This window comes from Oncorhynchus mykiss, chromosome 22, assembly GCF_057628025.1.
Source record: "Oncorhynchus mykiss isolate SJ-2025 chromosome 22, ASM5762802v1, whole genome shotgun sequence".
Taxonomy (NCBI): domain Eukaryota; kingdom Metazoa; phylum Chordata; class Actinopteri; order Salmoniformes; family Salmonidae; genus Oncorhynchus; species Oncorhynchus mykiss.
Window position 1 is genome coordinate 15,076,009 of NC_143043.1, and position 144,179 is coordinate 15,220,187.

The window sequence follows — 144,179 nt, forward strand, 5'->3', positions numbered from 1 at the left end:
ATCTAACACTACGTGCCATTAGAACACAGGAGTGATGGGTATTCGTTTGACTAGTGCAATTTATCACTTTCGCTATAAACGCAACTACGAAAACTTACGCAGCAGGCTAGGATAATTAACGTAGCCGGTTAGGAGACTGGGTTAAGGTTAGGAAAAGAGAGGGTTAGGGTTAGGGGAAATGCTCTCCAAACTTATGGAAAGGTACTTTGTTTAGTGCAAGATTTCAAGTATGGGTAAATGCAAACGGAAGTGTCTGAAAGTGGGCGTGTCAACAGAAGTAGGAGGCTCAACATCCATAGGCGGTACACCAGCGCTCTGTAATTGGTTAGCAGGTTTTGATTGAAAGTGTTTTTTTTAGTTTCTTAACACGTTTTTATTGGGTCAGTTACCGACCATGTGAGACAAGACTTGGAGAGCTAAAAGGCACTATGTTCTTGATAGAGAATCATCCTGTGTCATTTGAATATTAACAAAACACAGAATGAACACCTCACTTATAGCCTAATTATTAAAATAACATTCATTTTGACATCAGTTATTAGTCTTTTACCAGTTTTTCATTTATTACAAATAATAATAATTATAATTACTGTTGTGTAATTGGGCAGCAAACACCCTACCGGTTTTTCATTTACCAATAAATCTATCTTTGATTATTATAGCATCTATTTTATATTATCATAGCATCTATTTGACGATCATCAGATGATGACAATAAACTTGTGTTTGGCTCAATATAATATCATTTCATCGCTATTCTCATGAAAACGAATGGCACAAGTAATGATAGATGGACTCTCAAAATCACTCATAAATGTTTAGCCTGGTTAGATGGTTTCCAACATGAAAAGCATTCAAACTTGTCATGTAGGACAATGATGAAAGACAGAAAGAGGGCATTTTAATATGAGATATTCATCTAACAAGGTACACCCCAAACAGAATGGCATCTGGAGTATACAGGAGGAGGTACTGTAGATGTTGACTTGGAGGGGTGTCATGATGTTATGTCAGTGTTATCATCCTGACTAAACCAGTTGCACATTACAAGCATCTACGCCTAATCTGAATCCTAAAGGAACCCACCACTCTTCACAGACCTCTTTTCGTACACTTGACATTTCTGCCAATACAATGTACAAATTGTAGCTTGGCATGGCATCATGACAATAATGAAAGCCAGAAAGAAATCATGAAAGAGGCCTTCTATGCGATGTTTCTTGCATTACCATGACTGATCAAAACTTGTTTTCTCATGGGTCTCTCTTGTCCCGATGTGGCAGACATAAAGTGAGAAAAATGTTTTGAACATCAAATCCCTGTATTGAATCGCAATACATATCGTATCGGTACCTAAATATTGTGATATGTTATTGTGAGGTCCCTGGTGATTCTTAGAAGAATGTCTTGACCTCCCCCCTTTTTTCTGGTTTGTCAAACTTTATTCCCACGTACACATTTTGAGAAGCAACTGCTGTAAAAGATGGGCGTCATTGTTGTTGTGTGTGTGTGTGGGGCACATAGCCGAAATATTAAAATAAAGGTAATTTTGACATTAGTTAAGTCTACCCGTTTTTCATTTATTACAAATAATTATAATTACTGTTGTAGAATTGGGCAGCAAACCAGCTTAGAGTGGATAGTATTTAAGGAATGACAAGGGTTAACAATAAAATCCATCACTAATAGGACTCCCACCAGAAAACAACAACAGACGATGGCAAATAAACTTAATGACTTTTACATTACTTCTCTGCCAAGTGTGTTGAAGGGATAGCCCCTTTTTTTTTTTAAATGTCACCTAAATGACATACCCAAATCTAACTGCCTGTAGCTCAGGCCCTGAACCAAGGATATGCATATTCTTGGTACCATTTGAAAGGAAACACTTTGAAGTTTGTGGAAATGTGAATTGAATGTAGGAGAATATAACACAATAGATCTGGTATAAGAAAATACAAAGAAAATAACCGCCGTTTTTTTTCTACCACCAAAAATAGAAAAAAAAAATATAGAACAAAACAGACATCATGACAAGAGAGACACCACGACACTACATAAAGATAGACCTAAGACAACAACATAGCATGGCAGCAACACATGACAACAACATGGTAGCAACATAACATGGCAGCAGCACAAAACATGGTACAAACATTATTGGGCACAGACAACAGCACAAAGGTCAAGGTAGAGACAACAATGCATCAAGTGAAGCAGCCACAACTGTCAGTAAGAGTGTATATGATTGAGTCTTTGAATGAAGAGCTGGAGATAAAACTGTCCAGTTTGAGTGTTTTTTGCAGCTTGTTCCTGTCGCTAGCTGCAGCGAACTGAAAAGAGGAGCGACCCAGGGATGTGTGTGCTTTTTGGGACCTTTAACAGAATGTGACTGGCAGAAAGGGTGTTGTATGTAGAGGATGAGGGCTGCAGTAGGTATCTCAGATAGGGGGGACTGAGGTCTAAGAGGGTTTTATAAATAAACATCAACAGTGGGTCTTGCGACGGGTATACAGAGATGGCCAGTTTACAGAGGAGTATAGAGTGCAGTGTCCTATAAGGAGAATTGGTGGCAAATCTGATGGCCGAATGGTGAAGAACATCTAGCCGTTCGAGAGCAACCTTACCTGCCGGTCCATAAATGACGTCTCCGTAATCTAGCATGGGTAGGATGGTCATCTGAATCAGGGTTAGTTTGGCAGCTGGGGTGAAAGAGGAGCGATTACGATAGAGGAAACCAAATCTAGATTTAACTTGTGCTGAGAGAAGGACAGTGTACCGTCTAGCCACACTCCCAAGTACTTGTATGAGGTGACTACCTCAAGCACTAAACCCTCAGGAGGTAGTAATCACACCGGAGAGGAGAGGGGCATTCTTCTTACCAAACGACGTGACCTTTGTTTTGGAAGTGTTCAGAACCAGCCCATACAATTCCAATCCGTCAATATAATTGACAACTATCATCAGAAATCAAGCAATATCAATCAGAAAATGGGGCGCCCCTGACCCAATAGTTGGTCAGAAAGTTAAAATCATTGTTTCATATCGTGGTGTAGCTGTACTGTACAGACAATGACACAATAACGCAAGATCACAATTCCAGCATGGCCGACAACCACAACTCCCTTGCCCGCTATAGGAAGTTAAATGGTAATTCATAAATTATAAGTGAGCATTGCATTTGCAGCTCCAAAATTAATAAAAACATTTAAAGGGTAGTTTTAAACGTGATCTCTGAACGAGCTCCGGCAACTCGTGGCCCAGCTGGCTTTTCTGACACTGACACAGCTTTACTGACATTGCTAGGCTGCGGTTGCGTTGCTGGCCTGTGGGCGAATCGCAGATCTTCACGGGGGTGTTCCAGTTGATCTTCATTGCTTCATAATTTCTGGGTGTATTACAACGGATAGATAACATGCCAGATTAACATAATTGGTTCAGATTATTTAAAGATTTATTGGCATCTACTTGTATTCAACTTGTCAACCAGTTAGTTAGGTGCACTAGATAAGGGTCTGAACAAAATCCTACAATCCCATTCAAACCCAGAATCCTGTACTGGATTTCTCCAGACTTCTAAAACAAGATTTGGAAGGATGGCCACGCAAGGCTAGTGTTGAACAGATCACCTAGCCACATACTGGTGTTGTTCCTGCCTGATTACGTTGAAGACGTTGCATTGCACCAAGCAATGGTTGTGCGCCACGTCATCGACTGTCGGGCATTACATTCCTATATCATATGATGTGGTTAGCTGATATGTTAAACACCTATCCAAGCTTTGTGAGATCTGGCAGCTGTCTGCAATGTAGTCAGGCAGGAATGGCACCCATGTGATATAGTGGAGCGGTGTAGCAATCTAATGCCCGACTGCCAATGGCGTGGCATGCACATGACGTGCTATGCAACTATTGGTTGATACAATGCATTATCTGCAATTTGGTTAGGGCCTGGAACATGACCCTCAACTAGTTGAATCAGATATGTTAGGTTAAGGTTGGTCTGAATACCAACAGGATGGTAGATCTCCAGGATGAGAGTTAGGTAGATCTGTTGACATCTATGTAAGTACAAGGTCGTGTTTATTGGTGCGGACCACAGCAGAATTTCCTTTTTCAATGTAAAACTAAAAACAAGCGTTTCTTATAGGACAAGTTCAGGTAGTCCCTTGCAGTTTCAGTCCATTTTCATTCTGTTTGGTGCCTATTGAATACGACCCTGTACTGCCTCCAACCAAGTCCCAGGCTTTTGTGGGCTGACTGCCCCACAACGGCTCATTTGCACTTCTATAGTTTCAGTTTTGTTTTTGTGTAGAGAGCAGTCTCACTAATTGGTCGTTGACCAATGGCCGACCAAGATTCTACTTTATGAATTCAGAAAGACTGCCACTGCTCACAGGAAAGATCAAAAGCAATTATGTACTGGTCGTGGTCTCCCATTTCATCTGTGTGTAGTGTCTTTAGATTGGTCTGTTACGCTGGTCGCAGCAAGACTCTTTACTGCCACACAATCAGAGTTGGTGGCAATTGCTTTTGGTACAGCATGATAGAAAAAAACTCTCACAAGGTTTGAGTTTGAATTTATTAGTAGACAAGTAGAACATTTTAGGGCACAGTGTGAATAGCATTTACTCTTGAATTACAAGAGACAATATAATATAGAACAGTAAAAATAAATTGAAAAACTGACATTATACAGCTGTGCCAGGAAAATAACCTCTCCCTCAATGTCAACAAAACAAAAGAGCTGATAGTGGACTTCAGGAGACAGCAGAGGGAGCACGCCTCCATCGATGAGACCGCAGTGGAGATGGTGAAAAGCTTCAAGTTCCTCTGCGTACACATCACTGACAATCTAAAATGGTCCACCCTCATAGACAGTGTGGCGAAGAAGGCGCAACAGCGCCTCTTCAACCTCAGGAGGCTGAAGAAATTACTCTTGGCCCCTAAGACCCTCACAAACTTTTACAGATATCACCGCCTGGTACGGCAACTGCACCGCCCACAACCGCAGGGCTCTCCAGAGGATGGTGCGGTCTGCCAAACGCATCACCGGGGACACACTGCCTGCCCTCCATTCCACCTTCAGCACCCGATGTCACAGGAAAGCCAAAAAGATCATCAAGGACATCAACCACCAGAGCCACGGCCTGTTCACTCCGCTATCATCCAGAAGGCGAGGTCAGTACAGGTGCATCAAAACTGGGACCTAGAGACTGGAAAACAGCTTCTATCTCAAGGCCATCAGATTGTTAATTAGCCATCACTACCCAGTACCCTGAACTTAGTGACTTTCACTAGTCGACTACTACCCAGTTACTCAACCCTACACCGTAGAGGCTGCTGCCCTATGTACATATCATGGAATCACTGGTCGCTTTAATGTTTACATACTGTTTTACTCATTTCATATGTATACACTGTATTCTAGTCAATGCCACTCCGACAATGCGCATCCTAATATTTATAGATTTCTTAATTCCATTCTTTTGCTTCTAGATTTGTGTGTATTGTTAGCTGCTGTAGCACTGTTGCGAAACATTTCACTACACTCGCAATAACATCTGCTAAATATGTGTATGCAACCAATACAAATGTATTTGAATATATCATAGAATCATGTAGACATGTATCTCTACCAGTATAGAGTCGTTTTATTTTTTATTTCGCCAAGTTCTCATTTACAACTGCGACCTGGTCAAGATAAAGCAAAGCAGTGCGACACAAACAACAACAGAGTTAAACATGGAATAAACAAGCGTACAGTCAATAACACAATAGAAAAAAAAGTCTATATACAATGTGGGCAAATGGCATGAAGAGGTAAGGCAATAAATAGGCCATAGTAGCAAAGTCATTACAATTTAGCAGATTAACACTGGAGTGATAGATGTGCAGATGACGATGTGCAAAGTCTGATAGCATAATGTAGGACATAGTGGGAATGGCTTTGTCCTAGCAGGTAGAACTGAGAAGATATCAACTGTCAGTGCTCTCTGAGTGTAACGGCTGTTGGAAGGAAATTACCTCTATGGCCAGGGCGTGACGCTGAGTGGAGGGAGGTCGTGAAAGGGGTGTGATGGATCACTCATGTCTTTGAGGAGTAAAATGATGGCTTCCTATCTACATGGCATTAAAGTCAGCATCCACGGCCAAACAACGTGAGGGTAGAGCTGGGGAGCAGGGTGGCAAGATAACTCGCTCAAGCTCTTTCTCTAACTGACAAGCTGAACATCACCATACTCCAGCACAGTATCCTTGGATACATGAGCATTTTGTAATATGTATATCAGCACCATGTCACCAGGTCAAATTCCTGGTACATGTATATGTTCTTGGTTAAGCTTGTTCTGATTTTACAGCCCATTGTTAGACAATGATTTGGAAACAGAAGCAAAATCAACATTACAATTACCACACAGTAACATGACAATAGTGTACCGCATCAGCCGACATATCATGGAAACAGCCTCACTAGTAAGTCCCAGCAATAATCAGTGGAGTAGGTTCTTAGTGTGTTCATGGCTAAAGGCACAAAGCTTATACTGTAACATGCCTTATTGCATCCTGGATATGAATAATGTGAAGTCAGTATCATCTACTATGGGGTTTACCTTGCGCGTCATCTTGTATTATGCCTTAGTGATTTCTTAGCTGATTATGGCCCACTTCTCATATGAAGTCTGTGGTAAGTACACTGATCCATTTATGACATTGGATTAGGATATGTCTTAACAAGTGTCCTTCTGTTCTTAGGACAAAGAAGATCGTACATTTTTCCTGATCAAAGAGAGGTTTTGAAAGCCTTATTTGACCAGGGAATGACCAGGAGAGGGTTGCCTCTGCTGGCTGAGGCAGCCACCTGAACTGGACTGTCAGAGAGTGTGGTGGTGGTGAGGGTCATTAATGTTCTGTTTTATATTCTGTGAACATAAGAAATGGTTCTGTGTTTTTGTAATATCTACCTGGGTTCTGGGCAAAACATTTGGTTTAGGACTACTTCCTGTGGCCTTACTGATGATTCCCCTTTTATATAAGACATTCATTGAAAGCATCCTAACCTGCTTCCTTGAGTGGCATGGTTTGGCAGGGTCAAGTCTCAAAGCATCCCATCACTCTAGGAATGAAGAACCATCCATAAATCCAAACAATTTTACTAAGACACACCCACTGTATGACCAGTACTAACGGCTGCTGTCAGGTCGAAGGTTCAAATCCCCACTCTGTAGAACAAACAGGGCACTCAAGTCATTCATATCAACCAACATCAGGTTCCTAAATCCAGGATGACTAAACCGTAACCCACCACTTACAGTATACTTTCTGTGATAGTTATGTTGTATTTAAGTGAAGTGTTGAATGTCCTGTGATGTGTTACGTGTGCCATTATTCCCAAAACAAATGCCGCTATGGAACAAGGAAGTATTCCTTCATCCATTGTTGTCGGGCTATTGGATTCAATATAGATCCTTCGTTGTATAGAAGGGCTCCTTTTTCAATCATCTGCAAGATAAAAAGCTGAGTTTGTGGAGCAATATTTTTGTCTAACCTTTTAATAAAGTATTACGTACAATTACAATGTGATGCAGTATTCTTTACTATTGTGTTGCCTTCCTAATGTTTCCTCTAGAATTGGTTAGGGAATGAAAGAAGAAAATTGGCCCAGGGTCAAGCTGTCCCTCATAAAACGAAGCTCTACAAAACTGTTTATGTGTCAGCTTACAAACTGTTTATGAGAGACCACCATAAAGCAAAAAGTTTGTGCAGGTTTGGCACTTTTTTGGTATTTTACCCCCTTTTTCAATCTTGTCTCATCGCTACAACTCCCCAACAGGCTCGGGAGGTGAATGTCAAGTCATGCATCCTCCAAAACATGACCCGCCAAACAGCGCTTTTTAACACCCGCCTGCTTAACCCGTAAGCCAGCCGCACCAATGTGTCGGAGGAAACACCCTTCAACTGACGACCGAGGTCAACCTGCAAAAGCCCGGCCCACCACAAGGAGTAAAAGAGTAAAGCCCCCCCGGCTAAACCCTCCCCTAACCCGGACGACACTGGGCCAATTGTGCGCCGCCCTATGGGCCTTCAGATCACAGCCGGTTGTGATACAGTAGTGCGGCGCCACCCGGGAGGTCAGGTTTGGCTTTAATTACCTGTTAAATTGCAAAAGCAAGGCGGGCATTCAGGTATTGTGGACTGTATACATTTCTCAATCAGTGTGTCTTTGATGTAGGTTAATTATTATATTTAGATGAATTATCACAGGGTTTCCCTTCAGAACTTTTGGGGGTGTAACAACAAATTCTAAAGTCTACTGTCTCCATCTGACACATATTTTTTACATTGTTTCAACAAGTAAATGTTATGTTGTTGTAATGCCCTGATAGAATAGATAAATAAAACAATAGATAGATAAAACAATGTCACTGATATTGTCATGTTTTCTGTTGTATGTCAGGAGTTATGGAAGGTACACAGGTTAAATTGCAGGCATTACCACCTGACACAAAACCCCATTACAGTGAGGAGGCAGGCAAACTACTGGCAGGAGATCAGGAGTTGAAAGAGATCCTGAAGGCATTAAAAGTCTAAGTTTACTGAAGAAGGTTGAAATCAACGGTGGCAATATATAGGGTCACAATAGTAAGTCATGACATTTTGAAACTTTTACCTCAAAAAAATAATGGATTTGGATTTGATAGTTGGAGTTAGATTTGAGTTACAGATTTAAGATACAAAGAACAGGCATTTTTCTTATGGTTTGCAGTCTTTTTCTATAAATATTTTTAGATACTGTATTTGTTTTGACATCTAATTTAATTTATTATTTATCTTGTCTATTTTTACATAATGTTTTGTTATCGAGTTGGAAGGTCATCTGGGAGGAGAAAGGAATTTGTTGAGGGCCAGGATGTGAGGGTGTTGGTGAATGGAGAGGTAGAGTCAGGCACAGGACACAGAGATGAGTATAGTCCGACAGTTCTTCAAAAATGAAGAAAAATATTCCAACACGGAAAACACAAAAATCCAAAGCACAAGAACACGAACCCACATGATAAACAATAACGCAGAAAACAGAGAGGGAAGCCAGAGGGTTAAATGAGGAACATAATTAATGTAATAGAAATCAGGTGTGTATAATGAAGACAAAACCAAACGAAAATGAAACATGGATCGGTAGCGACTAGAAAGCCGGTGACGTCGACTGCCGAATGCCACCCGAACAAGGAGAGAAGATGTAAAAAAACAACAACATGTAAATGTATTATAATCTACATAACAATTCATATTTCCTGTTACTGCACAATTATTTTCCTGCTGTAGCAAACTGACTCCTACATCTGTACATTTATAATGCTTTTAAACACACTCATACAGCACTGGGCCTCTTTTATTGTTACATCTAGGCAAGCCTGCAGCTTCACAGTCAGTTTAAGGGTTTGACAAGGCTAGGGTGCAAGGAGTACAAGCCTTATTCAACCAGAAGTATAGTATATATAATTTTATTTTTAGGTAACTATTAAAATGTACTGTATATCTGTGATTCAACAATTAAATAACGGTCCTGCTCCTGCTTATAGCTGTGCCTTGTTTGTTTACATTGTTGATATTCAAGAAAGCAGATTTCTAGATCACTGGTAGAAGCTTGGAATAATCTGTACACTTGGGGTATGCCAGATGGGATATAGAGTTAAAAAAGCCCTCCCACTGGCACGGACCGACTATCTAGCATTTTGGAGGCAGGCCGTGGCATCAAGTTCACAATAAGTAAGATGCAATGCTCTTTACAATGTTTCAATGCAGAATTGTAATGTCTTGGTCATTGAGAAGAACAACATTGACATGTACAGTACAGGCAGTGGCTTGACATATTACTCCCTGTAATCCTAGATTCAGATCATTCAGGCGAGAAAAAACATCACCCAGATAGGTCAGTCGTGTCAGAAACTCGTCATCATGCAAGTGGTCAGACGAGTGAAAATTATGGTCATTAAAGAAAACTTTAAGCCCTTCTCTCAATTAAAAAAAATATGTCAATACTTTGCCCCTTGATAACCAGCGCACTTCTGTATGTTGTAAAAGCGTTACATGGTCTTTGCCCATATCAATGCATAGTGCAGAAAATACACGAGAGTTCAGGGGCCTTGCTTTAACAAAGTTAACCATTTTCAGTGGTGTCCAAAACGTCTTTCAAGCTGTTAGTCATTCCCTTGGCAGCAAGAGCCTCTCGGTGGATGCTGCAGTGGACCCAAGTGGCGTCGGGAGCAACTGCTTGCATGCGTGTTACAACTCCACTATGTCTCCCTGTCATGGTTTTTGCGCCATCAGTACAGATACCAACACATCTTGACCACCAAAGTCCATTTGATGCTGTCCAAAGCTGTCCAGTTCTTTAAAAATATCCTTTCCTGTTGTCCTGGTTTCCAGAAGAGGATATCTTCCTTAATTGACCCCCCGTAAACGTAACATATACCAGGAGCTGTGCCAGGCCCGCCAAGTCTGTTGACTCATGCAGTGGTAACGCATAGAATTCACTGGCTGGTATGCAAAGCAGTAATTGTTTAAAAACATCTCCTGCCATGTCACTGATCTTGTCACTGATCTGTCATGAAACTGTTGTTTGATGAAGGCATTGTCTGTATTGTTTTTTTGGCCTTTCCCCCAGCATTGTCCCAGCCAGGAAGAATGAAGCCTTCCACAATAGCATGGGGCTTGCCTGTCCTAGCCACTTACCATATAAGATGCTTCTAGCCCCTTCTTATTAATGTTATCTGTTGCTTTTATACAAGTCTTACTACCCAAAGGTCATCTTAATTATTGCGCCAAAAACTCCTGTGGCTTATTTTTCAAATTGCCATGTTTTGTTTCCAAATGTTTGCGCAAGAGTGAAGGTTTCATTGAGTTGTGAGATAGTACTTTTGCACTTATAACACACTGTGGCAAGGCACTACTCCCAATATAAGTGAACCCCAAATCAATGTAGTTCTCATCATATTTGCGCCTCTTCGATGGTCCAACATCCCTGTCTGTTGTTCGGTGTGTTCCCGTGTAAGGGGACAGTAGCTCTTCAGCTGCATCAGATTCACAACTGTCAGTGTCCATGCTAGCGGGGCTAACCACAAATGTAGAATTACTGATGCTAGCATTGGATGTGCTCATGGAAGCAGAACAACTTGTATTGTCGACAGGTGCATGTGTAGTACTGCTGGTTGTAGCAGTACTACTAGTAGAGCTGGTATGTGTCTCTATGGACGCGGGATTCCTTTTTTTTAAAACCATTTATCAATTTTCGAGCAAACGGAATGAGTTTGGCTATATACGGACCGTTAGTGGAATTCCTGTGAGAGAGTAACGGTTAATGTGATTGGATGTTAATTATTCAACTAGGCTACCTGTATTTGACATTGTGTTGTTATTTCGCTGAACACTAGATGGTTGAATTTTATTTTTGGCAGTGAAACGAGGCTACTTAGGCGAGAAAGAAACCTCACCCAAATGTATAGCCCCGTTGGAAAATATAAATGACTCTATGAAAATGTGAAGATTTTATTTTTTATTTAAAATGTGAATCACATTTTTATTTGGCGGACCCCCGACAGCATTGTGCGTACCCCAGTTTGGGAATACCTGCATAAAGCATCCACTTTTATTTATACGTTTATTTGGATAGGGAAAATGTACAGTACAGCAAAAACATAATGTATGTTAACAGCTCATCTACATCTGTAGTCCCCGTTTACTAATGCTGAAATTCTTCCACCTGTTAACAGAAAAACAATGCCAATTGAAACAGCATATCTGATCCGAAAGGATAATTACTAGAAGACAACAGCACATAACCCTGTGGAAGCCAAAGCTGTCTGTGTGTGGCATCGTACATATTAAGCAGCTCTTACCCACTATTCAGGGTCAAGATTCAGATGGACAACAGGCAATCAAGCAGTTAGTTGGCCAGGTACAAAGAGGCTTCTTAGCTAATAGAGCACAGATGTGTGGCAAACAAACCGCAGTTACATAAACATCTGGTTTTCATCGTCTAGGTGAAATCTTGGTGGGGCAAAATCAAAAAAATATATTTTGATGCATGCCAGCAAAGCCACTCCCCAACAATACATTAAATGGTGACAAAGGGAGGCCACAAACTGTTGGGGTCTATATAAAGCTGTACCAACAGCAGTCCCAACACCTTACCACTGTTAGACCTGGCTATCAGCGGAGCCTTGTCTGGCAGCGAAACAGTTCATTCAGCCTCATTTTTTGCCTTTGCTGATATGGCTGACTTGCTTAAACAAATGTTGTTTCTACTGACAATTGAGATGTACAAACTATGGCATCGGCGATGACGAGAGGATAGGAGGCAATCCGTAATTTTGATTAAGACATTAATGAGCGAGCTAGTCTGGACGTAGTCAATATAACTATTTGTTCAGCACTTCTTAAATGGACAGCAACAGAATTCAGAACATGGGCCTTTCTTACAGTGCTCTCCCTGTACACCAAGTTAGAACCGTAGGATAAATAAAGGGGCATATAAGCAGACAAGGAAAGCTCTTACAATATTTGATAATTACATTTCTCTAAAACAGGTTATAGGCTACATATGTACCACCAAGTCAGAACAGTAGGCTAAATTCTGAGTGGAAAATTGACCAGATCTTCAGGTCGGAGCTCTAGAAAGAGGCTAGAGTTCCCGACTTGCAATTCAGAGTTGGATGACCGTTCAAAACGGATTTTCCAAGTTGGAGCTCGTTTTTTTCAGAGTTCCCAGTTGTCTTGAACTCACTGAAGTCTGAGATTTCCCAGTTCTGAGTTTCAAGTTGTTTTCAGCGCAGCAGAAGTCATGCTGGACTGCCAGTAGATTGTCGACTTTATTCATGATGATGACTGCTAGCTAGGATTTTGAAAGTATGATGTTAACATGATCTGTCCAATCAAAGCTAATGTCGATATAACGTGATTTGATGTCATTTTAGCTATGGTCAATGACCTTGAGCCTTCTTGGATGGGCACTTCAAATGTAACTCTATGGCAGCACCCAAGGGGCTTGAATTTTCGAGCTCTCCCTGTAGATTTTGCGGTGACTTTGTGTCCCCATGAGTGACAGAACACTGAGCCAATCACGGCGCAACTAGAGAACATTACCAACCCCTACGCTCTGTATTGTCCGCTGGATGCCTCACTACCACAGAAAGCACTGAGCTAGGCTGAAACACCTGTATTTTGGTGCTGCCTTTCTAAAGATAGCAAAAAAAGAGACCTTGTTCATACGCAGCTTTATTAACTAAATTATAAAATGTACGTATTTTTTTTTTTTTACATTGTTTGCAAACTGATATGTGACAAGCATTAATGCCAAAATAACATTCAAAACAAGCTCTGCCCCACATGCCCTTAATGACGGCCATTGTGGGTAAAGATGAAATCTTGAGTCTGTATTTTATTTGAGTGGTTTATTAATATCTTGACCGGCATTCAAAAAGGAGCCTAAATGATTCTTATTTACAGTACAGTAGCAAATCACTTACATAATAACAACTTGAAGCATTGTTCAAGATACCCAAGGACACGTGACAGTAAACATTTGAATTGTTCAAGTAGTGGTATGCACACCGGTGGTATGCTAATATGGATGTTGGAATTGAGCCCGTCTCCCTCTACTGGGATCTCTTCATTCATTAATTTTTTATTTTTAATTATAGAGTTTTTAGGTACACTACTGTTAGTAATTTATGTTATTCTTCAATAACACAAACTCCAACGCAAATCAGGGGGAGAAAAATAGGTTTATTCAGATAGGACAAATCAAGATGTTGTGCTGGAAGGTAGATGTTCAGTCTCCCCTGTCCTCAGCTTTTCCCCACTGAACAAAGGAACATGATGCCATTTATAACCCCCCACCCTAGCCTGGGGTTGCCCAATCAGAAGTCCTTACAGTACAACTTGGCCAATAGCCAAATAACAAGTATCCTGCTCTCGACTCAATGTACAGACCAATGAAAACCTGGCACATGAGTTCAGAAGTGACATTCCACAGATTCTAACATATGATGAACTGAAACCCAATTCCTATTTACAATTCACTATTGACCATTAGTACTCTAGTTTTTAATCCTCTCCTCTTCTGCGTTCTGTATTTATTTTCAAAATATTCTTATGCTACCGTTCAAAAGATTGGGGTCACTTAGAAATGTCTTTGTTTTTGAAAGAAAAGCACTTGTCCATTAACTTCTTGGTGACAGGAGGGCAGTATTGAGTAGCCTGGATGAATAAGGTGCCCAGAGTAAACTGCCTGCTACTCTGTCCCAGATGCTAATATATGCATAGTATTAGTAGTATTGGATAGAAAACACTCTGACGTTTCTAAAACTGTTTGAATGATGTCTGTGAGTATAACATAACTCATATGGCAGGCGAAAACCTGAGACAAATCCAACCAGGAAGTGGGAAATCTGAGGTTTGTAGTTTTTCAACTCTTTGCCATTCCAATACACAGTGTAAATGGGGTCATATTGCACTTCCTAAGGCTTCCACTAGATGTCAACAGTCTTTAGAACTTTGTTTGAGGCTTCTACTGTGAAGTGGGGCGAATGAGAGGGGAGTGAGCCCAGTGTCTGGCAGAGTGCCACAGCTATTGCTTTTCTACAGACAATGGAATTCTCCGGTTGGAACATTATTGAAGATTTATGATAAAAACATCCTAAAGATTGATTCTATACTTAGTTTGACAAGTTTCTATGACCTGTAATAATAACTTTTTGAACTTATCGTCTGATGTTCGGCTGGACCTGAACGCGCGTTTGGATTTGTTTACCAAACGCCCTAATAAAAAAAGCTATTTGGAAATAAATGATGAACTTCATCAAACATTTATTGTGGAACTGGGATTCCTGTGAGTGCATTCTGATGAAGATCATCAAAGGTAAGTTAATATTTAATGCTATTTCTGACTAATGTTGACTACACAATATGGCGGATATCTTTTTGGCTGCTTTGTTGTCTGAACGCTGTACTCAGATTATTGCATGGTTTGCTTTTTCCGTAACGTAAAAAAAAAAATCTGACACAGCGGTTGCATTAAGGAGAAGTACATCTCTAATTCCATGTATAACACTTGTATTTTCATCAACATTTATGATGAGTATTTCTGTAAATTGATGTGGCTCTCTGCACAATCAACGGTTAGTGATTCATTTTATCTCTATTTGTGCTTTTTGTGACTCCTCTCTTTGGCTGGAAAAATGGCTGTGTTTTTCTGTGACTTGGTGGTGACCTAACAATAGTTTGTGGTGCTTTCGCTGTAAAGCCTTTTTGAAATCAGACACTGTGGCTCGATTAACGAGAATTTTATCTTTAAAATGGTGTAAAATACATGTATGCTTGAGGAATTTTAATTATGAGGTTTTGTTGTTTTGAATTTGGGGCCCTGCACTTTCCCTGGCTGTTGGCGAGGTGGGACGCTATCGTTCCACATATCCCAGAGGGGTTCAAATAACATAAAATCGATCCGAAATTCAGTGTAGACATTGTTAATGTTGCAAATTACTATTGTAGATGGAAACTGATTTTGAATGGAATATCTACGTAGGCGTACAGAGGCCCATTATCAGCAACCATCACTCCTGAGTTCCCATGGCACATTGTGTTAGCTAATCCAAGTTTATCATTTTAAAATGCTAATTGATCATTAGAAAACCCTTTTGCAATTATGTTAGAATAGCTGAGAAATGTAGTCCTGCTTAAAGAAGCAATAAAATGTGCCTTCTTTAGAATAGTTGAGTATCTGGAGCATCAGCATTTGTGGGATCGATTACAGGCTCAAAATGGCCAGAAACAAAGTACTTTCTTCTGAAACTCGTCAGTCTATTCTTGTTCTGAGAAATGAAAGCTATTCCATGCGAGAAATTGCCAAGAAACTGAATATCTCGTACAACGCTGTGTACTACTCCATTCACAGAACAGTGCAAACTGGCCCTAACCAGAATAGAAAGAGGAGTGGGAGGCCCCGGTGCGCAACTGAGCAAGAGGACAAGTACATTAGAGTATCTAGTTTGAGAAACAGACACCTCACAAGTCCTCAACTGGCAGCTTCATTAAATAGTACTCGCAAAACTTCAGTCTCAACGTCAACAGTGAAGAGGCGACTCCGGGATGCTGGCCATCTAGGCAGAGTTGCAAAGAAAAAGCCATATCTCACACAGGCCAATAAAAATAAAAGTTTAAGATGGGCAAAAGAACACTGGACAGAGGAACTCTAAATGGCCTGTGAATTATCTGAGCAAAATATATTTCATATCTCCTATTGCATGGGAATAACATAAAAATAATAACATATACAGTACATTCCATAACCTGCATTATTGGCCATTATTCCCAGGCAACTCAATAAACTCAACTAGAGAAATGCATCGGGTCTTATAGCTAGTCTAAAAAAGTCTTAAAAAGTCATTTGACTAAAAGAGAATTTCCCCAAGAGCTCTCCTCTTGACAGTGAATCCAATCTGCTCCCCAAAATTCCACTAATTGCTCTACAGCAGTTTGCTATGGGGATCCATTTTTTTTCTTCTCAGTGTGTCTCTTTAGGTTGACTTGTTGTTGTTGATCCTGCGCTCTTCTTTCCACTGTCTTCTCCTGAGTAGATCCCAGAGTCCTGACTGGAGCTGCCTTGTCCTCTCTGGATGGAGGAGGAGCCACTGTCCTGCTCCGCCTCAACATCTCCCTGACCCTTGACCTGTTGCTGTTGACCCTGGCTTGTCTGCTCTACCTGTACAGCCACCACAACTGTGGCCACACAGCTCTCCTCCTGAGGCAGGAGGAGAAGGGATATTGTATCCTGTGTGTTATGCAGTATACTGCTGGGAAATGTGTGCTTTGAGACCAAACTTTTTCTCTTTTTGTGGCATCTGTAGACAGGCACTGTCGTCATCAGAGCTACACAGCCCAGCAGAGCCAGCAACACCTTCCACAACGGAGAATATCCTTAAAGGGACAAACAGAGCAGGCGTCAATATAGATGTTAAGCTCAAATCTGAAAGATCCCTTTTTCAGGGACAATGTGTATTTAAATGTAATGGTGTGTAAATGGTTCTCAATTTTACCCAGGGTCCTCACACACTGTTGCTGTGTGTACGGGCTGGTCTTATTGTACAATTTGCTGAATGCATTGACCTGCAGGCAGTACTCTGTCCAGGGCTTCAGCGGGAACAATGTTCCCTCTGTGGAGTCAAACACTTTCTCTTGTTTCTGTATGATGTAGACAAAAGCACACAGTAAGACATATAAATAGTACTTGAGTTGAGCATTTTGAAAAAACAAAAAGGTGTGACATTGATTGATAAAGCAGTGAGCTCTACTTTTTTCAGATATCTCAACAACAACAAAAATGTCAAAAATGACTTTGTTGTCCTTAAGCCATTTTGACACAACTTTGGAAGTATGCTTGGGTCTTTAACTTACTGACTGATGTCTAGAGATGTTGCTTCAATATATCCACATCCTTTTCCTCTCTAATGATGCCATCTATTTTGTGAAGTGCACCAGTCCCTCCTGCAGCAAAGCACCCCCACAACATAATGCTGCCACCCCCGTGCTTCACGGTTCGGATGGTGTTCTTCGGCTTGCAAGACTCCCCCTTTTTCCTCCAAATATAACGAGGGTCATTATGGCCAAACAGTTCTATTTTTGTTTCATCAGACCAAAGGACATTTCTCCAAAAAGTATGATCTTTGTCCCCATGCAAATCTGACTTTTTTATGGTGGTTTTGAAGCAGTGGTTTCTTCATTGTTGAGCGGCCTTTCAGGTTATGTCGATATAGGCCTCGTTTTACTGTGGATATCGATACTTTGTACCTGTTTCCTCCAGCATCTTCACAAGGTCCTTTGCTATTGTTCTGGGAATGATTTGCACTTTTTGCACCAAAGTATGTTAATCTCTAGGAGACAACACGTCTCCTTCCTGAGCTGTATGACGGCTGAGTGGTCCCATGGTGTTAATAATTTGCCGTACTATTGTTTGTACAGATGAACGTGGTACCTTCAGGCATTTGGAAATTGCTCCCAAGGATGAACCAGACTTGTGGAGGTCTACAATCTTTATACTGAGGTCTTGGCTGATTTATTTTGATTTTCCCATGATGTGAAGCAAAGAGGCACTGAATTTGAAGGTAGGCCTTGAAATACATCCACAGGTACACCTCCAATTGTTGAACTTCTCTAGGGTAGGGGGCAGTATTTTGACATCCGGATGAAAAGCGGGCCCAAACTAAACTGCCTGTTACTCAGGCCCAGAAGCTAGGATATGCATATATGGTAGATTTAGATAGAAAACACTCTAAAGTTTCCAAAACTGTTAAAATTATGTCTGAGTATAACATAACTGATATGGCAGGCGAAAACCTGAGAAAAATCCACCCAGGAAGTGGATTTTTTTATGTTTGTAGTTTTCTATTGACTGTCTATACAGATTCCATTGATTTAGGACTCACATTGCACTTCATATGGCTTCCAATAGATGTCAACAGTCTTTAGAAATTGTTTCAGGCTTGTATTCTAAAAAATGAGGGAGTAAGACCACTCTGAATGAGTGGACACTGCAGTGTCCCAGAGGTTTTTAATGCGTGCAACCAAGAGTGCGCCTTTCTTGTTTTCCTTTTATATTGACAAAGCTTTTGTCTGGTTGACATATTATTGCTTATTATGACTAAAAACAACCTGAAGATTGATTATAAACATAACATAAAACCCAGTCTCTTTCACTCCTTATATTCTATGCTTCTGATTTATCATTTATTTAATATCTCAATGTTCAAAGTTTAGCCAATTCCAACAGTCATGACGTGGACCTTTCTGGGTGTAGATCATAGCCCCCCCCTCTCACTCGCTCTCCTAACCCAGGTTTATTACCTCAGGTCATAAATACCGGGTAGAAACTACCATGCCATTACGAGGGAGAGAGTCTCCCAGAACAGAGACTTGGCCAAACACCTAAATCTCCAAAATGGGAGAATTAAACAATATGTCCACTTTTGAGAATGTGGGAAGGGTCCGTGGACACTTAAGGGACAGTTATGACGAGTGTGTTTCATTTGGGGACCTCATGAAGGACAGGAAACACACAACTATATCTCTGAATGTGTACATTTCTCAATTATAGGGTGTGCATCTAATTATTGTATAAAATGAATGAGTAAAGATGTAACTATTTGCGAAATGATGTAATGTGATGTTAACCTTTTTAAAATGAATTGTTTTCATCAGTAAAATATGCTCACTCAGTGGCCACGCCCAAGTTAATAGGCATTGGTTGGAAATTATGAACCAACACCTTTTCTACATTTCTATAAGAGGCCCCGTGACCCAATTCATGGCAGACTAAGCAAACCCCAGCGGGAGCTGTGGTTGCAAATGGTTGAACGACTACAACCTAATGAAATTGACTTTAGTTCCCGATGAAGTGAGGACTGGTGTCCACACATTCAAAAGGGCTAATTTCAACGTGGAGGTGACATTCGCCACGCTGGAAGGATACATTAACTATACCAGCCAGAATACAACACGAGCTGAGTATGGCAACTTGGTATCAACTTTGAACTCTTATTCACTAAAGAAATTCTACATCCTAGAAGTCGAGTTAGCAGCAGCAGCTGTAAACGTGCGTGGACTAGGAAAGGACAGACAATCTCTTCAGAAAGACAGTGTACTACAATGTAACTGTTCAACCACACGACGACAGACGACAACGTATCCGCCCTACAACCAGAAATATTCTTCAAAGGAGATGGGACATCTCTGCTGGGCAACTCAGGCTTCCATCTTCTAACAATCTATCGAAGCGCAGCCTAGAGTAAATATATTTCTTGCATTTTCCTTTTTCAAATGGGAGGTTATTTAGAATGCATAAGATTCTGTATTTACGATAGCATAGCTTCATAAGGTCCGATAGAGACACAATCCTTTTGTTCCTCAGTCTTCCCGCGCTTTCATTCAAACCCAACCCCCTTTCTTTGTGCAACCAGCCGTCATATCAGTTTTGTCCGCTAGGGACGTTTTCTTTTATGATATAATTAGTAATCAATGTATGATCCATCCTGTGTGATTATTTAGGTATTTAGTAAATAAACAATTCAACCAAATTTTGTATTGCTGATTCAACTTGTTAGCCAGGGTTCGTGAAGATAACCAAGAATTTTACAACGTTCAGATGAGACTGAATAAGGTGACGATTAATAATTGACTGCTATTGATATAAAAGATTAACAGGTCTTTAAGAGTTTATTCGAAAGATAACAGCTCTATAAACATTCTACCGTGGGGCCCCCGACTTCCTAGTTAATTACATTTACAGTGCCTTGCGAAAGTATTCGGCCCCCTTGAACTTTGCGACCTTTTGCCACATTTCAGGCTTCAAACAAAGATATAAAACTGTATTTTTTTGTGAAGAATCAACAACAAGTGGGACACAATCATGAAGTGGAACGACATTTATTGGATATTTCAAACTATTTTAACAAATCAAAAACTGAAAAGTTGGGCGTGCAAAATTATTTAGCCCCTTTACTTTCAGTGCAGCAAACTCTCTCCAGAAGTTCAGTGAGGATCTCTGAATGATCCAATGTTGACCTAAATGACTAATGATGATAAATACAATCCACCTGTGTGTAATCAAGTCTCCGTATAAATGCACCTGCACTGTGATAGTCTCAGAGGTCCGTCAAAAGCGCAGAGAGCATCATGAAGAACAAGGAACACACCAGGCAGGTCCGAGATACTGTTGTGAAGAAGTTTGAAGCCGGATTTGGATACAAAAAGATTTCCCAAGCTTTAAACATCCCAAGGAGCACTGTGCAAGCGATAATATTGAAATGGAAGGAGTATCAGACCACTGCAAATCTACCAAGACCTGGCCGTCCCTCTAAACTTTCAGCTCATACAAGGAGAAGACTGATCAGAGATGCAGCCAAGAGGCCCATGATCACTCTGGATGAACTGCAGAGATCTACAGCTGAGGTGGGAGACTCTGTCCATAGGACAACAATCAGTCGTATATTGCACAAATCTGGCCTTTATGGAAGAGAGATAGAGATATAAAAGATATAAAACTGTATTTTTTTGTGAAGAATCAACAACAAGTGGGACACAATCATGAAGTGGAACGACATTTATTGGATATTTAAAACTTTTTTAACAAATTAAAAACTGACAAATTGGGCGTGCTAAATTATTCAGCCCCCTTAAGTTAATACTTTGTAGCGCCACCTTTTGCTGCGATTACAGCTGTAAGTCGCTTGGGGTATGTCTCTATCAGTTTTGCACATCGAGAGACTGACATTTTTTCCCATTCCTCCTTGCAAAACAGCTCGAGCTCAGTGAGGTTGGATGGAGAGCATTTGTGAACAGCAGTTTTCAGTTCTTTCCACAGATTCTCGATTGGATTCAGGTCTGGACTTTGACTTGGCCATTCTAACACCTGGATATGTTTATTTTTGAACCATTCCATTGTAGATTTTGCTTTATGTTTTGGATAATTGTCTTGTTGGAAGACAAATCTCCGTCCCAGTCTCAGGTCTTTTGCAGACTCCATCAGGTTTTCTTCCAGAATGGTCCTGTATTTGGCTCCATCCATCTTCCCATCAATTTTAACCATCTTCCCTGTCCCTGCTGAAGAAAAGCAGGCCCAAACCATGATGCTGCCACCACCATGTTTGACAGTGGGGATGGTGTGTTCAGTTGCGTTGCTTTTACGCCAAACATAACGTTTTGCATTGTTGCCAAAAAGTTCAATTTTGGTTTCATCTGACCAGAGCACCTTCTTCCACATGTTTGGTGTGTCTCCCAGGTGGCTCGTGGCAAACTTTAAATGACACTTTTTATGGATATCTTTAAGAAATAGCTTTCTTCTTGCCACTCTTCCATAAAGGCCAGATTTGTGCAATATACGACTGATTGTTGTCCTATGGACAGAGTCTCCCAACTCAGCTGTAGATCTCTGCAGTTCATCCAGAGTGATCATGGGCCTCTTGGCTGCATCTCTGATCAGTCTTCTCCTTGTATGAGCTGAAAGTTTAGAGGGACGGCCAGGTCTTGGTAGATTTGCAGTGGTCTGATACTCCTTCCATTTCAATATTATTGCTTGCACAGTGCTCCTTGGGATGTTTAAAGCTTGGGAAATATTTTTGTATCCAAATCCGGCTTTAAACTTCTTCACAACAGTATCTCGGACCTGCCTGGTGTGTTCCTTGTTCTTCATGATGCTCTCTGCGCTTTTAACGGACCTCTGAGACTATCACAGTGCAGGTGCATTTATACGGAGACTTGATTACACACAGGTGGATTGTAGTTATCATCATTAGTCATTTAGGTCAACATTGGATCATTCAGAGATCCTCACTGAACTTCTGGAGAGAGTTTGCTGCACTGAAAGTAAAGGGGCTGAATAATTTTGCACGCCCAATGTTTCAGTTTTTGATTTGTTAAAAAAGTTTGAAATATCCAATAAATGTCGTTCCACTTCATGATTGTGTCCCACTTGTTGTTGATTCTTCACAAAAAAATACAGTTTTATATCTTTATGTTTGAAGCCTGAAATGTGGCAAAAGGTTGCAAAGTTCAAGGGGGCCGAATACTTTCGCAAGGAACTGTACATTATATGTTTATTCAGGTAATATAAATTACAGAGAATTGATTTGATAAAATAGCATGTCAAATATAATGTAATCCATAGTAAAGACACGACAGTATGTAAGTAACAGATGGATTATGAGAGAAAACCACCAAAGCTCCTTCACGTCCTGTTTCCTGCCCTTCTTTTCTATGTCACATGGCCCAACCACACAACAGGGGACAATAACACAAGTGAGTCACTTGAGGATAGGCATTGAAGAGTGAACAAAGAAGAAATGGAAACCTTTTCTTCATCTTTGCAGGCTTCAAATACACCAAAAACTTGTTTGATGTGGCAACATTTGAAAAGGCAATGCAGCGTGTCCCTTTTAGACAGAGGACATGTTACACCCCACCCCCCGGTCTCTTATCACAGCATATCCAGCTGCTAGACTTCAAAGAAAGGACAGCACAGTTTGTTTTATAATTGGTTTGGAGGATATTATGTTACGAGAAAGGGCAGTGGAGTGGCGCTATTTGCTTGTGCACATGAGATGACATGACATTTGTCTGGCCCTCCGCAGGTGCTTCCGAAAGAGCTGTTCACGGCAGTTTGCCGTTTATTCCCATCTTAACAAAACTCCTACCACCACTCTACTTGTGAATCATCACTACTACTTAACCATAAAAGCCTAGCTGTTGAAGTGAGTCCTGACCTTGCTGGGTGAATGCTTCTCCCAATACTGCAGACTGAAGAACATGTCTAACACAGATCTCATGGGGGTGTTCTGCTCCGTCATTGGCTCCCTGAAGCTCACTGTTAACATGGTGTCCCCTGGATCGAACGCCACATGGGATGGGGGGCCTAGGTCCGCTGTAACACAGGAACAAACAGTGTTGTCAATGGCTACATCACAGCCTCAACTGCAATGACATATGGCACTTGAGCACATGCTGTTTTTAAGTCTGTAAGCTAGCATTGTTCCACTTTACAGACATGATTCAAATGATCAACAAACTCACATTTTAGACCAGTTATTTGAAATCAGGTGTGTTTTATGAATCCTGTGTAGGTCAGTTGTTAGAGCATGGCACTTGCAACGCCATGGCTGTAGGTTCGATTCCCACAGTGGACCAGTATGAAAAATGAATGAAAATGTATGCACCTACCACTAAGTTTGCCTGGTTAAGAGCCTCTGCTAAATGACAAAAAATGTGTTGGAGTTGGGCTGAAACAAAAGCTTGCACACAGCCACAAAGTGTGCATGTCCAGTTACAGATGTTGTTGGCCTCACCATGTTCATCAGGAACGAACTCCAGCCTGTACCAGTCTGACATCTGACCCCTGCCCTCGGCCCTCACTCTCAGTATGTATGACCCCATGTAGGCCAGCTCCCTAGAGAAGTCACACCTCTCCTCAGTTATCCCGATACACATCCCTGTGTAGGACCTCTCGTCCGACTGTTTATGAGAACTATGAGGAGACAAGAGAGGAAAAATGGCTAGCTTGTTGGTGAGGTTCATTCAAGTACCAGACAGCATGCTTAAAACAGAGTAAACATTTTTTACTGAATATGTACCTTTTATTGTCCTAGATTAAGAAAGGCTCTTGGTACTCACAATGTGAATTGAGCGGTGAACGTGATGTTGTGATTGGCCATGGAGTGATTCCAGTCCCATTTCATGATGTATCGAGTGTTCACTGCATCCATCCTCACATTATAAGGTCTAGGCAGCGCAGCAAACACTGAGGGAAACGCCAGAATTATGTCAGAATTCAGATGTTCTTTAGTATCACAGCAGTGTTGATGTTATAGTAACATCATAGCAGAGGTGGAGGACAATGACGACATTACACCAACATCTAGGCCTACTGAGACGTTTTAGTCTGCCGGAGCAGTATCACTCTAAGACATGATAAAGCTGTTGTAGAAGGAGTGTGAAATGAATAGAATTCGAATTAATGTGGTTAAGATATGAACCACTCATAACACACCCATGCCTAGACGAGACAGTTTACTGACATGTAGCACAGGATGTTGAGAAAGAAAAGGAAACCAATACATCTTCAGCCTGTTTTATTATGTTATGTACATAATTTTTAAACCCGTGTGGCAGCTCATCCTAAATCTGCAAAGATTGGTACAGTTCAGAGAATACACAATGACTATACACGATTAATATTGCAAGCTTTTAGATTAATTTGTAACACTTCTTTAGGTGGGATTTATTTGAATCAAAATGTCTATTCACCGCTCAATCATTGCAAAAATAAACCGAGTGGAGCGGTCTGTCGTTTCGCTTTCATTTTGAATCAAAATATTTACCGGTGTATGCAAGGAGAAAAACTGGCCATGCAAATAGGCGTAATTTCATATCTTAATCCCCGGTCTCGATCGCTTCCCTCCCCTCTATTTCCACGTCGACCCTTCTTCAGTCACGGCGACAAGGATGCGCGGCATTGCGTTGTTCTCATTATACCCTACACACGTGGAAGCGTGTGTTCACGATCGTACCTTTCCGCGCCAGTATAAGTCAATGTAGAAACCAACCACACACACAGGAAATCAAAATTACAGTGCTAAAAGTTAGTCACTGTCTGGAAGAAGCAGCACGTGACCGATACAATTTTTTTTTCAAAGAACAAAAAAGTGAAATCACAAATGTAACAGAGGTCAAGTTCACAGCATGTTACAGCATGTTACACATCAATTAATCAGTATGCAATCAAACACTTAGGCAAGACGTATGAGGTGAGTTAAATACTTTAATATGAATTAAACTCAATTTGGATGCAATAATACAGCATGTTCAGTATTGTACAGCATGACCAAAGATATAAATGAAGACAACCATTGTTTTGTGCATACTATTCACCAGGACTACTTTCAGTGGCAATTTTAGCATGTCAATCTTGGTGAGGCAAACATGTTATTTTATATGCATGCCAGCGAAGGCACGACAAAACTCTAAACAATACATGAAATGTACAACACTACACCAAACGTGATCACGACACGCAGGTTAAAATATCAAAACAAACTCTGAACCAATGACATTAATTTGGGGACAGGTCGAAAAGCATTAAACATGTATCGCAATTTAGCTAGTTAGCTTGCTAGCTCATTTGTCCTATTTAGCTAGCTTGCTGTTGCTAGCAAATTTGTCCTGGGATATAAACATTGAGTTGTTATTTTACCCGAAATGCACAACGTCCCCTACTCCGACAATTAATCCACACATATAACGGTCAACCGAATCATTTCTAGTGATCTCTCCTCCTTCCAGGAGGATGCGTCTCTCCTGAGTCCGTATGGGAGTTGGGTAAAAATCGGTAAAAATAGAAAGGACTTCTATTTTAGCCCTTGGCAACGCAGACGCTCGTTGACGAGCACGAGCAGTGTGGGTGCAATAAATTAATAACATAGATTTCTAAATGTATTTTTGCAAGCTGTGTAGTCAGGGTAGGGTAAAACTCTAAAATTCAAGCCCCTTGGGTGCTGCCATCGAGTTACATTTGAAGTGCCCATCCAAGAAGGTTCGAGGTCATTGGCCACAGATATGTGATCTGACGTAATTTCATCTAAAGTAGCTTTGATTGGACGGATCATGTCATCAACATACTTTCAAAATCTTAGCTAGCAGTCATCATTATGAATCAAGTCGACAATCTACTGGCAAATCCTAACTGCAAGCATTGCAAAGCAATCACTAGCCTGCTATTCAGTGAAGTGGCTGTGTGGTCCCAAGTCTGGGTTTAAGGGTGTCTTTTCCAAGCTTAAAATTATAAAACTTTCAACATTGGCATGCTTCATTGACAGCGTGGCCATAGTTTGTACATCTCAATTGAGTTTAAATGCATTTGGCTAAGGTGTACATAAACTTCTGACTTCAACTGTACAGGCATGTAATACAAAGAGCTGTTTGTAGCTGGTTATAATAACAAAGCATAGGAAATTCACATTTGTATTGGCTTCGGTTTTGAGGCTTTAGCTGATATACATTATGGTTATTTGTTGAATATATTAGTCACTTTTATCAACTTAAGTGATGCTGATCATTTCCACTTTTTTTTAACTTTGACAAAATGTTGTTGTATTTACAATGAAAAACCTCTAGGAGGTATTTGTTCGACAGGGGAGTTTTCAGCTCAGAGAACAAATGCATCAATAAACAGACCTTCAAATAAATCACACACGAGATTCAGTTCTTCTATAAGACTCAGGGGTCCAATCAGCAACAGTTGGAGCAAAGCACCTTTCATGACAAAGAGGAAGTCAAATAATGAGAAGGTCTCAGAGAACATGACACTATTCTTGATTTCAGATTCTATAAGAATCATAAAAAGGACAAACTAATGCGTTTAACATTTACATAAAAACCAACATGCACGATGGGCTTCGTTTTGAAGATGTCTTGACTGGACAAACTTGAGGTTGATTATCTGCACCATACTTGTGATTGAAAATGTTCAAATTTAACCGTTTAAACTGACGAGCTACCCTGTTTCCCCATGAATTCCTTCATTTATTTTGAATGGGGATTACCGCTTTAGTTACAGTATAGGGGAACACACAACATCTTGCAGCAGTCAGTCTTCATACATGCCAATGGACCAACGGTCACAGAATTTGCTGGAAAAAGAAGGCATGCCATTGGCAGTGACCAGCACTGTCTGACATGTAGTTTGGAGCACGCCCATCTCACGACACCATGCCACTACACTCTTCCAGCATGGCCATAGAAAAGAAAGGTGGGCTGGGGTCTTGTTGATATTCTTAATCTGATAGATGCTCCTTCCTCTCCCACCTTTAATATTGTTTCTATGCCCTTAAAACACAGAGCAACATGGGATTCCCAGAACAACCCAGGCACAAATTCACAACTGTCGCAGTGAACAGGTAGAATAAAGACAAACAGGAATCACATTAATAACATGCCATCCTGTCACAAGGTGGCTATGGATGGTACCTTGAGTAGGGGTGTAAAAGTTCACAGAACCTGGTTTTGGGGTCGCGCTACGGTTCGGATTTGGTACAGCGGGAAAATGTCAAAAGTTACTGTAGTTAATTTTTGTTTATATTTTCTGAAATGAAAACACATGATTACTCAACAACACTAAAATAAAGTGCAATATGTGTGTGAAATCAACATGTAAACATGGCTCAGACATTGTAGAAGCCTATGCTATAAGGTTTTCTTACAAAGAGAAAAATATGTGCACTTGTGTGACTCTCATAAAGGGGGCGTGTCTGTAGCGCGGTACTTTTCATTTCCCAGTTGAGGGAAATGTGAAGGGCTGTCACTTAAGTAGCTCTCCGTAGCCCTGGGAGGTCCATCCATCTGTAGTAAGCACAACACAGGGTGCATTGGCCTATTTATTGACAACTTCTGTTTCAGCTTGCTTATATAGAGTGGGTACTCGACCCCACCACTCGCCATTGGACAGAACTATTTCCTGGCTGCGCCTCACAAAAAGGACAGTTAGAAATCCGTCAATTAAGATTCAAATTGTAATTACAACATGCACATTCTGTAGTCTCTAGTTGTTTTAACGGGATAGCCTGAAATGTTTTTGTTGTTGCTCAGATTTACCCAAGAGGCATACAATGCAGCCTATAGGCCTAGTGAAATATCCATGTACAGTACCAGTCAAAAGTGTGGACGCCTACTCATTCCAGGGTTTCTAGATTTTTACTATTTTCTACATTGTAGAATAAAAACTATGAAATAACAGATATGGAATCAAGTAGTAACCAAACAAGTGTTAGAAGAATATAAAATATTTTGATTTCAGTAGCCACCCTTTGCCTTGATGACAGCTTTGCACATTCTTGGCATTCTCAACCAGCTTCATGAGAAATGCTTTTCCAACAGTCTTGCAGGAGTTCTCACATATGCTGAGCACTTGTTGGCTGCTTTTCATTCACTCTGCGGTCCAACTAATCTCAAACCATCTCAATTGAGTTTAGGTCGGGTGATTCCATCACTCTCCTTCTTGGTAAAATAGCCCTTACATAGCCTGGAGGTGTGTTCTGGGTCATTGTCATGTTGAAAAATGAATGAGTCCCACTAAGTGCAAACCGATGGGATGGCGTATCACTGCAGAATTCTGTGGTAGCCATTCTGGTTAAGTGTGCCTTGAATTCTAAATAAATCAGTGTCACCAGCAAAGCACCCCCACACCATCACACCTCCATGCTTTACGGTGGGAACTACACATGCGATCATCCATTGACCTAATCTCAAATTTGGACTCATCAGACCAAAGGACAGATTTCCACCGGTTTAATGTGCAATGCTCGTGTTTCTTGGCCCAAGCAAGTCTTCTTCTTAATGGTGTCCTTCAGTAGTGGTTTCTTTGCAGCAATTCAACCACGAAGGCCTGATTCACGCAGTCTCCTCTGAACAGTTGATGTTGAGATGTGTCTGTTACTTGAACTCTGAAGCATTTATTTGGGTAGCAATTTCTGAGGCTGCTAACTCTAATGAACTTATCCTCTGCAGCAGAGGTAACTCTGGGTCTTCCTTTCCTGTGGCGGTCCTCATGAGAGCCGGTTTCATCATAGTGCTTGATGGTTTTTGCGACTTCACTTGAAGAAACTTTCAAAGTTCTTTCCATTTTCCGGATTGACTGACCTTCATGTCTTAAAGTAATGATGGACTGTCGTTTGTCTTCGCTTATTTGAGCTGTTCTTGCCATAATATGGACTTGGTCTTTTACCAAATAGGGCTATCTTCTGTATACCACCCGTAACTTGTCACAACACAACTGATTGGCTCAAACACATTAAGAAGGAAAGGAATTCCACAAATTCACTTTTAACAAGACACACCTGTTAATTGAAATGCATTCCAGGTGACTACCTCATGAATCTGGTTGAGAGGGATGCCAAGAGTGTGCAAAGCTGTCATCAAGGCAAAGAGTGGCTACTTTGAATAATCTAAAATATATACTTCGATTTGTTTAACATATATTTGGATACTAATGATCCCATGTATGCTATTTCATAGTTTGGATGTCTTCAGTATTATTATACAATTTAGAAAATAGTAAGAATAAAGAAAAACCCTGGAATGAGTGGGTGGCCAAACGTTTGACTGGTACAGTAAAATTGTTTGTTTTAATCTGGGTTCACAGTGCAGACTGAACAGAGGTCCCCCATACCGAACGAGTTGGTATGAATACGTTTACCGTTACACCCTTACTTTTGAGATGTGTCTTTTAATCTGTGTGATGTCTTTTAAGCGAGATGTCATCAACTTCAAAGTGTCCTTTGAGGGGTAGAAAGACAGACTTCAGAGAACATTCCGTATGACCCTCCTCCTTTCCCTATTACAATTCTTCAACCATCACCTACAGTCTTTCCACCCAGCGCTCCTCTCGCTCTCTCCATCTCTCCTCAGACGCACACATCCACAACTCCCTCATCCGGAACTCCTTCGTCTCCAGGCTCTTCCCCCATCTCCTCCAGCTTGACCTTCTCCACTTCCTTGTCTCTCCTGATTGGCTCACCCCCACCACTAGAACCCTGCTGGCCGGAGCCTCCCTCTGTGGAGTAGACCCCAGAGTCTCCGCTGCCTTCACTGCCCTGGCGGCTATGCCTGCTGCTGTCATGCTGCAGCCCTGAGGGGGGAGCTGTGAAGGGAGGAGCTATGTGGATCTCCAGCGGCACCACCTCAGCGTACACGCTCAGATTATCACAGCACAGCTCCGACTCAGGAGTGAGGAGATTGGGCATTTCAGAGCCGAGGGAGGAGTCACAGAGGTACTGGTGGTGGGGGGGGAGAAGAGGGAGCAGCATACGATTACTCTATTTATCCCAACACCCCAGAGACACACACCCACCCAAAGATACCTAGATATTACTGTTGTTTACATGCTAGCCACTGTGAGGCATGCTGCTACTCTCTGTTTATTATACATACATAGTCATATACATACATAGTCACTTTACCCCTACCTACATGTACAATTTACCTTGACTAACCTGTATCCCCGCACATTGACTCGGTACACGCTGTATATAGCTTCGTTAATTGTGTTACTTTTAAACTTTTGTTTATTTAGTCAGTTTTGTTTTACTCTATTTTCTTAACTGCATTTTTGGTTAAGGGCTTGTAAGTAAGCATTTCACGGTAAGGTCTACACCGGTAGTATTCGGCGCATGTGACAAATAAAATTTGATAGGATGTGTGTGCTTGTTAGCCCATGTACAGCCTACCTCCTGGATGTATGCAGGCAGCTGGATGGTGGGGTAGAAGGTGTGTTTGAGGACTCTGTAGAACCTAAAGAAGGTGTAGGGCAGCAGCACCAGCAGGAAACATACTACCAGGGAGACCAGGAAGATCTGCCTCCACTGGGTGTCACCTGTGGATGAAGACAATCACACAGTCCTTCAAATTACAGTGCCCTCATTAATGTGTAAATACTCCTGTAAAAAAATATATATATACAAAAAAATACACTCATACAGTATACTTACTCACACAGATACAGGTAGGTTATTCACACACACGTCATGCTATTTCAAAACCAATCTCAAAGTCTTTACCTTCTGTCTGCATGCACTGGGGTGCCGTGTAGCCGCTTGTCTTGTTGTAGTAGTCGTAGCGAGACTGAACCATGACACAGTACCACGTCCAGGCCTCCAGCTCAGGCAGCGTCACCAGGTTGTTGTTAGAGTTCACCACATTAGGCTTTAGACCCTGTTCAAACAATAAAAACATGTTAAAATAGGTTTTTGCAGAGTGAAATAAGATAGGGCTGTGTTTCTCAAACCTCTCTGGAGTACCTCCAGCCATTCCACTTACTTGATGTAATGCAGTACTAGCACAGTTGATTCCACTGGTGAACTAATCACCAAGCCCTTCTTCGCATGAACCATCTATGCTAGTACTAGATTAAATCAAGTAAGTGGAATGGCTGCAGAAGAGCAGATACAATTGATGTTGAAGCCCTGGGGGAGTTACAGAGAATACGTAATAAGAGCTTTGCATTCAATCTGATGCGCATTTGAATGCCCAGTCCGATATCGAACAGAATAAAAACCCTGAAACGTGTTGGCTTTACTTTTTAGAATAAATACACTTTTTTAAATATTCAACCCTTCACACTCGTGGGGATTGTCCTATATAGATAGGGCTAAATTGAAATCGTACAGAAGAAATATGAAAAGTATATGCATAACCATGAGTACACAACTCATCCAATTACGATCTTGTTTCATCGCTGCAACTTACCAACGGGCTCGGGAGAGGCGAAGGTTGAGTCATGCGTCCTCCGAAACATGACCCGCCAAACCGCGCTTCTAAACACCCACTGCACCAATGTGTCGGATGACACACAGTTCAACTGACGACTGAGGTCAGCCTGCAAGTGCCCAGCCCGCCACAAGGAGTCGCTATAGCATCAAGGAGCCAAGTAAAGCCCCCCCGGCCAAACCCTTCCCTAACCCGGACCACGTTGGGCCAATATTCCTGGAAAATGTGAGGTAGGTGCAACATAAGACAAATAAATTACAAGGGTTTGAGTGAGAGGTCTAACTGGTGTTTCCAAGTGGCCACACACCTCAAGTGCACAGTCCCTTACATAGGATGCCACTACAGTAACAGGTGGATAGCAACAATTGATAACCTGATGTACCTTTTCAGACAGAATTCTGCTCCAGCATAGAATGTTTGGTATTGTTTCCCTGAAAACAATAAATGTTGCTCATTGATGTGCTGTTGTTTTTATGGTAGGGTAGAAATTATGTTTTTTTCCCCCCTACAAAATGTATTGGTAAGTCATATTTTAGGAACTTCAAATAACTTTTCTTACGCCTCGACCACACCGACAGCATCATTGCATTTTTGTACACCAGAAGTACATTCATTTCCAATGGAACACTGCGTTTGCCTCACAGCATTGCGTTGCAGAGGCAGTTGCAGTACATTCTGTGTGGTGCATAACGTTGGATTTATCGAACGTACCCGTCAAACTATGTGTAGACGGCTTGACGGAAATGGTAGCGGAAGGTGAACGTTGAACTTTTGTTGCACACATACCCAGATGATGCTGATGCTCATTTGATTGACAGTTCTGGTTGCCTAGAAATTGATGTTAGTCCCGTCATTCCTTAACAGACAAGTTAAATTCCTGTTTTCAATGGCGCTTCGAAACTACCTCCAGAAAAGGTTTCGTTGCGGCATTTAAAAAGCCGTAGTGTACCCTTTCAGACAAACACACATGCCGTAGCGCTTTCAAGGCGCCACATTCCATAAGTCTGAAAGGTCTATTATTGTGTTGCGTTACATAGAAAACCTACATAGAAACCCTGCATAGAAAACCAGAGTAGGAACACAGGTGTGTTCTTTTTTAAGGTTGCGGTTTAGAGTGTTACATGTTGTGGCTTCTGGTGTGTGGGGTTTTATAGCAGTCACGGGGTTACTGAGGGGAGGCCCAGGTGCCTTAAGAAAACATAGAAAAGGGAAGTGTGAGCTGGAGAAACAAAGGTATTTTAAAAACTTATCTCTGAGGATTTCTAGTTGTTCCAAAAAAATAATGAATCTGTCCTAGTTTCAGCTAGAAACCAAAAAAAAGTAACATTCACATTTGTTATTTAGTAGTTACTTAGTGCATCCATTTTAAGGTAGCTAGGTGAGCCACCACATATCAACAACAATACATTTTCCACCAATAAAGTAGCTATCAGAAAAGTCAGTGCTAGTAAGAAAAGACAGTACCCGAGGGTCATCAGACAGGTTCCAGTACAGGATGTGGTAGTACAGGGAGAGGACGTGTTCCTTCATGGAGCCCTGGGTGCTGGTCAGGGGGTCAGAGATGGTCACGTCCAGCAGGTTCCCCACAGGAGCCAGCTCAACCCTGGATGGTGGGCCCAAAGCAGCTAGACGGGGAAGAACAGAAAAATAAGCATACATAAACTTTCAGTAATCATCAAGTCAGAATCCAGCCGAGCCAACTCCAGAGAACGATTATTGGTGATCGATAGCGATCTTCCTGTGCTAGTTGTGTGTTAGGGTGTCTACGTACAGTACCAGTCAAAAGTTTGGACACACCTACTCATTCAAATCAAACTTTGTCACATGCGCCGAATACAACCTTACTTTGAAACGCTTACTTACAAGCCCTTAACTCTTTCTTGAACTGCATTGTTGGTTAAGAAAATATTTACCAAAAAAACTAAACTAAAAAATTATAAAAAACAGAATAACGAGGCTATACACAGAGGGTACCAGTACCGAGTCAATGAGCGGGGATACAGATTAGTAGAGGTAATTTGTACATGTAGGTAGGGGTAAAGTGACTATGCATAGATTAAACAGCGAGTAGCAATAGTGTAAAAAACTAAATGGTGGTGGGGGGTGTAAATAGTCCGGGTGGCCATTTGATTAATTGTTCAGCAGTCTTAGGGCTTGGAGGTAGAAGCTGTTAATTAGTCCAGGCTCCAGTACTGCTTGCCGTGTTGTAGCAGAGAGAACTGTCTATGACTTGGGTGACTGGAGTCTGACAATTTTGGGGCTTTCCTCTGACACTGCCTAGTATATAGGTCCTGGATGGCAGGAAGCTCGGCCCCAGTGACGTACTGGGACATATGTACTACCTTCTGTAGCGCCTTACGGTCAGATGCCGAACAGTTGCCATACCAGGTGGTGATGCAACCAGTCCAACCATGCTCTCGATGGTGCAGCTGTAGAACTTTGAGGATCTGCGGACCCATGCCAAATCTTTTCAGTCTCCTAAGGGGGAAAAGTTGTTGTCGTGCCCTCTTCACGATTGTCTTGGTGTTTTTGGACCATGATCAACATGTTGCTGATGTGGACTCCAAGGAACTTGAAACTCTCGACCCGCTCCACTACAGCCCTGTCGATGTTAATAGGGGCCTGTTCGGCCCGCTTTTTCTTGTAGTTGACGATCAGCTCCTTTGTCTTGCTCACATTGAGGGAGAGGTTGTTATCCTGGCACCACACTGCCAGGTCTCTGACCTCCTACCTATAGGCCCTCATCGTTATCGGTAATCAGACCTACCACTGTAGTGTCGTCAGCAAATGTAATGATGGTGTTGGGAGTCGTGGGTGAACGGAGTACAGGAGGGGACTAAGCACGCACCCCTGAGAGGCCCCAGTGTTGAGGATCAGCGTGGCAGATGTGTTGATGCCTACCCTTACCACCTGGGGGCGGCCCGTCAGGAAGTCCAGTTGCAGAGGTAGGTGTTTAGTTCCAGGATCCTTAGCTTAGTGATGAGCTTTGTGGGCACTATGGTGTTGAACGCTGAGCTGTAGTCATTCTCACATAGGTGTTCCTTTTGTCCAGGTGGGAAAGGGCATTGTAGAGTGCAATTGACATTGCGTCATCTGTGGATCTGTTGGGGCGGTATGCGATTGGAGTTGGTCTAGGGCAGCAGTTTCCAAACTTTTTATAGTCCTGTACCCCTTCAAATATTCAACCTCCTCTAGCACCAGGGTCAGCGCACTATCAAATGTTTTTTGCCATTATTGTAAGCCTCCCACACATACTATACGATACATTTATTAAACATAATGAGTGAGAGTTTGTGTCACAACCTGGCTCGTGGGACAAAGAGCTCTTATAGGACCAGGGCACATATAATAATCAATAATTTTGCTCTTTATTTAACCATCTTACATATAAAACCTTATTTGTTCATTGAAAATTGTGAACAACTCACCACAGGTTAATGAGAAGGGTATGCTTGAAAGGATGCACATAACTCTGCAATGTTGAGTTGTATTGTTTTAAATCATTTTCCACACAGTCATCTGTTTCGGGAAAGTACCTGCGTAATTGCGCAACAAACTCACTCAGGTGCTTCGCTATATCACATTTGACATTGTCCGTAAGCTTGAGTTAATTTGACCACAAAAAAAAAATCATACAATGATGGAAAGACCTGTGTGTTGTCCTTGTTAATGCAAACAGAGAAGAGCTCCAACTTCTTAATCATAGGCTCAATTTTGTCCCGCACATTGAATAAAGTTGCGGAGAGTCACAGTAATCCTAGATTCAGATCATTCAGACGAGAAAAAACATCACCCAGATAGGCCAGTCGTGTCAGAAACTCATGCAAGCGGTCAGCCAAGTGGAAATTATGGTCAGCAAAGAAAACTTTAAGCTCGTCTCTCAATTAAAAAAAATGTGTCAATATGTGCCCCTTGATAACCAGAGCACTTCTGTATGTTGTAAAAGCGTTACATGGTCGCTGCCCATATCTTTGCATAGTGCAGAAAATAGTTCAGGAACCTTGCTGTAACAAAGTTAACCATTTTCCACTGTAGTGTCCAAAACGTCTTTCAAGCTGTCAGGCATTCCCTTGGCAGCAAGAACCTCTCGGTGGATGCTGCAGTGTACCCAAGTGGCGTCGGGACCAACTGCTTGCATGGTTGTTACCACTACGTCTCCCTGTCATGGCTTTTGCACCACAAGTACAGATATCAACATGAACAGCAGCTAACTTTGGCTACATATGGACCGTTAGTGGAATTTCCACGAGAGAGTAACGGTTACTGTGATTGGATGTTAATTATTTGACTAGGCTACCCTTATTTGACATTGTTGTTATTTCGCTGAACACTAGATGGTTTAATTTTATTTTTGGCAGTGAAATGAGCCTACTCAGGCGAGAAAAAAAAAACTCTAACCCAAATGTATAGCCCCGTTGGAAACTATAAATGGACTGTTTGAAAATGTGAATAATGGAAGAAAAAAAAAAGGTGGGACTATGGCGGTCTGCTTGAAATATGTAGGTATTACAGACTCAGTCACGGAGAGGATGAAAATGTCAGTGAAGACACTTGCAAGTTGGTCCGCACATGATTTGAGTACACGTCCTGGTAATCCGTCCGGCCCGTGGCTTTGTGAATGTTGACCTGCTTAAATGTCTTGCACATCGGCTACCGAGAGCATGCTTCAGTGTTGCTTGCCTCGTAGCGAGCATGAAAGGCATTTAGCTCATCTGGTAGGCTCACGTCACTGGGCAGCTCGTGGCTGGATTTCCCTTTGTACTCTGTAATAGTTTTCAAACCCTGCCACATCCGATGAGCGTCAAAGCCGGTGTAGTAGGATTCAATCTTAATCCTGTATTGACGCTTTGCCTGTTTAAATGGTTTGACTGAGGGTGTAGCGGGATTTCTTATAAGCGTCCGGATTAGTGTCGCACTCCTTGTAAGCGGCAGCTCTAGCCTTTAGCTCGATGCGGATGTTGCCTGTAGTCCATGGCTTCTGGTTGAGATATGTATGTACGGTCACTGTGGGGATGACGTCGTCAATGCACTTATTGATGAAGCTGATGACGGAGGTGGTATACTCCTCAAAGCCATTGGATGAATCCCGGAACATATTACAGACAATTGAGAAACATATGTTTCACTGGCAGCTTCATTAAATAGTACCTGCAAAATACCAGTCTCAATGTCAACAGTGAAGAGGCAACTCCGGGATGCTGTCCTTCTAGGCAGAGTTCCTCTGTCCAGTGTTATTTTGCCCATCTTAATCTTTTATTTTTATATGCCAGTCTGAGATAAGGCTTTTTCTTTGCAACTCTGCCTAGAAGGCCAGCATCCCGGAGTCACCTCTTCACTGACGTTGATACTGGTGTTTTGCGCGTACTATTTAATGAAGCTGCCAGTTAAGGACTTGTGAGGGGTCTGTTTCTCAAACTAGACACTAATGTGCTTGTCCTCTTGCTCAGTTGTGCACCGTGGCCTCCCACCCCTCTTTCTATTCTGGTTAGTGTCAGTTTGCACTGTTTTGTGAAGGGAGTAGTACACAGCATTGCACGGGATCTACAGTTTCTTGAAAATTTCTCGCATGGAATAATAGCCTTCATTTCTCAGAACAAGAATAGACTGACGAGTTTCAGAAGAAAGTTATTTGTTTCTGGCCACTTTGAGCCTGTAAATCAAATCCACAAATGCTGATGCTCCAGATACTCAACTAGTCTAAAAGGACAGTTTTATTGCTTCTTTAAATCAGAACAGTTTTCAGCTATGCTAACAATTGAAAAATGGTTTTCTAACGATCAATTAGCCTTTTAAAATGATAAACATGGATTACCATTGGAACACAGGAGTGATGGTTGCCGATAATGGGCCTCTGTATGCCTATGTAGATATTCCATTAAAAATCAGCTGTTTCCAGCTTCAAAAGTCATTAAAAAAATTAAATGTCTACACTGTTTTCTGATCAATTTTATGTTATTTTAATGGACAACAAATGTTGCTTTTCTATCAAAAAGGACATTTCTAAGTGACCCCAAACTTTTGAATGGTAGTGTATGTGGGAACTCCTTCAAGATTGTTGGAAAAACATTCCAGGTGAAGCTGTTTGAGAGAATGCCAAGAGTGTGCAAGGCTGTCATCAAGGCAAAGGGTGGCTACTTTGAAGAATATCAAATATATTTTGATTTTCTTAACACTTTTTTGGTTACTATTTTTCATAGTTTTGATGTCTTCACTATTATTCTACAATGTAGAAAATAGTAAAAAGAAAAGAAAAACCCTAGAATGAGTAGTTATCCAAACTTTTGATTGATAACGTATGTTGGTGTGTGGTTGTGCTTAGATATGTGACTGCCTCTTTGCAACTGTGTTTATTTTGTTATGTTCTCACATTTACATCTCTTTAGTTTGTGTTTTTAAATCGGTGCCAAAGTCAGTCTTCCCCATTTCCTCTCTCTCACCGTCTTTATCGGGGCAGAAGTCTTTAAGGACCCAGTCTGAGTTCAGTCCGTCTGCACTGGCTCGGACCCTGAGCACATACATGCCCAGGTAGTGCAGATCAGAGCCTGTGAAGTTACAGTGGGTATGTATGGTCCTCTCACACACACGGCTCCAGTTCTTCTTCTTCCTCTGCATCTTATACTTCCTATTGGGGAGAGAGAGGGTCATTGATTTACATTTTAGTCCTTTAGCAGACATCGCTCTGGATAAGAGTAATTAGGGTTAACCGCCTAGCTCAAGGGCACATCGACAGATTTTTCACCTAGTCGACTCTGGGATTCGAACCAGCAACCTTTTGGTTACTGGCCCAATGTGCTCAACTACTAGGCTATCTGCTACTGATGAGACGCAGTCTTGGCCAAATACCAGATCATGAAACTCATATTGTAGCGCAAGAAGAATTAGACCAGCCACAGTTTGGGTGTACTGTAGCATGCAATATATATTATAATGTGACATGGGGAGGGGTGGAGGATGTGTCCAAGAGTGTGATACTGTGTGTGTGGTGATTTACCCCATGTACTCTGCAGTGAAGGTAACAGTGTTGCCTGTGGTCGTCTGGTCCCGGTCCCAGTCCCATGTTAGTAGGTACTCTGTGTTCAGGGTGAGCAGAGTCAGGTTCTGAGGTACAGGCAGCTCTGCAAGCACTGAAACACACAAAGGAAGACAGGTTTATTAACTTCTTGGTGACAGGGGGGCAGTATTGAGTAGCTGGGTTGAATAAGGTGCACAGAGTCAACTGCCTGCTACTCTGTTCCAGATGCTAATATATGCATATTATTAGTAGTATTGGATAGAAAACACTGAAGTTTCTAAAACTGTTTGAATGATGTCTGTGAGTACAACAGAACTCATATGGCAGGTGAAAACCTGAGACAAATCCAACCAGGAAGTAGGAAATCTGAGGTTTGTAGTTTCATTTAAGTGATTGCTATCCAATATGCTGTGTCTATGGGGCCAGATTGGACTTCCCAAGGCTTCCAGCAGATGTCAACATCCTTTAGAAAGTTGTTTGGGGCTTCTATTGTGGAAGGGGGTCGAATAAGAGCTGTTTCAACATGTGGACTAGGCTGTGGCCAATCAGTTGTTTACTGCGCAGTCACGCAGGCACGCCGTTCCTTATTTTTCCTCTGTAATGAATACGCTATTGTCCGGTTGGAATATTATTGTAGATGTATTATAAAAAGACCCTAAGGATTGATTGTAAACATCATTTGACATGTTTCTACAAACTGTAATGGAACTCTTGACTTTTCGTCTGGATTTTGCGCTCGCGCATTGTGCCTTTGGAACAGTGAACTAAACGCGTGAACAAAACGGAGGTATTTAGACATAAATATGGACGTAATCGAACAAAACTAACATTTGTGGAAGTGGGAGTCCTGGGAGTGCATTCCGACAAAGATCTTTATTTTTATTTATTTTAAATTTTAACCCCTTTTTCTCCCCAATTTCATGGTGTCCAATTATTGTAGTAGCTACTATCTTGTCTCATCGCTACAACTCCCGTACGGGCTCGGGAGAGACGAAGGTTGAAAGTCATGCGTCCTCCGATACACAACCAAACCTAGCCGCACTGCTTCTTAACACAGCGCGCATCCAACCCGGAAGCCAGCCGCACCAATGTGTCGGAGGAAACACCGTGCACCTGGCAACCTTGGTTAACGCGCACTGCGCCCGGCCCGCCACAGGAGTCGCTGGTGCGCAATGAGACAAAGACATAATTGAAAATAATAATTTGTTCATAACTGACTTGCCTAGTTAAATAAAAATAAAATTAAATTAAAATGAAGCTTGGAATGTGCTGAGTGCAGGGAAGACGATCACGTTGGCAGGCACTGATATGGGTAGAGAGCTGTGGATTAGTGAGGAGCGGGGTCGAGGTCATTAAGAGAAAAGGAACAGTTTATTGCCCTTATGATTCTCACATATTATGGCTGTTTCATGACATTTATGAGTATAGCTCACTTCCTGTAAGACACCAGGGGCTAAAATGCACATGAAGGGGTACTTTGGGTAAAGGCAATAGTGGCTTTGACTTGCAAACATTGGTTGTGCAGATCTCTTTTCACCCATCACCAACAATGTCTGCAATCCTCTATGACATTGACCTTCTTGGTTGTCTCTGTATTGTAAAATCATGTTCAGACAAATTTTTTAAAAGGCAGAATTACAACGCTCCCCAAACCTATTTTCCTTTTTGACATCTTTTATTAGCCTAATAATTGCCAGCTACTTATTTTGATTAACATTACTGTACCTAGAACACAAGGGTTTAATTTTTACTAAACAATTTGTCACAAAAATAATGTAGGAAATCTTTCTGCTTTATGGGTTAGCCGCATATACATTATCTACTGGTATCATTTTAAATTGAGAACATACAGTGCCTTCAAAGTATTCAGACCCCTTGACTTTTACATATTTTGTTACGTTATAGCCTTATTGTAAAATGGATTAAAAAAAATTAAAAACTTAGCTATCTACACAAATAACCAAAGTAGCAAAAACATCAGTGGTGAAAAAAAGAATAGGCACGATGACATTGACCTCACTAGCTAGCCAGTGCTTTTATACCAATTTTACACAGACATTTTGAATAGGAAAAACCCTGTAGAGCTAATCCTAGACAAGAGGTTTCAGTCTGCCGCGTGACTCAGAACTTGCAATAACACAACAGGAACTATCAGATGGGCTGGAATAAATAAATAAAAATGTAGAGTAGAGAATGGTTCCCTTAACAGCTGTGTGTGTGTGTGTGTGTGTGCGTGCGGGCCTGCTAAACCTCAGTGCACCCATGGGGCTGCGATTTAAAAGGGTCATTACATAATATTTCCCTATGACTAAATCTGTACGTCTCGCTCTTTTTCCACTCTCTTTCTCAGTTGCGACTCAGAATGTCTAGCCCTCTTTCTAGATTGGGAGGGCCTTGATCGAGATGAACACAATTACCCCAACCTCCTGATGGTGGCAGGCACACACACTAGTGATATGTGGGTTGACCCATAACCCACAGCCTCTGCGGATAACCACATGGTGGACGGGTTCAGGGTTATTACATTGTAGAATAAAGATAAATAATACCTTTAAAAGAAATGGATCATTGTGCAATTTAGGCTACATTGAGGTTTTACTTTCATTATTTTAGGCTATTACTGTATAAGCGTAAACTTCAGGGCTTAAAAAGGGAAACACTTTTGGAAGTAAAGCTAAGCAAAGAGATGTATTCAATCCACTAATACAAACATGTGTATTTAACACAACATCTATATTTTGATCGCCAACAAGGTTTATTTGGAGGCATGGTCAGCAACATTTTAAATTGCCATAGTAACAACTGACGCCAGTGCGCCACTGGCAGGAATCAGCAAATTGTCTGTGGTACTGAGTTTTCGCGCAGAGAGTGAATCGAAGAGAGTGGAGTCAAGTGTGGACAATGAAAATGGCAACAAGTAGTAATTCAAACACGAACTGTATAGCGCCAGGCTGTATGAATTGGTTCCAAAAAATCCATCGGAATCCCAAGGACGCACAACTTTCGAAGAAGTGGCTCCACATCCTTTAGTTTGAGCTAGCAGGATCTGCAGACAGCACTTCGCGGAGGCAGACTTCGCGATGAAGGGCACTTTCGATGCGTCAACCGGGAGTTTCCGAATGGAAAGGAGTCATAGGCCTATGTTGAAGCCCTCTTCTTGCGCCTCCATTTGACATTGAGGGTTATGGTATAGTGGTTACCGACTGTTTTTGTAACGTTAGCTCCACCTCATTTAACTAGACTGAAGTTGACACAGCTTTTTTATTTTTATTTAACTAGGCAAGTCAGTTGCGACTCTAGGGGCAGTATTTTCATTTTTGGAAAAAAAACGTTGCTGTTTTAAATGGGATATTTTGTCAGGACAAGATGCTAGAATATGCATATAATTGACAGCTTTGGATAGAAAACACTAACGTTTCCATAACTGTAAAGATATTGTCTGTGAGTATAACAGAACTGATGTTGCAGGCGAAAGCCTGAGAAAAATCCAATCCGGAAGTGCCCCAGGTTTTGAAAGCGCTGCGTTCCAATGACTCCCTATTTGGCTGTGAATGTACCATCAACGAGCTTACGCTTTCTACGTATTCCCCAAGGTGTCTACAGCATTGTGACGTAGTTTTACGCATTTCTGTTGAAGAATAGCCGTAGGCGGCCACATTGCGTTTGTGGTCACATTGTGGCTCCGAGAGAGATTCTCGCGTAAAATACAGAGGTAGCCATTACTCCAATCGGTCTTAGAGAAAAACGAATTGTCCCGATGGATATATTATCGAATAGATATTAGAAAAACACCTTGAGGATGGATTCTAAACAACGTTTGCCATGTTTCTGTCGATATTATGGAGCTAATTTGGAATATTTTTCAGAGTTGTGGTGACCGCAATTTCCGGGCGATTTCTCAGCCAAACGTGAAGAACAAACTGAGCTATTTCCCCTACAAAAATAATATTTTGGGAAAAAATGAACTTTGGCTATCTACCTGGGAGTCTCGTGAGTGAAAACATCCGAAGTTCATCAAAGGTAAACAATTTAATTTGATTGCTTTTCTCATTTCCGTGACAAGGTTGCCTGCTGCTAGCAAGGCATAATGCTATGCTAGGCTATCGATAAACTTACACAAATGCTTGTCTAGCGTTGGCTGTAAAGCATATTTTGAAAATCTGAGATGACAGGGTGATTAACAAAAGGCTAAGCTGTGTCTCAATATATTTCATTTGTGATTTTCATGAATAGGAATATTTTCTAGGGATATTTATATCCGTTGCTTTATGCTAATTGTTGTCAGGCGATGATTACGCGCCCGGATCCGGGATGGGGAGTCACAAGAAGTTAAGAACAAATTATTATTTACAATGATGGCCTACCAGTGAACAGTGGGTTAACTGCCTTGTTCAGGGGCAGAACGACAGATTTTTACCTTGTCAGCTTGGGGATTCGATGGCCCAAACGCTCTAACCCCTAGGCTACCTGCCGCCCCAAAGTTAATGTTTGCTGAAAAGTAAATGTCCCTGTATTTGCTGTGTGTGTGTGTGTCTTGACAAAGCATACAAGACAGGAAGCTTGTTAATTCCAACTGATATACATTTGGGTTCAGTTGTCTTAACTAGGATGACATCTTCCCTGAAAATGTTTATCCTAGAGGAGACTGTGCAGGAGGCAGAGGAGGTACATGCTAATCCAAATTATTTTTAAGGCTATTGTTTATTTCAAGTATATGCAGTTATTCTTGAATATAACTATAGCCTGATAGATGCCTTAATTGTTTTCTACCAAAATGAAAGAATGGTTAGTACAGCATGCCAAACTGACCCCTGGGTGCCAGTGGTCCTGTGCTGCGGTGGAGAAGAGGTCCACCAGGAACATCACTAAAGAGCTTGGGGCCCAGCTAGATTGGCAATTTATTAGGATCCCCATTGGCTGTTGCAAAAGCAGCAGCTACTCTTATTGGGGTCCACACAAAACATAATACAGAACATCAATAGACAAGAACAGCTATTCACACTCAATCATTTATATCTATATGGTATACAATGCGGGTTTCTTTTCAATCTTTTTCGATTTGCGATTGCTGTTTAGCTCATAGTACTTTGTCCTATATTCCACTTTGTCGTTGTCTATTGTGTCACTCAATGCTAGGGGGTTAAGAAATAACGTCAAGGGCAAAACATTTTATTTGCCGAACAGCTTAAAACAGATTGGTTTTTTTCAAGCGTCTCATTCAGTTGCTACCGAAATCAACTTCTGGAGATCTCAGTGGGGTAATGATGTATGGCTCTCTCATAGCTCTGAACTCTCTGCTGGAGTTATCACTCTAAAGAATCATTTCAATGGAAGTATTTTGCACTCCGACTGTGACCCTTTTGGTCACTTTCTTTGTCTTGTTATCAACTGTAACAACATCATCCTTATTCAACTTGAAAATGATCACTTACTTGAATCTTTAGAAAAGCGTATTCTCCATTGGCTAACCAAGTTCCCGAATGCTTTACTTATTGTAGGTAGTGATTTTAATATTTCTCCGAATAATTTAATTGATAGATGGCCTCCGGGACAGTCCACTTCTATGAATATAAGTTTGAGGCAGTTTATGGAAAGGTTTGAAATTATATACAGTGCCTTGCGAAAGTATTCGGCCCCCTTGAACTTTGCGACCTTTTGCCACATTTCAGGCTTCAAACATAAAGATATAAAACTGTATTTTTTTGTGAAGAATCAACAACAAGTGGGACACAATCATGAAGTGGAACGACATTTATTGGATATTTCAAACTATTTTAACAAATCAAAAACTGAAAAGTTGGGCGTGCAAAATTATTTAGCCCCTTTACTTTCAGTGCAGCAAACTCTCTCCAGAAGTTCAGTGAGGATCTCTGAATGATCCAATGTTGACCTAAATGACTAATGATGATAAATACAATCCACCTGTGTGTAATCAAGTCTCCGTATAAATGCACCTGCACTGTGATAGTCTCAGAGGTCCGTCAAAAGCGCAGAGAGCATCATGAAGAACAAGGAACACACCAGGCAGGTCCGAGATACTGTTGTGAAGAAGTCTGAAGCCGGATTTGGATACAAAAAGATTTCCCAAGCTTTAAACATCCCAAGGAGCACTGTGCAAGCGATAATATTGAAATGGAAGGAGTATCAGACCACTGCAAATCTACCAAGACCTGGCCGTCCCTCTAAACTTTCAGCTCATACAAGGAGAAGACTGATCAGAGATGCAGCCAAGAGGCCCATGATCACTCTGGATGAACTGCAGAGATCTACAGCTGAGGTGGGAGACTCTGTCCATAGGACAACAATCAGTCGTATATTGCACAAATCTGGCCTTTATGGAAGAGTGGCAATAAGAAAGCCATTTCTTAAAGATATCCATAAAAAGTGTTGTTTAAAGTTTGCCACAAGCCACCTGGGAGACACACCAAACAAGTGGAAGAAGGTGCTCTGGTCAGATGAAACCAAAATTGAACTTTTTGGCAACAATGCAAAACGTTATGTTTGGCGTAAAAGCAACACAGCTGAACACACCATCCCCACTGTCAAACATGGTGGTGGCAGCATCATGGTTTGGGCCTGCTTTTCTTCAGCAGGGACATGGAAGATGGTTCAAATTGATGGGAAGATGGATGGAGCCAAATACAGGACCATTCTGGAAGAAAACCTGATGGAGTCTGCAAAAGACCTGAGACTGGGACAGAGATTTGTCTTCCAACAAGACAATGATCCCAAACATAAAGCAAAATTTACAATGGAATGGTTCAAAAATAAACATATCCAGGTGTTAGAATGGCCAAGTCAAAGTCCAGACCTGAATCCAATCGAGAATCTGTGGAAAGAACTGAAAACTGCTGTTCACAAATGCTCTCCATCCAACCTCACTGAGCTTGAGCTGTTTTGCAAGGAGGAATGGGAAAAAATGTCAGTCTCTCGATGTGCAAAACTGATAGAGACATACCCCAAGCGACTTACAGCTGTAATCGCAGCAAAAGGTGGCGCTACAAAGTATTAACTTAAGGGGGCTGAATAATTTTGCACGCCCAATTTTTCCGTTTTTGATTTGTTAAAAAAGTTTTAAATATCCAATAAATGTCGTTCCACTTCATGATTGTGTCCCACTTGTTGTTGATTCTTCACAAAAAAATACAGTTCTCTATCTTTATGTTTGAAGCCTGAAATGTGGCAAAAGGTCGCAAAGTTCAAGGGGGCCGAATACTTTCGCAAGGCACTTTATATTTGGAGAGTAAAGTTTCCTAATGACAAGTCTTTCACAAGGAGTAATGAGGCATGCTCCAGACAATCATTCATAGATTTTTGGCTGGTGTCTAAATGTTTTGATAAACAGGGTATTTCTGTTAACATCCTGGCCACTCCCCTTACTGAGCATAGAGCTATTTATATTGACATAACTTTTCTCTCTGATAATGGCCTTGGAAGAGCTTCCTACTGGAAGCTTAATAAGTCTATATTAAAACATGAGTTGGTCAAGATGGAGATAAACAATTTAAATTACACACTTTTGGAACAAAGCTATAAATGACAATTCATACAGTAATAACTGGGAGCTTTTTAAATATGAGGTTGGAAAATATTTAAGAAAATATGGAAGTATTCTTGCCAAGACAAAGAGAGATGAAGAAGGTGTAATTACAAAGATTGTTCAAAAGCCTGTTGAAAGTCTCTGAGGAGAACAAATCTGTTCTGTTTGAGCTACAAAACAAGTTGGATGATATGTATAAACTGAAAGCAGAGGGAGCCTTTGTCAGATCCAGGAAGAAGTGGCTAGAGTTCATATTTTTCAGGTTAGAAAAATACCACTAAAAATAATACAAATTCAATAATTAAATATTAATGATCTCATCACAGATGATCCCAAATTAATCTCTAACTTTAGTTGCAACTTCCACAGGACTTTATATTGAGGCGGCAGGGTCGCCTAGTGGTTAGAGCGTTGGACTAGTAACCGAAAGGTTGCAAGTTCGAATCCCCGAGCATGGCACTTCAAATAGATTTAATTTGAAGAGGAATTAGGCAAGGTTGCCCAATTTTGCCTTACCTCTTCCTACTTGCAACCCAACTTCTTACAAGTTCTGTTAAATCTAATGATATAAAAGGGATCTCTATATCTCTTTTATCATAAGTCAGCTTGCAGATGACACAACCCTCTTTTTGAAAGATGCTGACCAGATTCCTAGAGCAGTCGCTGTGATAAATATACTTTCCAAAGCATCTGGTTTTTGCCTGAACCTTAATAAGTGTGAATTGTTTGCTGTTAAAGACTGTGTAATACCCTCTATATGCAATATTTCAGTCAAGGAAAAAGTAACATACCTTGGGATTACCATATCTACGGATCAACAGGAAAGATGCTCATTAAATGTTATACCTATTATTGAAAAAACCAAAAAGAAGTTGAACCATTGGTTGCAGAGGGATTTATCCTTGAAAGGTAGAGTATTGCTTTCTAAAGCTGAAGGTGTCTCCAGACATACTTATGCAGCCCAGTCCCTATATCTTGACAACAAAATAGGTAAAGCTGTTGACCAGGTGCTTTTCAACTTCATCTGGTAAAATCGTACACATTATATTAGGAAATCTGTCCTTATGAACTCATATGAATATGGTGGTCTCAATTTTTTTGTTGTTGATTTTTCTACTTTGAAAAATACTTAAGATAAATTGGGCTAAACATTTTTTAAAGAATCCTACTTCAATTTGGAATTTCCTCCCTCATATCTTCTCCTGTTTTGGTGGCCTCAATTGTATGTTACTTTTTAACAACGACATTGATAAGATTCCTGCAAAATGATCTGCTTTTCAACCACACTAAGTATTCTTAGCATGGTTGTTAATATATTTTTTAAAAATCCCTGCATAGGTATTTCATTTGGAACAACAAGGACGTTTTGCATTTATTTTTTAAGAACTGGTTCAATAATCATATCCTGCTGGTGAGTTAACTTTTTAATGCAGAAGGATTGTCACTCAATGATGAGGAATTTTTTATCTAATTACAATATCCCTGTAACACCTAGAGTTCGCCATAGTCTTTGATGCTATTCCACCTGGAACTCTCATGTTATTTATAGGTGTAGCCAGACCTCACCTTCCTGACCTACCCTCTCTTAATCCAGTTGACTCTCCAATAGGGAAAATATGTTTCTCCTTGCTCCCTCAGAACAACAGATATATACGTGCTTTATTTCAAAGGGATATTGTATCCATTCCTTATGTTACAAGTTACTGGAATACATTGTTCACTAATATCTGTTGGAAAAAAGTCTGGTTATTACCACACAAATACTTGCTTGTTAACAAGGTCAAAGAGGTCTCTTTCAGAATGATCCATAAGCATTACCCTGCGAATCTTTACCTGAAGAAACTCAAAATACATTAACATTGATTGTACTTTTTGTGTTGAGCATGCAGAAACCGTTTCACATTTATTTTGCCATTGTCTACATGTAAAACAATTATGGAAAGATATTCACAGTTTTATAATTGTTAATACTCTTGATAACTTTTGTTTTTTTTATGTGAGAATGTGCTGCTCGGTTTCCTTAACCATAATAAAGAAAAAACAATTACCTCCATAAATCTAATTGTGCTAATGGAAAAATGTCATATTCATAAATGTAAGTTCACTAATAATTTTAAAAAACACTTCTGTGTTTTCTAGAAGGAATTCGAGCAGTACATTAAGACCATTCTACATTCTTCTAATAAGAAAGCTGTTAAAACAATCAATATGTGTGCATCTTTTAAGGTCTTTGTATAATCTGTAATTTGGTGTACCTCCTAGTATACGTTATCATTGTCTGTATACTTCTTGTATGAATACATTAGCCTAGCTAATGCTGTATCACATGAGTGGATACTTACACTGCTCTCAGGGCAGGTTTGTCGGTTTTGACTAGCAGAAGTGACTTTTCGTGGCAGGTTAACACAGTGAACGTGGCAGGTTACGAGAATTAGGTTAAAGTTAGTTAAAGGGTCAGCTAAAATTGTCCATAACTGCGCTAAAACCAGTCTTGGTTTCCACTACATAATAGTACATGCCATCACATGAATATTTAGCTACTATAGCTAGCTAACGTTACCTATATTATGAAGCAAGACACGACAATATAGAGCTAGCATTAGCTAGCTACTTACCATTGGTTATTAGGAGAGACCAGAGGAGAACGAGAGCAAAGCCCACGTTCATGATGAATAATTATTATTTAGCAAGGAATCCAACAGTACGTTTGCTCAAGCTGCCTTCACAAATCGTTCATTTCACCAGTTGCTGCGGCCAGTTGTTGTGATTGCTGCCTGGGTCTACATTACCGTTCTTCTAGCAGCAGGATATTATGCTGGCATCACATGGCGGATTTGTTTTCTTCAAAATAAGAGTCTCATTGAAAAAACACGCTAAACTTTGGGAATATCTTTTTTTTTACACTAATGTAGTACAACTGTTTTTCACAGCATTGCGACCACCAAGTTCACACAAATACTGGTATGTTGAAAGCTATTGTGTAGGCTATATTTAAGTTAATACACTTTTAAATGTTTTTTTTAACTAGGCAAGTCAGTTAAGAACAAATTCTTATTTTCAATGATGGCCTAGGAAGAGTGGGTTAACTGCCTTGTTCAGAACAACAGATTTGTACTTTGTCAGCTTGGGGATTTGAACTTGCAACCTTTCGGTTACTAGTCCAATGCTCTAACCACAATACTAATATATGTTATTGGAATTACTCAATACTTACTGCAATACCTAAATGAGTCTCTTGTGCTGGGCAACAGGTTGGAATATGGAATATATAAATATTAGGATGATATTAGGATGAGCAATGTCAGAGTGACATAGACTAAAATACAGTAGAATAGAATACAGTGTATACATATGAGATGAGTAAAACTAAATATGTAAATATTATTAAAGTGACTAGTGTTCCTTTATTAAAATTGCCAGTGATTTCAAGTCTATGTATATGGGGCAGCAGCCTCCAAGGTACAGGGTTACGGAACCAGATGGAACCCACCTAGTGATGTTAACTTAACAGTCTGATGGCCTTGAGATAGAAGCTGTTTTTCAGTCTCTCGGTCCCAGCATTGATGCAACTGTACTGACCTCGTCTTCTGGATGATAGAGGGGTGAACAGGCAGTAGCTCGGGTGGTTGTTGTCCTTGATGATCTTTTTGGCTCTTCTGTGACATTGGGTGCTGTAGGTGTCTTGGAGGGCAGGTAGTTTGCCCCCAATGATGCGTTGAGCAGACCACCCTCTAGAAAGCCCTCCGATTGTAGGTAGTGCAGTTGCCGGTGATACAGCACGTCAGGATGCTCTCAATTGTGCATCTGTAAAAGTTTGTGAGGGTCTTAGGGGCCAAGACACATTTCTTCAGCCTCCTGAGCTTGGAGGGTACTATGGTGTTGAATGCTGAGCTATAGTCAATGAACAGCATTCTTGCATACTGTAGGTACGTAGGTAGTCCAGATGGGATAGGGCAGTGCGATGGCGATTGCATTATCTGTGGATCTATTGGGGCGGTAAGCAAATTGAAGTTGGTTTGTAGAGAGAACTATTCTACCCGTCTCAGATAGTGGGGTGGGAAATACTCAGTAGGTTCTCTACTAACCAAATATGTGTAGTTTTGGAGGGGGACTGTGTCACACGACCTGCTGATGGCTTTTCACTCTGCCCTCTTTATAGTGCCCAATGCAATACACTGTTATAGACTGTGCATGGGATACATATTGGCTTGTAGAGAGAACTTTTCTATCTGTCTCAGCTAAATTGGGGTGGGAAATACTCAGTAGGGTCTCTTCTAACAAAACCTGGTTAGTTTTGGAGAGAGACTGGTTCGTACATTTTCAGCAACACAGCTTTAAATGACCTGGGCCTGAAATCGATACACACTCAACAACAAAAGGAGATTTTAGCATGTAAATCTAGTCTAAAAAATACAAAAAATGGGATGCATGCCAGCAAAGCCACAACACTAAACAGTACATTAATTGCACGATAACGGTGACAAACGGTGCCCCCAATATTTTAGGGCCTTCATAGAGCTGTCCCAACAGCAGAGATTTATTTTCACCATGGAGTGAATCCTTACCATTGCTACATCTGGCTATCAGCATAACCTTGTGAACCTTGGCAGCGAAACAGTTCATTCAGCCTCATTTACTGTCTTTTTTAAAAACATAGGTGAAATGGCTGACTTGCTTAAACAAATGTGGTTTCTACTGACAATTGAGATGTACAAACTATGGCATAAGGGGACGACAAGCGGATAAGAGGCCATCCGTAATTTCGATTAAGACAATTTTGATTAGGACATAGTCAATATAACTATTTGTTCAGCACTTTTGAAATGTACAGCGACAGAATTCAGAACATGGGCCGTTCTTACAGTATTCTCCTGTACACCAAGTCAGAACCATAGGATAAATAAAGGGGGCATAAGCAGACAATGAAACCTCTTACAATATTCAATGATGACATTTCTCTAAAACAGGCTATAGGCTACATGTGCACCACCAACAGCTAACAGCTTACTACACAACATACACTTTGTATTACTTTCTTAGCTACAGTACACATTATCTCTGACATATTACAGAGTTTATGCAGCAGCATACAAGACATTTTTGGACTCACCTTGTTGTGCTGCGCTCACATGAACAGGAAGATGGTGCTAGGTAAAGCTCTGCCTTATCTCAGTTCACTGGTCATGATAACAACACCTACCCGTAGCACACGTTCCAGCAGGAATATCTCACTTAAATTGTCATTCTTCACTACTATGGCCTATTTATTGGCTACCTTCTCATACCTTTTGCACACAATGTATATAGACTTTCTTTTTTTCTACTGTGTCATTGACTTGTTTATTGTGTTATTGGCTTGTTTATTGTTTATTCCATGTGTAACTCTGTGTTGTTGTCTGTGTCACACTGCTTTGCTTTATCTTGGCCAGGTCGCAATTGTAAATGAGAACTTGTTCTCAACTAGCCTACCTGGTTAAATAAAGGTGAAATAAAAATAAAAATAAATCTAGTGCGATGGCAGAAATCTGTGAGTTGAGGAGTCGGTAGTAGGTAGAGTGATCATTACCCCATAGTATGCACAGTAAGCCAGAGGGAGGAGGTGTCAGGGGATGGAGTAGGCAGGTGGGTGTTTGGAAGGGCAAAGTGGGATCAGTTTCAAGAGTTGAGTGAGCAGCAGGTGATGTGGATATGAGAGGGGATGTGGATAGTACCAATAACTGGGTGAGAACAGCTTTAGCGGGGGCAGCTACTGAGGCTATACCTAAGAGTTCAGGGAGAAGGAAGAGGAGGAGGAGGAAAGCAGTCCCATGGTGGATGGAGGAGTGTGGGGCAATGGCGAGGAGTAGTAACAGGGCATTTAGAGTACTGAAAAGGAAACTTCCAACATCTGATTCAGTATAAGCAGGCCCAGACCCTGGTGAGAACTATCCGTCAGGCAAAGAGGTCATGTTGGTGTCAGTTCTGTGACACCATTGGAAGTGTGACACCTGTGGGAGTAGTGTGGGTTATGATTAAGAGGATGAGTGGGGTCAGAAGGGAGTGGGATTATCCAGTGTTGACAAGTGGGAAGGATGTGGCAGTAACAGATGAGAAGGCAGCGATGCATAGCTCTGCACATTTGTCAGAGGAGGAGCAGAAGGGGAGAGAGGAGGACCCTGGAGTTCTGGATCGGAGGGAGGATGTAAATGATGCGTTGAATGCACCATTTACCATGGCAAAAATAAAAAGGGCAATAGGTAAGCCTGGGTTAACTTCACCTGGGAAAGATGAGGTGTGCTATGTTATGTTGGCCCATCTTAGTGATGAGGCACTGGATAAGGTATTGGTGTTGTACAACAGAGTGTGGGAAGACGGGAAACTACCCGGCGGCTGAAAGGATGCAGTAGTGGTACCAATCCGGAAGCCAGGAAAGGACCCAACGAGGCCAACAAGCTATCGGCCAATAGCTTTAAAATCAACAGTGTGTAAGATTAAGGAAGGTATGATTACGGAGAGGCTAATTTACTTCCTGGAGAGCAGGGGGCTAGTAGGGGGCCAGTTCAGAGTTGGTTCAGGAAGGGGAGGGGAACTATGGACCCAGTGCTCTGCTTAGAAACAGTGGTCAGGAAGGCTAAGGTGAATGGTTGTAGCCGTCTTTTTTGATGTGGAGAAGGCATATGATATGATGTGGAAGGAGGAGTTAATCAAGCTTGATATTATGGAGGTAGGAGGAAGAACGTACAACTGGATAAAGGATTTCTTGTTTGGAAGGTCTATCCAAGTGAGGGTGGGCAGCTACCTGGTGGATAACGGTATACCGCAGGGGAGCGTGATTCGTCCTCGGTTGTTCTCAATCATGATCAATGATGTTTACTCTCAGGTATGGACGGAATATTGGGAGGTCATTTTTTTTCAGATGATGGGGCCTTATGGAAGAGGGGAAGAAATGTAGTCAGGAAGGTACAGGAAGCAATTGATGGGGTAGAACGGTGGGCATTAATGTGGGGATTCAGGTTCTCTGTGGAGAAAACTCAGACAGTGTTCTTTACCAGGAGGAAGGTGGGAGATGAGGTACGCTTGAGGTTATATGGGAGAAACTTGGAGAGGGTGGGGGTGTTCAGGTTCCTTGGGGTATACTTTGACACTAGGCTGACCTGGGCAGAACACATTGACAGGTGGGAAAGTGTAAGAAGGTGCTAAATTGATTGATTGATTAAATTTAATATTTTAACACAATAAAGCTTATTTTCATTGTGGTCCTTTCGGAGGGGGAAGGGGGTGGAGCAAGGTTAGGCGGCAACTGGAGTGGCAACAACCAATGACAGACACAATAGTTGTTTATTTCATAAAATGAGATAATTAGTACAGTTCCATTTCCTAATAAACAACTCTGAACAGGTACATCTCCCTGGTCTTACTTACCCCTAATATATACAGCATTCATTGTCTTACATATACACACAAGACTATCACAAAATGATGCACATTAGGCATCAAAATCCCGGGCATTTCCTTCTCATCCACGTATTATAATCTTACGACTCACTTTTGAGACGTGCTACTAATTAGCATTTTTTTCCAGTGAGAACTTGAAACTGCCCATTGACGGTATACGTTTCCAATATTTTGAAATACTGTGTGATGCACTGTCTGACGGGAAGGAGTTGGGGGGCTGGGCGTTCCCCGTTGAGGACCATTTATGTTCCATTGATCCAATCTGTAATAGACTATGGCAGTATAGCGTATGGTTCGGCAGCCCCGACCTCATTGGAAAGGCTAGATGTGGGTCATATAGGGTCAAGGACTAGAATATGTAGTGGGGCGTTTCGGACGTCTCCAGTGGCTGCACTACAGGTGGAGATGGGGGATATGCCATTGCAGATTAGGAGACAGCAGCTGGCAACTAATTATTGGGTCAGCCTACAGGGACATGGTGTGTCTCATCCTGCAAAATATATTTTACAGGCATACTGCAAACATGAGAAAGGACTGAACACAAGCTTTGGGTGGGTGTAAATCCACCATGGCTACTCCTTCCTCCAGTTGTAGATCTAGAAGTATTGGAGAGACTACAGAAAGATAGGGAGGGTGTTGAGCCATCTGATTGGTTTAAGAGTCGTCTGGTCATATACACAGACGGTTCAAAAGATCCAAGGACAGGAAGTACTGGGTCAGCATTTCTAGTGCAGGAATATGGGGTGAAAGTCAGGAAACGTATTACTAATCATCTGGCTGTATATACGGCGGAGCTGATGGCCATACTGTTGGCCTTGCAGTGGGTGGAGGAAGTTAAGCCAGAAAGAGTAGCTATTTGCAGATTCATGAGCAGTTTTGATGAGTCTACAGTCTTTCAGCTCACGTAGCAGACAAGACCTGCTTTATGAGGTGCTACAAACCCATGGCAGGATTAGACTGATGGTTATACAGATAAGATTTACTTGGGTCCCAGGACATGTGGGGATGAAGGGGAACAAGGCAGTGGGTGTACTGGCTAAACAAGCACTTAGTAGAGGGGATGTTGATGTTGTAGTTTCAATGAGCAAGGCAGAGGCAAAAAGTCTAATATGGTCAGTGATGGTGTAGAGATGGCAGGAGCAGTGGAATAGAGATACTAAGGCAGGCAGTACAGAGGAATGTCGGGGAGGAGAGAATGGCAGGACAGAAGAGCTATTTGTACAAGATTAAGGGTGGGACACAGCCATTTAAGTCATTAAATGTGATAGGAAAGCATCCAACAGAAAACTGTTATTACTGACAGGAAACAGAGACCGTGGAGCATGTATTGCTACAGTGTGGGCAGTATCAGAGGGAAATAAGAGAGGCTGAGATCTAATGAGGGAGAAGGGGATACAGGAAATTAGTTTAAAGAGTATAGTTAGTTTCTCCCTGTCTCTGGCCCACACTCCAGTACAGTAGGTGGCGGTAATGCACCATAGCTTTGGATGTCAACTGCCGATAAACCCCACCGAAGAGGACAATGAGAACAGCTATATGGACACGCCTGGTGCCCAACATGGATGACATATTTCTTAAGAGTTGAGTGCAGGCCAGTCAAGTTCTTCCACACCAATCTCAACAAACCATTTCTGTATGGACCTTTCTTTGTGCTCAGGGGCATTGTCATTCTGAAACAGGAAAAAGCCTTCCCCAAACTGTTGCCACCCAGTTGGAAGCACATAATCGTAGGGACAAATGCCACTGTATGCTGTAGCTTTAAGGGACCTAGAACTAAACAGCCCCAGACCATTATTCCTCCTCCACCAAACTTTAGTTAGCACAATGCATTCTGGCAGGTAGCGTTCTCCTGGCATCCGCCAAACCAAGATCCACCCGTCGGACTGCCAGATGGTGAAGCGTGACTCATCACTCCAGAGATGGCGTTGGTGGTGTCCAATGGTGGTGAGCTTTACACCACTCCAGCCAACGCTTGGTATTGCACATGGTGATCTTAGGCTTGTGTGCAGCTGCTCGGCCACGAAAACCCATTTTATGAAGATCCTGACGAACAGTTCTTGTGCTGACGTTGCTTCCAGATGCAGTTTGGAACTCGGTAGTGAGTGTTGCAACCTGAGGACAGACAATTTTTATGCGCTACGCGGTTCAGAGCTGAGCCGGCACAATTGTTTAGTGACTCCGTCAGATCAGAGGAAGGAGGGAGGACCAGGGATATTCTCTTGATATGTGTGTGAATTGGACCAAATTTAGTGATGCAGAAACAAGAGACCACATGTTGCCGTTTTATGAAATCTGATTATTCTGGTGACATTATGATCGATGCTTGGTTGCTGACAAATGAAAATATTATCACTTTTGGCGGCAGATAGCCTAGTGGTTAAGCACATTGGGACAGTAACCGAAAGGCCGCTGGTTTGAATCCCGAGCTGACTGGGTGAAATATCTGATGATGTGCCATTGAGCAAGGCACTGAACTCTATTTGCTCATGTAAGTCACTCTGGATTTGCAATAAAGCACTAAAGTAAAACTGCAAAAGATGTGGCAAAGCAATTCACTTTTAGTCCTGAATACAAAGTGTTATGCTTGTGGCAAATCCAAAAACGTACCACTCCCCATATTTTCAAGCATAGTGGTTTTTCAGAATAAAAAAGGAATGAGGCTAAGCACAGGCAAAATCCTGGAGGGAAACCTGGTTCAGTCTGCTTTCCACCAGACATTGGGGAGGTAAATTCACCTTTCAGCAGGACAATAACCTAAAACACAAGGCCAAATCTACACTGGAGTTAATTACCAAGAAGAAAGTGAAAGTTCCTGAGTGGCCGAGTTACAGTTTAGACATAAATTTACTTGAAAATCTATGGCAAGACCTACAAATTTGACAAAATAATAAATGGCCTAATGTTGCACAATCCAGGTGTGGAAAGCTCTTAGCGACTTATCCAGAATTATTCACAGCTGTAAAAGCTGACAAAGGTGCTTCTTCTACAAATTATTGACACAGGGTTGTGAATACTTATGTAAATGAGATATTTCTGTATTTCATTTAAAAAAAATTCTAAAAGCATGTTTTCACTTTGTCATTATGTAGTATTGGCGCAGCGGTCTAAGGTACTGCATCTCAGTACAAGAGGCATCACTACAGTCCCTGGTTCTAATCCAGGCTGTATCATATCCGGCCGTGATTGGGAGTCCCATAGGGTGGCGCACAATTGGCCTAGCGTCGTCCGGGTTTGGCCGGGGAAGGTCGTCATTGTAAATAAGAATTTGTTCTTAATTAATAATATCCTCTTCGTGCTAGGGGGCAGTATTTTCCTTTTTGGAAAAAAAACGTTCCCGTTTTAAACGGTCAGGAAAAGATGCTAGAATATGCATATAATTGACAGCTTTCGATAGAAAACACTAACGTTTCCAAAACTGTAAAGATATTGTCTGTGAGTATAACAGAACTGATGTTGCAGGCGAAAGCCTGAGAAAAATCCAATCCGGAAGTGCCCCAGGTTTTGAAAGCGCTGCGTTCCAATGACTCCCTATTTGGCTGTGAATGTACCATCAACGAGCTTACGCTTTCTACGTATTCCCCAAGGTGTCTACAGCATTGTGACGTAGTTTTACGCATTTCTGTTGAAGAATAGCCGTAGGCGGCCACATTGCGTTTGTGGTCACATTGTGGCTCCGAGAGAGATTCTCGCGTAAAATACAGAGGTAGCCATTACTCCAATCGGTCTTAGAGAAAAACGAATTGTCCCGACGGATATATTATCGAATAGATATTAGAAAAACACCTTGAGGATGGATTCTAAACAACGTTTGCCATGTTTCTGTCGATATTATGGAGCTAATTTGGAATATTTTTCAGAGTTGTGGTGACCGCAATTTCCGGGCGATTTCTCAGCCAAACGTGAAGAACAAACTGAGCTATTTCCCCTACAAAAATAATATTTTGGGAAAAAATGAACTTTGGCTATCTACCTGGGAGTCTCGTGAGTGAAAACATCCGAAGTTCATCAAAGGTAAACAATTTAATTTGATTGCTTTTCTCATTTCCGTGACAAGGTTGCCTGCTGCTAGCAAGGCATAATGCTATGCTAGGCTATCGATAAACTTACACAAATGCTTGTCTAGCGTTGGTTGTAAAGCATATTTTGAAAATCTGAGATGACAGGGTGATTAACAAAAGGCTAAGCTGTGTCTCAATATATTTAATTTGTGATTTTCATGAATAGGAATATTTTCTAGGGATATTTACGTCCGTTGCGTTATGCTAATTCGTTTCAGGCGATGATTACGCTCCCGCATGCGGGTTTGGGAGTCACTAGAGGTTGTTCTTAACTGATTTGCCTTGTAATGGTTAAAAAAAATGGGTGAGGAAAATAATCTATTTCATCCATTTGAATTCAGGCTGTAAAACAACAAAATGTGGAATAAGTCAAGGGGTGTGAATACTTTCAGTTCACAGAAGCTACTCGGTAAACAATATGCCAAGCCGTCAAATTCACTTGGTATTGACCCCACGGCTGGTATCTGGGGTACTTTCTCATTAAGGGCTGGTTTAGGAGACACATATTTAGCTTCCAATGTAGAAATCCAGTGTAGAAATCCCCTACTATAACCCATGTGTAGCCTATAATATGTATTCAATTCTCACGCTTAATAGACATTTGACAATATTGTTTGTGACAACAATATTACAGACAAGACAAATTGTAGGCTATAACATGGGACACAACATTACAGTAACATCTAGATAAATACATTAGCTATGTTGTCACAAGATAATATATTTCATTTACTTATGTTAGAGATTTGGATCACATGTAGGCCTATGTAATTAGATTATAAGGATGTAAGCATGAAGATAGATACTGGGAAAAAATATAAACGCAACATATAAAGTGTTGGTCCCATGTATCATGAGCTGAAATAAAAGATCCCAGAAATGTTCCATACACACACAAATATGTTTTCTCTCAATTTTGTGCACACATTTGTTTACATCCCTGTTAGTAAGCATTTGTCCTTTGCCAAGATAATCCATCCACCTGATCAAGAAGCTAATTAAACAGCATGATCATTACACAGGTGCACCTTGTGCTGGGGACAATAAAAGTCCACTCTAAAATATGCAGTTGTGTCCCACAACACAATGCCACAGATGTCTCAAGGTTTTGCGGGAATGTGCAATTGGCATGTTGACTGCAAGAATGTCCACCAGAGCTGTTGCCAGAGAATTTAATGTTAATTTGTCCAACCGGCCTCACAACCGCAGACCACATGATACCACGCCAGCCCAGGACCTCTACGTCCAGCTTCTTCACCTGTGGAGACCAGCCACCAGGACAGCTGATCAAACTGACGAGTATATATGTCTGTAATAATTTCCCCTTTTGTGGTGAAAAACTCATTCTGATTGGCTGGACTTGGCTCCCCAATGGGTGGGCCTATGCCCCACCCATGGCTGTGCCCCTGTCCAGTCATGTGAAATCCATAGATTAGGGGTAATGAATTTATTTAAATTGACTGACTTCCATATATGAACTGTAACTCAGTAAAATCTTTAAATTGTTGCATGTTGTGTTTATATTTGGGTTCAAGATATTTCAACTTTAAGTAAACATGCATTGATAATAACCAATGATAGGTGACAACACCAAACATTTATGAGCATTTAAAAATATATATTTATTCCCTTGGCAAGTCATTTTTAACTGTTGGGCACATTTTTTACTTGTTTGTGTGTGTGGTCTCCCACAATATAAAATGGTAAAAAGTCTATAAAACATGACTTCAAATGTCAAACGACATCTTCCAAGTGCTAATAGAGTACCTTCAACTGTTAAAGGGCCAATGCAGTCAAAAACGTGAGTTACCTGTGTTTTAAATTTCCACACTATGAGCTTGGAATAATACTGAAATTATGAAAATTATGATAATGTCCTTTAAGTATAAGAGCTGTTTGAAAAGACCGTCTGAAATTTCAGCCTTTTTACGTAGGATGGAGTTTTGGCCTTCCATGGTAACATCACCATGTGGTAAATTAGTTAATAGACCAATAAGAAAGAGTTCCAAACCTCTCTGCCAATAACAGTTCATTTTCTGTTTTTGCCTAAAGCACTCCCAGACAGTCCTAGCAAATGTCTTGATTAAGAAGTTGCTATTTGCTAAAAAAGTACCTTACTCTGATTGTTTTCATTGTTACTTATAAATGATTTGATATTTAGATAAAAATGGCTGCATTGGTCCTTTAATATCCTTCACAAACACAGAGTCACACAGAGACATATAGGAACAAGCACAGAGTCACACAGAGACATATAGGCACAAACACAGAGTCACACAGAGACATATTAGGCACAAACACAGAGTCACACAGAGACATATTAGGCACAAACACAGTCACACAGAAACATATAGGAACAAACACAGAGTCACACAGAGACACATAGGAACAAACACAGAGTCACACAGAGACATATAGGCACAAACACAGAGTCACACAGAGACATATAGGAACAAACACAGTCACACAGAGACATATTAGGCACAAACACAGAGTCACACAGAAACATATAGGAACAAACACAGAGTCACACAGAGACACATAGGAACAAACACAGAGTCACACAGAGACACATAGGAACAAACACAGAGTCACACAGAGACACATAGGAACAAACACAGAGTCACACAGAAACATATAGGAACAAACACAGAGTCACACAGAGACACATAGGAACAAACACAGAGTCACACAGAGACATATAGGAACAAACACAGAGTCACACAGAGACACATAGGAACAAACACAGAGTCACACAGAGACACATAGGAACAAACACAGAGTCACACAGAGACACATAGGAACAAACACAGAGTCACACAGAGACATATAGGAACAAACACAGAGTCACACAGAGACACATAGGAACAAACACAGAGTCACACAGAGACACATAGGAACAAACACAGAGTCACACAGAGACACATAGGAACAAACACAGAGTCACACAGAGACACATAGGAACAAACACAGAGTGCATCAAGGCATAAACACAGACCATGTAATACTCCCTTCCTGGTGTTGTGCCATTTGGACTGTGTTGTAAGTCTCTCTGATGACAGTGGTTGAACCATTCCGTTGCCCTATAGCCATGATTCCCCAAAAAATGCCAGTGTAGGCTTACCATGCATGGCCGTAATGAATGATAGGCAATATTGATCATTATCATACACTTAAAGGTCACATAAATAAACACATCACAGTAAGTAGCTCTCTTAGCATTTCATCAACATTAATAAAAATCACTAAATCCCAGATGTCAGAATATTATTTCTCAATTCTCAATAAGATACACGTCCTCTTTTCTGCCATCTATTTCAGTCCTTGTTCTCTTTTCTTACTTCACCTGGGACTACTCAGTTCCTATTTTTGACCCATATCTTCCCCACCCACTTTGGGCGTGTTCGACATTGCAGCCGACTTTAAAGGCGAGTCGAGAATGACTGATCAACAAATCACCTTGCAACGTAAATAACTTTTCAATATTATTTGTAGATCTGTCAGTCAGTCTCAATCCACAGTTTTGATACTCTCGAACACAGCCAGACGGTCTGTGTGTTTTCTCCCAGTCTGTGTGTATTACGTTCTTCCGACCAACAGATAGAGCTCTCCTTTGTCTATGCCCCACCTGGCATGACGCGGAGCTCATGGTACACCTCCTCAGGCTGGAGGCTGCTCTGTATGGCCAGGATGGAGGAGCATGGTGAATCCAACAGCTACTGCATAGAATAGAATACCACATAATTGTGTTACAGAGAACAACATTATTTTGACCCATCACCCTCCACTGCTACACACAAAGAAATACAGTCTATTATTCATTAAAACACAATGATCATGAGTCATACTACTGACCTCTGTGAAATGTTCAGGCAGCTTGGCCTTGGGTCTGAGGAAGCGGACCACCCTGTAGCAGTACCAGAAGGCCAGGGCCAGCAGGGCCACTGCCACAGCCATCACCACAAACGTCACCAGGGCTACCACCCAAGGCCTGTCATTGCCTGAGGAGTGGTTGGGGTTGGAAAAAGGACACCAGGGAGGAAGAATTTAGTTGAGCACAGGGGACTTGGAGAAGCACTGAAGGCAGCAATCTAATCAAATCCTCATCATTTGTGTTTAACCGATGAAAGGGAGGAAGAGAGAGAGAGAGATGCGGAAAGAGAGCGAGAGACATGGGGCTCACCCTTAGCGGTGCTCTCACATGTAACATTGCTGGGCTGGCTGTGTTTGGAGAACCTCTGGGTGTACACCCAGACCTGAACACAGTACCTGGTCCATGGCTCCAGTGCCAAGACCACTTTACGAAGTGGGGTGCATTTCATACTTTTGTCCTGGGAGGGGGTGATAGAGAAGTAGTGAGGATCGACAGCGCCATCAGATTATCCCACCCACAGTCATAACAGTTACCATTGGCAGATGGATAAGTAGTTTTTGTGCTCTGACCCTAAACCCAGAAGGTTCCCCCTAAAAGCAACAACGTGAAACCGATGCTCTAAGTAATGCTAATTTCACCATTATTTTATTTGTTTAAAATGCAATTTATACTGCCACAGTGGTAAATATTAAAATAAAAGTGTATTCCAAATTAAACAAACAACCCCACCTGTGTCAAGGCAAAAAAAACAACAACAAAAACACCCACGTGTCTGCACTTGTCATCCTGGGACAGTCAGCAAGAGGCATCAATTAATTCAGGCTACAAGAGCGTCGACCAAATGATAATCGCCGATTGTCATTAAACTGTTAGGTGTTTTGTAAAAGATGTGCACTGTTCGGATGCTGGAACTATTTTGGAGTGGACGAGCATGCACAAGTAGTCTACTCTTTTTTTTTTTGACAATAAGACGAAAACATCATGACTGGTTGTGTTCATGCCAAATTAAAAAGGTAATAAAACAATTTTGAATGTTAAATGACACGTCTTTACTATTAGATCCATAAACATGTCACGGTATAATTCGCAATCTGCTTAAACCTGTACCTCATACTCCTTATTGGCTCCCGTTACTATGAAGTACTGCTTGTTAACCACCAGGTGTGAAAGATCTGGCGACAGTCTGTTTTCCTTTATTTTAACATGATCAGATCCCAAAATGGTCACCATACCTTCTCCTCCTGACCCTCTTTCCAGTAGGTGATATTAAAGTGTGCGTTGTTGTATAAGTCTTTGAACTCAGAGATCTTGAGCACTGGGTCGTTGATGCTCACTTCAATGACAGCACCACTGGAGACGAGCGCCACACCGGGAGGGCCTAGCGTGGCTGTAGAGAGACATTTGAAAGGAAGTGACCTAGAGGAAGTGAACACCTCTCAGATGAGGAGGGTTAAAGAAATCACACTTGCTAGCTGATAACCATAGACTAGTCTATTAAAGAGGCAATTCTGTCAGGCTCCAGGCTTTATTCACAGTGACACACTGTGTTTTACCCAACCTCTGGTTGAACAGTGCATGTTAATACACTTTCATACCCTGAAGATCTGTCAAAGCTGTTACGGAGATGGGTATAAACTCACTGTGTTCATCCATGACAAACTTCTTAGTCTTCATCCAGCGAGATGTGTCCCCCTCTCGTTCTGCCCTCACTTGGAAAGTGTACACTCCAAATTTGTTTAGATGACTGGTGAAGTCACAGCTTTGGGCTGTTGTGTTCCAACATACAACCTCATTGCGTCCGACTAAGCCCCTGTATCAAAACATGGCATAATAGTTATTGCAGTAGAATATTATTACCAGCATGGTCGGATGCTCATTAGGCAGGATTAGGTGGCGGCAGATTGACGAGGGCGGCATCTTCGGAGCTAAACTGACCAAGACGCACCAACAACAACACATAGAACCTCACAAAATTCTGCCCAAAAACAATGATAATTTCTCTCAACCAGTGGCATATGGGCTTTTTAGATGAACGCCGATGCCGCCCTGTGATAATCAGGGCCAACTTTATCAAAGGCATGGGCGCAAATGATTTTGCTTGTCCATTCCCAGCGTGCCTCTCCAGTGTGTTGTTGGACAAATAAAGGCAACAGCCTGTTTTACAAATGGTGGGCCCACCACATGGATGGATATTCATAAAATTCCATTGCCCGACACCCCAGTAAGCACGAGCAGACGTCTTTTTTTTGGTCCTGTCCGGATGTCTTTTTTGGTGTTTTACAAACGGAAGGCTTATCACATAATTGGCCATTCATAAAATGATATTTCAGGCAACAGGCTACACCTCAGTCAGCACGGACCAATGCAAATGCCTTTTGGACGTCTATTTTTGTCCAAGTCCAGATCGGCCTTGAGTTCCACAGACATTGGTTTTTGGTCCGGTCCAAATCTGAACCAATCATAGAAGTCTATGTTTGGTTCAGATTTTGTCCGGTCTGGCCCAGCCTTGATTTGGCCCAAACATAGACGTCTATAAATGACGTCTTTTCAACGTTCATACAATATCCAATAAATACAGTAGCTAACATCCAATTTGGGCCAAACTTTCTTTCAAACAATGAGTAAGACATGAGGAATACAAAGAAATGGTCAACAGCCACCGACGGACCCTCAACCAAACCGAGCACAACAAAAAGTACACAGGTGCTCTGAGTATTGTTTCTTCATCCAATGCAATGTTTTCTGAGTGAATGTATTATTATTAAACGTTTTTCTTTCAGAGAAATGTCCTATCCTACATCCTGATATTACCAGCTTCTGATCACTAGATGTTGCTGTTCCTGCTACTAGATGATTAATAGGCAGTTTATGGAAGGTATGACAGCAACCCATGCTTTGGTTTCTTTACCTGGCTACTGCTTCAAATGCTAACATTTTAGCATTTGTGGCACAAATCCAATGCAAGTAAATGGACTTATTCCATATTTTGTTGTGTTACAGTACCTAACATCTGATTTGCCAGTGTGAGTATTCAAAATGTATAACTTTTTTTTTTCATTTTTCTCTCACCCATCTACACACAATACCCGATAATGACAAAGTGAAAAGATGTATTTTTTGTGTGCAAATGTATTGATAAGTTAAATACGGAAATATCTCATTTACATAAGTATTCACACCCCTAAGTCAATACATGTTAGAATAAACTTTGGCAGCGATTACAACACATTATTATTACTTGTTAATTCTTCAAGCTCTGTCAAGTTGGTTGTTGGTCATTGCTAGACAGCCATTTTCAAGTCTTGCCATGGACTGGACTAGGCCACTAGTCAGGTCTCTGACTAGGCCACTCAGGAACATCTTGGTAAGCAAATACAGTGTATATTTGGACTTGTGTTTTAGGTTATTGTCCCGCTGAAATGTGAACTTGCCTCCCAGTGTCTGTTGGAAAGCAGACTGAACCAGGTTTTCCTCTAGGACAGCAGTCACCTTTTCTGAGTCAAGATCACTTTCACAGTCAAAAAGCAGCTGAGATCTACTGCTCAGATTTTTTTTTTTTACATTAACCTCACACAAACAATTTTGTAGGAATGAGGTTTGGGCAGTAGGCCTAATAGATTATCACAGGATATTGGCTCTATGATTGGCCTGCCAATATTGTTAATCAGACCATGTTATATTTAAAAACTTGAGCTTTGATAACAAAATAGAGCAGTTGGTTTAGCACTTGTGAGCCACTGTGGAGCATGAATTTAAATAATTAGCTTTTTTATTTTACTGAACTGATGGTACCTGCATCTGATGTTCAACGAGACCAAATCACGACGTCAGTGATCTTCAGGTCGAAAAGTCGGAGCTCTAGAAAGACCCCCGAGTTTCTGACTGATGACCGTTCAAAACTATTTTTCCCAACTGCCTCTCACGGTCTCTGCTCTCTCCTTCCTTTCCTCCGCTGAGACTGACCAGAGAGGGGGGACACAGTCTTCCACCTGCTCTCTCCTTCCTTTCCTCCGCTGAGACTGACCAGAGAGAGGGGACACAGTCTTCCACCTGCTCTCTCCTTCCTTTCCTCCGCTGAGACTGACCAGAGAGGGGGGACACAGTCTTCCACCTGCTCTCTCCTTCCTTTCCTCCGCTGAGACTGACCAGAGAGGGGGGACACAGTCTTCCACCTGCTCTCTCCTTCCTTACCTCCGCTGAGACTGACCAGAGAGAGGGGACACCGTCTTCCACCTGCTCTCTCCTTCCTTTCCTCCGCTGAGACTGACCAGAGAGAGGGGACACAGTCTTCCACCTGATGGCAAAACTTGAGTCGCACCGCATCTGCCTCATGCACAAATTCATGTTATTCCTATGACCAGAGAAAGTTAAATATTCCTTCATATTAAAATCGACACGATGAGCAGCTAATAATAATGATAATAAAACGCAGGGCTTTCAATACTTGGCTATTCATTCATTGCAACTGCAGCCCGAGCGGAAGAACGGAGAAGCGCGTTTTGTAATAGTGTTGAATAAAAACAGTGACAGTGCTACATATACATTTAAACATTAACTCACTCATCAAAACAGCAGCTCTTTGCTGTATTCGTTAACAGTCCCTCTGTGGTCATGGTTTTAAAAGTTATTAAATCTTAAGCAGGCGAGTAGCCTATTAAACTTGACTGTGGCCAGGGTCATGGAAGCTCTGTAGCCACGGTAATTTGAGCTATCCGATTGGGCAGCCCAGTAGGTGCTCTCCATTTAGTCACAGATATTCCGGTCCGCCGGGTAGGCGTAGTTTGTCTCATAGGAACTCTTTGCTTACCCGGTGCGCAGGACTTTTGAATCAAGTGCACCTACCGGCAACAACTCAACAGGTTTAAAAAAGGAGCGCAAGCCTTTATCGTTCGTTGGCTTTTCTACAGAAATATTTGGTGATCGACTAGGAATGCCTTGAAGACCGACCAGCTGATCGTGATCAACCAGTCAGCGACCACTGCTCTAGGACTTTGCCTGTGCTTATAGCTGTGTTTCTTTTTATCCCCAAAATTTCACTAATCCTTGCAGATGACAAGCATACCCATAACATGATGCAACCAACACCCTGCTTGAAATATGAAGAGTGTTACTCAGTAATGTTTTTGATTTGCCCCAAACATAACACTTTATATATATTTGTATATATTTAACCTTTATTTAACTAGGCAGGTCAGTTAACTTCTTTGGGATAGGGGGCAGCATTTTCACTTTTGGATGAAAAGCATGCCCAGAGTAAACTGCCTCCTACTCGGTCCCAGATGCTAATATATGCATATTATTAGTAGTATTGGATAGAAACTCAGAAGTTTCGAAAACTGTTTGAATGATGTCTGTGAGTATAACAGAACTCATATGGCAGGCAAAAACCTGAGAAAAAATCCAAACAGGAAGTGGGAAATCTGAGGTTTGTAGTTTTTAAACTCAGCCCCTATTGAAGTTACAGTGGGATTTTTGTTATGTTGCACTTCCTAAGGCTTCCAATAGATGTCAACCGTCTTTAGAAACTTGATTGAGGCTTCTACTGTGAAGTGGGGCCAAATGAGAGGGGAATGAGTCAGAGGTTTGCCAGCAGCCTTGATCAAAGTCATGCGTATTTACAAGAGAGGTAGCTCTCGTTCCATTGCTTTTCTACAGACAATTGAATTCTCCGGTTGGAACATTATTGAACGTTTATGATAAAAACATCCTAAAGATTGATTCTATACATAGTTTGATTCTATACATAGTTTGATATGTTTCTACGACCAGTAATATAATTTTTTTGAATTTTCGTCCGACCTTTCTGCTGGAAGTTGCATGCTCGTTTAGATTTGTTTACCAAATGCCCTAACAAAAGGAGGTATATAGACATAAATGATGAACTTCATCGAACAAATCAAACATTTATTGTGGAACTGGGATTCCTGGGAGTGCATTCTGATGAAGATCATCAAAGGTAAGTGAATATTTATAATGCTATTTCTGACTAATGTTGACTGCGCAACATGGCGGATATTTCTTTTGGCTGTTTTGGGCTCTGAGCGCAGTACTCAGATTATGCTTTTTCCGGAAGTATAAAAAAAAAATTAAGGAGAGGTTTATCTAAACTTCCATGCATAACATTTGAATTTTCATCAACATTTATAATGAGTACTTCTATGAATTGACGTGGCTCTCTGCAATATCACTGCATGTTTTGGAACTACTGAACATAACACGCCAATGTAAAATGAGATTTTTGGATATAAATATGCACTTTATCAAACAAAACATACATGTATGGTGTAACATGAAGTCCTATGAGTGTCATCTGATGATGATCATCAAAGGTTAGTGATTAATTTTTCCTCTCTTTGGCTGTAAAAATGGCTGGGTTTTTCTGTGGCTTGGTGGTGACCTAACATAATCGTTTGTGGAGCTTTCGCTGTAAAGCATTTTTAAAATCAGACACTGTGGCTGGATTAACGAGAATTGTATCTTTAAAATGGTGCCTAACACTTGTATGTTTGAGAAATTTGATTTATGAGATTTCTGTTGATTTGTATTCGGTGCCCAGCAATTTCATTGGCTGTTGGCGAGGGGTTCCCAGACAGGTTAAGCCTGGGCCAATTGTGCACCGTCCTATCCTATGGGACTCCCAATCACAGCCAGATGTGATACAGTCTGGATTCGAACCAGATGAGATGCAGTGCCTTAGACCGCTGCACCACTCGGGAGCCCCCGAGGACATAAAGTTAATTTCTTTGCCACATTTTTTGCAGTTTTACTTTAGTGCCTTTTTGCAAACAGGATACATGTTTCGGAATATTTGTATTCTGTACAGGCTTACTTCTTTTCACTCTGTCATTTAGGTTAGTATTTTAGGGTAATTACAATATTGTTGACCCATCCTCAGTTTTCTTGGTGAAATCCCTGAGCAGTTTCATTCCTCTCCGGCAACTGAGTTAGGAAGGACACCTTTATCTTTGTAGTGACTGGGTGTATTGATACACCATCCTAAGTGTAATGAATAACTTCACCACGATGAAAGGGATATTAAATATCTACTTTTTAAAAATTTTAATTACCCATCTACCCATCCTTCTTTGTGAGGCCATTGTAAACCACCCTGGTAGACGTGGTTGAATCTGTGTTTGAACTCCACTGCTCGACTGAGGAACCAAACAGATAATTGTATGTGTGGGGTACAGAAAACACTATTATCATACCCAGAGTGAATCCATGCAACTTATTTTGTGACATTTTAAGCACATTTGTACTCCTGAACATATTTAGGCTTGGCATAACAAAGGGGTTGAATACATTTTAGCTTTTCATTTAATTTGTAAAAGCTAACAACTTCAATGACAAATTTCTCTGATCAGGGGAATAAAAAACATCCCAAAATTCACGGGGATTGCATTGCATAGGATGAAGAAACAATACTCTGACTACTTGTCAGAGAGAACTGATACCATATACTCATTGTTGGTGTGGGGGGGGGGTCCATGGGGGGCTTTTGACAATTTCTTTGGAATCCTCATTGTTAGAAAAATGGGTTCCAACTCAGGTGTTAGGTCCTATATTTATTGAATATGAATCCTATCAATTAAAATACCCAATTAGCTTAATTTCTCAGAGATTATATTATATATCAACAAAATTATGTTTCTAATAGATTGTGGGGTCAAAATCCTCTTTCATGTGCTTTTTGAGGTGGAAGTGAAATAGTTGCACTCATTTCTTAAAAATATACTGTCTGTGTGTGTGTCAGTGTGAGCAATACTGTATGAGAAAAGTAGGAATGTGTGTAGGTACAAAGAGCACGCCAGAGTGTGAGCATGCCTATGTATGACACATTGAGAGTCTACTGGTAAAGTCGACTTGAAGGTGTGTCAGTTCTACCCTTTCCCAGCACCCACAGGAGGAAGTTCCTCATATTTCAAAGTGTCACCCTCACTTTGCTCCATTGTGTTGTTTTTCATATTACCACAGTCTCCACTCACCTGTACTCTGCTCTGTAGGTTATGTTTTCTGTGTGGTTCTGAGGTGCATCCCACTCCAACACTAGTCCCATGTTGACAGAGTTAATCCTGATGTTACTGGGACTTGGAAGTTCGGCTAACACTGCTGTAAAGCACCGAGATATACATTTGAACATACCGACAATATACTGTACACCAGTGATAGGCCTACTAGTAAAATTTAGATGAGGGGGCACATCAACATCAGGCAGAGCAAAATTCAGTTGGTGGTACAGTAACCGAAAAAGGTTGGGATGCTATGCTGTACATCATGCAGCAGGTGTGGGGAAATAGTATTGTTTCAGGTCTTAGACTATTTTAAGAGGTACTCGAGATATTAAGCCTGCTTCATAGAGAGAAACACTCTTGCGCAAATCTGCCATACAGCAATGCTGCTGGATAAAACCTTTAGCCTATGTGTATTTACATCATCCGTAACAGAGACCATTCCTGTGCGTTACAGAGAAGGAAGTAAACTAATATTTACCGCAATGACGACGACGACAAAATGTCAAGTGTTTCCATTGGTTCTCACAATTGGCAATACAATAGATTGAGGAATGTATGAGAGTGTTAAATACATGTATAATAGACGTTGAAATTATAAAGGAATATCTACAAAAGGAGGTTTAAAACCTTCACCTACAAACATAGACAATCGCCTGTTGGTTGGCTATGCCTCCTATGGTAAGACCAAGATCAAAATACTGACCTGTAATTCCATGTAAAGTTAAACATACTTTGACAAACAAGATGGTAAAAACTGTAGATTGCATGTTATCCAAGAGATTTTCAATGTAATCCAACGACACTGAAATGTTTTGTTGGCTATATTTTTCTTGCGGCTGCTCTTGAGTTTGTCTAGCCAACTTTCTGAATGGTCTGAGAATTGCGAGGTAAGCGTAACTACGCTGCGTAAGAATACTGAAGCTTTACGTACGGTTCAAACGAAAAACATGACACGCACTGGGCATTTCCTAGCTTCGCAATATTCAGTGTCAATAATAAAGAATCGCAATAAAACGTATTCAATTTCCTCCTTTTATTACAGGTCTATAATGAAACCTCAACTACTTGTTGAATAGGACATAGTTCAATACATTTATAGAAAAATCGACATACATTTCACATTTTGTTTTTGCTTATGCCTTTTTTTTTTTTTACATGTTATAATCAATCACAAAGTAGCTTTATTCACAATAAAATAATAATATAACTTTGTCATGACTCAGACATAAATATAAAGCAATGGGTTGTTATAATCTTATCACTGGATAATTGTGGGTTAAATATTTATTTGATCTCGAGGAGACCACCACCAGTCCATAGCCCAGAGTAAACTGCATCATCATCTTCTTCCTTGACACGTCTCCTCCCCTGTGTATGGCCTGGGAGGGACAAAGTCATGGTGATGGGGGTCCAACTACAGGCAGGACTGAGAGCAGGTTGAAGGGGTCAGGCTAGGGATCTGTGGGCATCTAACCACCACAGAGAGGAACAGAGGACTGTAGGCAGAGAGAGTAGAGCCAAAAAGGGTTGGGTGTTAAGCCATGGAAGAGGCAATATCAAAAGCATTATAATGATGGTGATTTAATTTCCTTTCCCCCTGAGTGAATAAATAACAATAATAATAATAATCTGTATTGATTTACATTGGTGTCAGGCAAAGTTTCAGTAGCAAAATGATCTATGTTCATATCCTGGTGTAAGCAGTTGTGGTGTTGATGTGGTGTTAATTTGTGTTACTATGAACAGACTGTTAAAAAATACTGTTTGTTGTTCAAGCAGGGTGTCAAATTAATCAGTGTTACATAGTGTTGATTTTTCATTGTAACATTTCAAGTGTTGATTCAGGTGTTAAATTAACTCTGTAAGTGTTACATTATCACTCATTTGTGTAAAAGAACCCTAATGTTGGTGTTAATAACCAGTATTACACCAAAACCACATCCATCATTTTCATATTTCCCAGCATGCCCTATTGCATGTGTTGATTAATTAATCTTGTGCTTATATAAATAACATGCATTTTTCTAAGGTAATCCAATCCGTTATATGGATTTATTGCACCTGTTGATGAAATGCAAGTTCCAGTTTAGATTCTTAAGGTAGCCGCATATCTTAGTCTTCCCAACCCTGAATGCAGGTTGTGGGTGAATAAAAATTCTAAATGTTGGATATCCCCACTCTGGTTGGATTCCAATAGGAATTACATCACTTTGCCATCCAGTATAATGTGACTTGCAGGCCTGGTTTTGCCTGTAAACCATGACTTTAAGGCAACTGTATTAGGAAAAACTAGGCTCTCAAAATGAGGCCTTATGAATAACAGTGCATTTGGAAAGTATTCAGACCCCTTGACTTGTTCCACATTTTGTTACGTTACAGCCTTATTCAAAAATGTATAGAATAAAACAAATCCTCAATTTACACACAATACCCCATAATGAAAAAGGGAAAACAGGTTTTTAGAAATGTTTGAAACTGTGTCAGAAATAAAAAAGATTAGAAAATGATTTACATACAGTACCAGTCAAAAGTTTGGACACACCTACTCATTCCAGGATTTTTCTTTATTTTTACTATTTTCTACATGTAGAATAATAGTGAGGACATCAAAACTATTAAATAATACATGGAATCATGTAGTAACCAAAAAAGTGTTAAACAAATCAAAATCTATTTTATATTCGAGATTCTTCAAAAGAGCCACCCTTAGCCTTGATGACAGCTTTGTGAACTCTTTTTGGTTACTACATGATTCCATATGTGTTATTTCATAGTTTTGATGTCTTCACTATGTGACGACCCTCCCACTCTGTCTGCCGTGTTCTCTCTTTGTTCTTGTTTCCTTATTAGGATGCCGGTGGGCGGAGTTGGGAGGGTCGTCAGCTACATGGGAAACACCTGGGCCAGGTGTGTCCCAGGATAAATAGACCTTTTCCACATTCATGGAGGAGACTCTCTCCATGCAGACACCTTTGTAGATTGTGTTGTGGTTCTTGGTGGCCTTTTGTTTGTTTGTTTGCCTTGGCACCTTTCAACACCCTGCATTATCACATTCATGCATGCAAAACACTCACTTACACTACTGATTACTGATTACACACACCATTGTATATTTTCCTTAGTTGCTTTAGTTAATAAATATATATTTTGTTACTCCTTATCTCCACGTTGTCTCCCTTTGTTACGGGCTTTGAGCCGGTTCGTGACAACTATTATTCTAAACGTCTACAAACCTGTTTTCCCTTTGTCATTATGGGCTAGTGTGTGTAGATTGATGATAATTGTATTTTAAATACTTTTTGGAATAAGGCTGTAACGTAACAAAATGTGGGAAAAGTCAAGGGGTCTGAATACTGTCTGAATGCACTGTATGCGTTGTATTGTGTTAAAGAATTGTATTTTAATTATAAGACATTTGCTTAGGATCTCACTAGGTGAAGATGGATGAAAATGGATGCAACAACAATGTCTCTGTCACTAACAAATACAGTTATGGGCCGTAACTCCACAATTCACTTGAAAAGCAAGGCACTCTGGGAAATATGCAAATAAGGCTTTACACTGTGTGTTAAACAGTGTGTTAATTTAACACTGAAAAGTGTGGAACCCTATAGACACTAAAACAGTTTTAAATTGTTGATTTAACACTTAACAAAATGCTCTAAAGGGAAAGGTGAACGCCATAACTGTATACATTTATCACTGACGTAGTGTAAACATTGAATTCTGAAGTGTTAAATACAAGATATTAGTCAACACTATAACAGTGTAACTTTAATACGAAGTTAGTGCACCACTGGTGTTGCAAAGTATCAGTGTTAAATGGCAGAATTTTGAAATGTATAAATTCAACACTTTCTGGTGGTTCTCATTTAAACACTTCAAAAGTGTGAAATTGAACACCTGCAGTGTTCAATTTACCAATCAAATTTCGCTGTGCAGTTGAATGAAGTGGCAATAGTACCAGTGTTTTGGGGAGAGGTTTGTGCATACAGAGCAGGCGACCACTATAGACCACTATTCCACAGAGGAGCACCACCAGGAGGCTAAAGGCACACAGTACACTCAGAACCACAGGCACTGGGGGACAGACAGACACCAAGGGTTACGGACTATAATTGCTAACAGATGTAAACACTGATGTAAAATAATGGCCGTGCCTGTTGTGTATGACTGATTTACCAGTGCTGTATTGCTTTGTTGTGCTGTTAGGCCCTGGTACTGTACCTGTGTTGGCAGCAGTAGGGCTGGTGAAGGCACAGTGGGGCTCAGAGGGGACAGAGTGAGGGTTAAAGCTCGTAGATGGGGTGACAGTCACGCAATACTCCGCCCCTGGCTCCAGGTAGCCAATCACAGTTTTCTCAGTGGAGGTGACCCACATGCTGAACTACAAAAAGGCAGAGACATTGTCACAATGTTTATATAATGTTTATAGACCCGTTTACCATGCTGTAATGCTTTGGATAAGTAATCCACATTGATCATTGTCCACAACGGTCTAATTCATAGCCATGTGTGTAGCTATAATACCAATATCTCATTAAGAGATTAGTCCCTTGACTAATGATTTGTTCATTCATTGTTTTCTTGTATTAGATTCACTGTATCTGTACTGAATTGACAAATAACTGTGGCTTAGAGATAGGGAGATGAGATGACTGACAAAGAGATGAGGAGAAGAGACCCCTCCTCTTGAATCTGTGTAGGCGTACTTTTTCTCAGAGCAAGAGGCAGTTTCCTCGAACACAAACCAGACTGAGTGCTCCTGAGAGGTGTGGGCAAAAACCACACGTATCTACATCTGTATTCATGAAAGATAAACAACCCTCAGAGAGGAAAAATGTGCACGATTAAATTATTATATTAAACAGATACTGATCTGCTTTCTCATCAATGCCCTGATGTTCATCTCAGGTTCTATTCAAATATAACGTGTGTGGGTTTGACCACATTCTCACAACTTTATTTTCTTGGTATATGTCCTTTCACATATCTTTACACTGTAAAAAACAACATCAACCTCAAAATGATGCTGATAGGTCAAACCCAACGTGACAGGGCAAGGTATCAGAATGAGTGTAAGATCAAAGCTGTAAGGAGATGTCAGATGTCAGCTAAAGAGATATGTTAAGAAGTCCCCCCCCCCCCCAACTCACATTTTGAACGACCAAGTCAAGTCCTACCTGAGATCCATCCCTGGTCCGGCGCACCTTGCAAGTGAACTGTCTGTAGTAGAGCTGTGTGGGGGACAGGGAGCGCTGCAGGCCCCTGGATGTGGGGGGAGTTACCTGCAGGAGCAGGCAGTTCCCACAGCCGGACACGGACACCACTGGAGGGCCCAGCAATGCTGCAACATCAGGGGTCAGAGGTTACAGTGAAGACTGAATGATTATATACAGGTAAATCTAAACAGGTAAATGATGTAACGAGGACCTCTAGAATGGACAATATTTTGTCAATTTCCTAATATTTAAAAAAAGGGTAGACTAATGTTTCACTCAAATACCATTCTCAACATGCATTTTGTCTAGTGAGCCGCGGTATTCCAAGGAAAAGAAAAGGAGACTGAAATGGAGGGGGAAAAGGTAGAGTAAAAGCATCTCACTGTCAGTCAAGGGGTAGAAGAGCATAGAGAGGGACCAGTTGGACTTCTGAGTAGTGGTGATGGCTTGAACACGGGCTTTGTAATGATAGAAGGGATCCTTGAACGTGTTAGTGAGGTCACATGACTGGCGGGTCTTCAACCTAGCACAACCCTTCACGAGCTGCCATGAGTTCTTCCTGGACGAGGGAGAGAGAGATGTAAAGAAATTAGAGAGTTTAATTTCACCAAATCTGAAATCATAATTCAAGGTTTCCAAGACCTCTCTGATGAGAAGAGGCTACCCTTCCTGTAGGGGGGAGGACGCAGAGAGCTGTGGGTTGGCAGCGCACCCCATTGCTGGGCGTCAGGTAGCCGAGCGGTTAAGAGCCTTAGGCCAGTAATCAAAAGGTTGCTGGTTTGAATACTCAGAGCCAACTAGGTGAAAAATCTGTCAATGTGCCCTTGAGCAAGGCACTTAATCCTAGTCACTCTGGATAAGAGTATCTGCTAAATGACTAAAATGTAACCAAAATGAGGGACAGTGTCTGACAAACAAACCTGCACACATTTATTTACTTACTGATTTCCATTTCTAATACAACTCCACCCACCCCCCCACCCTAGATTATTGCTGTTACTGATAGTCCTGTCTGTGAAAATCTTGACAATTTTTCATGATGTTGTTATTGATATTATTAATGAATCATTCCATTTCCAAAGTACACTTTGCCAATATGTACATTGTTATGTCATGTACGAAAAAAAGCAAATGAAAATGAATTGAAATTGATTTGAGAGAGAAAAAGAGAGAGAAATAGAAGGGAGAAGCTAAGGAAATGCAACACTGATGAAGATATCTACACGGCTCTACATTGCACAATTGCAGTGATTCAGTGTTGGCCTTGACCAGCTAACCAGACGAAACGAAAGCATTGGATCATCCTGGAAGACAACCCTGAAAAGAAAGTGCTTATTCAGCAGCTACGTATAAGGAGAAGTTAAATGAAATGAAAGCATGGGACTGAAGTGTAAGTGTGAGCTAACCTGAGGCTCTGAACTGTGAAATGTGTGTTGTCAGGAGTCTCTGGACCTGGCAGCCAGGTCAGAGTGTGCTCCAAGTTGAAGGAGACAATGGACACGTTGGTAGGGGCTGGGAGCATGGACACCACTGGAAGATACACACACACACACAGATAGACAGAGTGAGACAGACAACAAAAAAACCCATCCAAAATGATAGACAGACACAGAACAGGACAGCCAGAGAAAGAGACATTTTAGCAGAGCAAAATGTTAGTAGCAGAGACAATGCAAACGAAAACACATCAAACATTTACAGAATTTTTTTCTGTCTCAAATAATACTAACAATGAAGATAAGATACTGTGGTGTGTCAATCAATATACAGTACATTATACAGGCCTCCTTCAAGAGTTGCAACTTGCAAGAGGAACATCCTACATTAAATACTGCAGTCCTCGCCAGAAAGTAAAATGCATGACCCAAACAATCAACGAAAATCAATTGAGGGGCTGGGTTAAATGCGGAAGCCAAATTTTGTTGAATGCATTCAGTTGTGCAACAGACAAGATATTGCCTTCCCCTTCATTTCCCCCCAGAGACCCCCTTCAAAAAAACAGAGCCTACCCAGGGGTAGGTGCAGGAGCAGCAGGGTCCAAGGCCCCATCTTTCAGATTGGGTCAGGTCAGTCCAGTGGTAGCTGTGTAGGATGGCAGGCCTGGTCGTGTGTCTCGGGGTTAGAGTGCAATGAGCTGGGGCAAGGAGCTGCTGCTGTCATTATGTAAAGGTGTAAGTTTCATTTCCCCAGAAATCCCTCCCTGAGATGTTCCCCCTAACTCACTCACACACCTTATAATATCCCTGTGCCATGTTCTGTCACTCCCACACTCACTGGAATGCTGCATGCTAAAATGGGACGTACAACACTGGATTGAAGATTAATTTCTCTTTCTTTGCTGTCCATTTCAATGTAATATTTGTGTTTGTGAATGTTTGAAGTGTATCCTGTATTCGTTTCTGTATGAGGTAAGTTTGAAGGAAGCTACACAGTATACATATTTCTGTCATGAACATGAAGCTTGCTTATAACGTTATACTGAACAGAGTGCTGTCATCAGTTTATTAACTGTGTTTATAACATACAACTACAAAACAAATGTTAAGATGGTATATACAAATATTTCATTTTATTAAGTAAGTACAAATAAAAAAGGATACAAAATGTCTCCAAAAGATTCATTACAAAATGTTTGTATTAGTCATTTGACCGTTAACAGTTTGGCATGAACAAATATTACATCTCAAAACAACATTCTTTTTGCATTGATTACATACATATAAAATAATACAGACTTCAAAATGACTATATATTCCTGAATATGTAACAGTTTGGGGTGGCAGGTAGGTAGCCTAGTGGTTAGAGCATGGGGCCATTCCAGAAAGGTTGCTAGATTGAATCCCCAAGCTGACAAGGTAAAAATCTGTCGTTCTGCCCCTGAACAAGGCAGTTAACCCACTGTTCCCCGGAAGGCCGTCATTGTAAATAAGAATTTGTTCTTAACCGACTTGCCTAGATAAAAAAAATATTGGATTACAAAAGTGTTCTATAGTATGGCAAAAAGCACGTAAAGGCTACTATACATTTGTAACGGTCAAATGTCATATTTTGAAGACTACTTTGTATCCTTTTCCCCCCACATTGGCTTAAACACTGAAAATTATGTTGACCATAAACTTGTGAATAAGTACAGAATACTGTATTGTATAGCTTGACCTACCATTCCCTTGACGTTTGCCCATGAGCATCCCACAAACACATACGGTACACACACTGATCCCCACTTTAAAAATGTTAGGCACCAAACAGAATTTCAGGAGTACCAGAAAGAGATAAATATTTTTAAATATAGTTTAGCACATCTCATGACAACTTGGATGGTAAATGATGATAGCGAACGATATTGCCACTCCTATTTGCCATCTCTTCAATCAGGCCTACAGGAAAGTGTGTGCCCTCAGGCCTGGAGGAAAGTAAAAGTAATTTTGCTACATAAGAATAGCAAAGCACCTTTTACTGGCTCAAACAGCAGTCCAATCAGCCTATTACCAGCCCTCAGTAAACTTTGGGAAAAAGTTGTGTTTGACCAGATACAATGCTATTTCACAATAAACAAATTAACAAGATTTTCAACAAGCTTATTCAACATGTCCGGCACTTACACAAATGACTCATGATTGGCTGAGAGAAATTGATATCAAAATTGTAGGATGCTGGTTTGTTAGACTTCATTGCAGCTTTTGCCATAATCTGCTGCTGAAAAAGACATGTGTTATAGCTTTACATCCCCTGCTATATTGTGGATTAAGAGTTACCAGTCTAACAGAACACAGAGAGTGCTCTTTAATGGAAGCCTTTCCAAAATAATCCACATAGAGTCAGTTGAGCAAGAGCAAGTTGAGGAGACTAAACTGCTTGGAGTAACCCTGGATTGTAAACTGTCATGGTCAAAACATATTGATGCAACAGTCACTAAGATGGGGAGAGGTCTGTCCATAATAAAGCACCGCTCTACTTTCTTAACATCGCCATAAACAAGACAGGTCCTTGTTTTGTTGCACATGGACCACTGTCCAGTCGTGTGGTCAGCTGCCACAAAGAGGGACTTACGAATGGCCCAGAACAGGGCAGCACGGCTGGTCCTTAAATGTACACGGAGAGCCAACATTAATAATACGCATGTCAATCTTCCTGGCTCAAAGTAAAGGAGAGATTGACTTCATCACCACTACCGAGCTGTCTGTTTAAACTACTAGCACAGAGCTCAGACACCCATGCATAACCTACTAGCCATGCCAACAGTGGTCTCTTCAAAGTCCCCAAGTCCAGGACAGACTATGGGAGGTGTGCAATACTACATAGAGCCATGACTTCTCTATTCCACACCAAGTAACTCATGCAAGCAGTAAAATCAAATTTAGAAAACAGATTAAAAAAAAAATACACCTTAAACCAGGTGTACACTACACGACTTTCAAAATCCTAACATCGCTGAGCCTCTCACATTAAACAACCTTCTTTCCTGTAGTTATTTTTGTGTTGCCAACATAGTGGTGCGCACACTAAACGATGTGGCACAGACGGGGGGTCACACACTGCAAGATTCTTCACTTGGTCGTTATGATTCTCGATACCACGTGGTCTCACAAAAACAATGATGTGATTAGATTTAACGCACAGTAGCTACAATTAGCTGTGGCTCAAAGCAGCCTCAAATGTTTTCAGTAAGACATTCACGCTTGCCAGAGTTGAAATATCTTGCCAACATTTTGAATTGAATAACATTGCTTGTGAACTTCAGAGCTGTAGCAATGACACTTTTGCTTTGGTTAAAGACAAGTACAAAAGCATACTAGTAGTAGCTCCTGGTTGAGTCTACACATTCTGGGAGATGAAAACCAACGTCATCATCTCACTGGCTTCTTCTCTGGCGAACTCTCATTGGCTATTGCTGATCACTTTTCTCAAAACCTGTCGTTGCACATCTCACACTACAAGAGCATTGTAGATTTTGTGCTGATAAAATCAAACATGTTTGAAAATGTTTGGACGTCTGGGACTACTCAAACACAAGATCGGTAGCCTTCAGATTGCGTCTCTGACCCGCTCACATTAAACAAGCGTCAGTGATGGCCATGCGCCCGAGTAGGCAGCGACATGGGGATTTTGTCTCCAATCTCAAAAACTTGACTAGGATAGCTAAACCGTGGCCAAAATTGTGTAGTGTACACATGACTTTATGGAATAGCAGGGACTGTGAAGAGACACACACACACAGGCACAGACAAACGAACACACACACACACACACACACACACACACACACACACACACACACACACACACACACACACACACACAGATTGTGTGTAGATATGTGGTAGTAGGGTAGTGGCCTGAGGGCACACAATTAATGTGTTGTGAAATGCAATGTAATGTTTTTAATTGTATAGAACTGCCTTAATTTTTCTGGACCTGTAGGACCTGCCTTGATATGGATCCCCATGCCAAGGCAGCAAATAATGGGATCCATAATAAGTACAAATGAGTAGTGTAGCAGACCCATTTCCTTTACCAATCAAATTTCCCTAGACATACACTCAAGTTAGCAGGTTGTTAACTAGATAAAATGACTGAACATTTTTGTTTATCAAACCAATAATTAGCAACCTGGAATTAGTTTAAAACGGTCCACAACATGGTAAATTACGCAGGAATAAAAAAGGCAGCTCTGTTAATATGGGTCATATTTTTTTAACCGTTTGAGCTAAGACAAGACGTTTCCTTTGCAGTAAAGCTGCAAGCATGCCTGTCGCACAGCTGTGCTGTATTTGTCCTCCCTGGCACTCAGAGGCTGCGTGACAACAAACTTGCAGAGCCTACTCAGACTGGCCTCTGCTTTTGGTTATACCAGGGATTAAATTATACAATGTATTAACTTGACTTGCTCTGCTCTAATGTATCAAATGCAGAAATGTAAACACAGAAGACTCATCAGGGTCACTATCCCAGCTCGCTATCACGACTAAATTATATTTCAAAAACTGATTGAGGAATAGATGCGCAGAAAACTGACTTTATAAAACAAGTGTAATTGGCAGGGCTGAAAAATGTGGTATTATCATATGAAACGGTACTACAGTATTATAAAATGTTGGTATCATAAGTATTATGACGTTTCGGTACTGTGATATAACCGTGGTACCGGTATACGGTGCAACACTACATGAATGCATTTGTGCATTTTGCTAAAAGCTGCCCAGATTCAAGTAAATAAATCATGAGGAATAAGGTTTTGAACTGTCTGTCCTATATGTAGGGAATATAAGAAAGCTCAGAAAATATTTTTGTTTTTTTGGACACATATTTTACCCTTTGTTTTTATTGGCACAAAACTTCCTCCATACTTCCATTAATTTGTCAGGGAGGGGGTACTGTCATGTATACTTCCTCTCTGGCCTCTAGGTCACCAGGCTGCTTGTTATGGCGCGCTCCTGTCACCATTCGCTACGTGCACCAGCTCGTCATCAGACACACGTGGAATCCATCACCTCCCTGATTACCTTCCCTATATATGTCACTCCCTTTGGTTCCTTCCCCAGGCATTATTGTTTCTGTTTCAGTTCCCTGTCTCTGTGTTGTTCGTGTTTCTTGTTTTGTATTATATTTCATTTATTTATTAAATGATTCACTCCCTGAACTCGTTTCCCGACTCCCAGCACACACACACACACGTCACAACAAGCATGATGGTTGACGCAGCTTGTTGGTCATTAGCCAAGTGGCGATTCCCAGCCATTTCAAAGCACGTGAAGGCATCCAGTATGGTATTCATAACTTCACATCAGGAAAATTCCCACCTCCCACATGGTTACGAACACAGCTTTTTATTTAATATATTGGGTAGAAAAATCTACAATTATACTATTATCCGCACGTGTACCCAAAAAGGTACTGACCACTACCATGTGAGTTCCTATGTGAAGGTACACTATGTATATGTATCTTTGACCTTTTTGTGCACCAGGGAACAACACTTGTACAGTAACTGTACTCTTATTTTTTAGTGTTTGTGAATATACACTACCGTTCAAAAGTTTTGGGACACTTAGAAATTTCTGTTTTTGAAAGAAAAGCTAATTTTTTGTCCATGAAAATAACATCAAATTGATCAGAAATACAGTGTAGACATTGTTAATGTTGTAAATGACTATTGTAGCTGGAAATGGCTGATTTTTTTATGGAATACCTACATAGGCGTACAGAGGCCCATTATCAGCAACCCATCACTCCTGTTACAATGGCATGTTGTGTTAGCTAATCCACGTTTATCATTTAAAAAAGTCTAATTGATCATTAGAAAACCGTTTTGCAATTATGTTAGCACAGCTGAAAACTGTTGTTCTGATTAAAGAAGCAATACAACTGGCTTTCTTTAGACTAGTTGAGTATCTGGAGCATCAGCATTTGTGGCTCAGAATTATAGGCTCAAAATGGCCAGAATCAAAGACTTTCTTCTGAAACTCGTCAGTCGTGTCTTGTTCTGAGAAATTAAGGCTATTCCATGCGAGAAATTGCCAAGAAACTGAAGATTTGGTACAACGCTGTGTACTACTCCCTTCACAGAACAGCGCAAACTGTCTCTAACCAGAATAAAAAGAGGAGTGGGAGGCCCTGGTGCACAACTGAGCAAGAGGACAAGTACATTAGACACCTCACAAGTCCTCAACTGGCAGCTTCATTAAATTGTACCCACAAAACACCAGTCTCAACGTCAGCAGTGAAGTGGCGACTCCGGGATGCTGGCCTTCGAGACTGCACAACAATGTCTACACTGTATTTCTGATCAATTTGATGTTATTTCAATGGACAAAAAATTTGCTTTTCTTTCAAAAACAAGGACATTTCGAAGTGACCCCAAACGCTACACGGTAGTGTATGTTCTTGGTGGCACTGCTGAGACATTAATGCACTCCAGACCGAAAGGTTGCAAGTTCAAATCCCGAGAGAATTTATGCACTCTTAGATTCTATCAGATTCACGATAGAAAACATCTGCATGACGGTGTCGGAGGTGGAACTGAGTTAGAGCTATCAAATCCACAAGCATCTATCGGAATAAAAAATACACCATGTTTTATTGTCATATACACCAGATCGGTTCAGTGAAATGTGTTGTTTTACAGCAGGTGTCAAACTCATTCCATGGAGGGCAGTGTCTGCAGCTTTTCATTCCTCACTTGTACTCGATTGATGAATTAAGGTCACTAATAAGTAAGAAACTACACCTCTGACACCGCCAAAACACCAGCTATGCGGGTGTCGGCTATTGCGTGTTTACACTTGATCTGATTTAATCTAGGACATGATGTCAAGTGTCCCTGAGCACTGTTACTTTTTCTTAAAACCACTTAAGGATACACATCTTTTTTTCAATTTTCGCCATAAATTACATACCCAAATCTAACTGCCTGTAGCTCAGGACCTGAAGGAAAGACATGCATATTATTGATACCATTTCAAAGGAAACACTTTGTAGTTTGTGGAAGTGTTAAACTAATGCAGGAGAATATAACACATTAGATCTGGTAAAAGATAATACAAAGAAAAACATGTGTACCATCATCTTTGAAATGCAAGAGAAAGGCCATAATGTATTATGCCAGCCCAGGCACAATTTAGATTTTGGCCACTGGATGGCAACAGTGTTTGTGCAAATCTTTAGACTGATCCAATGAACCATTCTATTTCTGTAAAAATGTTTGTATCAAGACTGCCCAAATGTGCCTAATTGGTTTATTAATACATTTTCAAGCTCATAACGGTGCTTTCTCCTCAAACAATAGCATTGTATTATTTCACTGTAATAGATACTCTAATTTTGACAGTGCAGTTAGATTAACAAGAACGTGAGCTTTCTGCCAATATCAGATATGTCTATGTCCTGGGAAACGTTATTGTTACTTACAACCTCATGCTAATCACATTAGCCTAGGTTAGCTCAACAGTCCGACGGGGGACCCACCGATCCTGTTTGTGCCATAGGCCATCAAAAGAAGGCTATCCTATAGGTTTAAATGCAATTGCAAGTGAGGCATGCCAAGTTAATTTGCAGGACAGGCCAAAAAGTACCCAAGCGCATTGCATTTGACAGTAAATATATAGCAGAACACTAATACATACACTACCGGTCAAAAGTTTTAGAACACCTAGTGTTAGGGTTGCGTGAATTCGAATCTGGTATCAGGATAAATATGACATTGAGTCACCGATTGTATACTATGTATTTTTTATTAGCTAAGCAATAAGTGGTACATTTTCGTATATACGGGCTCTCTGTCCCACCTCGCAGGGCAAACAGAGAACTGACTTGTTCCTGACAAAGATATTATAAATATACTCTGACAGAGGTAGTTCCCGCGCCCGAGCCGGCCTGTCAGAGTAGAGACTGGGCGTGGTTTAGACTCACCCAGCCTATCGTTGATTATTGGCGCAGAGGCTGGTCCCAGCCCCCTAAGCGCTTCAGCGGTCAGTCGTTGTAGTTGTGTAGAATATACAGTTATCAGGCACCTGGCTCCTGTTATCTAACAAAAGACTGTTTGTTCCCGCAACACTACGTTCTTAATGTGCCCCCCCCCAACTCAATGCACAGTTCCTGTCTTCATGTTATTCTGTATTTTTCCATAATGAGAAAGGCTCATGGCCCTGAAACTGTTAACAATGTTTCAAGTCAGCTATGTTGCATAACACATACACCCACACAAGCCAACAGCAAATAATATTCAATCACATATGATATGGTAACGGGCTATAGTGCATAACACAGAACCTCGGTTTTTCTTTATTTTTCCCCTACATTGTAGAATAATAGTGAAGACATCAAAACTATGAAATAACACATATGGAATCATGTAGTAACCAAAAAAAGTGTTAAATATATTTTATATTTGAGTTTCATCAAATAGCCACCCTTTGCCTTGATGACAGCTTTGCACACTCTTGGCATTCTCTCAACCAGCTTCACCTAGAATGCTTTTCCATCAGTCTTGAAGGAGTTCCCACATATGCTGAGCACTTGTTGGCTGCTGTCCCTTCACTCTGCGGTCAGACTCATCCCAAAACATCTCAATTTGGTTGAGGTCGGGTGATTGTGGAGGCCAGGTCATCTGATGCAGCACTCCATCACTCTCAATCTTGGTAAAATAGCCCTTACACAGCCTGGAGGTGTGTTGGGTCATTATCAATTGTTTTTCAACAGGACAGTCTCACTAAGCTCAAACCAGATGGATGGCGTATCACTGCAGGATGCTTTGGTAGCCATGCTGGTTAAGTGTGCCTGAAAAATCAGACTGTGCTTTGCTGGTGACACTACCACACCATAACACCTCCTCCATGCTTTACGGTGGGAAATACACATGCGGAGATCATCCGTTCACCTACATCGCATCTCACAAAGACACGGCGGTTGGATCCAAAAATCCCAAATTTGGTCTAAAACACATTGCTCGTGTTTCTTGGCCCAAGAAAGTCTCTTCTTCTTATTGGTGTCCGTTAGTAGTGGTTTCTTTGCAGCAATTTGACCATGAAGGCCTGATTCACACAGTCTCCTCTGAACAGTTGATGGTGAGATGTGTTTGTTACTTGAACACTGAAGCATTTAATTGGGCTGCAATTCCTGAGGCTGGTAACTCTAATGAACGTATCCTCTGCAGCAGAGGTAACTCTGAGTCTTCCTGTGGTGGTCCTTGTGGGACTTGCTTCAGTTTCATCATAGTGCTTGATGGTTTTTGCGACTGCACTTTCCAGATTGACTGACCTTCATGTCTTAAAGTAATGATGGCCTTTCTTTTCACTTTGCTTATTTGAGCTGTTCTTGCCATAACATGGACCCAGCCTTTTACAAAATAGGGCTATTATCTGTATACCACCCCCACCTTGTCACAACACAACTGATTGGCTCAAATGCATTAAGAAGGAAAGAAATTCCACAAATTAACTGTAAGAAGGCACACCTGTTAATTAAAATGCATTACAGGTGACTACCTCATGAAGCTGGTTGAAACAATGTGCAAAGCTGTCATCAAGGCAAAGGGTGGCTACTTTGAAGAATCTCAAATATAAAATATCTTTTGATTTGTTTAACACTTTTTTGGTTACTACATGATTCCATTTGTTATCTCATAGTTGATGTCTTCACTATTACTCTACAATGTAGAAAATAGTAAATAAAAAAAAATAAAAAAACTTGAATGAGTAGGTGTTCTAAAACTTTTGACAGGTAGTGTATATTACTGTAAAAATCTACCGTATAATGACTATAAAATGTACCACTAAATTTACAGCAATGGCTAACAGTGTAGTTTCATGTTATCACATGTTGAAGCATACGTGAAATATGTGACATTTCACATATGAAATCATGTGAAAGCATGAAACTACACTGTTAGGAACATATGAAGTGTTTTGAAATGTCACAAAGTGTTCCAAAAACACGTTTTCACATATGAAAAGCCACATCATCACGTGACCGCTCCCTTCCTCCTCTTTCATCTGCTGTAATCCCTCTACGGTCCATGTAGTCTCTCTCTCTCTGAGAAAAGACTGAAGCTCAAGTCCTGTCCCAATGAACCACACTTGGCTGGCTCTGGAAGTTGACTGGTTTGTGAGGACACAGATAGTTGACAGTTGTTTGATGTGGACATTGAAAGGCAGTCAGGTCTAAGCAGAGATTCACCTTGTTGGTCTTGCGTTATGAAGAGAGGACATTGAGGGCGGTTGGACACTGTCTCAGAGGTGGTCTTAAGCTCTGTGGACGGGACAGTGGGATAGGCCGGAGAGTGTTTTTGGATGGGGTAGGAGCACCTCGGTTTTAGAGAAAGAAGAGGAGGAAGAGGAGAGGGGGTTGAGAGAGGACAGATCGACAGCGGCCCCTCGTGTCTCGTGCCCTCCTCCTCCCCCACTATTTATCTTCCCCTCCATCTCGATCACTGCCTCACTGCCGTCCTTACTCTCTCCATCCTTTCCACTGCTTCCCGAAGGTGACGATAGTGGAACTAAATGCACTGAGGACACCGGAAGCAGGTTCTCCTGGTGTTGTATTTATCTCTGCAAAGAGTCAGACAGTGTTAATATGTTTTAAATGAAATATGTTGATTAAAAAAAAACAGTCTTAAATAGTGCAAAGAGACCGTTGCTCCTCTTCTGACACCATGTGTGAGCCTGTGACTAAGGTCACCTCATACAATCCCCCATAAGGGAAAACCCCTCAACACTAAACCATTGCTGTGGTCAACGCTTCACAATGGAACAAATCAAATAGCGAGCAGATTGGAAACAACCTAGCTTTTATTAGCAGCGTGTTAGCCTAGACTCCCCCACTTGACACATTTATGTTAATTCAGCAATGTGGTATAAGTCATGCCCACGCTATTAACGGTTCCTTGTACCTCGTCTTTGTGACAACATATGTACAGTAATAACAATCCTGTTTCCATGGCACATGGTTTATGAACTGACACACAAAACACTGTATTCAAAACTTAAGTTTTTCAATTTAAATGATTATATATAATTCTTGCAACCAATAGAGCGTTATGTATATGGGGGATACAAACCATCTGTTTTTTTATGCATGATGGCTCACTGTTCGTTGTTGGCATATCCTGCCTATGTTTGCCCACTTTGCCAATGAAGTAATCATTCAAATAATTGCCAACATCAAATGGTTGTGATGAATAAGCCATCTGATTCGATGAAAGTTCGAGTTGAATTTATCTTTCTGCCCATAATTTAATTTAAAGTAATCCAAAGTGTTTTCCCACTCCATCATTATTTACACAGTATCATTGAGCTTGGCTTCATAATAGTTTATTCTTCTTTCTGTTGAGTTTAGTCACATCATTTCTCAAGTTGCAGTAAATCAGATGTGCAACCAAACTTATTAGCCACTCCTTTTTGCCCCATCTCTTTCAGCCACACAGCTTTTCAATTCCCCATCAATCCATGGAGCTTCAACAGTTCTAACAGTCAGTTTCGCAACCAGGTGCCACGTTCATCAATAATTGCAAGAAGCCATTTCATAAATTCATCAAGTGCAGCGGCTGGATGCTCCTCAATCACATCAGACCAACTAATATTTGTAACATCATCCACATAAGAGTCACAACAAAATATTTTGAATGATCTCTTCTACACTATTTTAGGCCACCTTTTGAAGCTTTCCTGGCTATAGCCACTATATTGTGACCACTACATCCAATGGATCCGGACAAAGCTTTCGAACAAAGTGCTACAGAATTAGTAAAAAAATGTGATCAAAACATGTGGATTATCTTGATCCTGTAGTGCTTGTAAACCACCCGTGGTAGTTTGATTAATAACCTGAACCAGATTACAGGCACTGGTTACAGTGAGAAGCTTCCTCTTGAGCAGACAGCTTGATGAAAGTCAGTCAATATTCAGTCAATCACATACAGTACCAAGCGTTTCAGACACATTATTTAGCTACTGACTTAACACTTGGTGGCCTACAGCAACACCCCAAAAATAATAGGCTTTAGATGAGGCAGGTGACCCTGCAACCACAGCACTTCAATAACACTTGACAGGAGATCTTCTCTAAGCGTTACAGGGATATGGCTCTGAATATATACAGCATAATCATTTCTGTCTCTTCTATAGATGTTATAAACCTTGTATTGCTACTACTGTATCATCCAAGGAAATCATCTAAATGAGTCTCAACAATAGCTAATATATGAACGTTATCTGATGTTAGCAAGTTACTGTTTTCATGAACCTTATAAAATATGGGCTATTTTCCATCCCTATCCTGGGTAGCTTCTCAGACAGACATAATATGGAAAATACCAAACAAAGCAGAGAAAAAAAACATTCAGCAGTCCATTTAACCAGTTGGCATGTGCAACTGTGTGTGTCTGCTGCAGGGTTGAAGCTACGAACCCATCCCTTCCAGGCTCAAGCTCTCTGGTAGCTTTCATGAACGGAATGTTATTTTCTCTTGTGGCACACAGCTTCCGGATAGTCCTTGTTGAGGAAGATGTACATTTCTTTCAAGTTCTTGGCTCTTTCGAGAACAGCTTCCTTGCCCTTTAACCTCATGAACTTCACCACTATAGGCCTGGGCCTGTCACCTGGGCCGGTTTTTCAATCCTGTGTGCGCGCTCCACCTCAATCTTCCTGTGGTCCAGCTTCAGTTTCTCAGAGATAATTTCCATCACTTTGTCTTCAGACTTCATCCAGATCTCATGCGGAGATTCTGCAATTCCATCCACAACAATGTTGTTCTGCCTTGAATGTCCCTCGAGATAATCTGATTTCCCAGTCATTGTTATCATGGATTCACATACAGAACTGATGTCCTTCCTCAGTGACTTAAAGACTGCTGCCATCTTACTGTTTTCCTGTTTAAACTCATTGAGCTGACCCTGGGAGAACTACAAACTCTTCTTCAGGTCCTGGACCTCTTTGGTCAGGTTGTCCATTTTATTAGTTGACTCCACCAGTATTTGGACAAAACACTTGAAGCTATTTTCTCATTGTTGTAACAACTGCTTGTAGAACTATTTTTGTTTGTTTAAAAGTTCCTTCACCTGTGATAGAGAGACACCACTGTCCTCGATGGTACTCCCACCGGCGTTTCTCTTTGTCATGTAGCAATGTTGGCTATGCTGTTGTTCCTCACACTTCCAGACAGGGCAGGTCGCAGGGAAGATGGAAACAGCAACAAACTGCAAGGATCTATACAGTCAGAAGCCCGGAACGATCCACAGTCCCAGCCACAAGGGCTAACCACGTCACAGGCTGCGTTCAAGCCCTCAAGGAAACCCTGCTAGCTTGATAGGCACCTAACAGTGGCAGCTAGGCTAGCTGCTACACCAAGCAGCTCATCAGACCCTTGATCGGCAGGATGCCTGGACAGATACTATAGCAGTGGTCCCAGCAACTGTTGCCAACTGCGTCGCAGGATCCAAACTCAAAAGGTAGCTCAGGGTTAAAGTTTGGGGAAGATAATTTTCACCATAAAAATGCACGTTTATATTAAAAGCATTACATGCATAATTGCATTTGTGGTCACTTTTGAGAAATAATGGTGTTTTCCCGCTAATGGAACATTCACGCTTCTAACCTACTGCTGTGTGCTCATTGCTCTGCACTCAACATTTTAAGCTAAACGTTCAGATCTGTTGGGTCAGCCTCATTGCAAACAAAAGTTTTTTTGATGCTAGTGGTTGTTTTAATTTGGGATCTATCGCATCCCACAACTGTCCCAGACTGTGTTTGGAATATTTATTTCTTGCACAGAATATGTCAACTTTGGTACTATGGGATATAGTAGATTGGCTAGTGCTTTTGCTGTTCGTTAGGCTTACTCATCTTGTTGGCTGACGAAAAGTAAACGTGGACAGTTCTTCCAATATCTTCAATATGCACCTGGGAATGCGGGACATGCGCAGTTGCGTCCCCAATGTGTCGGTCTTCACTTGTAACCTGAGAAAGACCCGATCACGTGATGGAGAGCCATGTGAGTGAGATGAGAGGTGCTTCTGAGCGGGCAGTATTTAGGGAGAAGGGCTGCAAAAGGCATTGCTTTTTTTTAGGGTGCATTATAGCCACACAAAGGGATGCCTATCAAGTGCTTCTCAAAGTGTGAATGAGAGACTGACGAAGTGTGTACATGCCTTTCAAGCAACTTTTTCAAATCATTAGGTCTCATCATGCAGCCTTACAATGTATTAAACATCTAAACATTTAGCCCAATGTTTGTAAAACAAATATAGTTACATTAATAACTCTAAATTAAGCATATTGGAGTACTTATTTCTTTGTTACCCGCTCAACACAGAATAGCCGCATGTACGCACTTCCTCAAATGGTTTGGAGAAAATGTCCTTTATTTTATTCATCTTTTTTTTTTGTATTGTATTTTTCATACTATAAAATAATGCCACAGAATTCTAAGCAAATCTTGTCTGCTAAATTAACTAGTGTAGCCCACAGCCATATGGCATAGCCACATCAGGTCCTATCAGGTCCAAGGACAACTCAGAGTATGCTATTCTGTTCTTCTGAAATACTACATTTTCTTCATGTCATGTTTCTTTAGACCTGTCTAAAATAAACAATGGATTGACTGAAGGTGTAGGCTATATTACATGGATTTATTAGACTTTTTCAAATGAAGATGTTAAAGGTCTGCATCAGTGGCTATGTGTGGAAGCCAGGAGTTGCTAAATGTGCTTATGTTAATTAACGGTCAATTACCGTGAGCCCGACAGATATTTGCTTGACAATCACCGACTGAAGCAATTTTGTGACTGCAGCAGCCCTTGTCATGAACGGTGCTTGTGCCCATAGAAATGCTGGAAGGGGGGCCCTGAGTGAAAAAGTTTGGGAACCCCTGCATTAGAGAGACAAAGAGGGGTTTGTTTTAAAGGTGCAATATGCAGAAATCACTTTGCCATTTCTGGTTGCCAAAATTTGAATAGATCGCCTCTTTTCAGTTAATGTGATAAAACAAAACAGTCATTGTGTAAACCGCTGTGAAATATATTTTCCATAACATAAGTTGTATTTTCAGCTGTTTAAAACTGGTGTACAAAACCAAACGTTTTTAATAATAAAGACGCAAAAACTAAACTTAAGAACGGGAACCATAGACATAGCGCACATTGAACCGATCTACTGCTTCTTAGACTTGCTTTCAATGAGAATGACAGATCTGTAACTCACATTTCTATATGAATGTTTTCAGGTCAGCCTAAAAAAAAAAGATATATATCTTTGTAGCTACAGCTTTAACCAAACAAGAGAGAGAAGCAGATGGCGGGGGATGCAGCTGTCTGTTAAACACTCTGCCCTTTCTGTCTTTGTGACCACAGCACAACCACAGGCACATGTATCACAGTGGTGGCGTGTGTGTGACACAACAGAGGGGAGGCATATGCGACACCTGCAGCTCTTTCCTGTGTTGTGTCTCCACTGTGAGCCTCACGTTAACATTTTACCAAGGCCTAAGCTAAGGTTTATGATGTGACTTAATGCTATGAGTTACCCAACACTTTTCAGACAGTGTTACTTTGTCCCAAATCCCTGCTGATTGAGTAACCTGCTATCTAGGGAGTTTTGCCTAGCCACTGCGCTTCTGCATCAGCATGTCTTGCTCTTTGGGGATTTTAGGCGAGGTATCTGTAAAGCACTTTGTGACAACTGCGGATGTAAAAAGTGCTTTATAAAATACATTTGATTGATTGAAGCCAGGGCTAGAATATCTGTATCAGTCTACAACATAACAGTATTTCTGGAAGAGGTCGTTTCAGACAGATGAATCCAGTGTGAACCAGTAGGGCTGTACAGAGCTCAGACAGCATCACAAGAAGACACAAAACCACTGAGACCGGTCTGTGAAGAGAGAGAGAGTCAGGGCACAAAGACCACTAACATGGATTCATGTGTGTACACCCATGCGCACACACACGTGCCTGCGGTGTACTTAGAAGTAGTGAAGCTACAGTGTGGTTGGCTGTAGGATGAGTTCCTGCTGCGTCTCTCTGGGCCGCCTAAGACCCTTACGGAGACACAGTACTTTCTGCTGGGAGTCTTACCCTTCAGAGACACCTTGTCCACAAAGTACTGGACACAACAGATACCATCAAAACCATGCCAGGTTTTCTGCATAGAAAAGTATCGGGCGGGCAAAACTGTAAAATAAATACAAAAAAATATATTTTGTGGAATATGGAAATATGTATATTTGTATTACAATCGCAAAAATAACATCAGGGACAATCTAAAATTGAAAAAGTATGCATTCAGGAATATTTGTGTTATTGCATGAGGCCCCCATTGATTTTATTATAATGTTTGATACATTCAGATACAGTAGCATAAGCCATGGCCCAATGTGTAGAACTGCAAGAAATGTGCTTTAAAACTGCTAAATGTTCTCTTAGCCTCATGGCAAAACATGTAGAATTGCAGCAAATTAGCTTTAAAACAGCTAAATTGTATCACTGTGACCAACAGCTAGGCCTCTACATTTTTTAAATCAGCAACCACACTATTGGCCACGCCAACCACCTAAGTCCCATTTTGATCCAGAAAAATCCCTGCATGCATCATGCTTGAATGCACTGAAGAGATATTTAGCAATTAAAAAAAAATAACATTTAATGCATTAATAAACACCTCTGATGATTTAGTGAGTGCTTTATAATGAGTTTGAATCTGTCACTCAATTTCAAATTGACCCATATGGCACAGGTTGAGTCTTCAAAGGTTTGGATCATGATAAAGAAATTTAAGTGTACGTATCATGCTCTTCCTGTCCTTACTGTTGCGCCATCCCTGTTGCGGTTTGCGTCTGATGTGGCGTTTGTAGCTGAACCTGTTGTAGACATCTCGTTGGCCATCCACATGAGGCCTCAGGTCCACACAGAGTGCTGTCACAGGCTCTCACTCACCAAGGGTAGATCCAGGTGGGCTACAGGAAACAGAGGGACAAACTAGCTTAGTGACTGCTGTGCAACCAGGCTTTTATTTTTTTAAAGGCCCACTATGAGGTTGGCATATTACTGCGAAATTGCCAAAATCACAATAATGCCACTTTAGTGTTAAACCCGTTTGAAAAGACCGGCTGAAATTTTAGCCTGTTTTGGTAGGATGTAGTTTTGGCCTGACTGGTGACATCACCAGGCGGTAAATGAGTTAATAGAACAGTAAGAAAACATTCCAAACCTCTGCCAATAACAGCTGGTTTCCCGTTTCCCCTCTCCACTCAGAACACTCACAGACAGTCTTTAAAAAAATATCTGGAAGCTATTTTTGTTTCTTGTTGACCATTTTAATTGAAAACAATCACTATAAAAAGGTACTTAATCGTTACTCAGAAATTATTTGATAGCAAGATAAAACCACTGTATTGGACTTTAAGGTTGAGTAAGTAAGAATGTTGTCCACAAACGTACTGACATTTATATGATATGTAAATAGTTTATGATTAGTAAACGCCATAGTGTAGTTATTTTGTTGGATACTTCTCCCTATTAGCTGAAAGCATATATTTTTTAGAGCCATTTTTTGCTATCAGGCTAGCTGTTGAGTCCGAAACAGATTCCTAAATCATGGTCATTGTTATGCAATGTAGACTCCACCCTCCGAGGCACGCGTTGCTAGGGTAACACTCCTTGCTGGGGCAGGCCTGCTTCCTCTGTGGATAAAGCCAGTGTGAGAAACGTGCTAACAAACATTTCTGCAATGAAACTAAATAAATACTGCACTCTGACCCAGAACATATTTGCTAGAGTCATTAGTGTTGTTAGACAAAGCAAGGAAACTTCAATACGCGATGTAGCCTAGTTTTATTGGAATTTGCAACTGTTGTTTGTAAGAAATTAATATGCTAGGTTCTGACATGACTCACTGCATCTTGAAAGTCTCTCCAAAGGGACCAGATGTTTTTAAAATGGAGAACGTATGCAAGCTCTTAGTGCTACTGAACACAACTCCAAAGTATTTGAACTTTAACCCTGAGGAAATGCTGATACTCATTGTCGTTGATGAGTTTAAAGCCATCTTGGTGGGTCGGGCGTGAGATGTGGTTCCCCAACACAGCGAACACCTGGCTGTGGTAGGTGGGGTTTCGGTCAGAGAAACTCTTTGGTCAGGCTACACACCAGAGGGGACTGCACATGCTCACAACCAGCCACCTCTTCCCAAGTCTGTCCGACCCTTCCCCTTCTATACAGGAGGGACAAAACAGCGACTAAGAGAGAGAGAGGGAAAGAGCAGTTGAAGACTAGCTGAAGTTTTGAACTTCAGTTACCTTTAACTAATCTTACTTGTTGGCTAAATATTACAGGAGTAACTATGGGTATGTATCATTTCCCTTAAATGCAGGAAGACACTCCCAGTCCTGTTCTGACAAGTCTCTCTTCATCTACGTGGTGTAATTACAGCAATGAATCTCCCAAAGAGTAAACGCCTCAAGGGAAGGCTATTTTTGCTTGTTGATTTAGATATTAGGGAGTGAGAGAGATACTCATACAGATCACAGAATGACACTCACACCCACAAGCAAACAGATACCTGTCTGAGCAAACCTTCACAAGGTAGTACACACCCCTGGATACCACGTCAGGATATGGACAAAATGGCTGGAGGAGAAAGTCACATTGACTAGAGCAGGCAGTTCACACATTGCTGAGACATAATTATATTAGTATATTTCAACTCAGAAATAAGGTAATGGCTAAAATGAAGCAGCAGGCCTTGTGGAAAACAGTGCATTCGGACCCCTTGACTTTTCCCACAAGGCCTACTGCTTCATTGTAGTCATTAACGTATTTCTGAGGTAAAATATGCTAATATAAAATTGTGTCTCAGCAATGTGTGAACTGCCTGCTCCAGTCAATGTGACTCTTTTAGTCTTTTTCTAAAATTGATAAAATTGTTGTTTCTCAATCTACACACAATATCCCAAAATAAAAAAGCAAAAACAGGTTTTTTGATTTTTTTGCAAGGTATTAAAATAAAAAAGATATTACATTTGCATAAGTATTCAGACCCTTTACTCAGTACTTTGTTGAAGCACCTTTGGCAGCAATTACCTCAAGTCTTCTTGGATATGACGCTACAAGCTTGGCAAATCAAATCAAATTTTATTTGTCACATACACATGGTTAGCAGATGTTAATGCGAGTGTAGCGAAATGCTTGTGCTTCTAGTTCCGACAATGCAGTAATAACCAACAATGGCCTTGAGATAGAAGCTGTTTTTCAGTCTCTCGGTCCCAGCTTTGATGCACCTGTACTGACCTCGCCTTCTGGATGATAGCGGGGTGAACAGGCAGTGGCTCGGGTGGTTGATGTCCTTGATGATCTTTATGGCCTTCCTGTGACATCGGGTGGTGTAGGTGTCCTGGAGGGCAGGTAGTTTGCCCCCGGTGATGCGTTGTGCAGACCTCACCACCCTCTGGAGAGCCTTACGGTTGAGGGCGGAGCAGTTGCCGTACCAGGCGGTGATACAGCCCGCCAGGATGCTCTCGATTGTGCATCTGTAGAAGTTTGTGAGTGCTTTTGGTGACAAGCCGAATTTCTTCAGCCTCCTGAGGTTGAAGAGGCGCTGCTGCGCCTTCTTCACAATGCTGTCTGTGTGTGTGGACCAATTCAGTTTGTCTGTGATGTGTATGCCGAGGAACTTAAAACTTGCTACCCTCTCCACTACTGTTCCATCGATGTGGATAGGGGGGTGTTCCCTCTGCTGTTTCCTGAAGTCCACAATCATCTCCTTAGTTTTGTTGACGTTGAGTGTGAGGTCATTTTCCTGACACCACACTCCGAGGGCCCTCACCTCCTCCCTGTAGGCCGTCTCGTCGTTGTTGGTAATCAAGCCTACCACTGTCGTGTCGTCCGCAAACTTGATGATTGAGTTGGAGGCGTGCGTGGCCACGCAGTCGTGGGTGAACAGGGAGTACAGGAGAGGGCTCAGAACGCACCCTTGTGGGGCCCCAGTGTTGAGGATCAGCGGGGAGGAGATGTTGTTGCCTACCCTCACCACCTGGGGGCGGCCCGTCAGGAAGTCCAGTACCCAGTTGCACAGGGCGGGGTCGAGACCCAGGGTCTCGAGCTTGATGACGAGCTTGGAGGGTACTATGGTGTTGAATGCCGAGCTGTAGTCAATGAACAGCATTCTCACATAGGTATTCCTCTTGTCCAGATGGGTTAGGGCGGTGTGCAGTGTGGTTGAGATTGCATCGTCTGTGGACCTATTTGGGCGGTAAGCAAATTGGAGTGGGTCTAGGGTGTCAGGTAGGGTGAAGGTGATATGGTCCTTGACTAGTCTCTCAAAGCACTTCATGATGACGGAAGTGAGTGCTACGGGGCGGTAGTCGTTTAGCTCAGTTACAGTTAGCTCAGGCAAGCCTGTATTTGGGGCGTTTCTCCCATTCTTCTCTGCTGATCCTCTCAAGCTCTGTCAGGTTGGATGGGGAGCGTTGCTGCACTGCTATGTTCAGAGACTTGTCCCAAAGTCACATTTAAGAAGGAAGGATGGAGGCCACTGTGTTCTTGGGGACCTTGCAGAAATATTTTAGCACCCTTGCCCAAATCTGTGCCTCCACACAATCCTGTCTTGGAACTCTACGGACAATTCCTTTGACCTCATTGCTTGGTTTTCGCTCTGACATGCTCTGTCAACTGTTGGATCTTATATAGACAGGTGTGTGCCTTTCCAAATCATGTCCAATCACTTGAATTTACCACAGGTGGACTCTAATCAAGGCTGATCAATGGAAACAGGATGCACCTGGCCTCAATTTCGAGTGTCATAGCAAAGGGTCTGAATACATATGTAAATAAGGTATTTCTGTTTAAAAAAATTATGCATTTGCTAAAAATACAAAAAACCTGTTCTTGCTTTGTCATTATGGGGTATGGTGTGTAGATTGATGAGGATTTGTATTTATTTAATACATTTTAGAATGAGGCTGTAACTTAACAAAATGTGGAAAAAGTCAAAGGGTCTGAATACTTTCCAAATGCGCCGTGTCTCTGACCGACAGTTCCATATCTGTATTCCCAGTCATGTGAAATCCTTAGATTAGGGCCTAAGGCATTTATTTAAATTGACAGATTTTCCTTCTATGAACTGTAATGTAGTAAAATCTTAGAAATTGTTGCATGTTGCATTTATATTCTTGTTCTGTGTACATGTGAATTGGGTAAAACAGTATGTAAATATTATTTAAGTGATTATGTACATAGTGCAGCAGTCTCTAAGGTGCAGGGTTGAGTACCAGGTGTTGCCGGCTAGTAACAGTGACTAAAGTTCAGAGAATGGTACTGGGCGGAGGCCGTCTATTGGTGACTATTTAACAGTCTGATGGCTTGGAGAAAGGTGTTTTTCAGTCTCTCGTTCGCAGCTTTAATGCACTTGTACTGTCTCCGCCTTCTAAATGGTAGTGGGGTGAATAGGCCGTAGCTTGGAGGAATGAGGTCCTTGACTATCTTCTTGGTCTTCCTGTGACACCAGGTGCTGTAGATGTCCTGGAGAGCAGGCACATATACAGTATAGTTACAGTTCATGAGGGTGTGATATGTGGGTTGTTTTATTTTGACATTACAAAGAAAATATTTTATAAACAATGGCATGTTGCACTGAGCCTTACTGTTGATAAATCACATCATTGTCCGATTTTCGGCTGTTGCAGATGCACCTCCCCAGACGTCACTCCTTGACTTTAATCTACAGTCGGTTGCTTTCGCCTTACTACTCAAACGTGCCCTGTATGTACAAATGAATGGGATATTTGAGTCTCTCTCTCCCCAATTGATGTTAAAATGTACACACATGGGCAAGGGGTCGGGCACCGCAAGTTATAAGACCAGGCTTTTCCGTTGTTCTCTCTCTTTTCTTTTCCTGACAGTATGGTACGGTTACATAAGAAAGAAGGTTACTTAAGATTACTTAACATTAGCCACCTAGCTAATACTAGCGTTAGCCACCTAGCAAACATTAGCCACAACAAATTGGAATTCACAACATAGCATACTTTTTCCAAATTCGTAACATATTGTACGAATTGCAATTCGTAACATATCATACGAAATGGATGATGGCCATCCACAAATTAATATATACCATATGAAATGTAACATATCATCATAATAGGAGTGTCCAAGATTTACATTTATTATGTTACGTCTACCCCTATTCAATGTGTGGAACCACAATAACCAGCATGTTGTTGAAATGCGGCCCATCGGACCCCTATATATGAATGGACAAAACCATCGATCACATGACACCATATATTCATTCAATGTGTTTGTCCATTCATATACACTATATATATATATATATACATACATATGTGGACACCCCTTCAAATTAGTGGATTCGGCTCTCTTAGCCAAACCCATTGCTAACAGGCATATAAAATTGAGCACACCGCCATGCAATCTCCATAGACAAACATTGTCAGTAGAATGGCCTTACTGAAGAGCTCAGTGACTTTCAATGTGGCACCGTCAATGCCACCTTTCCAACAAGTCAGTACGTCAAATTTCTGCCCTGCTAGAGCTGCCCCGGGCAACTGTAAGTGCTGTTATTGTGAAGTGCAAACGTCTAGGAACAACAACATCTCAGCCGCAAAGTGGTAGGCCACACAAGCTCACTGAACGCTGAAGTGTGTAAAAATGGCCTTTCCTCGGTTGCAACACTCACTACAGAGTTCCAAACTGCATCTGGAAGCAACAATGAAGTGGGTTTCCATTGCCGAGTAGCTGCACACAAGCCTAAGATCACCATGTACAATGCCAAGCATTGACTGGAGTGGTGCAAAGCTCGCTGTCATTGGACTCTGGAGCAGTGGAAACGCCTTCTCTGGAGTGATGAATCACGCTTCACCATCTGGAATTCCGACGAACGAATCTGGGTTTGGAGGATGCCAGGAGAACGCTACCTGCCCAATACATAGTGCAAACTGTAAAGTTTAGTGGAGGAGGAATAATGGTCTGTGGCTGTTTTTCATGGTTCGGGATAGGCCCCTTAGTTCCAGTGAGGCGATATCTTAACGCCATAGCATACAATGACATTCTAGACGATTCTGTGCTTCCCAAATTTGTGGCAACAGGCCCTTTCCTTTTCAGCATGACAATGCCCCTGTGCACAAAACGAGGTCCATTCAGAAATAGTTTATCGAGATTGGTTTGGATGAATTTGACTGAACTGCACAGAGCCCCTGACCTCAACCCAATCGAACACCTTTTGGAGGAATTGGAATGCCGACTGCGAGCCGGGCCTAATCACCAAACATCAGTGCCTGACCTCACTAAGTCCTCGCGGCAATGTTTGAATAACTAGTCGAAAGCCTTCCCAGAAGAGTGGAGGCTGTTATAGCAGCAAAGGGGGACCAACTCCATATTAATGCCCATGATTTTGGAATGAGATGTTCGACGAGCAGGTGTCCACATACTTTTGGTCTTGTAGTGTATACAATCATTGGGGAAGAGTCAATAGCGCATTGATGCCAAATTAAGTCGGCCAAATTAAGTCGGTTAAGATGGCGTAACAATTTGATCTGAGCTCTCATTCTTCTCTCATGAAATTGCACTTACATTACAATAAATAAAACCGACATACAAAAACAAGTGCATGGCATTTTATGGAAATTATTATTTTACATTCACATCCTCAATGTGAATGTAAGGAATGTAGGCTTAAGGAAGGAATGTAGGCTTATGTGTGACAGGATATCCAACCAAGTGGAATATCTGTGCAGTTATCGGCTAAGGAACACTATTACACAGAGCCACACACACAATAATCAATGTCCCATGTACCCTGAGAAGTCTTCCTCTTCCTCCTCTTCTTCTGTCTCATTGTCAGCCTGCACAGTGCCTGTGTGCGTTACAAGGTAGCCAGAGTGTGTCTCTGTGCTGCTGTCAGCATGTCTATTTGAATATTCAGAGTATATCCATGTGCAGACTGTCTTTGGCAGTGTCAGTACTAGGCCTGTATCCTCCTGTATCTCACTCTGAGATCTCATGCTGCCCGGTCGTAAGTTCCTCTGTAAGGAGTCTTTGGGAAGTTGAGGCTTCTGCTCCTGTTTCGAAAATTCTAACAGAAAGTCTGTCTCCTCTTCACACTCGCCCTCCTCTTCCCTCTTTAATGCCCCCAGAGTCACAGAGAACAGATTGACATTACCAGAGGTCTCCTTCTCCTCCACCTCTCTTTCTTTCTCCTCCTCCTCCTCTCCACCCAACCGTCCAAGTCCCAAAGGTCTGGGTCGGTCTCCGTCAAAGCTGGAAATGACCCTCGCCTGTTCACCTGTGACCTCTCCCTGAGCCTGACATCCTAGCACCATCACACCCACAGGGGCTTCCCTTTCCTCCTCAGCAGCAGCAGCAGAACTCAATCCCACAGAATGCCCTGCTGTGTCAAGGAGGGCTACGTTGGCCCCTGATGCATCCTGGGACTGTGTGGTGCTGGAGCTGCTGTCAGAGGAGAGCCCCGCAGCGCGGTCCATGTAGCCGTCGTTTCCCCCCTCTTCATCTTCATCTTCATCCTCCTCCTCCTCCTCCCCTGCTTGGTTAGAGTTCTCTCTGTCATGGTGTGTTTTTGATCTGCGGGCCTTCCCTTGTTCCTCTGTCGCAGAATATATAGAGACCAAGTCAGGGATCGTCCGCTCTGGGATGAGGAAGTGGCCCTCCACCAGGGCAGTCTGCATGGGGGGAGGAGAGAGAGGCTGTGTTAAACACAGAAAGGTACAGTGACGTCAATTCCTGAATCTTATGGCTATAGATGTTGTGTGTACACCCCTTTATGTGGACTACATGGGTGACAGAGTTCCTCTTACAGTATTTTCCTACAGGAATTGGCTTTGTATTTGCATTGGCTTTGCATTTCTTAAGCTCCACAAATTCACATCCTAGATCCACAGATCAACATTGAAACAATGACAAAGAGTGAGATTGTGAGGTGTAGTTAGTTACAGATGTAGCCATTTCTCACCAGTCCTCTGGGTTGGTGAGTCTTCAGCTTGCACAGGAACCCCGTGTAGAACAGGCCAAACGTGAGAACCATCAGACCTACCCCACTCACAATGAGGACAACAGACACTCCAGCTACAACAGCAGGGACTGAGAGAGAGACAGAATCATGATCAAATTGGGGCTCTGTGCAATTGGGATGAAACATTGACTTAAACTATAGACAATATTCACCTCTGTTGGGCTCCAGAATGCTGGTGTAAGCACATTTCCACCCAGAGGACCGTGTGTTGAGGTTGGTGATGATCCTTGTGTACACCCTCACACAGTACACCATACCCACCTCCAAGTTCTCCAGCATGTAAGCTAAATTAGTTGTTTGGGTCATTTGGGGCTGGAAATGAACATGAATGAAGAGTAATAATTCACAATGAAACGGTCCTCTATAGTTCACATCATAAAAAGAGTACAATTTGATACTGCAATGAAGACAAGGAAAGAATAGGCCTAGTTGTTGTTTTTTTTTTACCTTTGTCTCTCCTGCTCTCTTCCAGTAGATGTCAAAAGATAATGATGTCCCATAGACCTTTTTGATAGTTTCTATCTCAAGCAGTGTGATGTTGATTTCCAGGCAGTTGCCACATCCATCCAAAGACAATATTGGAGAGCCAATAACAGCTAAGTAAGATATAATGGTACTGTAGCATCATTTCACACACAGATTAAACAATTTACAAAAACATTACATCAGACACGTTCACACACAAATACATGCCTAGATTGTGTAATTTAATGTCGACCTGGATAATGTAAATAATTGCACTCACACAAACACCTATTCGAAATCTCTAGCAAAGAAATATCTTAACATTCCTACTGGCAAGACAAAATGGAGAGCAGACATACTCTGTGTGAAGGGGGTGAAGGTGGTCTCGACCACGGGCGACTCTGAGAGGTTGTGGAAGGCCGAAACACAGAATGTATACTCTTCTTTGGGGAACTTTAGATCCAGCCTATGACTTGTCACGTTGGTTTGATGTGGAACTTGCGGCCTGTGGTTTCTTCTGTTGAAACAAGGAGGGTCATTTGTGTGTGGTGCCGAATATTAGCAAATAAAACAAAGAGCAGGTGAGTTGAATAACTTCATTAACAAAAAGTATGTTTGGTTCAATTCCAAATGATTCAAAAGTTTAATTTGTGTGGTCTTCAAACCTCAATAATATCTCATTTCCAATGTTGTGAGACAGAATTGTATACCCATATCACTCAGTAGTTTTCCCTATTCCATAATGAGTATTTACAGTGGGGCAAAAAAGTATTTAGTCAGCCACCAATTGTGCAAGTTCTCCCACTTAAAAATATGAGAGAGGCCTATAATTTTCATCATAGGTACACTTCAACTATAACAGACCAAATGAGAAAAAAAATCCAGAAAATCATTGTAGGATTTTTTAATGAATTTATTTGCAAATTATGGTGGAAAATAAGTATTTGGTCAATAACAACATTTTATCTCAATACTTTGTTGACAGAGGGCAAACGTTTTCTGTAAGTCTTCACAAGGTTCACACACTCTAGAGCAGTGATGTTTTGGGGCTGTTGCTGGGCAACACGGACTTTCAACTCCCTCCAAAGATTTTCTATGGGGTTGAGATCTGGAGACTGGCTAGGCCACTCCACGACCTTGAAATGCTTCTTACGAAGCCACTCCTTCGTTGCCCGGGCGGTGTGTTTGGGATCATTGTCATGCTGAAAGACCCAGCCACGTTTCATCTTCAATGCCCTTGCTGATGGAAGGAGGTTTTCACTCAACATCTCACGATACATGGCCCCATTCATTCTTTCCTTTACACGGATCAGTCGTCCTGGTCCCTTTGCAAAAAAACAGCCCCAAAGCATGATGTTTCCACCCCCATGCTTTACAGTAGGTATGGTGTTCTTTGGATGCAACTCAGCATTCATTGCCTTCCAAACACGACAAGTTGAGTTTTTACCAAAAAGTTATATTTTGGTTTCATCTGACCATATGACATTCTCCCAATCTTCTTCTGGATCATCCAAATGCTCTCTAGCAAACTTCAGACGGGCCTGGACATGTACTGGCTTAAGCAGGGGGACACGTCTGGCACTGCAGGATTTGAGTCCCTGGCGGCGTAGTGTGTTACTGATGGTAGGCTTTGTTACTTTGGTCCCAGCTCTCTGCAGGTCATTCACTAGGTCCCCCCGTGTGGTTCTGGGATTTTTGCTCACCGTTCTTGTGATCATTTTGACCCCACGGGATGAGATCATGCGTGGAGCCCCAGATCGAGGGAGATTATCAGTGGTCTTGTATGTCTTCCATTTCCTAATAATTGCTCCCACAGTTGATTTCTTCAAACCAAGCTGCTCACCTATTGCAGATTCAGTCTTCCCAGCCTGGTGCAGGTCTACAATTTTGTTTCTGGTGTCCTTTGACAGCTCTTTGGTCTTGGCCATAGTGGAGTTTGGAGTGTGACTGTTTGAGGTTGTCGACAGGTGTCTTTTATACTGATAACAAGTTCAAACAGGTGCCATTAATACAGGTAACGAGTGGAGGACAGAGGAGCCTCTTAAAGTAGAAGTTACAGGTCTGTGAGAGCCAGAAATCTTGCTTGTTTGTAGGTGACCAAATACTTATTTTCCACCATAATTTGCAAATAAATTCATTAAAAATCTTACAATGTGATTTTCTGGATTTTTTTCCTAATTTCGTCTGTCATAGTTGAAGTGTACCTATGATGAACATTACAGACCTCTCTCATCTTTTTAAGTGGAAGAACTTGCACAATTGGTGGCTGACTAAATACTTTTTTGCCCCACTGTATCTGTAGTTCAAACAAAACAAAGCTGTGTTTTCAGTAAGCTCATCTGTAAGACTTGTTGCATCCTCACCAGACCCCCAGCAGAAGAGAAAGTGGTTGATTATATTGAATTTCCTTGAAATTCACAGCCTTTTTAAAGTGGTAACACCTGCATAACAGTCTCTAGAGCAGATACTATGAGGGTGGAAACAACGACCACGATGACACAAAGCTGTATCTACGGTCAAGTGAAAGCAATACTTGAGAAAAAAAACACTTCACACTGCAGTCAAATCTTCCAGCCACAACACACTTGGTAAGACAGGCAAATTATGCTGAATAGGCTAATGTTGGTTAAAGGTAAAGGTTATAGCTTATGTCCAAAACCAACACTTTTCTCCACAAGTGAAACCCAAAATGCTCTGACTGAAGTTTGAACTTTCCAATGACTGTCACTCTGAAAAGCAATGATTTACTACTGTAATTATAGTGTTATTACATCTAACCTCTGAGACAATCCACAACCCAGTCATATCAAGTGTGTCATGGGAATCCGATCAACATCATTTGTCTAAAGTCCAATAACGTAACCACAATGCAGTAGTAGAATTATCCAACAAGATTAATACAGACAAAATCATGACAATAGGTGACATTATACTCCGTTTTAATTCAAAGTAACTGTCCAGTGTTTCCACCACTGCTAAATGCATTTGGGCAAAAGCACTGGGTTTGGGCGTACCTCAACAACAGAATGGTGTGGGAATAAACCGGTCATTAAAAATATTGTGACAACCTGCGGATGATCTTGTACACGGTCCCAGGAGGTGTGCCTGGACCGGCGCTCCAGCGTAGAACATGGTGGAAGTTGAGGGACTCTATGGAAACATTGACTGGAGCAGGGAGGGAGCACAGGGCTGAAAGGAAGAAGGTAGTACAGTGAGTGCCATTACAATCAAACTCATAAAGATAACATACAGTATATGGTACCACTATACTGCCCACAGACACAGACTGTTTGTGGGTGGGTATATATATGTGAGAGCAAATGTTCACAGTGTCTTGTCCGAGGCAAAGTAGGTAGGCACAGTAAATACATAACTTGCTGATAGTATCTGGCAGTAAAACTGGAATGCTATATTGAACCGGTTATTTTTATTATTATTTTTTACCCCTTTTTCTCCCCAATTTCGTGATATCCAATTGGTAGTTACAATCTTGTCCCAACGCCGCAACTCCCGTACGGACTCGGCAGATCGAAGGTCGAGAGCCATGCGTCCTCCGAAACACAACCCTGCCAAGCCGCACTGCTTCTTGACACACTGCTCACTTAACCCGGAAGCCAGCTGCACCAATGTGTCAGAGGAAACACAGTACAACTGGCGACCGTGTCAGTGTGCATGCACCCAGGAGTTGCTGGGACAAGGACATGCCGGCCAAACCCTCCCCTAACCCGGGCGACGCTGGGCCAATTGTGCACCGTCTCGCGGCCAGCTGCTACACAGCCCGGGATCGAACCCGGATCTGTAGTGACGCCTCAAACACTGCAGTGCCTTACACGGAACACAAACCAGCTGCGTGCGTGCGCCATCGTGCATAAATGTATTTTGTCCCCCTACACCAAACGCGATCCTGACACGCAGGTTGAAATATCAAAACAAACTCTGAACCAATGACATTAATTTGGGGAAAGGCAGAAAAGCATTAGCTTGCAGCTAGCTAATTTGTCCTGGAATATAAACATTAGGTTGTTATTTTACCTGAAATGCACAAGGTCCTCAACTCCGACAATTAATCCACACATAAAAACGGTCAACCGAATTGTTTCTAGTCATCGCTCCTCCTTCCAGGATTTTTCATGTTTAACTTATATGGTGATTGGCATCTAAACTTTCATAGTATTACCACGACAACCAGCAACAGTTCGTCTTTCAATCACCCATGTGGGTATAACCAATGAGGAGATGGCTTGTGGGTACCTGCTTCTATAAACCAATGAGGAGATGGGAGAGGCAGGACTTGCAGCGCGATCTGCGTCAGAAATAGGAATGACTTCTATTTTAGCCCTTGGCAATGCAGATGCTCGTTGACGTGTGCGAGCAGTGTGGGTGCAATAATTGAATAATATAGATTCCTACATTTATTTTTCAACGCTTGCGCATGTGACACGAGCGTTGTAGTCAGGGTATTAGACCACTGCGCCGCTAAAATATTTTATTTTCCAGTTCAGTACAAAAACAGCTGCCAGAAATATAAGGTGGAATAATTAAGCTATAAGGCCCGAGGGGGTGTGGTATATGGCCAATATTCCATGGCTAAGGGCTGCTCTTAGGCACGACGCAACGCCTCGATACAGCCCTTAGCCATGGTATATTGTCCTTATATCACAAACCCTTGAGGTGCCTTATTGCTATTATAAACTATTACAACAACGTAATTAGAGCAGTAAAAATTCTAATGTAAAAATGTTTTGTCATACTCGTGGTATATGGTCTGATATGCCATGGCTGTCAGCCAATCAGCATTCAGGGATTGAACCACCCAGATCATAATACTTATTATAAACTGGGTGGTTTGAGTTCTGAATGCTGATTGGCTGAAAGCCATGGTATATCAGACCGTATACCATACGTTGGCAACCAGTTCATAATAGAAATAATGCACCTCAGGGCTTTGTGATATATGAACAATATACCACGGTTAAGGGCTGTATCTAGGCACTCTGCGTTGCGTCGTGCTTAAGAACAGCCCTTAGCCGTGGTATTTTGGCCTCCCTCGTGCCTTATTGCTTAAATAACACACACACTACAACAACATATATGGTAGTGACAAAAACAGTACAGTCAGATGTTGAACCTGTTCTTAACAATGATTGGTGTTGGTAACTTACCATAGCCACACTGCACCATCAAATAAATAGTCAGAAGGAAATGTTTCATATCTTCTTATTTTTTAAACATCACATAGCCTAAGTCTTCTACCTCATGGTTGGTTATTGACCTGAAAAACAAACAAAAAAGATTGAATACAGAAAATAAACTTGTCCTGCTCACACAATAGGAAAGGTTGACACTACGATTCGATCCTGTACATAACTATTGTGAGGTTTGTATCCCATCAAACATGAAGATCAGGTTGCATGTTGCAAAATTGAGACAGGAGAACAACACTTTACATCTAGGCTACTATTATTTACTACTATTATTTATGTATTTGGTGTCTATAAGCCTTCTACAAGTCTTGAAATTATTGAACACAACAAACTATTTTTAGGATATTAAAAAACAGACCTGTAGTAATGAAAAGCCACAGTGTTTCTATAATAAAATGATACATGCTACACTGTTTCTTGATCTGAACTAAATGCGGACGTTAATAAATAATTGTACCTGAAGACCTTGCGTTCCTTGAGGAATTCCATTCAGATGAAAGTGATGTTTACCTGTTCGTAAAAGCAGAAGCGAAAATATACATGTGAAAACATAAATATAGATAGACGGTCTGAAGGAGCCAACACTCGCAAAAAAAGAGTCAAGCAATCCACGCTTCAGGAGCCTCCTGGCTTTACAGTCCAAAGACACACCCTATCCCCTCAGCCCTCAAATTAAGTGGACACTTGACGACTGACGAGTATACACCTGCAGGGCAAGGGAGGAAGGAATGATTTTTAAATGGCCCAACCTCGACCGGAAATTCGTCACTCGTTCATCCCGCGATGTTTGTGTTTTCAGCCACCGGTAATTTGTGGGTGCTTTATATGCGCTACAGTCAATTATGAGTGCATGTTTGGACCGTACACCCCGGATTTGTGCGCGAATACACAACACTTTACGGTATCACCTGTTTTCTGGCAGGGAAAGTAAACTCTCATCCGCAGAAAGAGGCAAAAGCACAGAGTTTCTAAACCTAGTGTAACAGTTGTTGAAGTACTATGTGAATTTCACCAGGTTCATATATCAATATGTTGTGTTGATTTGTTATGCATGCCTGCATCCTGGGAGAAGGGGAGTGTGTACTTACGTTTTGCCCGGCGTGCTCGTGCTCAAATCATTTTGATGCACTGAGAGAGGTAGGCACGCTTTTTCTGTCTTCAGAAAAGTTTGATTCTTTTAAGTACAAAGTCATACACACAATGTTTTGTTCATGAATAATGATGTATATTTAGAGGTTACTCATAAATGGATGGTATTGTTAAGATGCACTTGTAATTGTACTTTTTAGGATGATATCAATATTCTGAATTCAACATGTGGTTAATAGCTAGCTAAGGTATTAGCAGGATATTGTATGTGTGAACGATGGCTAGCTCCTCGAATGATCCCAGTCCCTCCTATTGTGCATCTGTTGTAGAAAGAGGCGACGATTCTCAGAACAGATGTGCTCTACAAATGTTGTATTTCCTTTTGGATGCAGGTATGTGGTTTTATCTATGTAAAATATGTTATGTATAATAAGGAGAGAGTGTATTAATTTTTGTATTCCAAATCATTTTTGATGCACTGAGAGAGAAAGAGGCGACGATTCTCAGAACAGATGTGCTCTACAAATGTTGTATTTCCTTTTGGATGCAGATGCAAGATGCAGAGAGTCAGTTCTGCTTGATTAAAACTACCTGATCTCCAAAGTCCACGTTTATGGTCTCTATCAACCACACACAACGCAGAGTTACAGCGGTGTAGTATAGCACCGGCTACATTGGTGCCTTCTAGACCCGGATTCATCGTTGATCGACGTCAGCTCAATCACCGCGGTGCTGCTGCTCTAGAGACTAAAAATATCATTGAGGTACTCTTGCCGCCTTGTGGCAGAAATCGGAACTACAGTTTTTTTTTCTTTTCTTTTTTCTGACAACGATGTATTGAGAGCGCTGTTTATCGTTAACCAACATAGAAGTGTGTTCATCAACAGACATTTTAACGTAACTTTAGTGGCATGGCATCTTATAATGGTGATGAACCCAAATTCACTGCTGGGAGGGGGAGGTTTTTCTCATACTCTGATCAAACCCCGGTAAAGTGTGTAGGTGCAGGAGGTTCCCCCATGTTTTGCTCCACAAAAAAATTGGATGAAAGCCCTTCATCTAGTGTTAATCCAAATGCCCCTGTAGATGGTCTAGCTGAGCTGGTCACTCAGCTAGCCCGGGAAATAGGGAGCTCCATTAGGGAAGAACTACAGAGTGGCAGGTCCAGTACTTATGAGCCACCAGTAAGTACAGAAAAGATAAGTGATCATCATTCAGACTCAGTAGGATATGTAGATCTCAGTCAAATTAAGTTCATCATGCAATCAGACATAAAGGAACCTCCTACATATAGAGGAGATGGTACAGACAAATGCTCCATTCATGAATGGGAGGAGTTGATGAGAATATACTTGAGGAGAAAGGGTTGTCTTGTTGGGGAACAATCAGATGAGTTGATTAGTCGATTATCTGGCAAAGCAAGAGACATGGTAAAGATAAATTTACGCAATGAGACAACAGTTGATCCTACAGAGAAGCCAGAGATTGTATTTGACATTCTGAAACAGAATTTCAGTGAATTGGCCTATTCGTGCATGCCCTTGGCTGATTTTTACAATACTAAACCTGTACCCGGAGAGGCTGTTATGGAGTACTGGGTTCGATTGAACAAGGCTGTAGATGTCGCTGACGAGGGCCTTAAGAGACAAGGACAGAAGATTGACAGCTCCAACTCTGATGTCGTTAGGATGTTTGTAACATACTGCCCTGACCCCAAACTGGCAGCAGTATTCCAATACAAGTCTGCTGAGAAATGGACTGCGAGTGAAGTACAGGAGAGAATCTATGAACATGAACGCCGCAGGAAGGCCACCATGTGTCAATCTACCGCTGTATCCTCAAAGCAAGTAACAGTACATCCCCAGATAACTCCATGTGAAGGCGGGGTCAATGCTGGTACGTGCAGTGACACTTCTCTCACATCAAGCGCCAAACAAGATGGGCAGAGTGCAAGTATCGAGAGACTCATTCACCTGCTTGAACGTACCTTAGAGAAGAGCATACCACCCGTTATGGTTTCACAGACACAGGCCAAGGCACCATCTTTCCCCACCCAGCCCTTCAGGCGTAGGGAATGCAGGGTTTGTGGCTCAACAGATCACTCCACTGTGATGCACTGTAGACATGAGAACCTGTGCCTCCTGTGCTTTTCCCCAGATCATTGGAAGTCAAATTGTCCTAAACCGGGGGAACGCTATGCCAATCCCGGTGGTGAAAGACGCCCACCACAACAGCAGAGAAACTCACCACCACAGCAGCAACCGTTAAACTGACACGCCCACAGGTGAAGGGGGGAAATGTGGGTGTTCAACTGTCTACCCCCAAGAAAGAATTTGATGATCTTGAGAAAACGTATGAGATTTTGTGCTCTGATGCGAAAGAAGGAGAGAAAATTGTTATGTTAGGTTCACAAGAAGTTGAGGCTTTTTCAGATTTGTTTTACACCTCTGTGTCTGTACATGGGAAAGTGCAGCTTAAGGGCATGCTTGACACTGGGTCTATGGCCTGTACATTAAGTGAACATGCGGAGCAGAGACTTTTGGAAGCAGGTGCCCTTCCTCAGCATTATCAGCCTCCCACAGAGTTAGTATTAGTGGGGTGTGGGGGGAAGAAGACCTCAACAAAGTGTTTCTATGATTTGGAGATGCAAATCTATGGGATTGATGTTAAAGTGCCCACTCTAGTTGTTCCTGGACAGCGTGATGATCTCATCCTGGGATCGAATGTCATTAAGCATCTATTGCATGAGATGAAAGGCACGGATGAATACTGGAAGCTCGTCAACAACATGGATGGCCAGACCCACTCACCAGAGGGTGAGCAGTTTCTGCAGATGATGACAAGTGTCACAAGATGGAAGGGACAGCAAGTCGATGGCAAGATTGGGACAGTGAAGCTCACTCAAGCTGTGACTCTTTCGCCCAAGACTGAACACTTAGTTTGGGGTAAACTTCCTAAAAATGTGGCATTGTCTCCAGGCAGCACTGTAATAGTCGAACCTACCAGGTCAAAGGTCATGCCCAGAAACATACTCGTGGGTAGAGTTATTACACCCATGTGGGGAGATGGCTGGGTGCCTTTAAAGGTAGTAAACTGTTCTGACAAACATCTCACCCTAAGACGTAACATGAAGTTGGCAGATGTGTCTACATGCTTGGCTGTTGAGGATGCAACAATATTTCAGGGCCTTCATGAGGTGAGGAAAACCCCAATGGAACAGAAGCAGGATGACAATGGCTGCCACAATCTGAAACAAAGACTGTCTGATCTAGGATTAGTAGACATTGACATTGATGGATGCCAGGTAGCTGACCAGTGGAAGGAAAAGCTTGTGAATACCATCACAAAATATGAAGACATCTTCTCAAGACATAATCTGGACTGCGGAGAAGCCAGGGGTTATGTTCACCGTATCCACCTGGTTGATGACAGACCCTTCCGGCTACCATACAGAAGAGTTCCGCCTGCTCATTACCTGAAGCTGAGGAAGGTATTGACAGATATGGAAGAAGTAGGTCTTATACGCAAGTCAGTTAGTGAGTATGCCTCCCCTTTAGTCATGGTATGGAAGAAAGACGGGAGTCTGAGGTTATGCACTGACTTCAGGTGGATGAATGCACGAACGGTGAAGGACGCTCATCCCCTTCCTCATCAAGCAGATTGCCTCGCAGCCCTTGGTGGCAGTGCATTTTTCAGCACCATGGACTTGACCTCAGGATTTTATAACATTCCAGTTCACGAAGAGGACAAGAAGTACACAGCCTTTACCACACCAATGGGACTTTATGAGTACAATCGCATGCCACAAGGTCTGTGTAACAGCCCGGCCTCTTTCATGAGAATGATGTTGAGTATATTTGGGGACCTAAACTTCTCAAATCTCCTTTGTTACTTAGATGACTTGTTGGTCTTTGCACCCACCGAGGAACAGGCTCTACAGCGACTTGAAGTTGTGTTTAGCCGTCTAAGAGCCAACAATCTCAAGCTAGCACCCAAAAAATGCCACTTTCTACGAAGAACAGTGAAATTCCTCGGACATATCATTAAAGAGGACGGTGTGTCAGTGGATCCTGAGAAGGTGGAGGCCATTGCCAAGATGAGCCAAGCTCAGCTGATGGAGGCAGATGGATGCACTCCCTCTGCTCGGAGGCTGAAATCCTTCTTGGGTATGGTATTATATTACCAGCACTTCATTCCTGACTGTTCTGCTATAGCCAGACCTTTGTTTGCACTCACTGGGGGTCAAAAGAGAAGAGGAAGAGATGGGAAGAAGGGCAACAGTGGGATTTTCCGGAAGCTGACGCTATCGGATTGGACTGAGGAGTGTGTCGTTGCATTCCAGAAGCTGAAGGATGCTCTTTTGAATTGTGTCATGCTAGCTCACCCTGATTTCGAGAGGCCGTTCATTCTCTTCACTGACGCTTCCTTGGATGGTCTTGGGGCTGTGCTTTGCCAAGTACCTGAAGGTGAAGATAAGGCAAGGCCCATAGCATTTGCGAGCAAGACACTGAGTAAGTCGCAGAGAAGGTACCCGGCACACAGACTTGAATTTCTAGCACTGAAATGGAGTGTGTGTGAGAAATTCAGTCACTGGCTTAAGGGGCACGAGTTCACTGTCTGGACAGATAGTAACCCGTTAACGTACATCATGACAAAACCCAAGCTGGACGCTTGCGAGCAAAGATGGGTTGCCAAGCTGGCACCGTACAACTTTGATTTGAAGCGTATCCCAGGCAGCAAGAACACAGTAGCAGATGCACTGAGCCGCGATCCCTTTGCAGTGACTGTCGCGCAGAGACTGATGAGGGAGTCCTACCTAGCACTTCTGTCTGAGGCTGTTGGGACACTGAATGATGATGTCCAAGATGCCTTCCGTTGGGCTTCTTATCCCCAGGAGATAACCTCTTTGACCACTGCTGAAGTGAAGGCCATATGTCAGCTCCATATTGACTGGGAATGTTCAATGGAGATGCAAGCAATCCAGCTTGGTTCCAACACCCAACGGCTGCTTTCTCCTGGTATTGACACTTTGCCTGAACTCTCGCACGAGGAACTTCGAGATTTCCAGCTGCAAGACTCTGTGACTTCCAAGGTCATCCCTTTCGTCTTCAATAAGAAACGGCCCACCAGACGAGATCGATACAGTGTTTCTTCTAAAGTGTTGTTGCTGATGAAACAGTGGGATCGCTTGATCCTAAGAGAGGGAGTTCTGTATCGTGTCATTAAGGAGAGTCACACAAACCGGAGAAGGTTCCAGTATGTCTTGCCAGAGGTGTTGAGACTCAAAGCGATGACTGGCATTCACGACCTTGCAGGACATCAAGGCCAAGCTAGAACTCTAGCTCTGGCCAGGCAGAGATTTTTCTGGCCGGCAATGGAGAGAGACATCAAGGAGTATGTGCGCTGCTGCCAGAGATGCGTTCTAGCAAAGACACCAGAGCCAGCGGCTAGAGCCCCGTTAGAGAGCATCAAAACTTGCTCTCCCATGGAGTTGGTGTGTTTGGATTTTTGGACAGCGGAAGACAGTAAGAAGAACTCAGTTGATGTTCTGGTGGTGACTGACCACTTCACTAAACTTGCCCATGCATGGCCATGCAGAAACCAGACAGCCAAGCAAGTAGCTCGTAAACTGTGGGATCATGTCTTCTGTGTCTACGGCTTTGCATCAAGGATCCATACTGATCAAGGCGCAAATTTTGAGAGTGAGCTAATAGCAGAACTGCTTAAGCTCTCCGGTGTCCAAAAGTCCAGAACCACAGCATATCACCCAATGGGGAATGGAGAAACTGAACGCTTCAACAGGACTTTAGGTAGCATGCTCAGGAGTCTGCCCTTGAAAACCAAAGAACATTGGCCTGAACAAATCCAGTCATTAACATTTGCCTACAATGCCACTGTTCACGAGACTACGGGCTATGCTCCATTCTTTCTCATGTTTGGTAGAGTCCCTCGGCTACCAGTGGATGTTATGTTCCGCAATGTTTTGGATGACTCCAGTGTTGTGGATTGCAACAAGTATGTCGAGACTCTGATCACTGGGCTGAAGGAAGCTATGAGTGTTGCCCAAAGGCACACTGACAAGCAACAGAGACGACAAGGTCGGGAGTATGACAAGCGGGTTAAAGGCATCGGTTTGTCCATGGGGGATCGTGTCCTCATCGCCAACAAGGGTGAAAGGGGCCGCCGCAAGTTGGCTGACAAGTGGAACCCCGAGATTTTCACAGTGACTTCAGTCAATCCACAAACTCACACGTACATAATCCAAGATCGTTATGGCAGAGAGAAAGTGGTTCACAGGAATCTACTGCTGCAGGTGAATTTCCTGCCATTTGAAATTGATGATTCAGTACACTTCAATGACAGTGATGCTGCAGGGCCTTCAATCAATGTAGATGCAGGAGAGGCCACCCACTCCGGCGATGGACTGGACAGGGAAGACATGGAGGACTCTGGGGAGGAAAGTGCATCCTGGCTGGCGGAGGATTCAAGCGATTACTCCGAACTCTGGACATCGGATGGAAAGTCAGACCCAGAAGAACCTTGTTTTCTTGAGGAAAATGACCGGGGAAGCACCTCTGAGATTCTGGAGCTGATTCCTTCAAACTCACCTCTGATCAATGATCTAAGGCCAGAGCCACCGTTAGTTACTATGGCCCCTAGCCCAGTGGCAGGTCGCACAAGGGCGGGGAGGGTAGTTAAACCAGTAAAGAGACTAATAGAGTCAACCCACCAGAAGGTGTAAGTTTAACATAGTACAGAGATGATTTAGTACAGGATTTTTTTTTAAGGCTAAGAATGTAGATATAGTGTAAGAGGCACTATGCATCTAGGGGCAGTTGAAGGCCTGACCAACTTTCGCTTGCCCTGAACCCTATGGGTAGCTTTGAGCTGAATTCAGAATTAAGCCTTGAGCTTGGTAGGTTATTTTGTTGTTTTACAAGGTTGGTGAAATTCAGGAGGGGTGAATGTAACAGTTGTTGAAGTACTATGTGAATTTCACCAGGTTCATATATCAATATGTTGTGTTGATTTGTTATGCATGCCTGCATCCTGGGAGAAGGGGAGTGTGTACTTACGTTTTGCCCGGCGTGCTCGTGCTCAAATCATTTTGATGCACTGAGAGAGGTAGGCACGCTTTTTCTGTCTTCAGAAAAGTTTGATTCTTTTAAGTACAAAGTCATACACACAATGTTTTGTTCATGAATAATGATGTATATTTAGAGGTTACTCATAAATGGATGGTATTGTTAAGATGCACTTGTAATTGTACTTTTTAGGATGATATCAATATTCTGAATTCAACATGTGGTTAATAGCTAGCTAAGGTATTAGCAGGATATTGTATGTGTGAACGATGGCTAGCTCCTCGAATGATCCCAGTCCCTCCTATTGTGCATCTGTTGTAGAAAGAGGCGACGATTCTCAGAACAGATGTGCTCTACAAATGTTGTATTTCCTTTTGGATGCAGGTATGTGGTTTTATCTATGTAAAATATGTTATGTATAATAAGGAGAGAGTGTATTAATTTTTGTATTCCAAATCATTTTTGATGCACTGAGAGAGAAAGAGGCGACGATTCTCAGAACAGATGTGCTCTACAAATGTTGTATTTCCTTTTGGATGCAGATGCAAGATGCAGAGAGTCAGTTCTGCTTGATTAAAACTACCTGATCTCCAAAGTCCACGTTTATGGTCTCTATCAACCACACACAACGCAGAGTTACAGCGGTGTAGTATAGCACCGGCTACACTAGCATCGTATTAACGCCAATTGTATGCTTCGCCCATGTGTCGTTAATGGGCCGCGCGATGCATCCTGGCCGATTCTGGGACAAGGAGAGATGAGCTGTCCTTCAAGGAGTCAATTGAGTACCACAATATGAGTCATAATACACAATAAACTAGCGGTAAAACCCGGACATGGTTCCAATAGTTTTTCCACCATTCATTTTTCAATAGGGATTTTAGAACAACTTCATATAAGGTCTGTATTTTCTGTATTTTGTGTAGGTATACCCCGGAAAGACTCTCAGACAAGGTCACTTTTATCAATATATTTCCCTGTAATTACCCCCCCTAAATTAAATTCTAACCAGCTGCTAATGTGGCTATCATACAGAACTGTAGTGTTGGAAAAAGTACTCAATTGTCATACTAGAGTAAAAGTAAAGATACCTTAATGGAAAAATGACAAAAGTAAAAGCCAACCAGTAAAATACTAACGTTACTTGAGTTAAAGTCTAAAGTATTTGGTTTTAAATATACTTAAGTATCAAAAGTAAATGTAATTTCAAAAATATACTTAAGTATTAAAAGTAAAAGTATAATAATTTCAAGTACCTTATATTAAGCAAAGCAGATGGCCACATTTTTTAGGTTTTATTTATTTACGGATAGTCAGGGGCACACTCCAATATTCAGACATCATTACAAATTAAGCATATGTTTAGTGAGTCTGCCAGATCAGAGGCAGTAGGGATGACATCTAATGTTTTCTTGATAAGTGTGTGAATTAGACAATTTTCCTGTCCTGCTAAGCATTCAAGATGTAACAAGTACTTTTGGGTTTCAGGGAAAATGTGGGGAGAAAAAAGTAAATTATTTTCTTTAGGAATGTGGTGAAGTAAAATTAAAAGTTGCCAAAAATATAAATAGTAAGGTAAAGTACAGATACCCCCAAAATCTACTTTAGTACTTTTTTTGTATTTTTGACTTACAGTTGAATACACCTTAGCGAAATACATTTAAAGTCAGTTTCACAATTCCTGACTTTTAATCCTAGTAAACATTCCCTGTCTTAGGTCAGTTAGGATCACCACTTTATTTTAAGAATGTGAAATGTCAGAATAATAGTAGAAAGAATGATTTATTTCAGCTTTTATTTCTTTCATCACATTACCAGTGGGTCAGACGTTTGCATACACTCAATTCGTATTTGGTAGCATTGCCTTTTAAATTGTTTAACTTGGGTCAAACATTTTGGGTAGCCTTCCACAAGCTTCCCATAATAAGTTTCCCATAATAAGCTTCCCATAAAAAGTTGGGTGAATTTTGTCCCATTCCTCCAAACAGAGCTGGTGTAACTGCATCAGGTTTGTAGGCCTCCTTGCTCGCACACGCTTTTTCAATTCTGCCCACATATTTTCTATAGGATTGAGGTCAGGGCTTTGGGATGGCCACTCCAATACCTTGACTTTGTTGTCCTTAAGCCATTTTGCCACAACTTTGTAAGTATGCTTGGGGTCATTGTCCATTTGGAAGACCCATTTACGACCAAGCTTTAACTTCTTGACTGATGGCTTGAGATGTTGCTTCAATATATCCACGTAATTTTCCTACCTCATGATGCCATCTATTTTGTGAAGTGCACCAGTCCCTCCTGTAGCAAAGCACCCCCACAACATGATGCTGCCATACCCATGCTTCACGGTTGGGATGGTGTTCTTCGGCTTGCAAGCCTCTCCCTTTTTCCTCTAAACATAACGATGGTCATTATGGCCAAACAGTACTATTTTTGTTTCATCAGACCAGAGGACATTTCTCCAAAATGTATGAACTTTGTCCCTATGTGTAGTTGCAAACCGTAGTCTGGCTTCTTTATGCCGATTTTGGAGTAGTGGCTTCTTTCTTGCAGAGCGGCCTTTCGGGTTATGTCGATATAGGACTCTTTTTACTATGGATATAGATATTTTTGTACCTGTTTCCTCCAGCATCTTCACAAGGTCCTTTGCTGTTGTTCGTCAGGTATTTGGAAATTGCTCCCAAGGATGACCCAGACTTGTGGAAGTCTACAATTTTTTTTCTATAGGATTGAGGTCAGGGCTTTGGGATGGCCACTCCAATACCTTGACTTTGTTGTCCTTAAGCCATTTTGCCACAACTTTGTAAGTATGCTTGGGGTCAGTGTCCATTTGGATGACCCATTTACGACCAAGCTTTAACTTCTTGACTGATGGCTTGAGATGTTGCTTCAATATATCCACGTAATTTTCCTACCTCATGATGCCATCTATTTTGTGAAGTGCACCAGTCCCTCCTGTAGCAAAGCACCCCCACAACATGATGCTGCCATACCCATGCTTCACGGTTGGGATGGTGTTCTTCGGCTTGCAAGCCTCTCCCTTTTTCCTCTAAACATAACGATGGTCATTATGGCCAAACAGTACTATTTTTGTTTCATCAGACCAGAGGACATTTCTCCAAAATGTATGAACTTTGTCCCTATGTGTAGTTGCAAACCGTAGTCTGGCTTCTTTATCCCGATTTTGGAGTAGTGGCTTCTTTCTTGCAGAGCGGCCTTTCGGGTTATGTCGATATAGGACTCTTTTTACTATGGATATAGATATTTTTGTACCTGTTTCCTCCAGCATCTTCACAAGGTCCTTTGCTGTTGTTCGTCAGGTATTTGGAAATTGCTCCCAAGGATGACCCAGACTTGTGGAAGTCTACAATTTTGCACTTTGAGATTATTCTTGAAAAGCACTTTACACGTAAAAAATGTATTATTATTATTATTATTACTACTAAGGAAATGACCTTGATAACAGCATTTTCGGCAGTCAAATGTAACAAAACATTATTTAGAAAAAACAATATGTTAATATGGTTTTTGAACTCTATAATTTGCTTACCAACCTGATAGCTGTACTTTTCATTTATGGTTGACGCAGCTTGTTGGCCATTAGCCAATTGGTGTTTCCCAACAATTTGAATGCACATCAATGATTCCAACTGGTATTTACAACTTCACAGCTAGTAAATTCCCACCTCCCACATGGTACGAACGCAGCTTTAAATGTAATATTTTGGGTAGAAAAATGTACCATTATTATAGATTGCCCGCACATGTATCTTATGTTTTCCTTTGGCCTTTTTGTACACCAGGGAACAACACTGTACCATAAACATACTCTTATTTTTGAGAGTGTGTGCATATACTGTATGTTCTTGGTAACAAATAACCAGCTGGTGGCACTGCTGAGACATTAATACACTCAGACAATAAGATTGCAAGTTCAAATCCTCAGAGTATTTATGCACGCTTAGTGCTAGATTATATCAGATCCATGCGAGTGGACACCTGTGTAACTGGTGTGAAATGGCTAGCTAGTTAGCGGGCGAGCGCTAGTAGTTGTTCAATTGGTGTCGTCACTTGCTCTGAGACCTTGAAGTAGTTGTTTCCCATTGTTCTACAAGGGCCATGGCTTTTGTGGAGTGATAGGTAACAATGCTTCGGGGGTGAATGTTGTCAATGTGTTCACAGGGTCCTTGGTTTGAGCCCAGGTTGGGGTGAGGAGAGGGACAGAAGCAACACTGTTATACCCACATAGCAGTTATTTTGGCGGTGTCGGAGGTGGAACTGTGTTAGCGCTGTCAAATCCACAAATGATCCCCAAAATATTTGTCTCATACACCGGATAGGTGCAGTGAAATGTGTTGTTTTACAATGTCAATCATAGTAGTATGGAATCCCTGGAGCAAATTAGGGTGAAGTGCCTTGTTCAAGGGCACAGACAACCTTTTGGTTACTGGCCGAATGCTCTAATTGCTAGGCTACCTGTCGTCCTATACCTAGGGAACGAAACTCCACTCCATGGTAAAGGAAGTTGATGATGAACTTCACCAACAGAGTGAAGCAGAGACCGGGCTTTGTGGAATCTAGCTGTCACTACATTGATTCGTCCAAGGTCAATACTTTAAAAAAATGTAATCATTAAACGCCTACCTTGTACTTATATTTGTCCTCGGTAGTTGCGTGACTTTCTTTGTTTGCTGATATTCATACCTTTTCCATAAAATGTTAATCAAATACAACCACCAACTTTGTATTTGCTTCTGTCTCTTGAAGTGGCTGATTTTTACAGTTCTTGCCATAAGTGCGGGGCGGCAGGGTAGCCTAGTGGTTAGAGCGTTGGACTAGTAACCGGAAGGTTGCGAGTTCAAACCCCCGAGCTGACAAGGTACAAATCTGTCGTTCTGCCCCTGAACAGGCAGTTAACCCACTGTTCCCAGGCCGTCATTGAAAATAAGAATTTGTTCTTAACTGACTTGCCTGGTTAAATAAAGGTAAAATAAAATAAAAATAAAAAGAAGGCTATCCTATGAGTTTAAATGAAATTGCAAGTGAGGCATGCCAAGTTGATTTGCAGGACGGGCCAAAAAGCACCCAAGTGCATTGCGATTGACAGTAATAATATAGTGGATATACAGTATCCTATTACTGTAGAAATGTACTGTAAAATGACTATAATTTACCATAAAATGAACAGCAATGGTTAACAGTGTAGTTTCATATTTCCACATGTGAAATAATTTCAAAACATGCTTTTGTAACACTTTACATGTGACATTTCTAGTGACGAGCGATGAGTGCATTTCGAGATTGGTTCTGTTTCGGTTCGATTTAAAAAAACGTGTCACCGTTTCATAAAAAAAAATGCATTTTTAAACATTAAATGCATTATGCATTGTGTGGCTTGAATGAAGTAACTACACACCATAAAACAATTAATACAAGTCCCATGATGGTAGTGACTGCCCATTACTGCTTATCACTTATTAACCATTGTTTATTCACATTACTTCACTTTAATAAAATATTTGTTGTTGTGTATATTACATTTGCTTTATTTGATGACTTTATTTCATTCCTAGTCCATCTCTATAGAGTTGCTGCCTATGCTGTCTGAAAAAAACACACCATTTTGGTAGTTCTTCAATGTAAGTAAAGCATACTTTTATGACTCCAAAAAACATTCATTACCCCAGGATACTTCAACTGGTGACTATCTGGGAGAATGAAGAAAAATTAACACTTTGTTGCTACATAAATCAGATTTATTGAAGGGACAAGTATGAATCGCCTTCATCAGATACTTTTATGACTGCTGAATACCAACTATCAATTTCTTAGATCATGTATTTTCAGGTAGAGATAACTCTCTTGATTGTGCATTCTTCTGTCTCTTATACATAGCAGGCATAAAAGAAACACAGACTGGACAAGTAGGTGCGCAATGGATTATGGGCATTGTAGTAAATAAATTACCACATTTTCTGTGGTAAACTATGTAGAATATTAGCCTGTTGGAAACTACAACTCCCTACTACATCGCACAGTTCGGGCTTTGTCCGATTTATGAGAAACTGAGCAATGTGCGCATTGAGCTCACAGAATAATAATCAATCAATCAATCAAATTTATTTTATATAGCCCTTCGTACATCAGCTGATATCTCAAAGTGCTGTACAGAAACCCAGCCTAAAACCCCAAACAGCAAGCAATGCAGGTGAAGAAGCACGGTGGCTAGGAAAAACTCCCTAGAAAGGCCAAAACCTAGGAAGAAACCTAGAGAGGAACCAGGCTATGTGGGGTGGCCAGTCCTCTTCTGGCTGTGCCGGGTGGAGATTATAACAAAACATGGTCAAGATGTTCAAATGTTCATAAATGACCAGCATGGTCGAATAATAATAAGGCAGAATAGTTGAAACTGGAGCAGCAGCACAGTCAGGTGGACTGGGGACAGCAAGGAGTCATCATGTCAGGTATTCCTGGGGCATGGTCCTAGGGTTCAGGTCCTCCGAGAGAGAGAAAGAAAGAGAGAATTAGAGAGAGCATATGTGGGATGGCCAGTCCTCTTCTGGCTGTGCCGGGTGGAGATTATAACAGAACATGGCCAAGATGTTCAAATGTTCATAAATGATCAGCATGGTCGAATAATAATAAGGCAGAACAGTTGAAACTGGAGCAGCAGCACAGCCAGGTGGACTGGGGACAGCAAGGAGTCATCATGTCAGGTAGTCCTGGGGCATGGTCCTAGGGCTCAGGTCCTCCGAGAGAGAGAAAGAGAGAAGGAGAGAATTAGAGAACGCACACTTAGATTCACACAGGACACCGAATAGGACAGGAGAAGTACTCCAGATATAACAAACTGACCCTAGCCCCCCGACACATAAACTACTGCAGCATAAATACTGGAGGCTGAGACAGGAGGGGTCAGGAGACACTGTGGCCCACTCCGAGGACACCCCCGGACAGGGCCAAACAGGAAGGATATAACCCCACCCACTTTGCCAAAGCACAGCCCCCACACCACTAGAGGGATATCTTCAACCACCAACATACCATCCTGAGACAAGGCTGAGTATAGCCCACAAAGACCTCCGCCACGGCACAACTTAAGGGGGGGGGGGGGGGGGCACCAACCCAGACAGGATGACCACATCAGTGACTCAACCCACTCAGGTGACGCACCCCCTCCAGGGACGGCATGAGAGAGCCCCAGTAAAGCCAGTGACTCAGCCCCTGTAATAGGGTTAGAGGCAGAGAATCCCAGTGGAAAGAGGGGAACCGGCCAGGCAGAGACAGCAAGGGTGGTTCGTTGCTCCAGAGCCTTTCCGTTCACCCTCCCACTCCTGGGCCAGACTACACTCAATCATATGACCCACTGAAGAGATGAGTCTTCAGTAGAGACTTAAAGGTTGAGACCGAGTTTGCGTCTCTGACATGGGTAGGCAGACCGTTCCATAAAAATGGAGCTCTATAGGAGAAAGCCCTGCCTCCAGCTGTTTGCTTAAAAATTCTAGGGACAATTAGGAGGCCTGCGTCTTGTGACCGTAGCGTACGTGTAGGTATGTACGGCAGGACCAAATCAGAGAGATAGATAGGAGCAAGCCCATGTAATGCTTTGTAGGTTAGCAGTAAAACCTTAAAATCAGCCCTTGCTTTGACAGGAAGCCAGTGTAGAGAGGCTAGCACTGGAGTAATATGATCAAATTTTTTGGTTCTAGTCAGGATTCTAGCAGCCGTATTTAGCACTAACTGAAGTTTATTTAGTGCTTTATCCGGGTAGCCGGAAAGTAGAGCATTGCAGTAGTCTAACCTGGAAGTGACAAAAGCATGGATTAATTTTTCTGCATCATTTTTGGACAGAAAGTTCCTGATTTTTGCAATGTTACGTAGATGGAAAAAAGCTGTCCTTGAAATGGTCTTGATATGTTCTTCAAAAGAGAGATCAGGGTCCAGAGTAACGCCGAGGTCCTTCACAGTTTTATTTGAGACGACTGTACAACCATTAAGATTAATTGTCAGATTCAACAGAAGATCTCTTTGTTTCTTGGGACCTAGAACAAGCATCTCTGTTTTGTCCGAGTTTAAAAGTAGAAAGTTTGCAGCCATCCACTTCCTTATGTCTGAAACACATTCTTCTAGCAAGGGCAATTTTGGGGCTTCACCATGTTTAATTGAAATGTACAGCTGTGTGTCATCCGCATAGCAGTGAAAGTTAACATTATGTTTTCGAATAACATCCCCAAGAGGTAAAATATATAGTGAAAACAATAGTGGTCCTAAAACGGAACCTTGAGGAACACCGAAATTTACAGTTGATTTGTCAGAGGACAGACCATTCACAGAGACAAACTGATATCTTTCCGACAGATAAGATCTAAACCAGGCCAGAACTTGTCCGTGTAGACCAATTTGGGTTTCCAATCTCTCCAAAAGAATGTGGTGATCGATGGTATCAAAAGCAGCACTAAGGTCTAGGAGCACGAGGACAGATGCAGAGCCTCGGTCCGATGCCATTAAAATGTCATTTACCACCTTCACAAGTGCCGTCTCAGTGCTATGATGGGGTCTAAAACCAATAAACTAAATGGAATTCAAATAATTGAACCGACATCATCAATTAGTGGTTTAAAAAAACAAAAAATAACCAAAATGTCAGCACTAGACATTTCACATGTGAAAACATGTTTTTGAAACACAACATCAGATTTTCAAATGTGCAATTCCATGTGTTATCGCTGTTCAGCTTAATTATGATACCATCTGGGATTTGAATTCACAACTTCTGGAATTGGAATACACTGATACTGTATTTCTGCTGCGCCACAAAGTCAATAGCATTCCCCTAAACATTCATTACCTATAATATATCTCAGTGCTTAGCAAAAGAGTGCAAGTGCACTGCTATTTTAGTTATCAGTTATTCTGACTATTCTCTCATCGTGGATTTCAGTTACTTATTTCAGCAATTTGAGGGTTTTCTGTATAGTTGTCAAATGTTGGTGGGGCATATTATTCTGATTTAATGTTACTCCTGAATCATTAATATAAATATATTACTTTTTCTTGAGTGTATTTTTAACAAAGCTGAGATTTTACTTTGAAGTCCAAAGTGTAGGAATACAGGTGAAGTCAGTTACTGACACAGACATGGTGGCGTAGCAGGAAGATCAGAATGCCGTGAACCAAGAGGCTATGATTTCAAATCCCAGGTAAGAACATGTTGAATAATAAAGACTTTATAAATACATGTACCCTCTTAAACCAGGTTTATGTCCAACCTTTTTATGTGTAAAGTTTATGGCGGATAAAAAAATGTCATGACGGACCTGCTGGTAAACTTTCCAAATATCGACAAAACAAAATACACTAGACAAGGTGGGATCTATTTGTGTCTGTGAAATGAATTAGACAAGAAATGTTGATGGAAACGCTTACATCATCATATTGTAGTAAACTTGGAGTCACGTGATGACATGTTGTGTGGTCCTCCCACTAGGACTTGTCGGGATGCAGTTTTTTGGTCTACAGATGAAATAAGTTACGATGAACTTCACAGGGTGGTGAATGTGCAAGGTGATGAGCTTGACGGGTACATGAGAAGACGCATGAGACCATAGGCCTACTGGTAAAATGGTAAAATGCACGAGGAGGTACTTCAGGGGTATTCTGGGCAGAGCAACATTTAGTTGGTGGTACAGTAACCGAAAAAGGTTGGGAACCACTTGTGTAGGCTAATACTGCACTGAATCTGTGAGCTGTTGGCTCGAGTCCATGTGCCAATACCAGAGTGGGAACACGCTATATAATGCAAACATTTTCATCAGTTGAAAAAATGTCCTGGAAACACTTAACTTGTATTTTTTATTCGGTATATGGGAATTTCAACTGCAAAATGTATTTTATGTGCACTGCATCATCACTTTTATCTGCAACAAGTCAATTTGATGGAAACACATCTTGTTTTCATGCGGATTTTAGAATATTCACATTAAAATGTGTTGCCAATTGGATGGAAACCTAGCTAGTGTAGTCATGTTTGTCAAATATGTACGTTGAAAACACGATGTGTATCATAACAACTTATTTTTGTTTGTTGGGCATCATCTATGAAATCTCATTTGAAAATGTTGATCCACAACGTGAAAATCCACATAACGTGAAGTGTTCCAAAAACACATGATTTCACATGTGACATTTCCATATGTTCGGCACATGTGAAATCATGTGGTTTTTCCGTAAGAGGCAGAGGGTTAGAGCAAGGAGCAACACATTTTTGATGACCTAGCCTGAATGTTTAATCCACAGGTAATGGTTTTCAGAGGTGTCTATTCATACATTCCCCAGATGGGAAGGACTAATGCCAGATTTCTGGCTGTACAGAGTGAGCCTGTGCTTGAGAGATTATAGCGGAAATACAGATTCCAACATCAACAGTCATTAGTGGGTGCCCACGTCCCAAATGGCACCCTATTCCCTATATAGTGCCCTACTTTTGACCAGGGCCCATAGGGTTACAATATGTAGATTAGAAAATAATATGCACACACCTATGCATGTAGGGAGCATTCAAGTATTCAAACGCTTTACTTTTCCACATTTTGTTATTTTACAGCCTTGTTCTAAAATGGATTAAATCGTTTTTTCCCTCATAAATCTGCACACTATACCCCATAATGACATAGCAAAAAAAAGATTATAGAGGTATTCAGACCCTTTACTCAGTACTTTGTTGAAGCACCTTTGGCAGCGATTACAACATTGAGTCTTCTTGGGTATGACGCTACAAGCTTGACACACCTTTATTTGGGGAGTTTCTTCCATTCTTCTCTGCAGATCCTCTCAAGCTCTGTCAGGGTGGATGGGGAGCATCGCTGCACTGCTATTTTGAGGTCTCTCCAGAGATGTTAGATTGGGTTCAAGTCAGGGCTCTGGCTGGGCCACTCGAATACATTCAGAGACGTCCCGAAGCCACTCCTGCGTTGTATTGGCTGTGTGCTTAGGGTCGGTATCCTGTTAGAAGGTGTACCTTCACCCCAGTCTGAGGTCCTAAACGCTCTGGAGCAGGTTTTCATCAAGGATCTCTCTGTACTTTGCTCCGTTCATCTTTCCCTCGATCCTGACTAGTCTCCCCAGTCCCTGCCACGGAAAAACATCCCCACAGCATGATGCTGCCACGCCCATGCTTCACCGTAGGGATGGTGCCAGGTTTCCTACAGACATAATGCTTGGCATTCAAGCCAAAGAGTTCAATCTTGGTTTCATAAGACCAGAGAATCTTGTTTCTCATTGTCTGAGAATCTTTGAGTACCTTTAGGCAAACTCCCAAGTGGGCTGTCATGTACCTTTTACTGAGGAGTGTCTTCCGTCTGGCCACTCTACCATAAAGGTCTGATTGGTGGAGTGCTGCAGATCTTGTCTTGGTATCCCTACGGACAATTCCTTCGACCTCATTGCTTGGCTTTTGCTCTGACATGCACTGTCAACAGTGGGACCTTATATAGATAGATGTGTGCCTTTCCAAATCATGTCCAATCGATTGAGTTTACCACAGGTGGACTCCAATCAAGTTGTAGAAACTTCTCAAGAATGATCAATGGAAACAGTATGCACCTGTGCTCAATTTCGAGTCTCATAGCATAGGGTCTGAATACTTATGTAAATATAAGAAATAAGGTATTTCTGGTTTTTATTTTAAAATACATTTGCACAAAAAAAAAGTTTTTAATTTCTCATTATGGGTGTGTAGATTGATGAGGGAAAAAATAATTTAATACATTTTCGAATAAGGCTGTAATGTAACAAAATGTTGAAAAGGTGAAAGGGTCTGAATTCTTTCCGAATGCACTGTACACATGCACACATCGCGTAGACACACACAGTCATATGCACACACGCACACACTCAGAGACTCTGGATGATCTACAGAACAGAAGTGTTGGCTGCAGTCTTTGTTTGTGAGAGTGGTTTTAGATTAATTGAATGTTTACGTCTCTCTCAGGATGTGAGATGGAAATAAAGACCAGATTGGTGCCATTCGTTTTCTGAGTGGAGAATTTCTTTTTGAGTTCCTAACACCTCTTTGCATGCTCCTTTTTTTTTTACACCATGAGTACAATTTATTAACCCTTACTAGGCTGGTCTATAGTAGGTCCCTGGTCAAGGTACTACAGTAAATATACATGTTCATTCTAGAACAGGAGTGGGCAAACTACATTCAATCTGACGGGAGATTTGAGTATTTTTTTTACAAACTTTTGATGGGGGAATTATTATTTAGTGAAAAAAATAATGTGCTTCCCTCTGTTGAATTTCAAAATCCCAATGTGGCCCTCGGGCCAAAAAGTTTGCCCATCCCTGTTCTAGAACATGAGCCGAAGAACACATTGTGGAACATAGAGATGAGAACACTCCACTCCAAGGTTGTTCCAGGACAACCCTGAATTCTAGAACACCAGAAACAGAGTGATGTAATCAATCCAGTATGGGCCGGACCAATCTCCAGATCAAACCAGTCCAGAACGCTTTTAGCTTCATCTTGAATAAAACCCCAACCAAGTCCAGCTTAAGTAGGTGGATTCAGAACTGTACAGTCACGAAGAGTGAAGTCCATCGCCTGATGATCCAACAAGGTTCTAATCAGGCTGGCCCATTTATAAGGCAGCCATCGTAACCGGTTTCAAAACAACATGTTTTAATAGGCCATCTATCTGCACGCAATAACCGAGAGAAAAGAGCAGCTGGAAAATTTTACTGTCAGCAGCAGGTCTACAAGCTCTGTCAGTTTGTAGAGCAGCAGACGGATGCCATCGTTGTATTGAAATATGACTCCATCTTCTTCTCAGAGATGGTTGTGTTTTCTTGTCCAGAGTCCTCTTGAGGACAGATAATAGTGTTTTGTTTTTTCCTGCACTGTAGAAATGCACCATATAGACACACATTGAAAAGCAGCACAGCTCTCTGCACATCAAGCCCATTCAGTAACATCTGGGTGGATGGAGCTCTTGTAGGCACCTGTGTCATCCATCCAGCCCAGTCTAGTTTCCACAGATCTAGCTCTGAGCTCAGAGCCTACAGGTCTAGTATATGAAGGTGAGGAAGCAGTCTTGTTGGGGCTCCGGGGGTTGATCCAGGGCGGTGGAGGGGTGTAGGGGCAGGTGGGGGAAGTATTGGAAGAGGGTGGACATGGGAGTGGCACTCACACTGTAGGCCTTCAGGGACGACAACCCATTTAGCACTGACACATCCAGGATGGATACATGGAGAACGGAGGAGGGGGAGGCGGGGTCAGTAGAGGAGAGGTACCCCATCCCCTCCATATCCCTACTAGAGGAGATGGTGAGGACCTGCTCCAGGTGTGGAGCGTCCTGGGCAGCACTGTGGACCCTCAGCCTACGGAGGCCAAACAGGGCCAGGTACTGGTTGGGGATGGCCAGGGTGCCAGTGCCACAGAACGACAGGCGGAGGTCGAGCACCACACTGCCATTCAGCAGCTCTGTGAGAACCCAGGGCTCTCTGAGCCACACAGTCAGTCCGCCCTGCTCCCTCAGGCCACCGGGGGTCAGCTTGGAGCGCAGCACAGTGTGGCAGCTGCACAGCAGGTTGGCCAGCGCCTCGTCACAGTCCTGGATGTGGGCGGAGCAGCTGCAGTTCCGCAGGCTGTTGCTGTTGTCGGTGCTGTCAAAGAGCAGGGTGCTGTTGCCGGGGCCTGTGGTCAGGGTGACAGTTGAGGGGAGGAGTAGAGCCCACAGAGTCCACAGCAACAGGGCACGGGGACGGCACCAAGAGGAAGCCCTGTTTAGAAACATCTCCAAGGCAACCAGTTGGACTACATCTTCACCGAGGGGATATCCTGAAGGTTGTATGCAAATCTGCATGATAGGAGAGAAAGTTATGTAAGTACATGTTTTTAAGGAGCTTCGGGTGTATACAAGGTTGAAATCACAACGTAGACACCAAGACCAATTCATAAACAAAGCTAAATCGAAAGCAAGACAAATCATACCAGTGGGAAAAATGAGTCAGATTGCTCTCTGCCTCTTCGTCACAAAGAACACACAATCATACAGACACTCACTTAATAGCACATGATCATAATAGCACATGATCCATAGCTGTTCTGTCCTACAGTAACCTAGCTGCTACTGATTAACATCTCCAGTTTATTGGTTTAAGGGCTGTGAGAGACAGCCAGCTGAATTCAGTCTGGCTACCGCAGACGCAATTGAGCCACTTATTTTTTTGCTCCACTACTTTATTAGGGCGAGGTCCTTCCAGGCCCTGGGCTACTGCAGATGGCATTTGGCTGTCTATAAAAGTGCCTGCGCCGCGCTGCGGTAAAGGCTGTGGCCAGCCACATTAAAACTGTCAGGAAAAATAAAACACTGCCTCTTTCTTTCCCCATTGAGGAGCGAAGGAAAAGTGGGATGAATAAGCCATCTTGACTTCAGGAAGCAAGGACTTTCCGATGCTGTGATTGGCATCACGGTTGGACATAATGTACGTAGATGGGAAAAAAAGAAAGATTGATCTGGTCACAAAGAACCCTTTTTATTTTTCTCTTATATAAACTGTGTATAGCGCTTATCAGGGTTTCAGTTGCTAAAACAGTGCCATATTCAGACTATATTTTCTCTCTAACTTAAGAGGATATATTTGTTTGAAAACCCAGCCTTGCAGAGGATTGGCTATGCCGATCCCAATCCTCATCTTAGCATCAACATGTATTATCCATCACACAGCACAAAACAATTCTCAGTCTTTAGACAGAATATGCCACTGGCCTTAAATCTAAACCTAAACCTCAGCAGCTTCATACAACACGGTGCAAACTTACTACCATTCTGTGCTAAGTGTCTGACTGCTTCGAAATCCCTCTGCCTGCAGCCACTGTATCCTTCAGTCACCTGACCCCTGCTAAGTACACAGAACCACAGCCCAGTCTTCATTACCGGAGCCCAAGCTCTAATGGACTACTGTTCCCTTCCTCCTCCAGACCACAACCCTGACTCACAGGTCTGCAATACTCAAAGCCTATGCAGCGCTATAAACTCCTGTTTAGATATCTCCCTCCTTATTTCCACTCCGTTACTGTCCAAGTCTCACTCATCTCGCTCTCCAGAGTTATTCTCCCTCTGCCCTACTATCTTCTTCTCTCTCTCCCTCCTTTCCTCATTTCCCTCCCTTCGCCGCAGGCTCCAGCTGCAGGGCCGGATGCTGAAGGAGAGGGAGGGCGGGAGGGAGGGAAGGTGGCTGCTGTTCCAGACAGCTATGAGGAGAGGCACAGAGCATTCCTCTGACATCATGTTCCACATGCGGCCGCAAGCAGGCACCCAATTCCCCCCTCTCCCCCTTTCTCCCTCTCTCTCCCCCTTTCTCTGCCTCTCCAAATCCTCTCTCCTTTTCCCTCCAAATCCAATCTCCTTCTCTCTCGTTTTCTATGTCTGTTACGTATACACACATGCGCACACAGACATAAGGCAGGCACTTTAACAGATTCCCGTATGATAAATGACTCAAGGTGTGGCTTGACTATTAAATGTATGGCTACTTACAGGGATGGCGGTGGTCAGGGAGGCAAGTTGTCGTCCTCTCTGCTTCTCAGATGTTAGCCTTTTAGCTCTGCTCCTGACGCAGCAACTTAGCCTTCCACATCTGCTGGGAGACACGCTGGAACTCCGCACCCCTGTCTAGCAGACGCAAGGGTGAGAAACGGTCAGCTCAGACAGAGAAGCAGAGAGAGGAGGGGGGGACAGAGAGCATTGGGGAGAAAAAGAGGAGAGGAGAAAGAAAGATAGAGAGGACTTAGGCTTACTCTCTGAACACGGGATACCACGGACAGTCTTCAGTGATGACATGACAGACACAAATTCTCTGCCCATTTTCTCCCCATGTCACTCGCTTTCACTCCCTCCCTCCCTTATTTCCTCCCTCTCTCTCTCCTCCTCTTCTTCTAACTGCACCTTCCTCTCCATGTCAGTGATGTATCTCAAGCTTCCACCTGCAGTTAGAATATGGTACTACTAAAAACATTTTTATCACTCCAATTCAGACTAATCGATACCACTTACATGATTAAAATAGCACTGACTCCCATACATTTCATCTGAAATGCTTTCAACTAATACAAGCTGCAAAAAAAGGAGACAATATAGCCAATGTGCATTACATTCTTGTCCTTTGAAAAGCTATGTAGACTTGGATTTTAAACAGGAGTCTGTTGGCCTGTGACAGGGTAACGGAAGTACACAGTGGTCTCTTCACGTCATACACTAGAGGGAGAAGACCCATGGACACATGGCCTGATGGTCCTCATTAATATTACTGCCGTTACTGAGTGTGTTTGTGTGTATGTGTTCCAACTAGTACATAAAACACATTCTTTCCCAGAGAAACACACATGCATATGTAAAAGAAAAACACCAACCAAAAAAACAGGCGCACAATAAATATACTTATACTCATGTATACTGTATCTCTTTGAATCAACAACTGATACACAGTAAAAATACCCTGTGTTAAATTAACACTCAAAGTGTGGACTTGAATAGACACTGAAGAGTGTATTTTTTTTGTTACTAGGCAAGTTATTTAAGAGCAAATTCTTATTTACAGGCGCAGAATGACAGATTTTTGCCTTGTCAGCTCGGAATATTGATACAGCTACCTTTCGGTTACTGGCCTAACACTCTAACCACTAGGCTACCTGCCGCCCCGAATTAACACACTGCTAAGTGTAAAGCTTGATTTCCATATTTCCCAGAGTGCTTTGCCATTCAAGTGAGTTGTAGAGTTACCACCCATTATTGATTTTGTTAATGACAGAGACATGGTTGTTTCATTCATCTATTTTCAGTCCTATGGGCATCACAGAGTGAGATCCTAAGTGGATATGTCATCGTTAATATTTTATTATTTAAAGGTCCTGAACAGTCATTCTGAAAATGTGTTTTTCTTTCACGGCTAACTACTAGCAGTGTTGTAGGAAAATCAGCTCAAGAAAATTTGGTGATCCACAAAACAACTCAAACAACATTGAAATTGCATGTCTCTTGTGATGCGGTTCACAGCAGCACTGAAGGACATGTTGACTTGACAACTGCTTCTATGATGTTGGTTCCAAGGCGGTACTTATTTAAATTAGGTAAGATAATATCAAGTTACCATTAGGTGTATTAAAATGAGAGTTGGGATGATGTCACCTTGTCCCCTTTATAATGAATTCAAGTTTGACATGGGGAAGGTACCTTTAGGTAACTTTATGATCAAACTTTATCAATGTAGAAGCAACAGTCAATTTTCATACTTTAGTCATCACACTTTGATCTGGTTTCATCCAAATATCATCCAAACATGATTTTGACTGTTCATCACGACCTTTAACAATGTTCCAGTGTCTATACAGGTCCACACTTTGCGTTAATTTAACACTGGAGAATTTGCTGTGAGACGGAAGCAGGAAACTACTAACATTGTGAAACTGAGGTGTGAAAAGAATGCAGACATGAAAAAAATATTTATGTCGGTAACAGCAATGGTCAAACAAACTACAATATAACTACCCACCTCTCCTGTTTGTCTTCCTAGGAATGTTGTGACATAGGGGCTCATGGGTAAATCTCAACGTCCCACAGGCTTGTTCCACTGAACAGATACATCATTATAAAGCACCATGCATGATTTGTACCATTCAAACCCTCTCAGTCATGACTCACTCACCAAAGCACACCAATACACTGTTTACTGACTAATATGTTAGCATGTTTACCTCATTGAGAGTAGGGACACATTCATTCATTCATGTTTGTGTTTGTGTGGCGCCGTTGTTGCTAGCAACCAAGAAAACTGTCCACTGCAGGGATGACAAAACAGATGGAAAGTTAGGCTTTTCCACCGAGGGCCAGTGCTTGAGTGAGATTACTTCCTGCCTGCGTGGTTCCAGTAAGTGTCTGGGCGAGAGAGGAGACGAGATGCCAACGTGGTTGCCAGGACAGTGGAACACACTGCGACCCTGCCGGCCATGTAAAAAATCCCATGGGTGGGTTGCTGGGCCTATCCAAAACATACACACACAATCCCAAGGCATAGTGGGTGATGTGTCTGGATGCTCCAATTTTTTTTTTTTATGATATTATTTTATATCCTATTTCTATCCTAATCCTTGATATCCTTTGTCTGTGCTTATGGACTGTCCTCTTAAATTCAAACCATCAGTTTTAAATGGGGTTCAAGTCCGGAGACTGATATGGGCATGGCAAAATGTTGATTTTTGTGGTCAATTAGGACCCAAATGGAGCCCTAGATGTCTTTTGGTAGATAACATAAAATCCTTGAAGATAACACAATTCTGGTAATTTACTGGAAAACTTAAGTTTCCAGTAATATATCCCCCTTTTGAAACCCTATTCTGCTGAGCCATGTAATGTCATGTATTGTGTAATGTCATGTCATGTATGTGGTACTACTTAAGTTGTTTTTTGGGGGTATCTGTACTTTACTTTACTAATTATATTTTTGGCAATTTTTTACTTTTACGTCACTACATTCCTAAAGAAAATAATGTACTTTTTACTCCCCACATTTTCCCTGACGCCCTAAAGTACTCATTACATTTTGAATACTTAGCAGGACAGGACAATGGTCCACTTCACGGACTTATCAAGAGAATACGCGGTCATCTCTACTGCCTCTGATCTGGCGTACTCACTATCTATACATTTTAAAAACAAAGCACACACATCCCTCTTTTCAGTTCGCTGCAGCTAGCGTCTGAAATGAGCTGCAAAAAACACTCAAACTGAACAGTTTTATCTCCTTCGGTTGGTTTAAAAACTCAATCATGGACACTTACTGACAGTTGTGGCTGCTTCGCGTGATGTATTGTCGTCTCCACCTTCTTGCCTTTTGTGCTGTTGTCTGTGCCCAATAATGTTTGTACCATGTTTTGTGCTGCTACCATGTTGTGCTGCTGCCATGTTGTGTAGCTACCATGTAGTTGTCAACTTGTGTTGCTACCATGCTGTGTTGCTGCCATGCTCTGTTGTTGTCTTAGGTCTCTATGTATGTAGGGTTGTGGTGTCTCTCTTGTTGTGATGTGTGTATTGTTTATTTGATTTGGAATCCTAGCCCCAGTCCAGGAGGCCTTTTGCCTTTTGGTAGGCCGTCTTTGTAAATAAGAATTAGTTCTTAACTGACTAAATAAAGGTTTAAAAATTAATACAATAAAAAATGTGCCATCTGCTTTGCTTAAAATAAGAAAATTGAAATTATTTATACTTTAACTTTAACTTTTGATACTTAAATATATTTGATCAATTACATTTACTTTGATACTTGAGTATATTTAGAACCAACTTTTAGACTTTTACTCAAGTAGTATTTTACTGGGTAACTTTTACTTGATTTGATTTTCCTTGAGTAACTTTCTATTAACGTATCTATACTTTTACTCAGGAATGAAAATTAGGTACTTTTACCACCACTGCATGTAGGCCACCGTCTTATCCATCTCTTACTGTAAATGTCATATTCTGACTTGATGGTCACATTCATAGTGGGCACTATTCCATTTTCATAAATATAAGGGTACTACTTCGGTGGCAGGTAGCCTAGTGGTTAGAGTGTTGGGACAGTACCTGAAAGGTTGCTGGATCGAATCCCCAAGCTGACGAGTTAAGTATTTTTTTCTGCCCCATAACAAGGTAGTTAGCCCACTGTACCCTGGTAGGCTGTCATTGTAAATAAGAATTTGTTCTTAATTGACTTGCCTAGTTAAATAAATAAAAAATCAATTTCATTAACAAAAATGATACACAGAAGGTCAAAATGAGTCATCATCAGAAAATGTTTTGTCAAGGGCGTGTGTGTAGGGAGCTGGAACTGTAAGACCTGTTATGGATAATCAGGGGCGTAGGAGCGACTCTGACATTGTGGCACTCTGGTACAGTCCAATCAGTCTTAGGGCCATGGCCATTTATACTGTACTGAATAGCAGTGTTACTGTGGATATATTCAAGTAAACAACCATTGTGTACTCTCTGCTACTGTATGATTCATTTCGTATTTTTATCACTTCCCCTATGTCAGGTTGTTACTACTGCTGCTCTACATGCTGTATGGTCTTCTTATGGCTGGGGGGCAGTATTGAGTAGCTTGGATGAATAAGGTGCCCAAAGTAAACTGCCTGCTCCTCAGTCTCAGTTGCTAATATATGCATATTATTATTAGTATTGGATAGAAAACACCCTGACGTTTCTAAAACTGTTTGAATGATGTCTGTGAGTATAACATAACTCATATGGCAGGCAAAAACCTGAGGAGAAATCAAAACAGGAAGTGAGAAATCTGAGGCTGGAATGTACTCAACAGTTTCCATTGAAATCCGCTTGAGATATGAATGATGTTGCACTTTCTATGGCTTCCACTAGATGTCAACCGTCTATAGAAATTTGAATGAGGCTTCTACTGTGTTGTGGGACTGAATGACAGCAGAATGAATCAGGTGTCTGGCAGTCAGCCATTTTCTGGTCATGCGCATTGCACATGATAGCGACCTGTGTTCCATGGCTCCTGAAAACACAAAGGAATACTCCAGTTGGAACCTTATTGAAGATTAATGTTGAAAACATCCTAATGATTGATTCTGTACTTAGTTTGAAATGTTTCTTCGACCTGTAATATAACTTTTTGAAGTTTTTGTCCAACGTAACGCTGACCAGAACGAGCGTTTGGATATGTATACCAAACGAGCTAACAAAAGTAGCTAATTGGACATAAATAACGGACATTATTGAACAAATCAAACATTTATTGTGGACCTGGGATTCCTTGGAGTGCATTCTGATAAAGATCATCAAAGGTAAGGGAATATTTAGCATGTAATTAATGGTTTATGTTGACTACAACATGGCGGCTATTTTGACTTGATTGTTCTGAGCGACGTCTCAGATTATTACATGGTTTGCTTTTTCAGTACAGTTAAAAAAAAATCTGACACAGCAGTTGCATTAAGGATAGGCATATCTATAATTACATGTGTATAACTTGTATTATCATCTACATTTATGATGAGTATTTCTGTTGAATCGATGTGGCTATGCAAAATCACTGGATGTTTTTGGAACTAGTGAATATTACGCGCCAATGTAAACTCAGATTTTTTTAATATAAATATGAACTTTATCAAACAAAACATACATGTATTGTGTATCATGAAGTCCTATGAGTGTCATCTGATGAAGCTCATCAAAGGTTAGTGATTCATTTTATCTCTATTTGTGGTTTTTATGACTCCTCTCTTTGGCTGGAATATTGGCTGTGTTTTATTGTGACGGTGCTGACCTAACATAATCGTTTGTGGTGCTTTCGCCGTAAATCCTATTTGAAATCGGACACTGTGGTGGGATTAACAACAAGAATACCTTTTAAAACGGGATAAGATACATGTATGTTTGAGGAATTTTAATTATGAGATTTCTGTTGTTTTGAGTTTGGCGCCCTGCACTTTCAGTGGCTGTTGTCATATCATCCCGTTAACGGGATTGCAGCCCAAAGAGGTTTTAAAACGTGACAGAATATTTTCTACTTATAATACAGTTATTAAATTGCAATAATAACCAGCAACATACACAGTTAAAAAATGTCAAACTGAAATGAATCAATCTCCACTGTTATCTTAAATAAAATATCATGGCTGCCTCTCTCCTGAAGTTAAGGCATGCAATGCACCTTCTAGATCAAGGGTGTGTGACGACCCTCCCACTCTGTCTGTCTTCACACACTTATGAAGAGAACATCTCTGGTCATCCGTACTGCCTCTGATCTGGCAGACTCACTAAACACAAATGCTTAGTTTGTAAATGATGTTAGTGTGCCACTGGCTATACGTAACTAAAAGAAAAGCATCATCTGGCTTGGTTAATGTAGGGAATTTGAAATGATTTATACTTTTCATACTTCAGTGTATTTGAGCAATTTCATTTACTTTTGATACTTAAGTATATTTAAAACCAAATACTTTGACTTTTACTAAAGTCATATTTTACTGGGTTACTTTCACATCAGTCATTTTCTATTATCTACTTTTTCTACCACTGCTCTAGACTTAAGATGCTATCATTGAATCAGAAATCATATACAGCAGTGTCTCCCAAACCAAGCACTGTGTAGTGCTAGGACAAACATCAAAATTTGCACCCAGGGGTGGCCCCAGGACCGAGTTGAGGAAACCTTTATATACAGTGCCTTTAGAAAGTCTTCATAGCCCCTTGACTTTTTCCACATGTTGTTGTGTTACAGCCTGAACTTTAAATTGATTAAATTGAGATTGTCATTGTCCTACTAATTAATAAATAAAAAAATCTGAAATGTCTTGAGACAAAGTATTCAAACGTTTTATGGCATGCCTAAATAAATTCAGGAGTAACAATTAACTTAGGTCACATAACTTGCATGGACTCCGTCTGTGTGCAATAGTGATTTTGAATGACTACCTCATCTCTGTACCCCACACATACAATTATCTGTAAGGTCCCCCAGTCTAGCAAACACAGATTCAACCACGAAGACCAGGGAGGTTTTCAATACATCACAAAGAAGGGTGCCTATTGGTAGATATTTTTTTCTCCATATATATATATATATTTTTTACCAGTACATGTTACCTTCAGACAAGTCCCGTGACACTTGTGGGGGTCACATTCGTTTGTAGCCCAAACGGTATGGATGCTACAAACAGAAGTTACACACTGGTGTGTCAATCGACTCTCGGGGGATAAAAACAATGTGCATTTTCCCACCAGAGATGTTTCTATTAAATTGATTTGATGCAGATAAGGCTGTGTGTGAAGACATAGTGCAAATAACAATACCTTTTGATATTCAATTCCTATGTACTGAATAAAAAATACAAGTTACATGGTTTTACATCGCATTTTCAAAATTACTGATGGTTTTCTCACAAAAAATGTATTCGCGTTATATTGCGAGTGTGTCCACTATGGTATTGGCACGTGCGTTCTAGCCAACAGAGGTATCTGCACGCTGTTGGCTAGAGCGCACGTATAGCCTACATGATGAGATTATTATTATGGACAAAAGAGCAAGATTATCATGACACCAGAATAAGACCCTCAGAAATGAGCATCAAGCTCATCACCGTGCACTTTCACCACCCTGTGAAGTTAATCATCATTTATTCAATCTGTAGCCTAATAAACGGCATGCTTTCCCGACGAGTCATAATGGGAGGACCACACACAACATGCCAGCGTGTGACTCTAAGTTTACTTCGATATGAAGGTTATTATATTAACATTAGCTCATAAAAGCGTTTCCTCCATTTCTTGCTAAATACATTTTACAGACTCAAAAAGAACCCACCTTTTCTAGCATATTTTGTTTTGCCAAACGTTTGGAAAGATAACCAAAAAAGGTTCTGTTTCCATCAGACCTGTCATGTCATTTATTTTATCTGACATAGACTTTACTCGCATAAAAAGGTTGGATGGAAACCTGGTTAGTGACTGACATAAGAGAAAAACTGCTGATGCACAACCACATTTCACAATTGCACCTTGTGTATTCTACTTTTCTAACTCAACAGTAAATTGACTGACTTCCTAAGAAAAAAAAACAAAAAACATGTGTTTCCACTCTGGTGGAAGGGGCTTCCTTATTCTATGTAGTTTCTATTTTACTTTAGCATTTAGCATTTTTTTTAATCTCTTTTCCTGCACGTCAATGTTGGTAAATGATTGTTTTGAAGACTGCTATCCACCACACCGTTGCTCTCACTTACTGACCATGACCAGAACATTACAAAGAGCCAACAGCCCACACCCAATCTGTTGTAGAGACACTCATAAACTTCTGCTTAATTATTTCCTAAAGTCTACCACATTCCAGACAGTGTGTGATGGGCTGGCAGCGCTAGCTGACACTCATCCACTTACCTAGCAGCTAATTCTAAAATGTAACATTTTCCTGTTTGGTGTGTTCTATATGTTATTATTAGGGCCCTTTGTTTTGGACAATCTTGTCACATGACCTAGATTTTATCCTTTATTTAAAGCTTTTTCATCAAACTGTCCCATTTTCATTTTATGTTAGATGGTCCAGCACCATCCTCAGACAATTACTTTCATTTCATTTTTCATGGGTGGTAACTCTAAAATTCACTCGAAAGGCAAGGCACTCTGGGAAATATTTGAATACAGTTTTACACTAAGCAGTGTATTAATTGAACACTGGTTCCAGTGTGTATATGGTCCTACTGTTTCATTGGAGAATATTCTGTGCTTTCTTTTCTATTCTTTATCTCTATCGATCTGTACTCTGCCTCTCTCTTTCTCCACCTCCCCTCTATCACCAACTCTCTCCCTCCTCTCTGGGTCATTTTTAGGCAGGTGGTGCGTCCCATCAGTTGTAGAAAATTAAGAGGTCGTTGTCAGCAACAAAATATGACGGTGTTCTACTGTGGGGGTAGGTTTTTTTTGTTCTCCCCCTCCATGGAAAGGTGAACAGTAAGACACAGTTACTGGAACTAAAACAAAAAGAGTTCTAGAAATGAGTCATACCTATCTGACACACACCCACCAGAAAAAACACAAATAACACACACAGACCCACCCACTAGGCACAGGCGTCAATTCAATGTCTATTCCACATTTGTTCAACAAAATTGAATTGAAATTCTATCTCTGCGTTGTTGGGAAGGGCCCGTAAGTAAGTATTTATTTCAATGTTAGTCTAACCTGTTGTTTACGAAGCATGGGACGAATAACATTTTATTTGACTTACCTATTTGTTAATGAGAAGTCTTCAGCTTTCCATTCTTTCTCTCTTTCCCTGCTCCCTTATTCTTTCTCTTTCTTTTCAACCTTTCTCTCTCCTTCTCTTTGTCTTTAAGTTGTCTGTGTGATCTCCCTTTCACTGAGTCCACTTCTTCTATCCCATGGGAATTCTGCTTCAAATGTGCAACGATCAGGGTTGGAATGTTCGAGTCGCTCTCACTGAGTCCAGTCCTCTCACCCACCCCTCTCCCCGTTCCCAGTGTACCCATAGCAACCCCTACCAAAGCCACTGGCCAGCCTGTTTCATTATTTCACCAGCGGGACAACGGCTCCCTTTCTGCAGGCTCCCACTGAACTATTAATTAGTGTGTATGTGTGTTAAAAGTAGAAAAAGTATGGAAATGTGAATCTGGACGATCAAAACTAAGTGTATGTGTGTCTCCCTCAGTATACTTTCTAAGTACACAGGGGTGTGTGTGTGTGCTGTCCGTTGGGTTCTAAAGCAAACAGAAGACCAAGTGGGTCCGGGCCAGTCACTGGGCCTGAGTGTGGCAAAGCGGGCTATAGGCTTCAAACAGTGGAGAGAAACACAAAGACCTCCCTCTATCTGTCCCCTTCTCTCTCTCTGTCAGTCTTCCTCTCCTTCCCTTGGAATCTACGTGCTCTGGGTTCACGCTCTCTGCATATCTATGGCCTCTCCCTCACAAACCTATTGGTCCCTGTCAGAAATTCAATGGGTGAAACGGGGACCGCTGAGAATTTTTTTTCTACCCTTGATCGACCCCAGTTAATACCTGACTCTCCTTTGGAGCGCCTGACTTCAGGAATTTCAACCCATTGGTGGTTTTCTTCCAGTACACATGATTTGATAAATGTTATTTGTTTAACTTTAGCTGACGTTGGAGAAATATGTGAACATAAAATATTAAGCAGATTGATCTGTGGACCTGGCACATTTCAAGCCCAGGTGCCAGAAACTAGAATGACAACTGAATCCAGCCTTTAACAGAGACAAAATGGCAAATTGGGACCAGTAGCGTTAATACAAATACACAACATTACTGAATAAAGACACCTAGAAAGGAGAGGGCATCCTGTGTAGAGGCTCCTAGCGGTTCCCTGGTGTCTACCTGGAGGGGTGTGGCCATCAGCGTTCTGACTGGCTCTGTACTACAGGACCCAGGGGTCAAAGGTCAACAGGCTGTGTAACTCAGCACAGTCTGAGGCCCACTTTACCCAAAACCTGGAGCCAGTGGACTGGGGTGTCTGCTAGGGGTCCGGAACAGATTGACATGAGGAATAGCTTCGCTGCCCTGGTGCCTGATCTACCGCCGCCTTCATCGCTGGGACTGCCTGTGCCTGCAACGGCTGTGCTGACTCCAACTACGCTGACTCTTCTTTCCCTCTCTCTGGGTCTGATGGGGCTCTGCCTGCTGTGGGAGGTCTGGACCTAACGGGGCTCTGCCTGCTGTGGGAGGTCTGGACCTAACGGGGCTCTGCCTGCTGTGGGAGGTCTGGACCTAACGGGGCTCTGCCTGCTGTGGGAGGTCTGGACCTAACGGGGCTCTGCCTGCTGTGGGAGGCCTGGACCTAACGGGGCTCTGCCTGCTGTGGGAGGTCTGGACCTAACGGGGCTCTGCCTGCTGTGGGAGGTCTGGACCTAACGGGGCTCTGCCTGCTGTGGGAGGTCTGGACCTAACGGGGCTCTGCCTGCTGTGGGAGGCCTGGACCTAACGGGGCTCTGCCTGCTGTGGGAGGTCTGGACCTAACGGGGCTTTGCCTGCTGTGGGATGTCTGGACCTAATGGGGCTCTGCCTGCTGTGGGAGGTCTGGACCTAACGGGGCTCTGCCTGCTGTGGGAGGTCTGGACCTAACGGGGCTCTGCCTGCTGTGGAAGGTCTGGACCTAACGGGGCTCTGCCTGCTGTGGGAGGTCTGGACCTAACGGGGCTCTGCCTGCTGTGGGAGGCCTGGACCTAACGGGGCTCTGCCTGCTGTGGGATGTCTGGACCTAACGGGGCTTTGCCTGCTGTGGGATGTCTGGACCTAATGGGGCTCTGCCTGCTGTGGGAGGTCTGGACCTAACGGGGCTCTGCCTGCTGTGGGAGGTCTGGACCTAACGGGGCTCTGCCTGCTGTGGAAGGTCTGGACCTAATGGGGCTCTGCCTGCTGTGGGAGGTCTGGACCTAACGGGGCTCTGCCTGCTGTGGGAGGTCTGGACCTAATGGGGCTCTGCCTGCTGTGGGAGGTCTGGACCTAACGGGGCTCTGCCTGCTGTGGAAGGTCTGGACCTAATGCCGGGAGCTGCGGGCGTATGCTATCCTGCTTCTCGTGGGCCTGTGAAAGGTTCAACAAATTATGTGACGGTTAGGAGTTGTGTCACTGAGTTGTCATAATGCTTCAGAAAATGTACATTATCCCAGGGGCGTTGGAAGACACAATGTAAGTAATCTAGTTTATGCCTATGAACCAGAGTCTTCCTGTTAGCAATGAGGCAGAGTCCACTGTGTGCAACTCATCCTGCACTAACATAAATAACATTACCATGTCTTCTTCTCCTAACCTTCCCAGTAAAGCAATGAAAACAATCAAGCATCCCAGAAAAGTGCTAAAAATAGCCCACATTAACATACAGTGCATTCGGAAAGTATTTAGACCCCTTAACTTTTTCCACATTTATTTACACTACAGCCTTGTTCTAAAATGGAGTTTGAGATGGTTATAACATATACAGATCAGACAGAAATGCCAATGGTGATGGTGTCACCGTTTTCATTCAGAACCACATTCCTGTGAGGCTTGGAGAGGGTCTCATGTTAAATACTGTTGAAGTAATATGGCTACAGGTTCATCTGCCTCACGTAAAGTCCATTCTGGTGGGAAGCTGCTATAGACCACCAATTGCTAACAATCAGTATTTGGATAATGTGTGAAATGCTTGAAAGTGTATGTGATATCAACAGAGAGGTATGTTTTCTGGGTGATTAAAATCTTGACTGGCTTTCATCAAGCTGCCCACTCAAGAAAAAGCTTCAAACTGTAACTAGAGCCTGCAACCTGGTTCAGGTTATCAGTCAACCTACCAGGGTAGTTACAAACAGCACAGGAATTAAAACGGTGTATTGTATTGATCACATTTTTATTAATGCTGCAGAAAAATGGACTTTAAAGCAGTAACCAAATCCATCAGATGTAGTGATCACAATGTAGTCGCCATATCTAGGAAAACCAAAGCTCCAAAGGCTGGGCCTAAAATAGATTTTGTAGTGATTCCTATGTTGTTAATGTAAATAATATTTTCTGGTCTGTGGTTTGAGGAGCAACCAGAAGCTGCACTTTTAGTAAAGCCAGTGTGACTATGTATGTGGATGACTCAACATTTTACACGTCAGCTACTACAGCGAGCAAAATCACTGCAACACTTAACAAAGAGCTGCAAGTTAGTTTCAGAATGGGTGGCAAGGAATAAGTTAGTCCTAAATATTTCAGAAACTAAAAGCATTGTATTTGGGACAAATCATTCACTAAACCCTTAACCTCAACTAAATCTTGTAATGAATGATGTGGAAATTGAGCAAGTGGAGTAACCCTGGATTGTAAACTGTCATGTTCATACATCTGTAACTAAAAATGGGGAAAAGTCTGTCCATTAAAAAACGCTGCTCTGCCTTTTTAACAACACTATCAACAAGGCAGGCCCTAGTATGGTCGTAACTGGACTACTGTTAGGTCAGGTGCCACAAAGAGGGACCTAGAAAAAAATTACAATTGACTCAGAACAGAGCAGCACGGCTGGCCCTTAAATGACTTGTAAATGTCAAGTCAAGTCAAGGACAGACTATGGGAGGCGCACAGTACTGCATAGAGCCATGGCTACCTGGAACTCTATTCCACATCAGGTAACTGATGCAAACAGTAGAATCAGATAAACAACTGATAAAAATGCACCTTATGTAACAGCGGGGACTGTGAAGAGACATACACACAGGGGACTGTGAAGAGACATACACACAGGGGAC

At 41.8% G+C, this 144,179-nt stretch overlaps 6 protein-coding genes and 1 pseudogene across 10 annotated transcripts; all 7 read right to left on the minus strand.

The window, feature by feature from the left end:
* Nucleotides 1-13,435: 13,435 nt before the first annotated feature.
* Nucleotides 13,436-25,221, minus strand: LOC110501422 (interferon alpha/beta receptor 1a-like). Its single transcript, XM_021578981.3, has 6 exons — nt 24,923-25,221; nt 24,216-24,342; nt 23,891-24,069; nt 23,312-23,469; nt 17,096-17,240; nt 13,436-16,976 (listed from the first exon to the last, which is right to left on the minus strand). Exons 1-6 carry the CDS (start codon nt 24,969-24,971, stop codon nt 16,564-16,566), a joined length of 1,071 nt encoding a protein of 356 aa, XP_021434656.2. The 5' UTR covers nt 24,972-25,221; the 3' UTR covers nt 13,436-16,563.
* Nucleotides 25,222-29,700: 4,479 nt separating this feature from the next.
* On the minus strand, nt 29,701-49,129 carry crfb5 (cytokine receptor family member b5 precursor). Its single transcript, NM_001281380.1, is given in 7 exon segments — nt 29,701-30,367; nt 30,821-30,966; nt 31,151-31,304; nt 33,324-33,484; nt 38,297-38,481; nt 38,851-38,983; nt 49,027-49,129. Coding segments are annotated over 7 exon segments (1,200 nt in total). The 5' UTR covers nt 49,079-49,129; the 3' UTR covers nt 29,701-29,998.
* A 10,371-nt stretch (nt 49,130-59,500) lies between these two features.
* LOC110501423 (interleukin-10 receptor subunit beta) lies at nt 59,501-70,700 on the minus strand. 2 transcript variants are annotated; one of them, XM_021578982.3, is made up of 7 exons: nt 70,493-70,700; nt 69,763-69,886; nt 63,418-63,587; nt 63,010-63,164; nt 62,087-62,234; nt 61,759-61,904; nt 59,501-61,619 (listed from the first exon to the last, which is right to left on the minus strand). In XM_021578982.3, the coding sequence occupies exons 1-7, from the start codon at nt 70,554-70,556 to the stop codon at nt 61,521-61,523; spliced, it is 906 nt and encodes a 301-aa protein (XP_021434657.1). In that variant the 5' UTR covers nt 70,557-70,700; the 3' UTR covers nt 59,501-61,520. The 2 variants fall into 2 exon arrangements, with proteins under 2 accessions (XP_021434657.1, XP_021434658.1); XM_021578983.3 differs by having other exon boundaries at nt 59,501-61,622.
* Nucleotides 70,701-70,807: 107 nt separating this feature from the next.
* On the minus strand, nt 70,808-77,283 carry LOC110501424 (interferon alpha/beta receptor 2-like). Of its 3 annotated transcripts, XM_021578985.3 has the most exons (7): nt 77,021-77,218; nt 76,418-76,541; nt 75,395-75,570; nt 74,973-75,136; nt 74,017-74,176; nt 73,754-73,869; nt 70,808-71,285 (listed from the first exon to the last, which is right to left on the minus strand). In XM_021578985.3, exons 1-7 carry the CDS (start codon nt 77,058-77,060, stop codon nt 71,259-71,261), a joined length of 807 nt encoding a protein of 268 aa, XP_021434660.1. In that variant the 5' UTR covers nt 77,061-77,218; the 3' UTR covers nt 70,808-71,258. The 3 variants fall into 3 exon arrangements, with proteins under 3 accessions (XP_021434660.1, XP_021434661.3, XP_090071711.1); XM_021578986.3 differs by lacking the exon at nt 73,754-73,869 and having other exon boundaries at nt 77,021-77,283; XM_090215585.1 differs by lacking the exon at nt 76,418-76,541 and having other exon boundaries at nt 77,021-77,176.
* Nucleotides 77,284-86,466: 9,183 nt separating this feature from the next.
* Nucleotides 86,467-89,298, minus strand: LOC110502048 (uncharacterized; annotated as a pseudogene).
* An 8,756-nt stretch (nt 89,299-98,054) lies between these two features.
* On the minus strand, nt 98,055-108,029 carry LOC110501425 (uncharacterized). Its single transcript, XM_090215584.1, has 8 exons — nt 107,669-108,029; nt 107,170-107,279; nt 105,076-105,196; nt 102,367-102,524; nt 101,990-102,138; nt 101,695-101,854; nt 101,483-101,610; nt 98,055-101,192 (listed from the first exon to the last, which is right to left on the minus strand). Exons 2-8 carry the CDS (start codon nt 107,216-107,218, stop codon nt 100,296-100,298), a joined length of 1,662 nt encoding a protein of 553 aa, XP_090071710.1. The 5' UTR covers nt 107,219-107,279; nt 107,669-108,029; the 3' UTR covers nt 98,055-100,295.
* A 17,191-nt stretch (nt 108,030-125,220) lies between these two features.
* On the minus strand, nt 125,221-140,696 carry LOC110501426 (exosomal polycystin-1-interacting protein). Of its 2 annotated transcripts, none has more exons than XM_021578988.3 (3): nt 140,169-140,696; nt 130,925-131,059; nt 125,221-129,241 (listed from the first exon to the last, which is right to left on the minus strand). In XM_021578988.3, exon 3 carries the CDS (start codon nt 129,176-129,178, stop codon nt 128,450-128,452), a length of 729 nt encoding a protein of 242 aa, XP_021434663.3. In that variant the 5' UTR covers nt 129,179-129,241; nt 130,925-131,059; nt 140,169-140,696; the 3' UTR covers nt 125,221-128,449. The 2 variants fall into 2 exon arrangements, with proteins under 2 accessions (XP_021434663.3, XP_021434664.3); XM_021578989.3 differs by lacking the exon at nt 140,169-140,696 and adding an exon at nt 131,185-131,368.
* Nucleotides 140,697-144,179: the final 3,483 nt, after the last annotated feature.

Coding starts and splice junctions, on each gene's coding strand:
- LOC110501422 (XM_021578981.3), bottom strand. CDS start 24,971: ATGAAATTACGCCTATTTGCATGGCCAGTTTTTCTCCTTGCATACACC. Junction 17,241..23,311: donor AGAAGCATTCACCCAGCAAG/GTCAGGACTCAC, acceptor TACATCATACAG/AAACAAGAGAAAGTGTTTGA. Junction 16,977..17,095: donor ACAGTGTGTGAGGACCCTGG/GTAAAATTGAGA, acceptor TGTCCCTTTAAG/GATATTCTCCGTTGTGGAAG.
- LOC110501423 (XM_021578982.3), bottom strand. CDS start 70,556: ATGCAATCTACAGTTTTTACCATCTTGTTTGTCAAAGTATGTTTAACT. Junction 63,588..69,762: donor ACCTACAGAGCAGAGTACAG/GTGAGTGGAGAC, acceptor GTTTTGATACAG/GGGCTTAGTCGGACGCAATG. Junction 61,905..62,086: donor ATGTGAGAGCACCGCTAAGG/GTGAGCCCCATG, acceptor ACCACTCCTCAG/GCAATGACAGGCCTTGGGTG.
- LOC110501424 (XM_021578985.3), bottom strand. CDS start 77,060: ATGGGGCCTTGGACCCTGCTGCTCCTGCACCTACCCCTGG. Junction 75,571..76,417: donor TTCACAGTTCAGAGCCTCAG/GTTAGCTCACAC, acceptor TCCCTCGTCCAG/GAAGAACTCATGGCAGCTCG. Junction 73,870..74,016: donor CCCTACTGCTGCCAACACAG/GTACAGTACCAG, acceptor TCTGTCCCCCAG/TGCCTGTGGTTCTGAGTGTA.
- LOC110501425 (XM_090215584.1), bottom strand. CDS start 107,218: ATGAAACATTTCCTTCTGACTATTTATTTGATGGTGCAGTGTGGCTAT. Junction 101,611..101,694: donor CATTCTGGAGCCCAACAGAG/GTGAATATTGTC, acceptor TCTCTCTCTCAG/TCCCTGCTGTTGTAGCTGGA. Junction 101,193..101,482: donor CTCACCAACCCAGAGGACTG/GTGAGAAATGGC, acceptor CCCCCCATGCAG/ACTGCCCTGGTGGAGGGCCA.
- LOC110501426 (XM_021578988.3), bottom strand. CDS start 129,178: ATGTTTCTAAACAGGGCTTCCTCTTGGTGCCGTCCCCGTGCCCTGTTG.